The sequence below is a fragment of the Ochotona princeps genome, chromosome 1 (genome assembly GCF_030435755.1).
Source record: "Ochotona princeps isolate mOchPri1 chromosome 1, mOchPri1.hap1, whole genome shotgun sequence".
Taxonomy (NCBI): Eukaryota; Metazoa; Chordata; class Mammalia; order Lagomorpha; family Ochotonidae; genus Ochotona; species Ochotona princeps.
This window is the reverse complement of record NC_080832.1, coordinates 131252082-131396260: the sequence shown is the minus strand read 5'-3', so window position 1 is coordinate 131396260 and position 144179 is coordinate 131252082. Positions and strand designations below refer to the sequence as shown.

Sequence of the window (144179 nt, the reverse complement as noted above, 5' to 3'; positions counted from 1 at the left end):
ATCTTTCAAATCCTGAAACAAAACAACTGCCAACCAAGAATACTGTGCACAGCAAAGACTTCATTTGTATTTGAGAATGAAATTAAATTCTTCCACACCAACATGAAACCAGCTCTAGAAAATCTCCTTAAGAAGGTGCTAAACCCAGAAAGAAAAAATGAAAACAAAAATCGAGAATGGCAAATGGGAAGACTTCCGTACTAAAATCCATATGAGGAAAGTCAACCATTCAGAGATACTAATAGATGCAAATACACACTTGCACACTTACACTCGCTCATAGCAGCTCAAAAGCACAATCTCTCCATATTATCTCTAAACACAAATGGCCTAAATTTATCAATTAAAAGACACAGATTAACAGAATGGATCAACAAACAGAATCCAACCATATGTTGCCTATAAGAGACACATCAGATTTTAAAAGATGCTAAGAAACTGAAAGTGAAGAGATGGAAAAAGATACTTAACGCCAATAGACAAGAAAAAATGGCTGGAGAAGCTATTTTAATCTAATATGACCTAGACTTCAATGTGACAAACATCAAAAGAGACAGAGATGGGCAGTTTATATTGCTGAAGGGAGCCTTCCAGCAGGAAATGATTACCATTATAAACGTCTACGCACTGAAGACAATGCACCAAGCTACGTGAAGCAATTGCTGATGGACTTAAAAGGGGACATAGATGCACATACAATAATCGTGGGAGACCTAAACAACCTGTTAACACCAATAGACAGATCATTGAAACAGAAACTTGAGAAACAGTAGAACTCACACAGACCATAGACCTAATGGACTTGGTAGATATTAAGAACCTTCCACCTCACAGATACAGAATGTACATTTTTTTCAGCAGTGCATGGCAACTTCTCCAGAATTGACCACATGAGAGGGCACAAAGCAAGCCACACTAACTTCAAAAAAATCAAAATCATACCATGCATCTTATCAGGCCACAAAGGAGTGAAGAAATAAAGGATGAAATTAAAAAATTTATGGAAACCAATGAAAACTCAAACACAACAGTCCAAACCTTGTGGGACACCACCAAAGCAGTGTTGTGTGGTAAGTTCATAGCAATTGGCGACTGGGTCAAAGCCCAAGAAAGATAAACATTAGAAGAATTAAACACACACCTCCAGAAACTGAAGAAACAGCAACAAAATGACCCTTCAAACAAAAGGAAACAAGAAATCATCAAAACAAGGGAGGAAATACACCAAATTGAAATTTAAAAACTATAAACAAAATCAACCAAACAAAAAGCTGGTTCTTTGAGAAGATAAACAAAATAGACAGCACACTGGCCCATTTGACAAAGAAAAAAACAATAGAAAATGAGAATTAGAAGCATCAAAGATGAAAAAGGCAACATAACAACTGACACCACAGCCATTAGGAAAATAATCAGAAACTACTATGAAAAACTGTACTCCAACAAATCAGAAGATCACCAGGAAATGGAAAGGTTCTTAGACTCACACCACTTACCAAAACTTAGCCCAGAGGCAACAGAAGACCTGAACAAACCTATAAGTGAGGCAGATATTGAATCAGTGATGAAAGATCTCCCAACAAAGAAAAGCCCAGGCCCAGATGGCTTCACTACAGAATTCTACAAAATATTCCAAACAGAGCTAACGCCAATCCTCTACAAACTCTCCAAAGCAATAGAAAAGGAAGCAACCCTTCCAAACTCATTCTATGAAGCCAACATCACTTTAATCCCAAAACCAGATACAGAACTAACAGAGAAGGAAAACTACAGACCGATCTCCCTGATAAACATTGATGCAAAGGTTCTCAACAAAATCCTAGCCAATAAAATACAAAAACACATCAGACAGATCATTCATCGGGATCAAGTAGGATTCATCACTGGCATGAGGGATGGTTCAGCATTCTGCAATCCATAAATGTAATACACCACATCCAAAAACTGAAGAGCGAATAATTATATAATAGTATCAATTGATGCAGAAAAAGCTTTCGACAAAATCCAACATCACTTCCTGCTAAAAACCCTAACCAGGGTAAATATAGAAGGAACAATCCACAACATAATCAAAGCAATATATGAAAAACCCAATGCCAGCATTATAAAGAATGGAGAAAACTGGATCCCGTTCCACTGAGATCTGGAACAAGACAAGGATTTCCGCTATCACCACTGCTATTCAACATAGCAGAGGCCATATTCGCAGAGGCCATAAGACAAGACAAAGACATCAAAGGAATTTAAATGGGAAATGAAGAAGTCAAGCTCTCACTATTCGCAGATGACATAATGCTTTACATGGAAGAACCAAGAGACTCAGCACAGAGACTCCTAGAACTTATACGAGAGTTTGGTAGAGTGGCAGGGTACAAAATAAATGAACAAAAAACAACAGCCATAGCGTATGCGAACTGCCCCAAGATGTAAAACGATCTAAGCAGCAGAATACCGTTCAAAATAACAGAGAAGAGTACCAAGTATCTAGGAGTAAACCTCACCAAAAAAACACAGGAGACCTCTTTGAAGAAAACTACAATAAGCTTTAAAAAAAGAAATTGAGGAAGACTTCAAAAGATAGAGAAACATCGCATGCTACTGGATAGGTAAAATCAATATCATCATCGACACAAATTGAGGAGACTCGCAAGATGGCCGACATAGGAGGAAGACTGTGAGGGAGCTCACAGAGAGAGAGGGCTAGAACGCAACAAAAGCGTAAGTGGAGTAGCATAGAGCTACAGGGAGAAGAACGTGAAGTTCCCTGAACAGTGTGGAGCCAAAAAAATCCACACAACTCGGAAGAGCAACCAGGGAAAAACAAAACAAAGGGCAGGGAAGACGGCTTTCCGCTCCTGACCTGCTGAGTCACCTTTGAGTGCAGACGCCGAGAGCCGCAGTCGACCCACAGACCTCAGGACCCGCAGACGCTGTGCCCGTGAGGACCAGCAGTGATCAGGACTCACTGGCACCTGCCCACCCTGGTCACCAAGACCCGCCAGGACCTGCATCCGCTGCAGACATCAGGACCTGAAGTCATCAGGACCCGCCGGCATCCGCCCACCATAGTCGCCAAGCCCCGCCAGGACCTGCACCCGCCGGAGTCTCCAGGTTCCATCGGGACCCGCCAGGACCTGCACCGGATGCAGTTGCCAGGAGACGCACCTGCAGCAAGGGTTCCCACCAGAGGAAGAGACAGACTGCAAGAACCTGAGGCTTGAGTGAGTTGGGTGGGGACAGTGGTGGGTCAGAGGCTCCGGGAGTTAGCCCCCCAGGGGCATACACAGAGCCTGAACACCCTTGGTGCTCATCTCCCCTCCCCTCCCCCAAACCTGAGACTCCAGCGTCTAGGGACACAGGGCGAGTGCCTTGAAACTGCCAAAACTGTGTCTGGGAGGTGACGCACAGTGGTCCTGTGTGCTGAGGAGAAAGGCAAAAGGCACACTGAATACTCCCCCGTACCTTTGCGGTCTGGCACTCAGCTTGGTGGTACTATCCCACAGGAACCCGAGCACACTTCTGGGCTGGGCAGTCCCCTGCAAGCGCTGGGGTGGGCGGGCCTGCGCAGGAGGAGCTTCCAGAGAGCACCTGGAACACCCCACGCCCTATAGTCCCGTGCTTGGGAGATGCACCAGGAGGGCACTGCAGACCCGCATGCAGGAGGCATTCCCAGAGAGCACCTGGAACCTCCACGCCCTGCAGTCCCTGGCACTGGGGACACACCGAGAAAGCACCTAGAATCCTCCGAGCCCTGTGATCCCGCACACAAGGGACGCACACAGAGAGTGCCTTCACTCCCCCACGCCCTGTGGTAGCATACCTGTACGGGACGAGCTGAGAGTGCGCTTTGAATCCTCTGGGCCCTGGAAGTGGCGCCCTGAGGTCCAGTGTTCTGGAGACACACCAAAAGTGCCTTGAAAATTCCCACACCCTGCTACTCCACGCCTGCAGACTCCGATCTCTACAGGATAGTGCTTGGAGACCCCTCAGCACACTGGTGCCTAGGTCTCTCAAAAAAGAAACACTAACACAATGGGAAAAAATACCAGAAAAGGTAATGATCAGATGAGAGAGCCAACACCCCACCAATAAAGGATCAAAAGCCAATGTCTATTTCGGAGATGTGAGATGAAGACATAGAAGATCTACCAGACAAGGAATTCAAAAAAATAATGTTAAAATATGCCAGAGACAATGAGAAGAATTGGGAGCTCTTCAAGGAATTCAAGAACCACATAGCCTCAGAAATACAGCAAATGAAAAGTAAAATCCTTGACTTAGAGCACAAAATTGAGAGCCAAATCAACAGAACAAATACAGCAAAAGAGAGGATCTCTGAAACGGAAGACACACAAAACGAACACACCCAGTTCATGAAACAGCTGGAGACAAGTCTGAACAAAGCCAATAAGACCATACAAGAAATGAAAGACAACCTCAGAAAATCAAATATTAGGATTATTGGCCTTCCTGAAGGAGCGGAAAAAGAGTCAGGAATGCAAATGGTGCTCGACGAAATTATACAGGAAAACTTTCAAAACACTTGGAACATGAATCCAGCCCAAATCCAGGACGGTCAGAGGACTCCCAGCAGATATGACCCAAAGCGATCTTCACCCAGACATATGGTGCTCAAGTTCCACTCCAATGAAGACAAAGAAAGAATCCTGAGACAAGTACGAAGCAGAGAAAAGATCACATACCGGGGAAAACCAATCAGGATCACTGCTGACTTCTCTGAAGAGACTTCACAAGCAAGAAGAGAATGGACAAAGATCTTCCAAATCCTGAATCAGAACAACTGTCAACCAAGAATATTGTACCCAGCAAAGATCTCATTCGTATTTGAGAACGAAATCAAATACTTTCACAGCAAAAAGAAATTAGAAGAATATGCCAGCACAAAACCAGCTCTACAAAATCTCCTTAGAAATGCACTAAATCCAGAAAAAAAGGAGGTGAATCATAAGCAAAGATGGCAAACAGGAAGATCTCCCCACTAAAGTCCACACAAGGAAGGGCAATTACACAGATATCAACACCCACAAAAACAAGTATGGCAGGGCAAAATCACAACCTCTCAATTTTAACTCTTAACACAAATGGCCTGAACTCACCAATCAAACGGCATAGATTAACGAAATGGATTATCAAACAGCACCCAACTATCTGTTGCCTACAAGAGACACATCTAACCAGAAGAGATTCGAAGAACCTGAAAGTGAAAGGTTGGAAACAGATATTTCATGCCAATGGACGAGAAAAAAAGGCTGGGGTAGCTGTCTTAATTTCAGATGTAGTGGGCTTCAATCTGACACACATCAAAAAGGACAGGGAAGGACATTATATATTGGTGAAGGGACTGATCCATCAGGAAGTAATTACCATTGTGAACATATATGCACCAAATTCAAACGCACCTAGCTACGTGAAGCAATTACTCACGGACTTAAGGGGAGACATAGATATACACACAATAATAGTGGGTGATCTTAACACCCCACTAACAACAATAGACAGATCAACAAAACAAAAACTCAACAAAGAAACAACAGAGCTCATACAAACAATAGAACAACTGGACTTGGTTGGCATTTACAGAATTTTTTACCCTAAGGCCACAGATTATACATTTTTTTCAGCAGTGCATGGCACCTTCTCCAGGATCGACCACATGATAGGACACAAAGCAAACCTAAACAACTTCAAAAAGATAGGAATCATACCATGTACCCTCTCAGACCACCACGGAATGAAGCTGGAAATCAGCAATTCAAAATGCCCCAGGAAATACAGAAACTCTTGGAGGCTGAACAATATGCTATTAAACGAACAATGGATCAGAGAAGAAATTAAAGATGAGATCAAAAAATTTATGGAAACCAATGAAAACTCTGACACAACATTCCAAAATTTGTGGGACACTGCCAAAGCAGTGCTACGGGGTAAACTCATCTCAATTGGAGCTCATGTCAAGGCCCAAGAGAGGCGCCAAATACAGGAACTAAACACACACCTCCAGCAATTGGAAAAACAACAGCAGAAGAGCCCCACACACAATAGGAAACAAGAAATCATCAAAACAAGGGAGGAAATTAATCAGATAGAAATAAAAAAAACCATACACAAAATCAATGAATCAAAAAGCTGGTTTTTTGAGAAGATAAACAAGATAGACACCCCACTGGCCTGACTGACAAAGAAAAAACAAGAGAAGGCAAGGATTAACAGCATCAAAGATGAAAAAGGCAACATAACAACAGACACCGCATCCATTAAGGCCATAATTAGAAATTACTACAAAGCACTGTACTCCAACAAATCAGAAGATCACCAAGAAATGGAAAAGTTCTTAGACTTCTACCACCTGCCAAAACTTAGCCCAGAGGCAACAAAAGACCTGAACAAACCCATAACTAAAGTAGAGATTGAATCAGTGATTAAAGACCTCCCAACAAAGAAAAGCCCAGGCCCAGACGGCTTCACTACAGAATTCTACAAAACATTCTGAACAGAACTAACCCCAATCCTCTACAAACTCTTCAATACAATAGAAAAAGAGGCAACCCTTCCAAACTCATTCTATGAAGCCAACATTACCTTAATCCCAAAACCAGACAGAGAACTAACAGAGAAGGAAAACTACAGACCTATCTCTCTGATGAACATTGATGCTAAGATTCTCAACAAAATCCTAGCCAACAGAATTCAAAAACACATCAGACAGATCGTTCATCCAGATTAAGTAGGATTCATCCCTGGAATGCAGGGATGGTTCAACATTCAGAAATCCACAAATGTGATACACCACATCCAAAAACTGAAAAACAAGAATCACATGATAGTATCAATAGATGCAGAAAAAGCTTTCGACAAAATCCAACACCACTTCCTACTAAAAACCCTAAGCAAGGTAGGCATAGATGGAAAAATCCACAACATAATTAAAGCCATATATGAAAAACCCAACGCCAGCATCATACTGAATGGAGAAAAACTAAAACCCTTCCCACTGACATCTAGAACAAGACAGGGATGTCGACGTTCTCCACAATTATTCAACATAGTCCTAGAGGTACTCACTGAGGCCATAAGACAAGAAAAAGAAATCAGAGGAATCCAAATGGGAAACAAAGAAGTTAAACTCTCACTATACGCAGATGATATGATTCTTTATGTAGAAGAGCCAAGAGACTCAATACAGAGACTGCTAGAACTTGTACGAGAGTTTGGTAGAGTGGCAGGGCACAAAATAAATTAACCAAAAAGAACAGCCATAGTGCATGCGAACAGCCCCAAGATGGAAAAAGATCTAACCAGAAAGATACCATTCAAAATAACAGAGAAAAGTATGAAATATCTGGGAATAAATCTAACCAAAAATGTAGGAGACCTCTTTGAAGAAAACTACAAACTACTTTAAAAAGTAGTTGAACAAGACCTCAAAAGATGAAGTAACATCCCATGCTCCTGGATAGGTAAAATCATTATCATTAAAATGTCTATACTGCCAAAAGCAATATATACATTCAACGCAATCCCAATCAAATTGCCCAAAACATTCTTCATGGAACTGAAAGCAATGATCCAAAGGTTCATCTGGAAACACAAAAAACCACGGATAGCTAGAACCATCCTCAAGAACAGGAAGTTAGCAGGGGGAATCACAGTTCCGGACCTCTGGACATACTATAGGGCAGTGGTTATCAAAACAGCCTGGTACTGGCACAAAGATAGAGAGGAAGATCAATGGAGCAGAATAGAAACACCAGAAGGAAACCCACACAGATACAGCCAAGTAATCTTTGACAAAAAGACAAACGACAATCCAGGCAAATGGGAAGGTCTGTTCAATAAATGCTGTTGGGACAACTGGTTAATAGCCTGCAGAAACAAAAAGATAGATCCACATCTCTCACCATACACTAAGATCAGATCTAAATGGATAACAGATCTAAACCTACATCCAGAAACCTTCAAACTTTTGGAAGAAAATGTTGGAAACACACTGCAACACTTAGGGGTAGGCCCTCACTTCCTAAAAAAGACTCCAAAAGAAGTAGAAATCGAGACCAAAATAAACAATTGGGATCTCATCAAACTAAGAAGCTTCTGTACAGCTAGAGAAACAATCAACAAAGTAAAAAGGCAACCCACAGAATGGGAGAAGATCTTCGCACACTACATAGGTGATAGAGGGCTAATCTCCAGAATATACAAAGAGCTACAAAACAACCAAAATGTCAAAACAAACAAGCCATTCAAGAAATGGGCATGGGAAATGGGCAAACACTTCACAAAGGAACAAACCCAAATGGCATATAAACATATGAAAAAATGCTCAAGTTCCCTGGCAATAAGGGAAATCCAAATTAAAACATCAATGAGGTACCACCTAACGCCAGTAAGACTGGCCCACATGAATAAAAGCACCAACAACACTTGTTGGCGAGGTTGCGGGGAAAAGGGAACCCAACTCCACTGCTGGTGGGGCTGCAGGCTGGTACAGCCTCTATGGAAATCAGTATGGAGAATATTCAAACAACTCAAAATCAACATACCATATGATCCAGCAATAGCACTCCTAGGAATATATCCAGAACACTTGTTCTATGAGAAACCAACATGCACTCCCATGTTCATAGCAGCACAATCAGTAATTGCAAAAACATGGAAGCAGCCAAAATGCCCATCAGCAGATGATTGGATAAGAAAGCTATGGTTCATCTACTCCATGGAATACTACTCAGCTATTAAACAAAACAAAATGCAGTTCTTTGTGGCCAAATGGGCCAAACTGGAAACCATCATGCTAAGGGAAATGAGCCAATCCCAAAAGGTTAAATACCACATGTTTGCCTTAATTTAAGATGATATGATGTTATGTATAACAGGTTATGCTAGGTTTGTTATATGTTTTGTATAAACTAAAATTGAAATGTAAGTGAGGTGGTCACAGAAGGTGGCTAGGAACTCGCATTTACTTTTAACATATTGGTTACTCATTACTATGTCAATTAATTCCATAATGATGTAAATTTTTGCTGATGGTATGTTGGAGCTTTCAATTGACTGGGATGATACTCTGCTGACTCTGTCTTCAGACCAGAGAGGGTATACCTAAGAAGACGTTGAACTTGACTGGACAATTAGATGCTGGACTCTATGTTTGGTATACGCTTGCAATGGGGAAATCTCAACTGGACTTGAGCTGTGGTTATGCAACAAGGTGGAGGAATCCACCATGTTGGGAGGGTTTGGGGAGGGGTTTGGAGAACCCAAGTACCTATGAAACTGTGTCATATAATACAATGTAATTAACGAATTACAAATAATAAATAATAAAAAAATTTTTAAAAATCAATATCATCATCAAGATGTCCATACTACCAAAAGCAATACACATATTCAATGCAATCCCAATCAAAGTACCCAAAACATTCTGCATAGAATTCAAAAAAATAATACAAAGGTTCATCTGAAAACACACAAAAAAACACAAATAGCTAGAACCATTCTGAAGAATAGGAACATAACAGGGGGAATCACAGTTCTGGATCTTTGGACATAATATACATTAGTGGTCATCAAAACAGCCTGGTACTGGCACAAAGATAGAGAGGATGATCAATGGAGCAGAATTGAAACAACAGAAGGAAACCCACATAGATACAACCAAATAATCTTTGACAAAAAAAAACAGACAACAACCCATACAAATGAGAAGGTCTGTTCAATAAATGCTGTTGGGACAACTGGATGATGATGATAGCCTGTAGAAACAAAAAGATAGACCCACACCTCTCACCATACACCAAGATCAAATCTAAATGGATATAAGATCTAAACCTACATCCAGAAACCTTCAAACTTTTGGAAGAAATTGTTGGAAACACACTGCAACACTTAGGGGTAGGCCCTCACTTCCTAAAGAGAACACCAAAAGCAATAGCAATCAAGACCAAAATAAAAAAAAAAATGGGACTTCATCAAACTAAGAAGCTTCTGTACAGCAAGGGAAACAATTAACAAAGTAAAAAAACAACCCACAGAATGGGAGAAGATCTTTGCGCACTACATAGCTGATAGGGGGCTAATCTCCAGAGTATACAAAGATTCCAGAACAACCAAAACACCAGAACAAACAAACCACTCAGGAAATGGGCATGGGAAATGGGCAGACATTTCACAAAGGAACAAACCCAAATGGCAAACATACGAAGAAATGTTCAAGTTCCGTGGCAATAAGGGAAATCCAAATTAAGACATCAGTGAGGTACCACCTAATGCCAGTAAGAATGGCTAATAATTGGGCCCGGCGGCATGGCCTAGCAGCTAAAGTCCTCACCTTGAACACCCCGGGATCCCATATAGGCGCCGGTTCTAATCCCGGCGGCTCCACTTCCCATCCAGCTCCCTGCCTGTGGCCTGGGAAGGCAGTTGAGGACGGCCTGATGCATTGGGACCCTGCTCCTGCGTGGGAGACTGGGGGGAGGTTCCTGGTTCCTGGCTTCTGATCAGCACGCATCGGCCCATTGCAGCTCACTTGGGCAGTGAATCATCGGATGGAGGATCTTCCTCTCTGTCTCTCCTCCTCTGTGTATATCTGACTGTAGTGAAATGAATAAATCTTTAAAAAAAAAAAAGAATGGCTAATAATTAATAAAAAAAAAAAGAATGGCTCATACACAAAAATCCACCAACAACACTTGCTGGCAAGGATGTGGGGAAAAGGGAACCCTTCTCCACTGCTGGTGGGAATGCAGGTTGGTGCAGGCTCTATGGCAATCAGTATGGAGAACACTCAAACAACTGAAAATCTCTATACCCTATGATCCAGCAATAGCACTCCTAGGAATATATTCAAAGCAACTGTTACACAAGAAACCTACATGCACCCCAATGTTTACAGCAGCACAATCAATAATTGCAAAAAACTTAGAAGCACTCAAAATGCCCATCAACAGAAGACTGGATAGGAAAGCTATGGTTTATTTACTTCATATGGCCAAATGGGACTAACTGGAGACCATTATGCTAAGGGAAATGAGTCTTTCCCAAAAAGTCAGATACCACATGTTTGCCTTAATTTAAGTTGAAATGCTGTCAATCTGAAAAATGGTACCTGTAAAACGTAATATTTTTTCAACCTCTAACAACCTGTATCTCATGCAACAACATATTGTGATGTTATCAATGAAACAACAATCAATGTGAGTCAGACTGCTCATGATCTACATCAAAGGGCTGTACAACCTAATGCACTTTTAATACCCTATGTTATTCCATAATGGGGCGGGAGAAAAGAAATCTTCCATATCCCTAGAATTTGTGAGGCAGACATAAACCATAAGCCACCAAGAACATAAGAGGTAACTCATAGACAACAGACTCAAACTGGCATTAGGCAATAGTAAAACCACAAAGACATAGGGGGTATCAAGAGCAATCCTGACAATCTCTTATCAGGAGGTCGTATGCACAGAGCGGGGGGGGGGGGGATCCCAGAGTGGAGCAGGTGGACAAGAGGAGGCTTGTATCCCAACCCTGGAGACTCCCAGATCCTCACCAAGGACTATCAGTATGGGCACCAAGGACTACAGCCCAATGCCAAGGGTACCACAGGGGAATTAGAGTGCCTTCGGAGGCTGAGAATTCTGAGGTCATCCACTCCCATTTGAATCTCCCATATGTGATGAAAGAAGTCCAAATCCCTCCTTGCAGGGCCCAATGTCACCAGAACAACAGCCAGGAGCCCTGAGCGGTCTACAGAAACAGAAGAACAATAAACTCCCCTTCTGGACTAGGCAAAGGAACTTTCTCTGGTCCTTACTTAGTTCCAACTCTGGATCCCCACACTCTCTTGCAGTGACCATCATGGTCACCCCAAAGCTCCCCCCCCAAACAAAACAAACAACAAAAAAAATAGAATAGACAGAGAACAACAAGGAAAGCTTAGAATTAGACAGGAAATGACCAGTGGGGACTCACACATAACTTACGAGGTAGGACACGAAAATAAATTACTCCTAACTAGGGTGTGGAGGTTTTGTCTGCAAACCCATCCCAACAGTGTTCTGTGCCTCAACTGGTGTCATATGCCTTGTTAAAGCTATAAGCCAGTTTAGACTATCCTAAAATCTGCCAGGTTCAGTAAAAATTATGCTTCAACACCATAAACTGCTAAATACTAAAATGAAAATAGGCACAAGACAGCTGGATAGTATCCTATAGCCATTTTCAGGTGAATAGAAGCCAGTTGTATACAAACTGAAATTGAAATGTTAATGAAGTAGTCACAGGATGTGGTCAAGAATCTGTATTTTCTAACATATCAGTCACTCAATACAACGTCAATTAACCCCATAATGTTGGAAACTGTTGTTGATGTTATGTTATGGCTTTTAATTGGTCAGAACGATATTCTGCCAGCTGTGCCTTTAGACCAGAGTTGGTCTCCCCAAGAAACTGTTGAATTGATCTGGACAATAAGATACTGCACTCTATGCATGGCACATGCTTGCAATGAAAGAAACAAGACTTGATTTGAACTGTAACACTGCAATAAGGTGGAGCAATCCACCATGGGTGGAGGGCACAGGGAAGGGATGGGGGAACTTCAGAGCCTATGAAACGATGTTATAAAATGAAATGCAATTAAAAAAAGAACAAGCCCTTCACTTTGGCTTCTTGCTGAGGCTCTCTGGGCTTCCAGAACGTCCTGCCAGAGGGCCAGGCACTGTGCGTCCTTGTGGGGCTGGGGTCAGTTGCACAGTGCCATTCAACCTCCAGAAGCACCACAGCACAACCACAGCACCAGGCACGGCTGAACTGCTCAGCAGGTCACAAGGAATGTTGCAGCTGAACAGACAAGAGGCCTGAATCAATGTATACAAGCTCTCCAAAGAGAACAATGAAATCCGCTCTGAGAGCAGAAAAAATGGAGGGAACGAGGTAATTGAATCAGGTGGACACAAACACAGGTGCTACATTGGGATACAGGACCAAAAGCTCCCCAGGAGCTGAAATGACAGCAAACAGGAAAAGATGGGAAACTTAAGCCACTAGTGTTGAAAAAAATTATGCAACATTTATTAATCTAGAGAAATGCTTGAGATATGTTTTAATCTAGAGAAATATGCTTGAGATACGTTTTTAATCTTGGAAACACATTTCTGGAAAGGATTTCAGGGGTCACAAATTACAGAGATTTTATAAACCGAATCGCCCTCTCTTCCCTACCCCCCAAAAGTTTATACTGACATCCTACTTCTGAATACTTCCACATGTTATTGTATTTTGAGATAGTCACTGAAGAGGTGATGAAGCTAAAATGAGACTGGTAGGCTGGGCCATGATCTAATTTGACTGGAAGCTATACAAGAGAAAGAAATTGAGAGAGAACCCAGCCATGGGTTTGTACAGCAGACAAACCATGGAAAGGCACAAAAGAAGGTAGCACTGAGCAAGCCAAAAGCAAGGCCTCAGAAGACACCAAACCTGCCAGCTTCTGCCCTCGGCTTACTAACCCCAGAACTGCGACCAAATAAACATTCATTATTTAAGCCAAATAGTATTGTCACTTGTGGCAGTACTTACAAAGACAAAAGCCAAGTATTTGTATTGACTATTAGGTGGGGACTTGGAGAAGGAAGAGGGGATATCCTTTTGTTTGTTTGTTTTAAACATATTTTTATTACATTTCATTTTTTCAAATTAATTACATTGCATTATGTAATACATTTTTTTTTATGCACTGGGATTCCCCCGGCCCCTCCCCAAACCTTCCCCCCACAGAGGATTGCTCCACCTTGTTGCGTTTCCATAGTTCAAATTCAGTTGAGATTCTTTCATTGGAGGTATTTACCAAGCATAAAGTCCAGCATCTTATTGTCCTGGGAAGTTCAATGGTTTCTTGGTGAGACCATCTCTGGTCTGAAGGTAGAGCCGGCAGAGTATCATCCCAACCAATTGAAAGCCCCAACATAATATTTCCAACCATTTACAACATTGTGGGATTAATTGACATGGTATTGATTAACCAATATGTTAATAGGAAAATGCAGGTTCTCAACCACAACCTGTGACTTCTTCATAGACATTTCAATTTTGGTTTATATTCAACCGTGTTCTATACACCTTAAAATGGCTTAGATTGCTATTCAGCTGTCTCATGCCTATTTTAAATTTTAGTATTTATCAGTTTATAGCATTGAAGCACGTTTTCGCTGAACCTGGCTGTTTTTCAGGTGGTCTAACTCTATAATTCTAACAGGATGTATGTCAACAGTTTAGGTGAGCATGTTTAGGAGGGGTGTGCAGAGAAATCTTCCATACCCCAGTGAGGAGTAACTAATCTTTGTGTCCCACCCAGTGAGTTATAAGTGCATCCGAGAGGGGATATCCTTAGAAATGAAAGTGGCAGGATAAGGAGGTTGCAATAAATCAAATGCATCTACTTTTAAAAAAAAAAAAAAAGAAATCAATGTCCCTAGTGTTTACAAAAAAAACCACCAAGGGTGAAAAAGAATTAATCAGCATGTTACCCTTCATAATAACAGAGAATATACTGAAATACCCAGGAATAAATCTAACTAAAGACATGGGAGGTCTCTATGAGCAAAATTACAAAATAAACAAAACAGACAAAAAAATAGAAGACCTCAGAAGGTCAACAAATACACCATGTTTCTAGATGGGTAACGTCAGTATAATCAAACTGGCCATATTACCAAAAGCAATATACAAATTCAACATAATTCCAATCAAAATAACTAGATCATTCATCACAGAGCTGGAAAAAAAGATACAAAAGTTCATTTGGAGACACAAAAAGCCAGAACTATTTTGAAGAATAAGAACCTAGTGGGAGGGATCAAAATTCCAGACCTTAGAACATATTATAGTGTTGTAGTAATCAAGAACTCTGTTATTAGTACAGAAACAGAGAGGAAGATCAGTGGAGTAGAATAGAAACATCTGAAGGGAACCCACACATACACAGCCATCTAACCTTCAACAGAGGAACAGAACATAACCCAAGGAAGACAAAAGTTCTCTTTAGCAAATGCTATTGGGACAATTGGATAGCAAACTGTAGAATTAAGTAGCAAGAGCCACATCTCTCACCATACACAAAGATCAAATCTAAATGGGTAAGGGTTCTAAACCTACACCCAGAAACCATTAAAAATCTAGAAAAAAATGTAGGAAGTACTCTACAAGATATAGGCCACAGCAAAGACTTTCTAGAAAAATCACCAAAAGCAGAGGAATTCAAGACCAAAATAAACAATGGGACTACATCAAACCAAGCCTTTGCACAGCAAAGGAAACATTCTATAAAGTAAAAAAGCAACCAACATAGTGGGAGGAAACCTTTGCACACTACATAGTGAACAAGAAGCTAATATTGCGAATAGACAAAGAACTCCAAAATTACCGTAACAACAAAATAAACCAGTTAATAAATGGGCAATGTAAATGAGCAGACACTTCTCAAAGGAACAAATACAAATAGCTAACAAGCACATGAAATAAAAGCTCAAACTCCCTAACAATAAGGCAAATTCAAACAAAAACACTGAGGTTCCACTTAACTCCAGTAAGGATAGTCCATATAGAGAAAAATACTAACAACTCCTGCTGGCAAGGATGTGGGGGAAAAGGAACCCTACTCCACTGTTTGTGGGTATGCAGGCTGGTGCAACCACTGTGGAAGTCAGTATGGTGAACACTCAAGCAATTAAACATTAATCTACCATATGACACAACAATTGTACTCCTGGGAATATATTCAAAGGACCTAGTACATGAGAAAGCAACATGTGCCGCTATATTCATTGCAGCACAATCAACAATTTGCAAAAATTGGGAAACAACCTATGTGCCTATTGACAGAGGACTGGATAAAGAGACTGTGGTTGATCTATTCTATGGAGTACTACACAGCTATTAAAAAGAATGAAATGCAATCATTTGCTGCCAAATTGGCTGAATTAGAGACCATTGTGCTAAGGGAAATGAGCTAATCCAAAAAGGTCAGAAACCACATATTTGCTCTAGTGTAATATAATTTCCACCACCCACTGTGATTCCAAACACCAGAACAGAGTGTGGGTCGGGTACACATTGCAGCTTGGATTGGGTTCCAGCTGGGATGGGCTGGAATGTAACCCTCATCAGCATGAGCTGGAATTGGGAGTGGGCCAGACCCAGCTAGTCTATAGCACCCACTGGCAAATGCTGTGGTAAGGGAGCCATGCCAGACAGCACCACAGTGCCCAAACAGCACACATGGGAACCAGGGAGGGAGGAAGCAAAGCTGGTAGGGGGAATATGGAGGGCTCCCCCTGCTGGACAGCCACTCCCACTGGAAAGCATGAGTTGTGATGGGGAAGACCAGACCAGGCAAGGGTACAACACCTGTGGGCCTCATGTGAGCCTGATCAGTGAAAAGCCAGGATGGGCTGACTATTCCTCCAGGTGCAAGCATAAATCAGAGTGGGTGTGGGTTGGTTGGGCTTTGTTGCAGCTTCGGCTGGCACATGCTGGCACTAGGGCCTAATTCTGTCAAGTAAAACTGCAGAAACACCAGCAGAGTGCATAATCCGGGAGTGGGAATGGCCTAGTAGGAAAATAGTGGGCTCCTTTCTCTTAGGCTATCACTCCCACTGGAGAGCATGAAAATCAGGACTGGGGCAGGGGTGGCTGGACAGTGTGGCACCCGTTAATATGTGTGTGGGCTAGACAGTGGAGCCAATTGGGTTGAACTAGACTTCAATGTCCATTGACATATATGAGAGCTGAATAGGATGTGACACAGACTGGAGAAGTCTGTAGTACACACTGCCAAGCATGGAAACCAGGGCAGGGGGCAGACCTAGTGGGAGTTATTACAGGTCACTCCAACTACACTGCAGCTCCCACTGGTTTATGTAAGGGTAAAGTGTGTGCTGGAGAGAAGAAATCAGGCTTGACTGCAACACCCATTTGTTCGTGTTGAAGACAGGTTTGGAAACAGAACTGACCCAGCAATTGCAACCACCAGCATGTGCATAAGCTGATTGAGGCAACAGACTGTGCCAGATGCTGGGACACACAAGAACAGGTCCATGGATCACCTCAGATGAAGTTTCTTTGGGGATCCCTCCAATCGAACAGCCAGATTCAGAACCCCAACTATAAAGAGAAGCACAGGTTTCATGGTGTGACCATGGAGTGCAAGTGTCAAAGCTGAGCCTCCTCAAAGTCTCAGATGGAGAAGTGGACAGCATATCCAGGTGCACATGGAGGATATGACAGACCATAGGAACCTGTAGAGGATATCTAGTATCACAACAGAGGCCAGAGAACAGAATAAATCAGTATCTACCCCAGCCATGTGTTTGCAGTAAAAATCTGGGCAAACAGAGACTCTAAGTTGGATTATGTCAGCTGGTGGATTCTGGAGACATTTCATCATGTTTGGAATGCGAGACTGGCACCAATTCAGAACCGTTGAACTCTCAAAACCACTTGAGCAGTGCCCTCAGAACATGCCCCACATCAGGGAACCTAGGATGGGTGGGAGACTGGGTAGGGCTTCTCCCTTACCCCAGATACAGAAAAAAAAAATAATAGTGTGGAAACAAGTATCTTACCCACTTTCCTGTAGCACTTGACCCTTTGTGCCCTAATCAATTATGTAAAGATTGTCAAAATAAAATAATGATGTATATATTTAAAACAAAAACCCTCAATGCTGGCATGGCCAGTGGTTGTTTTGCTCTTCTTATGGAATGGCTCTTTCTTGTTTCAATTTGCAGTTTTGTCGAGTCAAACCTAAATATTTTTGTGGTGAATCATCTTTTTGCACTTCCTTGTTATCTGTATCTCTCCCAATAAGTTCTGGTGATTCATTACTTGATCATTCATAAGAGATGGATTGTTTGTAATCACTTGAGATTTTAAATGTCCATTTCAACAGTGTTTGCTATATATCATGTATAATGAAGTTCTAGATATTAATTGTAATCCCTTCGGTACTGCAAGAGTCATGCCCTGGCATTTATTCCTACAACCTGTTTAATTCATATTTTCACCGCTCTTGTGATGCATCTCTATTTTTGTATAATGTTTGTTAACTTCATGTTGATGAACGCTTATTTTCACCCCAATGTAGACTGTGCTCACTGGTTCTGTAATTTATGGGCTATAATTACAGAAGTGTAGCAGAGACTGCTCTGTTCAGATGTGGAGACAAAGTGCTGTATGTTTTCATGCATACAGACCAGAGATGGACTCCAAGTGAAAGAATTGAAGCTATCCTAACAGTAAGATGATGGACTTCCTGATAATGTCCATACCTACATTTTTGTGAAACACTTCTACAACAACATGGTGGTCTTGTGACTGTGCATAAAGGGCACCCATTGTAAAACTAGATGGAGAAATCATTGTGGAGAGGGCTTGGAGAAGGGCATGGGCAATCCCAGGACTTATGGAACTATACTATAGAACAAAATAAACTATGTTAAAAAATTTTAAAAAAGCTAGAAAGGTCTAAAGACAAACAGTAAGGGAAGAATCAGATAAACTCACAAGGGGCCACTGCATTGCAGAGCAGCATGGCAGCATCTCATATTGGAGTGCATATTTAAGCTCAAGATCAAATTCCAGGTGCTCCATTGGCTGAAAAGTGAACCAAAATCTCTCCCTCTTTCCCTAGCCCTCCTCAGGTCTCTAAGCTTTAAAATAAATTCTTTATAAAAAATAAATGTCTGAAAGATTAGAAATGAAAAGATATCATGTATTTCCCATGCTACTTTTTAGACCCTAGTCAGTATCCCATGAGCTTTATTCATTCATAAGAGGACACTTTTCCCATACAATTTGTCACTAAAACTCCAAGTAGCAGCTTCTGATTAAAAAAAAAAAAGGAAAAAAACAACATAAAGTAGTTGTTCCCTTCATTTTTTACTGCCTGTTTTCAATGTCTTTTTCTTTTAGATTCTTTTGTTTTTATTGGAAAGTCAGATATACAGAGAGAAGGAGAGACAGAGAGAAAGCTACCCCATCTGCTGATTCACTCCCTGAGTGGCCACAAAGGTCTGAGCCAAGCCAATCTGAAGCCAGCAGCCAGCAGCCAGGAGTCAGGAGCCAGGAGCCAGGAGCTTTTTCTGGGTCTCTTGCACATGGGTACAGGGTGCCAAGACTTTGGGTCATCCTGTATTACTCTCTCAGACCACGATCAGGGAGCTGTATGGGAAGTGGAACAACTCCGAAACAAGCTCACTTCTATATGGAATCCCGGTGCATGCAAGGTGAGAACTTTAGCCACTAAGCTACCACACTGGACCCTCAATGTCCCTTCTTCTTCTTCAGCAGGTTGACTGTGATCTGCTGCATGCAAATTTCTTTGATTTTATCCCATTCCTGGTTGATTTTAATTCTTAATACCTTAGATGATTCTTTTGCCAAATCTGGGAAGTTTTTAGCCATCAACCTTTCAATTTTCGTCTCCTTTTTGGGTCATCTTCTGGTTCTGAACTAATGGATGCTCAAACTCTTCTCATTTCTCTATTGCTCACTGAGGGTCTGCCCATATTTGACAACAGGTATATGTTTCTGCTGTTGGTCCGTTTTGTGTTCATTGCTCAAAGTTTTTGACTTTTGCTCAGTCATTTCTATTCTGGCACTCAGCCCATTTTATTTGCTTGCTTGGTGCTATTTAATCCTGTTTATATAATAAATCAATGTTACATCATATTTTTATTTTTCATTCCTTTACTATTCTTTTCTATCAATTTCCAGGGAATGTATTCCTGATTTTGCAACATTATCCCTTTGTGACAGTGTGTGCCAAATATCCCATTCTCGGTGACTTCACATTGTTGTGTTCCATAGATTGTAATTTCTTGCAGGCATTAGAAATTCCTAGTTTCAATATTCTGAGTTGTTGGGATGTGGTCTGTCTCAGTTTTGCTTTCCATTTTAAAAATGTTTGTCCAATGTTGCCGCTATTGTCTTGCACACTGTCATCAGATGTATGTGACTTGAAAATGTTCACCAGCTTTCTAGTGTATTTTTGGTGTCAACTCTATTTCCAAAGTCTTTGCAATACTTTTCAGAGTTTTCTGGAATGTGTGCATTTGTCTCATCTTACTGGGTCTACAGTGTTTTGCACAGGATCAGAAATACTTGTTCACAGAAGTTCACAAAGCACTCCTCCTTCTGGGTGACTCATCACTTCACAGTCTATGCAGGAGCAGGGTCACTTAAGGTCCCACTTTCTCACTTCCTTACCAGAAAGCAGGTTTGTGAACCTGTGGCTGTGCCCTGCCTTTTCCAGGACTGTGCTGCCTTTTGGGTCGTGTTACAGAAAGAAAATTGGCACAAGACAACAGCTGAGTGTGTAATACTTCTCTCTGATCAAGAGGGGAAAAGTACATATGGTCCACCACGTTGTGAATGTTTGTGAGGCCATCACCTATGGCATTCTTTTCTGCCAACAACTCGTTAGGCAGTGACATTTGCAATGACTATTTTCACAATATCTACAAAGTTTGGATGTTAAGTATAAAAGTGTGGAGAAAGTGGGCAATTGTCTTCCTTGGGTTATGTTCTGTTTCTCTGTTGCAGCTTAGAAGGCTGTATATGTGTGGGTTCCCTTCAGATGTTTCTATTGTACTCCATTGATCTTCCTCTCTGTTTCTGTACTAATATCAGGGTTGATATTTCATCCGCACAGCTACAGCACTTTGATTGGCAGTTAAAGCTTGCACTTTCTAGTGACAAGATTGCCACACTACAAATGCCACTATTAAACCTACATCTAGATGTCAAAGAAAATGGTGAAATAAAACCATATTTTATTGCAATGAGTAAGGAAGAACTCCAGAATATGATAACTTCCTTGGAAGCAGCTAACAAGGTGGTCCTGCAGTTGAAGTAACTGGAAGTGTCAAAGCCCCATGCTGACAGGTGTACGCTGCTACCCCTGTGTGCTCATTCAGAAGCCCTTGCATTGTATTGACTTCTCCTCCAAGCTGAGCATGCAGCAGTGTTGCAATTTCCAAGAGAAAGAACAAAAAATTACGAGGTTGACAGGAAGTGCATAAGTTGAAAGATGAAAAAGCCATAGTAGCAGTTTATATTTTCATGATTGTTTTGCCTCAAGTTTTAAATATTTGAAAAATCTTTGTATGTATATAATTTTAAAGAAAACAAAAAAATAGGCTCTAAAGTAATGTAAGTGTACAAAGCAGAAATATACTTGAATAGTGCTTGAAGAATTAAGTGAATAGCAAGGACACATGTTGTGAATATATACTTAATTTGTGATATTTAAACAATTTCTTGAAGAATGTATAAGCTGTGAATGTAGCTCAGGACATTCCATATCTTTCTTGTATTTCAAAGGAAAGGTAATCAGGTATAATGCTTCCTAAGAGAAGAATCCTTTGTCAGATGTAATTGGGAGAAAACAAATTGGTGTGTAAAACTTTGAGTTTTGGACTTATTTAAACTAAAATCTAGAACAAAGAGAATGGAACAGCATTATTACATATGCATCTCTGTATCTGGTAAGATGTTTATGTTCTAATAAAAGGAATAGATGTCAATGTATAGTGTATTCAAATAACAGATAAGAGTAAGGTCTGTTCCAGGATTCTCACCAAGGACTATCAGTATGAGCACCAAGGACTACATCCCAACTGCCAAGGAGACCACAGGGGATTGGAGTGCCTTTGGAGGCCAAGAACTCTGAGGCCATCCACTCCCTCTTGGATCTACCACATGGGATGAAAGAAGTCCAAATCCTTCCTCACAGGATCCAAGGGCATCAGAACAACAGCCAGGAGCCTTGAGCAGTCCGCAGAAACAGAAGAACAGCAAGCTTCCTTCAGGACTAGGGAGAGGAGCTTTCTCGGGTCCTCGCTTGATTCCAATTTTGGGTCCCCACCTTCTCTCGCAATGACCATCAGGGTCACTCCAGAAACCCCTCAAAAAAAAATAACACACAAACAAACAAAAACTCTAGAATAGATAGAGAACAACAAGGAAAGCTTAGAATTAGACAGGAAGTGGTCAGCGTGGATTCACTTATACCTTACTAGTTGGGATACAAGGATTAGTTACTCCTCACTAGGGTATTGAAGATTTCTCTGCACATCCCTTCTAAAACTGTTCTGCACCTAAACTGTTGACATATTTCTTATTAGAGTTATAAGTCAGTATAGACTACCTGAAAAGAAGCCAAGTTCAGCAAAATCATGCTTCAACGCTATAAAATGCTAAATACTATAATGAAAATAGACACGAGACAGCTGAATAGCAATCTATAGCCATTTTAAGCTGTATAGAACCCGGTTGCATATAAACCAAAATTGAATTGTCGTTGAAGGAGTCGCAGGATGTGTTGAAGAACTTGCATTTTTTTTAACATGTTGGTTACTCAATACCATGTCAATTAATTCCATAACATTATAAATTGTTGCTGGTGTTATTTTGGGGCTTCTAATTGACCGAGATGATACTCTGCCAGCTCCACCTTCAGACCAGAGATGGTCTCTCCAACAAGCCGTTGAACTTATCTGGACAATAAGATGCTGGACTGTATGCTTGGTATATGCTTGCAATGAAAGAATCTCATGTGAACTTGAACTGTGGTAATGCAACAAGATGAAGGAATTCACCATGGGGGGAGGGGTTGGGGAGGAGGGTGGAAATCCCAGTACCTGTAAAACTGTGTCACATAATGCAATGTAATTAATAAAAAAAGAATCAAAGAGAAATATGAGAGAAAAAAAGAGTAAGGTCTGTTTTAGTTATAGGCTCTTAATTTGAATTTAGCTATTTTGAATATTAACAAGTTGAGGGGAAAGCAAACTATTTTTAACCTCATTTAACTTTGATGTCATTCTGAAGAAATAAAAAGTTTTATTTAAAAAAAAGAATGTCATTACATTCTTTCTGGTATCTCAATGCTTTCTGACAGAAAAGCACCATGATTAAAATTGTCCCCCTCATTATACTCTATAAATTGGATTGTGACGTATGTCCTGTTAAATTTCTTTAAATTTTCCTGCTTAAGGTTTGCTAAAGTTTTCAAATTCTATTTTTTCAGAAATCTTGAGTTTTAGCCATTGATTCTTTAAATAATCTTACCCCTTAAAAGATATGAATTTTAATATTTTGTTTCTCTCAGCAACAAAATCTTTTTGCTTCTACTCAAGTTTAAAAACCAGTTTGCTTTTTCTTTTTCTACTTGTGATATTTTTCTATTTAAGTTCACCAAGTCCTCCCTCTGACATTTCTAGTTGAGCAACGAGACTAACAAATGCTTTTGAATGTTTGGGTTTATTTGATCTGGTTTAATTTTGATTTAAATATAAACTACTGCTTGGTCTTTTAATCTTCCATTTTGCTGCTCAGGCTTCATCATTTTCTAGTGAATTTGGGAAAGCAAGGCCCTATTTCTTCAATATCATCACAGCTACTTATTTGTTTCCAGCAAATATCCCAGTAACTGGGTCTTCTCATCACCAATGTCTGTGGAGTATCACTTCTCACAGGAACAGGATTCCCTAGGACTTCCAGTGCTGAATAAATGGCCTGAGTGTATTTTAGGTTTCTTTGAGGTCTTGAAACTGTTTGCTGCAGAACTGCTACCAGTATTTGTTTGTCGTCCTCCACCTCCCCCAACAGTGCATCAGATAGACCAGACTTGAACTGGCCCTCAAGCATTTTGGAATAGTGTATTAACTCATTTTCAAAACCATTCAATCTTGTTAAGCTATAGCTGAAATATCTGCAAACCAGGGGCCATGTGACCTATCACTTGGCTAAGCTGTCAGAGTCTGAAGTGTGTTGTTCAGGATCATAAGTACAGGTTCACCAGGCAGGGTCAGCCCCAGGAGTTCACAAGGGAGTCCTCCTTCTGGGTGCTGTCAGTCACAGTGGGACCAGTGGCTGCTTAGTGCGTTAGTTTCCTGTTCCCTGAGCAGAAAGCTAGGTCTTCAGGACTGTGTGAAGTTGACCTAGGTACTCAAAGAGTCAGCAAACAAAAGAACAGGTGTGTCCTATACCTGTTCTTGTGGTTCTTCTAAACCAAGAAGGAAAAGAAAGCATAAAATGTGCCCTGCATATGTGCTTGTGTGAGGTCATCCCCAGCCCTTTGTTTTACTGTCTTCAATTTTCTTTCTTTTTTTTTTTTTAAAGATTTTAGGATGATTGGAAAGCCGGATATACAGAGAGGAGGAGAGACAGAGAGAAAGAGCTTCCATCTGATGTTTCACTCCCCAAGTGAGCCGCAACGGGCTGGTGCTGCACCGATCTGAAGCCGGGAACCTGGAACCTCTTCCAGGTCTCCCACACGGGTGCAGGGTCCCAAAGCATTTGGCAGTCCTCGACTGCTTTCCCAAGCCACAAGCAGGGAGCTGGATGGGAAGTGGAGCTGCCGGGATTAGAACCGGTGCCCATATGGGATCCCGGCGCTTTCAAGGCAAGGACTTTAGCTGCTAGGCCACTGTGCCGGGCCCCTGTCTTCAATTTTCTAACCAGAGTTATGTTCACATGGATGCTTCCTCAACTTATCCAAGTTGGTGAGATAAAAAAAAAAAAAAAAACGGAAAAAGAAAGCACCGTGGTTAACGTGGGCATCAACCTCCCACATGATAAACAAATGCTCCACCACTTGAGTTAGTTCACCAACTGCTGTGTGGTATCCATTCTTTCATATGCATCTGAATCATGTTATCCAGTTTTAGGGCTGCCTAATCATATGCATCTGAATCATGTTATCCAGTTTTAGGGCTGCCTAAAGCTCTGAGGAAACAAAATCATTCATAAACAGCCTGTTTTCCCTTGTGTGAGGGTCTATTCGTTGAGAGGAAAAGGCAAAGGTAAGTTGAGAACACCAAAAAGCAGATGCTGGAAAAGTGTAGAGTTGATGATGGCCTCTCAGGATCCAGTCTTTGTGAAGGAGCAGAGGCAATGCACTAGAGTGATGATGAGGTCTGGTCCAGAACCAGGGATAAACCATGCTATTAGGCGAGCATCACAACCACTATACAACAAAACATCTGGGTGTGTGAGGCAACTGCTTTACGGTCGATTTAGTTTTGATCTCAAAATTTTGAAATATTTTAAATGGAGAAATACCAATTTTATATGCTTGTTGCACATACAATTCTCACTTGATAGTTCTTTTCTCTTGTCATTTAAAAAGAAATGTAATTCCACTTCTTCTGTCTCTTATATTTTGTGAAAGAAAATCATCGGGCCCTGCGGCATGGCCTAGCAGCTAAAGTCCTCGCCTTGAACATCCAGGGATCCCATACGGGCGCCGGTTCTAATCCCGGCAGCTCCACTTCCCACCCAGCTCCCTGCTTGTGGCCTGGGAAAGCAGTCGAAGACGGCCCAAAGCTTTGGGACCCTGCACCCGCGTGGGAGACCTGGAAGAGGTTCCTGGTTCCCAGCATCGGATCTGTGCACACCGGCCTATTGCAGCTCACTTGGAGAGTGAATCATCGGATGGAAGCTCTTCCTCTCTGTCTCTCCTCCTCTCTGTATATCCGGCTTTCCAATAATAACAAATCTTTACAAATAAAAGAAAATCATCAACATTAGAATTGTTCTGGTTGTTTTCTGGCTGTTTTCAAGATCTATTCATGTGCTTTTTCCTTAGCCTTTTGGCTGTGATATGTGCACATGCATGACGCTTCCGATGGCTTCGACCAGTCTTATCTGTGCTCTCAGGCTTTGCAGTTCTTCTCTGTAGGGTTGTTTAGTTTGGGCTATCCTTTAACACAATGTGACTATATAATTGGTGCACGAGTTTCCCTTAACAAGAAGAGGACTGAGAAGAGAAGCACTAATATGTGTCGCTTCTGTAGTGTAGTTGTTTATCCTGCTTGCCTAACAGGAGGGATGCACAAGGTTTGATACTGGGTAGGGACAATTGGTGTTTTTGTCTTTAACAGCAAAAAACACCAGTCCTCGTCCCCCTTACCACTGGGAACCAGGGGTCCCCTGATTCTCCATCTGTAACAGCAAGGTGGCTTCTGCACCAGCACCAGGCTTTTCCTTTGCTGGCCCTGGCTTTCTCCTAACCCATATTACCCCTTCCTCAGGGTTCCAGATGCCTTTCTGAGCTTTACCTTGTCTTTTCCTCACACAGAGAGTACGAAGCCATGTCCGGAGCATTGTCTGGTCCTCAGGGCAAAACCTGCCAGGGTCCAAGATGAGCCCCAAGAAATACTGCGGCCCCAATTGAGGTTGTTTCTGGTTCCAGAAACATGTATGAGACTGCATGGGTGGTTTGGGGTAAAATGCCACACCCCAGTTGCATAGGGGTTCCAGGATTCAGACACAGGATCTGCTGTTTTCCTACCCTAATCTGGGTTCTGTGGTGACAAGTCCATATACTCTAGGGAAACAGAGGCCAGATGTTTGAAATCTCTGTGGATGCAGCCCTGCTTTGTGACATGGAGCCTGTTGGCAAAGATGGGCACACCTGTCATCACAGATTGGGTGCTCTCAATTGCCCAGCATGAGAACTCTGCCTGCAGCTTGGTCTTTAATGTGACACAGCACTGGCATGCTTAAGGAAAGCTGGGGAAGTGAAACTCTGAGCCCCTAGAATCAGAACAACAAAGAGAATCACCAGAAAGGCACCAGCCCACAGGCCTCTGGTGGTGCTGCTGTGCTCAGAGGCTCTGGTCCAGAAGGTGACATCATAAATGTGATTAAATGCTGTAACAACTGACAACTCAAAATGCTATCTGTGTGAAAAGTGTGCTTCAGCTATAAAGATAGACATGGATAATGTTCTTTGGTCATTTGTGTGATTAACAGAACTGCGAGTGTGATTAGATCAAAGTATGTAGCTCTTGTAAAATTTGCATCTGTGAGACTCAGAAGACTCATACAATCCAAGAAGCTTACCAGTGAGCACATCAGCCTGTGATAGAAAGCAGACACCAGTTTCAACCAAATGAGCAGAATATTCTCAAATTAAAATTTGGGGAGTTACTTTGTCTAAAATGGTGCATGAGTCCACCACTCAGAGTGCCTGCAGTTTCCATCAGCAGGCTGATTTAGATCTTGGCTCCTCTGCTTGCAGTATGGTTTTCTACTAATGGATTCTGGGAGACAGGAGATGATGGCCCAGTCTCTGGGGTCACTGACACTCAGTGAAAGATCCAAAAGGAGTTCCTGGCTGCTAGCTTCTGCCTGGCTCATACAAAGCTTTAGATGAAATAAATTAATAAATACACTTTATTTTTTAAAGAAAAAAACTTTTTTTACACAATTCAGTGACTGAGATGTCAAATTTATAAACTTTGGAGGAGAAGTTTCAAGTGTGTGAATGACAGGGGTGGGTTGAAATACTTTAAGGTATAATTTAAACATGGCACCTTAAACTCTTGTATATGTTGATGCTTATTTTAATTTTATCCCTTTATGTATACATGCTTATTATGTATTCATTTATTTATGCATTATATATATGAAAGGCTAAAGGACAGGGAGAAATAGAGAAATCTTCAGTATACCATTTTACTTACCGAATGCCATTATCAGGTGAGGTGGGAAAGGTCAAAGCTAGGAGCCTAGAACTCCATCTAAATCACTCATATGCCTAGCAGAAAAGCAAGTACTCAGGGCATTTTACATTAGTTCTGAGACACATTAACAAGTATCCAAATCAAAGTGTCCAGTGGCCAAGAACATGAACTCCCATATGAGATAGTCATCCCTAATGGCATCATGACAAGCTATGCCACAATATCCACTCTTATTTTGTTTTTATGCTAGTATGTCATGTGAGAATGACTATTATCAAAAGAGAAAAGATAGCAAGTTCTGTCGCTTTGTAAATGAACGGGAATTATTAAGTTTGTTTGGTATGAATGTAAATTAAAACAGCCATTATGGCACACAGGGTAATGCTGCCTTATGAGGTTAAAAAAGAACAAAAACACACACAGTTGTAATTCAATATAGTATTTTTATTAAAGTATTAAACACCTTATACATGATGAAACATTTTTGCCCGTGGTGTTCCAGTCATTCACCTAATACACAAGAGTTACTTGCTTCAAAACAGGAAGAATCAAATGATTACAGCCCTCTCAGAGAAAGACAGCCCCACTCCAGCAAATAGAAAAGTTAAGCTGGGTGATTCTAACAGAGTGCACCCACACTGCTTCTGCACTCTGAACCTTGAAACTTGAAGGCAACATGGCTTTCCAGCGTGAACTTTTTCCTCTTCGTCTCATGAGGGGGAATAGTCCTTGATCTTGCTCTGCTCTTGGTCAACTTAGATTGTTGATAAATGGCTTTGACCTTTCCTGTGTGCTTGGATCACAAACAGCAGACAACAACGTTAATGTGCAGGTTGCCTATTGCCCCCACAAGAGCAGTAAGTCATGCCACATAATACAGAGAATTACTTCTGGTAGTAGAGCACTTGCTCAGCAGTCAGGAGATAAGGAATGAGCATCCACATTCTCCATGATTGACCCAACAGGCAGAAGGCAGGACAGGGACAACCCCTTGCATGTCCACCTTATGGTGTACATTCTGTCATTTTTCGTTCCAGGTTCAGAGGAACTGTGGACACAGAAGCGTACAGCACATTCCATGGTTGTTTTATGCATGTTTCATACTGTGAAATGGCTGAAAATGCATCACAGTCTTGGAGAATACAAGGCAAAGCCATCATACTATGGAAATGATGGCCTCAACCTTCTGCTCAAGGCATGTGAAAGCTAAGCACAAAGTGCACTAAGTGACCATCAGGCAGGTTAAATCATGGGAGCAAACCCAGAGGGAGGATGCCCTTGTGAACTCGTGCAGACCTCTGCCCAGTGCACATGTGATTTTGAATGTATGCATTACATTTTAAGAACTGAGACAATTAACAAACCAATAGGGAGGCACACTGATTAATGCCTAACACATTATCATTGTGGCTCAATCGCTGTGGTTACAGTTTACATTACTTAAAGATGTATCTCAAATCAATAGAAGACATCTGAAGTTGGGTCTATGAATGCCAAGATTTCAAAGAAAACAGTCATCACCTCCTTCATCTCTTTCCTTTTCCTTCCTAGAAAGTGATTGTTCTCAGAACTATTGCTTAATTCCTGGCTCTAATGACGGGTACCCATAAGACATTTCATGGTAGTATAAAGTGATTCCAAATATCTTCAGTTGTAAGAAATAATTATTACCATTTTACATAAAGGAATCTTGTTACTGAGATTGTTGAAAGCAATTCATCCCACAGGATTTAACTTTCTCTGCATCCAAGACTCTGTATTTTAAGGAGCAATTTTAGGTATTTAATCAGTGCTGAAGTACCCATAACCTGAAATTAATCTCTGTAGGCTGCTTATAATGTGGTAGCAAAATACGCAGTCTAAAATAAGAAACAAAGAATTTGTATTTTTGGCCAAGGCTCCCCATAACACTAATGCTAATGATGGTATTCTTTCTTTTTTCTTTTTCATATACATTTTGGTGTGAAACTGTGTCTGACTTGCTTCTCCACTACTTTGTAAGAGGTGTTTGAAATAATTTAGCAATGGGACAGTGTGGAGCCAAAAAAATCCACACAACTCGGAAGAGCAACCAGGGCAAAACAAAGCAAAGGACAGGGGAGACGACTTTCCGCTCCTGACCTGCTGAGTCACCTCTGAGTGCAGACACTGAAAGCCGCAAACCGATCCGCAAACCGACCAGCAGACCGACCTGCAGACGCAGTGATCGTGAGGACTGGCGGTGATTGGGACCTGCTGGCATCTGCTCACCCTGGTCACCAGGACTCGCCAGGACCTGCCCTGCTGCGGACACCAGGACCCTGAATCACCGGGACCCGCCGGCATCTGCCCACCCTGGTCGCCAAGCCCCGGGACCTGCACCAGCCGCAGCCTCCAGGCTCCATTGCGACCCGCCGCGACCAGCAACGGACGCAGCAGTCGGGAGACGCACCGGCGGCCAGGATTCCCACCAGAGGAAGAGGCAGACTGCAAGATCCTGAGGTTTGAGTGAGTTGGGTGGGGACAGTGGTGGGTTGGAGGCTTCGGGAGTTGGCCCCCCAGGGACACGCACAGAGCCTGAACACAATTGGTGCTCGTCTCCCCGCCCCTCCTCCCCCCAGACTCCAGCGTCTAGAGACACAGGGCGAGTGCCTTGAAACTGCCAAAACTGTGTCTGGGAGAAAGGCAAAAGGCACACTGGATACTCCCCCATGCCTTTGCGGTCTGGCACTCAGCTGGGCGGTGCTATCCCACAGGAACCCAAGCACGCCTCTGGGCTGGGCAGTTCCCTGCTAGCGCCAGGGCGGTCGGTGCTGGGGTGGGCGGGCCTGCTCAGGAGGTGCTTCCAGAGAGCACCTGGAACACCCCACGCCCTAAAGTCCCTTGCTCCGAGCCCTGTGATCCAGCGCACAAAGGGCGCGCACAGAGAGTGCCTTCACTCCCCCACGCCCTGTGGTAGCATACCTGTACGGGACGAGCTGAGAGTGCGCTTTGAATCCTCTGGGCCCTGGAAGTGGCGCCCTGAGGTCCAGTGTTCTGGAGACGCACCAAAAGTGCCTTGAAAATTCCCACACCCTGCTACTCCATGCCTGCAGACTCCGATCTCTACAGGATAGTGCTTGGAGACCCTTCAGCACACTGGTGCCTAGGTCTCTCAAAAAAGAAACACACAATGGGAAAAAATACCAGAAAAGGTAATGATCCAGATGAGAGAGCCAACACCCCACCAATAAAGGATCAAAAGCCAATGTCTATTTCGGAGATGTGAGATGAAGACATAGAAGATCTACCAGACAAGGAATTCAAAAAAATAATGTTAAAATATGTCAGAGACAATGAGAAGAATTGGGAGCACTTCAAGGAATTCAAGAACCACATAGCCTCAGAAATACAACAAATGAAAAGTAAAATCCTTGACTTAGAACACAAAATTGAGAGCATAACCAACAGAACAAATACAGCAGAAGAGAGGATCTCTGAAATGGAACACACACAAAACGAACACACCCAGTTCATGAAACAGCTGGAGACAAGTCTGAACAAAGCCAATAAGACCATACAAGAAATGAAAGACAACCTCAGAAAATCAAATATTAGGATTATTGGCCTTCCTGAAGGAGCGGAAAAAGAATCAGGAATGCAAATGGTGCTCAACGAAATTATACAGGAAAACTTTCAAAACACTGGGAACATGAATCCAGCTCAAATCCAGGACGGTCAGAGGACTCCCAGCAGATATGACCCAAAGCGATCTTCACCCAGACATATGGTGCTCAAGTTCCACTCCAACGAAGACAAAGAAAGAATCCTGAGACAAGTACGAAGCAGAGAAAAGATCACATACCGGGGAAAACCAATCAGGATCACTGCTGACTTTTCTGAAGAGACCTTACAAGCAAGAAGAGAATGGACAAAGATCTTCCAAATCCTGAATCAGAACAACTGTCAACCAAGACTATTGTACCCAGCAAAGATCTCATTCGTATTTGAGAACGAAATCAAATACTTCCACAGCAAAGAGAAATTAGAAGAATATGCCAGCACAAAACCAGCTCTACAAAATCTCCTTAGAAATGCACTAAATCCAGAAAAAAAGGAGGTGAATCATAAGCAAAGATGGCAAACAGGAAGATCTCCCCACTAAAGTCCACACAAGGAAGGGCAATAACACAGATATCAACACCCACAAAAACAAGTATGGCAGGGCATAATCACAACCTCTCAATTTTAACTCTTAACACAAATGGCCTGAACTCACCAATCAAAAGGCATAGATTAACAGAATGGATTATCAAACAGCACCCAACTATCTGTTGCCTACAAGAGACACATCTAACCAGAAGAGATTCGAAGAAGCTGAAAGTGAAACGTTGGAAACAGATATTTCATGCCAATGGACGAGAAAAAAAGGCTGGGGTAGCTGTCTTAATTTCAGATGATGTGGTCTTCAGCTGACACACATCAAAAAGGACAGGGAAGGACATTATATATTGGTGAAGGGACTGATCCATCAGGAAGTAATTACCATTGTGAACATATATGCACCAAATTCAAACGCACCTAGCTACGTGAAGCAATTACTCACGGACTTAAGGGGAGACATAGATGTGCACACAATAATAGTGGGCGATCTTAACACCCCACTAACAACTATAGACAGATCAACAAAACAAAAACTCAACAAAGAAACAACAGAACTCATACAAACAATAGAACAACTGGACTTGGTTGACATTTATAGAATTTTTTACCCTAAGGCCACAGATTATACATTTTTTTCAGCAGTGCATGGCACCTTCTCCAGGATCGACCACATGATAGGACACAAAGCAAACCTAAACAACTTCAAAAAGATAGGAATCATACCATGTACCCTCTCAGACCACCACGGAATGAAGCTGGAAATCAGCAATTCAAAATGCCCCAGGAAATACAGAAACTCTTGGAGGCTGAATAATATGCTACTAAACGAACAATGGATCAGAGAAGAAATGAAAGATGAGATCAAAAAATTTATGGAAACCAATGAAAACTCTGACACAACATTCCAAAATTTGTGGGACACTGCCAAAGCAGTGCTACGGGGTAAACTCATCGCAATTGGAGCTCATGTCAAGGCCCAAGAGAGGCGCCAAATACAGGAACTAAACACACACCTCCAGGAACTGGAAAAACAACAGCAGAAGAGCCCCACACACAATAGGAAACAAGAAATCATCAAAACAAGGGAGGAAATCAACCAGATAGAAATAAAAAAAACCATACACAAAATCAATGAATCAAAAAGCTGGTTTTTTGAGAAGATAAACAAGATAGACACCCCACTGGCCTGACTGACGAAGAAAAAACAAGAGAAGGCAAGAATTAACAGCATCAAAGATGAAAAAGGCAACATAACAACAGACACCACATCCTTAAGGCCATAATTAGAAATTACTACAAAGCACTGTACTCCAACAAATCAGAAGATCACCAAGAAATGGAAAAGTTCTTAGACTTCTACCACCTGCCAAAACTTAGCCCAGAGGCAACAAACGACCTGAACAAACCCATAACTGAAGTAGAGATTGAATCAGTGATTAAAGAACTCCCAACAAAGAAAAGCCCAGGCCCAGATGGCTTCACTCCAGAATTCTACAAAACATTCCGAACAGAGCTGACCCCAATCCTCTACAAACTCTTCAAAACAATAGAAAAAGAGGCAACCCTTCCAAACTCATTCTATGAAGCCAACATTACCTTAATCCCAAAACCAGACAGAGAACTAACAGAGAAGGAAAACTACAGACCTATCTCTTTGATGAACATTGATGCTAAGATTCTCAACAAAATCCTAGCCAACAGAATTCAAAAACACATCAGACAGATCATTCATCCAGATCAAGTAGGATTCATCCCTGGAATGCAGGGATGGTTCAACATTCGAAAATCTATAAATGTGATACACCACATCCAAAAACTGAAAAACAAGAATCACATGATAGTATCAATAGATGCAGAAAAAGCTTTCGACAAAATCCAACATCACTTCCTACTAAAAACCCTAATCAAGGTAGGCATAGATGGAAAAATCCACAACATAATTAAAGCCATATATGAAAAACCCAACGCCAGCATCATACTGAATGGAGAAAAGCTGGAACCCTTCCCACTGAGATCTGGAACAAAACAGGGATGTCCACTTTCTCCACTACTATTCAACATAGTCCTAGAGGTACTCGCTGAGGCCATAAGACAAGAAAAAGAAATCAGAGGAATACAAATGGGAAACGAAGAAGTTAAACTCTCACTATACGCAGATGATATGATTCTTTATGTAGAAGAGCCAAGAGACTCAATACAGAGACTGCTAGAACTTGTACGAGAGTTTGGTAGAGTGGCAGGGTACAAAATTAATGAACAAAAATCAACAGCCATAGTGTATGCGAACAGCCCCAAGATGGAAAAAGACTTAACCAGCAAGATACCATTCAAAATAACAGAGAAAAGTATGAAATATCTGGGAATAAATCTAACCAAAAATGTAGGAGACTTATTTGAAGAAAACTACAAACCACTTAAAAAAGAAATTGAACAAGACCTTGATAGATGGAGTAACATCCCATGCTCCTGGATAGGTAAAATCAATATCATTAAAATGTCTATACTGCCAAAAGCAATATATACATTCAACGCAATCCCAATCAAATTGCCCAAAACATTCTTCATGGAACTGGAAACAATGATCCAAAGGTTCATCTGGAAACACAAAAAACCATGGATAGCTAGAACTATCCTGAAGAACAGGAAGTTAGCAGGGGGAATCACAGTCCCAGAACTCTGGACATACTATAGGGCAGTGGTTATCAAAACAGCCTGGTACTGGCACAAAGATAGAGAGGAAGATCAATGGAGCAGAATAGAAACGCCAGAAGGAAACCCACACAGATACAGCCAAATAATCTTTGACATAAAGACAAACGACAATCCAGGCAAATGGGAAGGTCTGTTCAATAAATGCTGTTGGGACAACTGGTTGATAGCCTGCAGAAACAAAAAAATAGATCCACATCTCTCACCATACACTAAGATCAAATCTAAATGGATAACAGATCTAAACCTACATCCAGAAACCTTCAAACTTTTGGAAGAAAATGTTGGAAACACACTGGAACACTTAGGGGTAGGTCCTCACTTCCTAAAAAAGGCTACAGATGCAGTAGAAATTAAGACCAAAATAAACAATTGTGACCTCATCAAACTAAGAAGCTTCTGTACAGCAAAGGAAACAATCAACAAAGTAAAAAGGCAACCCACAGAATGGGAGAAGATCTTCGCACACGACATAGGTGATAGAGGGCTAATCTCCAGAATATACAAAGAGCTACAAAACAACCAAAATGTCAAAACAAACAAGCCACTCAAGAAATGGGCATGGGAAATGGGCAAACACTTCACAAAGGAACAAACCCAAATGGCAAAAAAGCATATGAAAAAATGCTCAAGTTCCCTGGCAATAAGGGAAATCCAAATTAAAACATCAGTGAGGTACCACCTAACGCCAGTAAGACTGGCCCACATGAATAAAAGCACCAACAACACTTGTTGGCGAGGTTGCGGGGAAAAGGGAACCCAACTCCACTGCTGGTGGGGCTGCAGGCTGGTACAGCCTCTATGGAAATCAGTATGGAGAATATTCAAACAACTCAAATTCAACATACCATATGATCCAGCAATAGCACTCCTAGGAATATATCCAGAACACTTGTTCTATGAGAAACCAACATGCACTCCTATGTTCATAGCAGCACAATCAGTAATTGCAAAAACATGGAAACAACCAAAATGCCCATCAGCAGATGATTGGATAAGAAAGCTATGGTTCATCTACTCCATGGAATACTACTCAGCTATTAAACAAAACAAAATGCAGTTCTTTGTGGCCAAATGGGCCAAACTGGAAACCATCATGCTAAGGGAAATGAGCCAATCCCAAAAGGTTAAATACCACATGTTTGTCTTGATTCAAGATGATATGATGTTATGTATAACATGTTATGTTGTGAATGTAATATGTTGTGTATAAACTAAAATTGAAGTATAGGTGAGGTGGTCACAGAAGGTGGCTGGGAACTCGCATTTACTTTTAACATATTGGTTACTCATTACTATGTCAATTAATTCCATAATGATGTAAATTTTTGTTGATGGTATGTTGGAGCTTTCAATTGACTGGGATGATACTCTGCTGGCTCTGTCTTCAGACCAGAGAGGGTATACCTAAGAAGCCATTGAACTTGACGGGACAATAAGATACTGGACTCTATGTTTGGTATACGCTTGCAATGGGGAAATCTCAACTGGACTTGAGCTGTGGTTATGCAACAAGGTGGAGGAATCCACCATGGTGGGAGGGTTTGGGGAGGGGTGGGGAGAACCCAAGTATCTATGTAACTGTGTCACATAATACAATGCAATTCCTGAAGTTAAATAATAAATAATTAAATAAAAAGAAATAATTTAGCAATCAATTTATTTTCAAAAGACTAAAATGTACTATTTTATTAACAAAGGAGCTACTTTTTTAAAATATTTATTTCATTGGTCAAATCACAGCAAAGACTGAAATGATCTAAATGTTGAACAGGAAAAATATCCACAATGAACAGACTCTTAACCAGGAGAAATACCTATTAGAAACCCTTTAAATCAGAAATTTCTTAATAACTAATGTTTCCGAGTGCCAGAAGCTCCCTGGTCATCAAGCATCCAAGAAGAAACACATAACTCGGAAGAAATCCAGAGAAGGAACGCAGGAAACACAAAGACCCGGTTAAAACGTGGTGAGTCATCCCGGGAAAGGGGCGCATCAGCTGGAAGCTCAGAGGACCCAGGGCGGCTGGAGACAGCGGGACGGGTTGCCTTTTGCGAAGGCCCCTACCAGCAGCAACGGCCGCTCCCCTCCTGGCGGAACTTCCAGCAACCAAAGCTGTGAGACTGCTTGGCGCTCTGAGCAACACGGGGCCCCTAGAGGCACCTGGCTTAGCAGCTTTGTTGTGCAGTGGGCACCTGTGACTCCGGGACACACAGGAACCCAGAGAGGTGGAGTGCGCCAGGGGCAAAAAAGAAAAAATATTTCTGGCTTTTCGCTCCCTGAGAGAAGTAAACTGAGACTGACCCTGCTCAGTGCCCCCTCTCCCCCGGAATTCTCCCAGTCTGAAGCTGTGCCAGAACTGAACACTCCAACTTGTGTGGGAGCCGGGGCATAGGGCTCCTACTGGGCCCCCAGAGTGGTGCAGCACAGGAGACTTGCAGAGCTTGGCTTTCTCTACCATCTCGGGGGCGTTGTCCCACTGAGGACTTCCTCCTCCGTGTGGGCCTCTGCTGCTCGAGCCTTGGGATCCCCGGCCCCGGGCTGTGTTGGAGAGTTCCGTGGGCCTCAGCGCCACTCTCTGCTCTCCAGAGTTCCCACTCGGAAATGCTGCTCCAGAATTCCCTCTCAGGTGCTGCTCCACTGAGAGGGGCGGCGCCGCCTCCAGCTACCACAAACAGGCTCTTCTGGGCGGGCTCCTGCTGGAAGAACGAGACTCACTGATTCGGTTAAACCGGCTCTGGTATGACCTTTCCCGCTGGGCCCAGCAGGAGATTCTGCCTGAGAGAGGCTACTTTCTCAGCTGCACTCTCTCAACTGTGGAAGCAGAGTCCTGGGGGGCGCAGGGCCATGGGGAGCAAGCAGCCGTGCCCCTTCTGGCTTGCTCTTCTGCCCAGGTCGTGGGTTTCTGCCGAGTGTTGCCCGACCTCTGGAGCTGAGGCTAAGCACAGCGGTAAGAGCCAGTGGATGCTCTAGCAGCGTTCCACTGTTCGGAGCTGGTATAGGGACTTCTGAGCCCCAGTCCCACGGCCCTGCTGCGGTTCCCTCCGCACTCTCTTGGAGCTACTGAGGAGTGGGGAGGCGCTTCAGGGGACTGAGGGCAACAGCTGTGGACAAAAAAGTCAGACGCTAAAATCCCAAAACAACAGGAGGCAAAACACAATGAGGAGAAGTATCAGAAAAAGCAATGACCCAGAAGAAAGATCAAGCACTCCCTCCCAATACAACCAAAAACTAATCTCAATATCTGAGATGCAAGATGAAGACATAGAGGAAATACCAGAGAAGGACTTTAAGAAACTAGTGATGAAATTCATCAGAGACAGTGAGAAGCGTTGGGAAGAGTCCAAGATATTTAAAAACCATATCACTGCAGAAATAAACCAAGTCAAAAAGGGAATCCTCAATATAGAGCACAAAATTGGAAGTCTAACAAACAGAATGAACACAGCAGAGGACAGAATATCAGAACTGGAAGACATTCAGAATGAAAGGCAGCAGCTCATCAAGCAGTTGGAGACAAATCTAGAGAAAGCCAATAGGTCCATACAGGAAATGAAAGACAACCTCAAAAAATCAAATATTAGAATAATAGGCCTTCCCGAAGGAGTGGAAAAGGAGACAGGCTTGCAACGGGTGCTCAATGAGATAATACAGGAGAACTTCCAGAACACCAGAAATATAAATCCAGCACAAATCCAGGAAGGACAAAGAACCCCGAGTAGATACGATCCAAACAAATCCTTACCCAGACATGTGGTCCTCAAGCTACCTTCAAGTGAATACAAGGAAACTATTCTAAGACAAGTAAGAAAAAAGGATAAGATTACTTTCAGAGGAAAAAAATCAGAATCACGGCCAACCTATCGGAAGAAATGCTCCAAGCAAGGAGAGAATGGGGTAAAACCTATCAAGTCCTGAAACAAAACAACTGCCAACCAAGAATAATGTACCCAGCAAAGCTCTCATTTGTATTTGAGAATGAAATCAAATACTTCAACAGTAAAGAGAAACTTGAAGAATACATCAACACGAAACCAGCTCTGGAAAATCTCCTCAGGAAGGTGCTAAACCCAGAAAGAAAAAATACAAACCAAAATCAAGGATGGCAAATGGGAAGACCTCCCCACTAAAATCCATACAAGGAAAGTAAACCAATCAGAAACTCTAATAGTCGCAAATACACACTTGCACACTTACACACACTCATGGAAGCCCAAAATCACACCCTATCAATATTATCTCTAAACACAAATGGCCTAAACTCACCAATCAAAAGGCATAGATTAACGAAATGGATCACCAAACAGCACCCAACTTTATGTTGCCTACAAGAGATACCTCTAACCAGAAAAGCCTCTAAGAAATTTAAAGTGAAGGGATGGAATAAGACATTTCAAGCCAGTGGACGAGAAAAAAAGGCTGGCGTAGCTGTCCTAATCTCAGATAACCTAGACTTCAAGCTTACAGACATCAAAAAGGACAGAGAAGGACATTATATATTGTTCAAGGGATTGATCCATCAGGAAGTAATTACCATTGTGAACATATATGCACCAAATTCAAACGCACCTAGCTACGTGAAGCAATTACTTACAGACTTAAGGGGAGACATAGATACACACACAATAATAGTGGGCGATCTTAACACCCCACTAACAACTATAGACAGATCAACAAAACAAAAACTCAACAAAGAAACAACAGAGCTCATACAAACAATAGAACAACTGGACTTAGTAGACATCTATACAACTTTTTATCCTAACACCACAGATTATACATTTTTTTCAGCAGTGCATGGCACCTTCTCCAGGATCGACCACATGATAGGTCACAAAGCAAACCTAAATAACTTCAAAAAGATAGGAATCATACCATGTACCCTCTCAGACCACCACGGAATGAAACTGGAAATCAGCAATTCAAAATGCCCCAGGAAATACAGAAACTCTTGGAGGTTGAACAATATGCTATTAAGCGAACAATGGGTCAGGGAAGAAATTAAAGATGAGATCAAAAAATTTATGGAAACCAATGAAAACTCTGACACAACATTCCAAAACTTGTGGGACACTGCCAAAGCTGCGCTACGGGGTAAATTCATCGCAATTGGAGCTCATGTCAAGGCCCAAGAGAGGCGCCAAATACAGGAACTAAACACACACCTCCAGGAATTGGAAAAACAACAGCAGATGAACCACACACAACAGGAAACAAGAAATCATCAAAACAAGGGGGGAAATCAACCAGATAGAAATAAAAAACACCATACACAAAATCAATGAATCAAAAAGCTGGTTTTTTGAAAAGATAAACAAGATAGACAGCACACTGGCCTGACTGACAAAGAAAAAACAAGGGAAAGCAAGAATTAACAGCATCAAAGATGAAAAAGGCAACACAACAACAGACATTACAACCATTAAGGCCATAATTAGAAATTACTACAAAGCACTGTACTCCAACAAATCAGAAGACCACCAAGAAATGGAACAGTTCTTAGACTCACACCACCTGCCAAAACTTAGCCCAGAGGCAACAAACGACCTGAACAAACCCATAACTGAAGCAGAGATAGAATCAGTGATTAAAGACCTCCCAACAAAGAAAAGCCCAGGCCCAGACGGCTTCACTACAGAATTATACAAAACATTCCGAACAGAACTGACCCCAATCCTCTACAAACTCTTCAATACAATAGAAAAGGAAGCACCCCTTCCAAACTCATTCTATGAAGCCAACATTACCTTAATCTGAAAACCGGACAGAGAACTAACAGAGAAAGAAAACTACAGACCTATCTCTTTGATGAACATTGATGCTAAGATACTCAACAAAATCCTAGCCAATAGAATTCAAAAAATCATCCGACAGATCATTCATCCAGATCAAGTAGGATTCATCCCTGGAATTCAGGGATGGTTCAACATAAGGAAATCCATCAATGTGATACACCACATCCAAAAACTGGAAAACAAGAATCACATGATAGTATCAATAGACGCAGAAAAAGCTTTCGACAAAATCCAACACCACTTCCTGCTAAAGACCCTAACCAAGGTAGGTATAGATGGAAAAATCCACAACATAATTAAAGCAATATATGAAAAACCCAACGCCAGCATCATACTGAATGGAGAAAAACTTGAACCCTTCCCACTGAGATGTGGAACAAGACAGGGATGTCTACTTTCTCCACTGCTATTCAACATAGTCCTAGAGGTACTCGCTGAGGCCATAAGACAAGAAAAAGAAATCAAAAGAATCTAAATGTTAAATGTATATTGTAATAATAGTGCAATCTATAACAACCTGTATCCAATGTAATAAGATAACGCAATGTAAACTATAAACCAACAATTAATGTCAAAATACTTAACATCTACATTGAAAAACTGTAACACCTACTTTACCATCAATACGCTATGTTAATCCGTGATGGGAGGAATGCAGGGAAGTCTTTCAGGACCATAAAAAGAGTGAGGAAAAAGTACAATATAGCCTATCAAGATCAAATCTGGTAATTCATAGACAACAGACTCAAAGCGGCACTAAACAATAGCAAAACTACTATACCAATGCATGAGGGGGGAATCAGGTGCGATCCTGACAACCTCTTAATAGGAGGTCATGTGCGTGGAGCAGGAGGACACTCCAGGGTGGAGCAGGTGGTAAGGAGGAAGCTTGGATCCCAACCATGAAGACTCCCAGACCTTCACCACAAACTATTAATACGAACAACAAGGACTACATCCCAACTGCCAACGAGACCACAGGGAATTGGATGCCCTCGGAGGCCGAGTACTCTGAGGTCACCCACCCCCAATCGGAGCTTCCCCAGGGGATGGAAGAAGTCCAAACACTACCGTGCAGAGGCCAACGTCATTGGAAAGACAACCAGAAGCCCTGAGCGGTCTGCAGAAACAGAAGAACAATAAATGTCCTTTGGGACCAGGGAGGAGAGCTTTCTCTGGTCTGAACCTGGCTCCACCTCTGGACCCCCCACCCTCTCTCGCAATGACCATCAGGATCTCTCCGAAAACCCCTCACAGCAAACAAACAATCATACAAACTAAAAAAACCTAAAATAAATAGACAAACAACAGAAAGTAGAGCCTGGAATCTGACAGGAAAGAGCTGGCATGGATTGGCTCATGCCTCGCTGGGTGGGACACAAAGATTAGTCACTCCTCACCATGGTGTTGAGCATTTCCCTGCACACGCCCCCCAAAAACAAACAAACAAACAAAAAAATGTTCTGCACCTTAATTGTCGACAAATGTCTTGTTAGAGTTACAAGTCAGTCTAGATTATCCTAAAATCTGCCAAGATCAGTAAAATTATACTTCAACACAACAAATGGCTAAATACTAAAATGAAATAGACACGAGACAGCTGAATGGTACCTTATAGCCATTTTAAGGTATATAGCAGTCGGTTCTGTATATAAAACTAAAACTGAAATGTCAATGGGCTAATCATAGGTTGTGGTTAAGAACTTGGTTTTTTTGTTTTTTTGTTGTTTTTTTTTTTTTTTTTTTTTTTTGTTACACACTGGTTACTCACAACTATGTCATTTCCATAATGTTGCAAATTGCTGTTGATGTTATGTCGGGACTCTTGGTTGAATGGGATGATATTCTGCCAGCTCTAACAACGGACCAGAAATGGTCTCCCCAAGAGACTGTTCAACCCATCTGGACAATAAATAGTTGGACTTTATACTTGGTATATGTTTACAAGGAAAGAATCTTGCTTGAATTTGAACTGTAATACTGCATCAAGGTGGAGGAAGCCACCAGGGGGGAGGGACGTGGGGGGGGGGATTCCCAGAGCCTATGAAACTGTAACATACTGAAAAAAAAAAAAAAGCTAATAGGGAAGTGAAAAATGAGAAAGGCAAATAGTGCTTAAAATCACTGATCAATATTAACATTAAAAACGGAAAAAACTAAAAAAAAATTTAAAAAAACTAAATGGATAAAAGATCTAAACCTACATCCAGAAACCTTTAAACTTTTGGAAGAAAATGTTGGAAATACTCTGTAAGATCCAGGGGTAGATCCCTACTTCCTAAGAAAGACACCAAAAGCAGTAGAAATCGAGACCAAAATAAACAAATGGGATCTCATCAAACTAAGAAGCTTCTGCACAACTAAGGAAACAATCAATAAAGTAAAAAAGCAGCCCACAGAATGGGAGAAGATCTTTGCACACTACATAGGTGATAGAGGACTAATCTCCAGAGTATACAAAGAATTACAAAACAGCCAAAACACCAAAATAAACAAGCCACTCAAGAAATGGGCACGGGAAATGGGCAGACATTTCACAAAGGAACAATCCCAAATGGCAAATAAACATATGAAAAACTGTTCAAGTACCCTGGCAATAAGGGAAATCCAAATTAAAACATCAATGAGGTACCACCTAATGCCAGTAAGATTGGCCCATATACAAAAAAACACCAACAACACTTGCTGGCGAGGTTGTGGGGAAAAAGGAACACTACTCCACTGCTGGTGGGGCTGCAGATTGGTACATCCTCTATGGAAATCAATATGGAGAATATTCAAACAACTCAAAATCGACATACCGTGTGACCCAGCTATAGCACTCCTAGGAATATATCTAGAACACTTGTTTTATGAGAAACCAACATGCACTCCTATGTTCATAGCAGCACAATCAGTAATTGCAAAAGCATAGAAGCAACCAAAATGCCCATCAGCAGAGGATTGGATAAGAAAGCTATGGTTCATCTACTCCATGGAATATTACTCAGCTATTAAAAAAAAACAAAATGCAGTTCTTTGTGGCCAAATGGGCCAAACTGGAAACCATAAAGCTAAGGGAAATGAGCCAATCCCAAAAGGTTAAATACCACATGTTTGCCTTAATTTGATATGATGTTATGTATAACAAGTTATGTTATGAATGTTATATGTTGTGTATAAACTAAAATTGAAATGTCAATGAGGTGGTCACAGAAGGTGGATAAGAAATCGCATTTACTTTTACCATATTGGTTACTCATTACTATGTCAATTAATTCCATAATGATGTAAATTTTTGCTGATGGTATGTTGGAGCTTTTAATTGATTGGGATGATACTCTGCTGGCTCTGTCTTCAGACCAGAGAGGGTATACCTAAGAAGCCGTTGAACTTGACTAGACAATAAGATGCTGGACTCTATGTTTGGTATATGCTTGCAATGGGGGAATCTCAACTGAACTTGAACTGTGGTTATGCAACAAGGTGGAGGAATCCACCATGGTGGGAGGGTTTGGGGAGGGGTGGGGAGAATCCCAGTACCTATGAAACTGTGTCACATAATACAAAGTAATTAATGAATTTAAAATAAAATTAAAAAAAAAAAAAAGAAAGAAAGAAATGGGCACGGGAAATGGGCAGACATTTCACAAAGGAACAATCCCAAATGGCAAATAAACATATGAAAAAATGTTCAAGTTCCCTGGCAATAAGGGAAATCCAAATTAAAACATCAATGAGGTACCACCTAATGCCAGTAAGATTGGCCCATATACAAAAAAACACCAACAACACTTGCTGGCGAGGTTGTGGGGAAAAAGGAACACTACTCCACTGCTGGTGGGGCTGCAGATTGGTACAGCCTCTATGGAAATCAATATGGAGAATATTCAAACAACTCAAAATCGACATACCGTGTGACCCAGCTATAGCACTCCTAGGAATATATCTAGAACACTTGTTTTATGAGAAACCAACATGCACTCCTATGTTCATAGCAGCACAATCAGTAATTGCAAAAGCATAGAAGCAACCAAAATGCCCATCAGCAGAGGATTGGATAAGAAAGCTATGGTTCATCTACTCCATGGAATATTACTCAGCTATTAAAAAAAAACAAAATGCAGTTCTTTGTGGCCAAATGGGCCAAACTGGAAACCATAAAGCTAAGGGAAATGAGCCAATCCCAAAGGTTAGATACCACATGTTTGCCTTAATTTAATATATGATGTTAAGCATATCATGTTATGTTATGGATATTATGTCATTTGTAGTATATAAACTAAAATTGAACTGTGAATGTGGGGTCACAGAAAGTGGTTAAGAAATCTCATTTTTTTTTAAGATTTTATTATTATTGAAAAGCCGGATATACAGAGAGGAGGAGAGACAGAGAGGAAGAGCTTCCATCCAAGTGAGCCGCAACGGGCTGGTGCTGCACCGATCTGAAGCCGGGAACCAGGAAACTCTTCCGGGTCTCCCACGTGGGTGCAGGGTCCCAAAGCATTTGGCAGTCCTCGACTGCTTTCCCAGGCCACAAGCAGGGAGCTGGATGGGAAGTGGAGCTGCCGGGATTAGAACCGGTGCCCATATGGGATCCCGGGGCGTTCAAGGCGAGGATTTTAGCCGCTAGGCCACGCCACCAGGCCCCAATAGCATTTATTTTTAACATGTTGACTGCTCAATACCATGTCAATTAATTCCATAACGATGTTAATTGTTGCAGATGGTATATTAGTGCTTTTATTTGACCAGGAAGATACTCTGCTGTCTCTGCCCTCAGACGAGAGAGGGTCTACCGAATAAGTAGTTGGACTTGTCTGAACCATGGAATGTTGGACTCTATGCTTGGCAAATACTTGCAGGGAGGGAATTTCAACTGAACTTGAACTATGATTATGCAGCGGGGTGGAGGAAACCACCATGGAGGGATGGTAGGGGGGAGAATCCCAGAGTCTATGCAATTACAACACAATGTAATTAATGAATAAATTTAATAAAAAAAATTAATGAACAAAAATCAACAGCCATTTTGTATGCAAACAACCCCAAGTTGGAAAAAGATCTAACCAGCAAGATACCATTCAAAATAACAGAGAAAAGTATGAAGTATCTGGGAATTAAATTAATCAAAAATGTAGGAGACCTATTTGAAGAAAACTACAAACCACTTAAAAAAGAAATTGAACAAGATCTCGATAGATGGCGTAACATCCCATGCTCCTGGATAGGTAAAATCAATATCATTAAAATGTCTATATTGCCAAAGGCAATATATACATTCAACGCAATTCCAATCAAATTGCCAAAAACATTATTCATGGAACTGGAAACAATGATTCAAAGGTTCATCTGGAAACACAAAAAACCACGAATAGCCAGAACCATCTTGAAGAACAGGAAGTTAGCAGGGGGAATCACAGTCCCAGAACTCTGGACATACTATAGGGCAGTGGTTATCAAAACAGCCTGGTACTGGCACAAAGATAGAGAGGAAGATCAATGGAGCAGAATAGAAACACCAGACGGGAACCCACACAGATACAGCCAAATAAACTTTGATAAAAGGAAAAACGATAATCCTGGCAAATGGGAAGGTCTGTTCAATAAATGATGTTGGGACAACTGGTTGATAGCCTGCAGAAACAAAAAGATAGACCCACATCTCTCACCATATACTAAGATCAAATCTAAATGGATAAAAGATCTAAACCTACATCCAGAAACCTTTAAACTTTTGGAAGAAAATGTTGGAAATACTCTGCAAGATCTAGGGGTAGGTCCTTACTTCCTAAGAAGGACACCAAAAGCAGTAGAAATCAAGACCAAAATAAACAATTGGGACCTCATCAAACTAAGAAGCTTCTGCACAGCTAAGGAAACAATCAATAAAGTAAAAAAGCAGCCCACAGAATGGGAGAAGATCTTTGCACACTACATAGGCGATAGAGGGCTGATCTCCAGAATATACAAAGAGCTACAAAACAACCAAAATGTCAAAACAAACAAGCCACTCAAGAAATGGGCACCGGAAATGGGCAAACACTTCACAAAGGCACAAACCTAAATGGCAAATAAACATATGAAAAAATGCTCAAGTTCCCTGGCAATAAGGGAAATCCAAATTAAAACATCAATGAGGTACCACCTAACGCCAGTAAGATTGGCCCATATACAAAAAAACACCAACAACACTTGTTGGCGAGGTTGTGGGGAAGAGGGAACCCTACTCCACTGCTGGTGGGGCTGCAGATTGGTACAGCCTCTATGGAAATCAGCATGGAGAATATTCAAACAACTCAAAATCAACATACCGTATGATCCAGCAATAGCACTCCTAGGAATATATCCAGAACACTTGTTTTATGAGAAACCAACATGCACTCCTATGTTCATAGCAGCACAATCAGTAATTGCAAAAACATGGAAGCAGCCAAAATGCCCATCAGCAGAGGATTGGATAAGAAAGCTATGGTTCGTCTACTCCATGGAATACTACTCAGCTATTAAAAAAAAACAAAATGCAGTTCTTTGTGGCCAAATGGGCCAAACTGGAAACCATAAAGCTAAGGGAAATGGGCCAATCCCAAAAGGTTAAATACCACATGTTTGTCTTAATTTAAGATGATATGTTGTTATGTAAAACATTATGTTATGTATGTTATATGTTGTGTATAAACCAAAATTGAAATGTCAATGAGGTGGTCACGAAAGGTGGCTAGAAACTCGCATTTACTTTTACCATATTGGTTACTCATTACTATGTCAATTAATTCCATGGTGACAGAAATTTTCGCTGATGGTATGTTCGAACTTTTGATTGACTGGGATGATACTCTGCTGGCTCTGTCTTCAGACCAGAGAGGGTATACCTAAGAAGCCGATGAACTTGACTGGACAATAGGATGCTGGACTCTATGTTTGGTATATGCTTGCAATGGGGGATTCTCAACTGAACTTGAACTATGGTTATGCAACAAGGTGGAGGAATCCACCATGTTGGGAGGGTTTGGGGAAGGGTGGGGAGAACCCAAGTACCTATGAAACTGTGTCACATAATACAATGTATTTAATGAATTAATAAAAAAAAAGAACTAATGTTTCCTATGTTACCCAAAAAAGAAAAAAGAAAGAAAAATATCTTTTGTTTCATTATGCAATGGAACCATAAATAGCAGGCAATAATGAAAATGAAAAAGAATAAAAAATAATTAACAACCTTTTTGAAACTTGATAAAATTATGTCACAGTTATAAATTTAGACAACATGCATATTGCATTTTTCCTGGGCTAACATAGAATAATTTCTTAATCTGAGAAAAAGCAAGAACTTATAGATGATCTTTTTACAGTATGAGCCTTGTTTTAGAGAAATATGATAAATTATAAAATAAAAGATTTGGGGAAACTAAAAAAAAAAATTAAGAGTGAATGCTTTCCTGGGGCAGGATCAGGAATTAGATACTTTTCCATGCAGAGAAGGAGTAGCCTGAACTAGGATGTCTTGTGAAAGGATGTGTGCCTGTAGATGATGTGTGCCTGTACAAGACAGCCTTTCTCTGCCAACCACATGTTTAGAGGATGCCATAGCAAATATCCAATGAGTCCCAGGAACTTGTTAAAATGTGGTTTTTTTTTAATCCTGCAAAAAATTCTATGTGTGTGTATGTGTAACTGTGTATTTGCGTGTGGGTAGGTAAGTTTTTTTGAGTCTGTGTGTGTGTTGCGAATACATGGAGTCTCTTTTTTCTGTTACTTCACTTTTATTGAACCTCAGGATACAGACTAACCTGCAGCCCCAACTGTATAAGCAAGAAGATGAAAGCCACAAAGCAGAGATGTCTGGAAGGATCTGTATTTTCCATTCTTGGAAGCCCTGAAAAGGGATAGATTGCTTGGTATCAAATTTCTTCTTAAAGTTCATTTGCATAAGCCTTGATGAATTTAATATTGTGGTGAATGCAGGGAAAGGCAATCCCTAGAGATACATTTTATTACCTGAAAGAGTATGTGTGGAAGCAGTTCCCTTATCTCCTCAATGAGCACTCCAGCATCCAGTAATATGAATATCCCTGCTGATCAGAACAAAGGAGTTGAGACTGGCAAAACCAAGTTCTAGGACTGTTTTGGTATATTATTGCTGATTCCTCTGACAAGGTGGTCCCTGTGTAGAAGGAGCAAATGAAATCTGTCCAATAACAGGACAGGAAACAGGTCATGAGAATAAGAGTACTCTGAGTATCTCTGATCTCTGGGCTGGGATATTTAGCAAACCTGGAGCTCTGGAGGTGGAGGACATGCTTGTGATGTTTGTACAGATGGAGAGCCATGTATCTACTGCTCCAGCCCATGAGAGTCTAAAGGGTAAGTTCCCAGAGAGCCATGAGGCAGAGGAAGAGCCACCTGACGACTCGTGGAGCTGGCAGCATGTAGCAATATTGAATGAACATTCTAGCAGTAGACCTGTTCACATTGTTGCTTATTGTGATATATTTGAGTAAGTTCGAGCTTATGAGAAAGCTAAAGACCCAGAAGAAGAGGAGGTGGGGAAGAACCTGCCATGCAGTGTGTAGTTGGAACTTTCTCCACAAGGTGTTCCTGGGACTGATGGTGATGGGCTGGACTACACTGAGGAGGCATGTGGTGCAGATGGAGAGATGTCGAGCCACCCTACTCAGGTAAAATACTGTTTTACAAAAAGTGTCACCTAGTAGGAAGTTACTAAAATAAATAACTGTGGTTATGTTTCTCATCCATATGCTACAAATAATGACAATATTTGAAATAGCCAATTGAATCAGAATGACATCTATGGAAGTTTTCTGATGACCCATGACTGAAGTACATACATCTTTGAAAAGCGTGAAAATGTTTCCTACAATTCCAGGCCCTGTAAGAGAGAGAGAGCTCATTTTCTGGATGAGGTGTCTCTGTCATCTTATGACATCATGAAGTGACCTAGAGAAAACTTGAAGAACACTATGTATTGAGCATGACAATTTCAGATCAGTGGATGTGCTCTGAGCTTAGTGAAAAGAACAGTATCAATGCAAAAACATGTGCATAGTTCATTCCTCCTTTATAGTATAAAACTCATCTATCTTTTTTAGATCTATTTATTTTTATATTCAAAGGCAGATTTGAAGAGAGAAGGAGAAACAGAAAGACAAGTCCTCAATCTGCCAGTTCACTTATGTCCCAAATGAATGCAATGGCCAGAGCTGAGCCAATCTGAAGCCAGTAACCAGGAGCTTCATTCTGGTATTCCCAATGGCAGCAGGCACCCAAGGTCGTACGTAATCATCTGCTGATTTCCCAGTCCATGAACAAGTAGAATCAGAAGTGAAGCAACCAAAACTAGAACTAAGTTCCAGGTGGAATAATGGTGCTGCAGGTTTAGGATAAGCCTGTTGAACTACCGTGCCAGCTCCAGTCTCTCATCGCTACTTGGTATCTCCTATTTGACTTCTTTCTGCTGAAACAAAGATGGTGAGAGTTGCAATTTAAACATAAATCTGTGTTAGTGCATTATCCTGCCTTTTCACAAAAGCCTTCTGTGTATCACTTACATCCAAATTTACTAGTGGTTTTTCCAAAGAAAGATGTGGATTTGGTGACAACATTCCTTCATCAGTTCTAAACCACAATCCTGAGGTCCTTGCTTTTCACTGCTCACATTCAGCAACTTACCCATCTGGTCTGTGCTCATGTCTCATGTATATCCTCCTTACCACTCCTCCAGTGAATTTGGGGAAAACTAACCGTGCACAGAAAGAGACATGCTGCATGTTCTAACATATCTATGGGAGTAAAAATTTCAAAGCAAAAAAGTCAACACACAAGAGCTTGCATAGGAGGGAAAGGAAAGGCAATGGACAGAAGGCTGAGGCTTAACAGGAAGAGTAATTTTGACATTCTAGAGCTCAGCAAAATATGCATGATAAAAAATTAATGCATGTTTCAGAGTAGCCCTTAGAGAGGATTTAAAATGTTCACAACATGGGGAATTGATAATCTGAGAGGTATTTAAATACAGCAATCGTCAGGGTCTGCTTTTTTCACATTGTATTTGGGACAAAATTTCATGTTGTATCCTGTCAATTGATACAATTAATATATGTATATTGTTAATAAAATCTAAACTTAAGAATCACTTTTACCTTTAATAAGAGTTGCAGCATCTCAGAAGAATTGCCTTTGACCTTTTCAAGCTCATTGCCCAATAGCTAACAGAGAATGACAAAAAGGCCCCTTGCCAAAGGTGGGAGTGGCAGAGCTGAGGGTTCTTCTCTGCTCTTCCTCCGGGAGAGGACAGAAGAAAGGTTTTTTCAGGGCTTTGTTTTCTCTGTTTTGTTTTCCCATGTACCTTCTCCTTACTCTCCATCTTCTTAGGGAACGCTACAATGTATGACCCTAAAACTACAACCTGGCTCCCTCAGACCCTATCCTGTCATCTGTAACAGGATGGTGCTTTATATCACCAAGGTTCACTGTGACAAATACATTGGTAGATGCATGCAATACTCATGTGAGTACCCAACAAGAAAAAAGACTGATTTTTTTTTTAAGATTTATTTATTTTAGTGGAAAGGCAGATGTACAGAGAGGAGGAGAGACAGAGAGGAAGACCTTCAATCCAATGATCCCCAAGTGACCGCAATGGCTGGAGCTGAGTCAATCTGAAGCCAAGAGCCAGGGACTTCTTTCTGGGTCTCCCATGTGGGTTCAGGGTCCCAAAGCTTTGGGCCATCCTCGACTGCATTCCCAGGCCACAAGCAGGGAGCTAGATGGGTGGCAGAGCTGGTGTATTTATAACCGGCACCCATATGGGATCCTGGTGCTCTCAAGGTGAGGACCTTAACCATTAGCTATAGCGTTGGGCCCAAAAGACTGATTTCTAAACACAACTGCCTGTGTTGTTATGTGTCCTTACACTAGTTCTCACATTTGTTCAATTCTTTATACTTACATGTTGTGTCACATTGTGGGTCAAAAATTGTTTTTAATTAATCATAAAATGCCACAAGACACTGAAGAACACCAGAAGGAAGAAACACTGAAATAAAAGCAAAAAATAAAGCCAGTGTTTAGGAAATGTATACAAAAGCCAGGAGCCTGTGAGAGGAAGAGCTTCCCATTCGTGCTGAGAGCCCATTGCTGCCTGATGCACCCAGCTTCACTCACACCTGAGAAATGCAGCAACCTCAGGCTCAGAGCATCATTGGCTTTGCTACAGAGTCTCCCTCCAGAGCCACCCAAGCAGGTGCTGCTGGACACACTGGGAAACCATCGCCACCCTCTCCTAGTGTACTCATACCTTACTCTTCCACAGGGAAGAGGGGACCTGAGACACTGCCCGCTCCCTACCTGGCCCTGACCAGCTTTGCCTGGGACAGCTTCCTTTCCAGAGCAAAGCCAGCTACCCCTGCACACACACACTCAAGCTCACTCACCTGACCAGTTTGCAGGGCTGTTGCAGGAGCTGTGGCAGAGCAGCACAGCAAGGCCTGTTTATCCTTGCCTGAGTCCCCGCACTCAGGGATGCTGTCACTGATGTCAGCATGTCAGTGTGATGAGTTTGGCTCCTTCTGGGTGCTATGAGTCCCTGGTGCCAGTTCTGGCCTCTCCTTTGATTTACCTTTGACTGTTGAGTCCATAAACACCTGATCTAAATTACACCAAACTTGCGCTAATGAGCAGAAGGCAGCATGATGTTGAGCAGGTCTCAGAGGGTCCAGGTACCTTGGACTTGACTATTATCTTATCCTACCTCTGCCACTTACCACCAAAGCTTATATGTCAGCTTGGAAGAAGTATTTGAGAGTCAGAAGTAGTCACTTCCACAAGTTTGCTTTTTGGCTTATAGTGTTTAAATGTTTGAAAATGTTCATAAGCAACAGTTTTTACATTGATCAATAAGTAGCACAACTTACTTTAATTTTCATAGTCTCTTGACTTCTCTGCTGACGTTCATAAACTGACATCACTTTGACATTTGTAAAACATTTATTTTTATTCTTAAAAGAATATATTATATTTAAATATATAAATACATAAAATAAATTTAAAATATTATTGTATTTAACAATGTTTTTATTTATTATCAAAAGACTATCTGATTTGCTGAAGATTTAGAGAAGTAAGGACAGATGGAAAGATCTTCCATCTATTGAATCACTCCCTCAGTGGCCACAATGGCTGGAATTGAGACTGTATGAAGCTAGGATCCAAGAGTTTCTTCTGGGTCTCCTATGTGGGTGCTGTATTTGGATCATCCTCTATTGCTTACCATTAAGCAGGTTGTTCAATGGAAAATGGAACAACCAGACACGAACCAGTGCCACTATGGGATCCTGGTGTTTGTGAGGTGAGGCTTTAGCCATTAACCCATCACACCAAGCCCATTACTGATATACCTTAACCATATCCAAGCCAATCATACAAAGAAAATTATGCATAGATAATGCTAAGCTGTAGTGCCTAAAGTCCTCACCTGACACACTCTGGGATCCCACATGGACACCTATTCATGTCCCTGATGCTCCACTTGTCTTCCAGCTTTGTATCCATGGCCTGGGAAATCAATAGAGGATGACCCAAATCCTTGGGACCCTGCACTTGAAAGAAACTCCTGGCTCCTGGCTTCAGATTGGCTCAGCTCTGGCCATTGCAGCCACCAGCAGAATGAACCAGTGGACTGGAGGCCTTTTTTTTTTTTTTTTTTTTTTCGTCTCTTCTTCTCTCTCTGTAAGTCTGATGTTCCAATAAAGATAAGTAAATCTTTCAAAAAAAAAAAAAAGAAAACGCTAAAGGACACTAAAAGTAGTTGTGGTTTTTCTGTTCTCACAGAGTGAGGTTTTGGTGTATTTTTGAGCTGTCCTGCTTGTTTTTCCCAAGTGATTTCCAAAACATAGTTAATCGTCAGTGTGTCCAGTAGGCAAAAGAGGTTTTCCAGTCACTTACTATAACTTACCAGTTTCACTCGAGTACTTGTATCTGCCAACCTGCATTCTAGGAAGTCAAGGTTCAAGTGGTATCTTGAAGACAGTCTTGTCTGTCATCTGAGCCAGCCTGGAAAATGACAGGGAAGAGAGGTTCATAACTTCTCCAATTGTTGTGAACACATGTGCTGGTCCCTTAAAGTAGCTTTGTCTAACATGCTGCCTTTAAAGCATTTCCAAATATCTTTCCTGAACATCTTAGAAGCACTCCACGTTGAGCACAGAAGGCCACAGAGTGTTAGAATCAAAGGAGTTGGCTCTGGAATTCATGTCCAGAAGAGGGGTGGTCCTGCCTGCTGGTGTTGCTTCATGAACCAAATGATGATCACAGCATGATAATTAGGATTTACAGACTATTGAGGTGTTCCCTTATGATGTTTGTACTTCTGTCGGTATTTCTTTTAAATGTTCATTGCCTATGAAACTGTCACATAATGCAAAATAATTAATAATATATATATATATATATATATATATATATATATATATATATATATATATATATATAAATAAAAAAAACGAGAGAACATTGCCAAGTGTCCCAGCACAAGACATCAACATGTGGTTGGAAATACAGGACCAAGTGTCTGTCTTTCAGTGTATGAAGATGGCAATGCCTGAGAAGGTAGTTGGCACCCCACACTCCTGGCTGGTCTCTAGTTCTTACAGCATCTGAGCAGAAGGGCTGCAGCTGTGGTGTCATGGGTAAGGCTGACAACTGCGGTGTTGGCACCCAATGTGGGCACAGGTTCACATCCTGGCTGCTCCATTGATGATCCAGCTCCCTGCTAAGGCACCTGGGAAAACAGCAGAAGTTGGCCCGAGACTTTGGGCTCCTATACCCACACCGGAGACGTGGAAGAAACTCCTGGCTTTGTCTGGTTTAGCTAGAGCAGTTACAGCCACTTGGGGAGTGAACCAGTGGATGGAAGATTTGTATATCTCCTCTCTTTTTTCTCTGTCTCTCCCTCTGTGTAAGCCTGTCTTAAAAAATTGCATGAATAAATAAATAAGATTTGATCAGAAACCAAAAAAAAAAATGTTCATTGCCCCAGTTATAATAATGTTCCTGGTTCTTGATGATCCAACTCTGCAGTTACAGTCCAGACTTCACTGTATGGAATGTGTGGTCACATTATCACAATTGCAATTTACTTCTGGTGCCTAAAGCCTTTTTAGAAATGGCCTCCTCTCATCTGTGCACTAGGCAGAAAGGAGAAGGCAGTGACCAGGTACACACCAAGTGTCACCTTCTGCTCTTTCTACAAAGTAGCTCAACAGAAGAACCTTGAAGGCTCTGTGTTTTGCCAACTTCCAAATCAGCTATACAGAAAACTAGCAAAGAGAATGTTTGAAGTTACTCTAACCATAGTAAGCAAGTCTGAAGTCATGATTCCTCCCATATTTTTATTGTTGAGCCGATCCACATGCCTCTCTTATAATAGTAACAACAACAACAACAACAACAAAACTGTACATACCAGACAATACAAAGTTTTAATCAAATAAGGTGATATTCAGGGTTTCTGACAATAATTGATATGGAGCATTTAGAGATGCAGTTTATAATAGTAATAGTTGACAACCTATTATCCATTACATCCATAGCAAATTTGAAAATTAGCTAAATGCATAATCTCAAGTGAATAGACACCAGATAACTGATAGCAAAATGCGGTGTTGTTTATATTTCATTACTACGTACATAATAATATAGGTTCAAACTGTACAGGGCAAACATTGACAGAGTCACGAAAACACAGAGATACACACATAATCAATGACTATTTTAGCAGACATTTTTTCATTTATTATTATATATTTGACAATCTTTACATAGTTAATTAGGATAAAAAGGTTCAAGTGCTATAGGAAACTGGGTAAGACTATTACTTCCATATTGTTTCCTTCATGTATCTGAGGTAAAGGGGGATATTGAGGGAGAAGCCTCACCCAGTTTTCCACCCACCCCAGGTCCCGGATGTGGGGCAAGCTCTGAGATACTTGCTCAAGTGGTTTTGATAGTTCACCAGTTATGAAACGCTGCCAATCTCACCACTCCAAGCTCAATGAGTCATTGAAGAATGCACTGATTAACATAGTCCATCATTGATTCTCCATTTGCCCAGTATTTTGCTGCCAACATATAGCTGAGGTGGTTGATTGACTTGTTCTGTCTTCTGTCTTCTCATGGTTGGGGTTCTGAGTCCAGCATTTCCATTGGGGAGATCCCCAAAGAAACCTTGTCTGAGGTGTTCCCAGACCAGATTCTTGTATGTTCTAGTAAGCACAGGGCCCAGCACAATCCATTCCCCCGATCAGCTGGTTCTGTCTTCTGTCTTTTCATGGTTGGGGTTCTGAGTCCAGAAGTTCGATTGGGGAGATCCCCAAAGAAACCTTGTCTGAGGTGTTCCCAGACCAGATTCTTGTATGTTCTAGCAAGCACAAGGCTCAGCATAATCCATTGCCCCGATCAGCTGGTGGTTGCAATTGCTGGGTTAATTCTATTTTCAGCCCCGAATTCTACTGGGACCAATGGCTGTTGCAGTCCAGCCTGGCTCTGCCCAGCAAACACTCAGCACTCACATAAAACAGTGGGAGCTGCAGCCTAGTCGGGGAGACCCACAATAACCCACACCAGGCCCGCCCCATACCCTGGTTTGCCAGTATGTGTAGCAGACTAGTCCAGTCTGTCCCACATCCCATTTGGCTCTCATACATGCCATTGGGTATCGAAGCTTAGTTCCATCTAACCAGCTCAACTATCCAGCCCTCACAGATGTTGTTGGGTGCCTCTCTGTCTAGCCACCCCAGCCCCTGTCTTAGTTTTCATGCCCTCCTGCAGGAGTAGTAACCCAAGAGGGAGGAGCCTACTATTTCCCTCCAAGGTATCATTCACACCCAGATTATGTACTCTCCAGGTGGTTCTGTGGTTTGACTTGACAGAATCAGCCCCCAGTGCCAGCTTCTGACAGCTGATGCTGTGGCTAAGCCCAACCAACCCTCACTCACTCTATTTTATGCTAGCACCAGGAGGAGCAATCAGTCCAGCCTGGCTCTTCACTGATCTAATCCACATGTGGTGCATAGGTGTTGTAGCCCTGCTTAGTCTGGTCTGCCCCTATCCCAGCTCATGCTTGCCAGTGGGAGTAGTTGTCCAGCAAGGGACTCACCCCTTATTCCCCTGCCTTCTCTGCCCCTCCCTTCTTGGTTCTCACGCGTGCTGGATGGACGCTGCAGTCACATCCGGTATAGGCAACCTCACCCTGTCATTCCATATTGTGGACCGGTTTTTGTTGCTACTGAACCTGGCCCGACCCACACTCTATTCTGGTGCTCGATTTGCCAGTGGATAACATGAACTGATTGAGCCTGGTCTGCCCCCGACCCATGCCAAATGTATGCTGGTGGGAAACAATCCATGGCCTCTTCTGGGCTGTTTCCTATCATGCTTCTTGTGCTTAACTGCCGGGTCTATGTCCTGCCAGAGGAGTTGCCCAGGCTTCTCCATCAGAACCCATCCCAATGCCAGATTTTGCGCATACTAGTGGGTCCATGAGCCAGCCCTACTCAGTTCACCTCCTGTCCTAGTAGGAACAGTGGTTTTTTCTGACTGGCTTCAACCCAAGCTGGTTCATGCTGTTGGATGTTGCAGCCCAGCCAAGGCTCGTCCATACCCACATACAGTTCACACATGGCTCAGTTGGGGTTGAGACCTAGCCTAGTCCATCCCACATCTACCCTGGTCCTGCAGGACACCAGACGGTGTTGGGGTCTGGCCCAGCTCAGTGTATCCAGTCCCAGTCCACACTTGTGCAAAGAGAGACTACAACTGTATCCTGATCAGAATGCAGCCCCCATTCCAGCCCACATGCCACTTGGTGGGAACCTCAGCCCAGTTCGTGTGTCCCCTTAGCTCCCCAACCAGGCCTGTTCCCAGCCATAGATCATGTGCCTGCCAGTGGTTGCTCTGACTCAGCTTGATTCAGCCCCTCACCTGTCCTGGTCCCTGCCTTAGATACTGTGGCTTAGCATCCCTGACACATGCAGACCAGTAGGTGCAAGAGCCTAGCTCGGTATGTCTTGTGCTCCATCCTGATTTCTAGTTTCACTTGTAGGCTAAGGTTTGCTCAGTCCTGCCCAGTACATTCCATTCCATTACCAATTCACACATTAGCCACCTGTTGGAGCTACTTTGCCCAGCTTGTCAGAGCCCCACGTCTGGACCACATGTTCACCAGTGGGAGCTATGACTCGCCAGTGGAGTTTCCCAAGTTCCTCCACTTGATCCACTCTCAGACCCAGTTCCCAAACATGCCCTTGGGTTTTAGGCCAGTGCCCAGTGCAGTCTGGCCTTTCATTTGGCCTTGTATGAGCTGGTGAATGTTGCATTCTGGCCCACCACACACCCTATTCTGAATGCACATTCAGGTGCAGCTGCCTCGACCAGTTCAGACTGTTGTGGGTTCCTTTACCTGTGATTGATAGTAAGCTCCTTGGTCACACCTAGCTTAGTCCATGACCACCCCAACTCTTTTCTTTAAAAAAATTTTATTTATTTATGTTTTTTTTAAAAGATTTTATTATTATTGGAAAGCCGGATATACATAGAGGAGGAGAGACAGAGAGGAAGATCTTCCATCAGATGTTTCACTCCCCAAGTGAGCCGCAACGGGCCGGTACGCGCCAATCCGATGCCGGGACCAGGAACCTCTTCTGGGTCTCCCACGTGGGTGCAGGGTCCCAAATCTTTGGGCCGTCCTCGACTGCCCTCCCAGGCCACAGCAGGGAGCTGGATGGCAAGTGGAGCTGCCAGGATTAGAACCAGCGCCCTTATAGGATCCCGGGGCTTTCAAGGCGAGGACTTTAGCCACTAGGCCACGCCGCCAGGCCCCAAAATTTTATTTATTTTAATTACAAAGTCAGATATACAGAGAGGAGGAGAGACAGAGAGGAAGATCTTCTATCCAATGACTCACTCCCCAGGTGAGCTGCAATGGCCAGGACTGTGCCGATCCGAAGTCGGGAACCAGGAACCTTTTCCAGGTCTCCCACATGTGTGCAGGGTCCAAAGCTTTGGGCCATCCTCGACTGCTTTCCCAGGCCACAGGCAGGGAGCTGGATGGGAAGTCGAGCTGCTGGGATTAGAACCGGTGCCCATATGGGATACCGGCGGATTCAAGTCTAGGACCTTAGCTGCTAGGCCATGCCACCAGGCCCACCACCCCAATTCTTAAGCTAACCAGTGGGGCTAGAATTGCCACAGGGTTTGGCCCACACATCTCCCACACAATCTACCCCTGGATATGGTTCTTGAATGCTAGTTAATGTCATGGCCCTGCCTACTGTGACCCCTCTGCTGATCCATCATCATGTCAGGTAATAGGATATCCTGCTGGACAAGCCCCAAGCCTTAGTTTTTGCATGAGCCAGTGTTTGATGCTCAGCATTGTTAAGTAATTGTATGTTCTTCAGAGGAAGAGTTACTGTCATTGGGAATCTTTAGCATTGATTCACATCCCAAAAGCACTGTGGGTTCAACATGAAGCTACCTAAGCAGCTATTCAAAGGACCAAAACCACAGAGCTCCCTGGCTGGGTGGCCAGCAGGCGGAACCTGGTGCAAAATGGTGCTCTGGCCACCCAGGGACTTCTCACAATGTGCACATTATGGCTGGAATTGGGATCCGAGCAAGACGCCCCATCCTGAGGCCCACCAGCAGCCAGGAGACTGAAGGAAGTTTCAACCCTCAGGCCCAAGGTCACATCCCTCCCCAATCCCATCCACCACTCAATGAGAGCAGTGCATGGGCCCTGGACCCCGGACCTGCCCAACCCAGGCCCGGAGACTTACGCAAAGGGAGCAGCCCCTGGAGCCCAGGCAGGCCCGAGGACAGGTCACCACGTGCATGTGGTGTCTGGAGTTGGGATCGGGGCAAGAAGCCCCGTCCTGAGACCCTTAGTCTGTAATTCTCTTTGTTGTATCTCTCTGGTTTTCATATGGATGTGTTTGCAAACACACATTCTCCTTACAAGTTTGATAGATTTCAGAAATGAAGTGATCTGATCCTTGGCTTTTCTTTCTTGGGAGGTTCTTTATTACTAATGCAACCAACATCTTGGTTATTGTTTTATTCAGGTTTCCTAAATCTGCATGTCTCAATGTTGGCATTTATACCTATTCATTTCCTTAAAATTTCCCAAATTTTTGTTTGATTATGGATTATTCTTTCATCCACTGTCTACATGTCATTAATTATAAGTAACATAAAGGAAAAATGTCACCTGTATCATATAGGGATCGTTATAGAAATAATAAGAAGCTCTTGTAGGTGACTTATACAGGGCTTTGTACTCACTGAGAACAGTAAAACTATTAGTTTCATAGTATTTTCCAGGGGTCTGAAAAGTATGAATGCTGATGTGAACTTAGATTAAGCCAGAACTCCCAGTTGTGAAATGACCTTGGCATTCTTCACCAACTGCTGGAAAACAGGAGACATTCTCTTGTAATGTTGTGTTTTTGTGACTAACAAATTACAGCTGCCACCAACAACCTAATTATATAGGACACCTGGTATCTCTCTAATCCTGGGACCTGCTCCAACCGGAAGTGGGAGAAAGGTTGCAGAGACAACAGTGCAGCCTCAACACAGTATCACAGGAGGAGGGGAGTGGTGAGCCAAGAGCTGGGGCTGTGGAGACCACGGTGGAAATATGACATAAGAACCCAGACCTGGAACTCGCTGGAGGTCTCGTTGTGACACAAGTGGCTGCAAGCAAAAAGTTGTGTACCAACTGCAATAAGTAAAATCACATTGTAGACCTGTGGGTGACACAGCTTAGAAACCTGCCCCAAAAAACAGAACCAACCCAGCAATTGAAACCACCAGCTGATTGGGGTGATGGACTGTGCCGGGCCCTGTGCTTGCTAGAACATACAAGAAACTAGTCTTGGAATACCTCAAAGTTTCTTTGGGGATCTCCCCAATCGAACTGCTGGACTCAGAACTCTAATCAACAAAAAACAGAAATCATTCATCTCTGCTATATGTTGGCAGCAAAATACTGGGCAAATGGAGACTTTATAATGGACCATATCAATCAGTGGACGACCTAATCGAGCGAAACTGGCAGCGATTCATAACCGGAGAACTATTAACACCACTCGAGCACATATCTCAGAGCATGCCCCACATCCGGGACTCGGGGTGGGAGGGAAGCCGGGTGGGGCTTCTCCCTCAATATCCCCCTTTACCTCAGATACATGATGGAAACAATATGGACATAATAGTATTACCCACTTCCCTATCCCCCTGAACCTTTTTTTTTCTTTTTCTTTCTGTAATTAACTATATAAAGATTGTCAACAACAATACAATAAAATAGATTAAAAAAAAAAAAAAAGAAAGAAACCTGCCCCAAGCAGAAGACTCTGCTAACCAGAAGTACAATGATCAAGAGCAAAAGAAGAGACAAAGGCACAATGAATTTTACTGAAAACTCCCCTGCAAAGGTTCAAAACCCTATGCCAACTTCAGAGTTAATTGAAGAAGACATCGAGAAAATGGGGGACACAGAATCCGTAATAAAACTCATTTTAAAGCTTTTGATCAACAAAGAGAAGCACATACAAGAATTCAAAGAATTTAAGGAAGCAATAAAGCAAATCAAGGCTGATATATCAGAAATTAGGAACACAGTAGAGCATATTAAAAGTACAATGGAGAGTCTCCAAAATAGAATGAAGCAAGCAGAAGAAAAAATCTCAGAATTGGAATATATTTCCTATCACCAGGGGGAAGCAAATAAAAAGCTGGAAGCAGAGCTGGATCAAGACAAAAATATATTCAAGAATTGAAACATGCTATTAAAAGGCCAAATATAAGAGTTATGGGAGTCCCGGAAGGTGCAGAAAGAGAAGCTGAGTTTGCAAATGTATTCAATGAAATAATAAAGATAAATTTCCCTAATCTAGAGAAAGAATTGGGAAACAAGATCCAGGAGAGGCACAGAACTCCCAACAGGCTTGACCAAAAGCAATATCCACCAAGACACATGATCATCAAGCTCTTTTCAGTTGAACATAAGAAAAAGATCCTTAAATGTGCACGTGGAAAAAATCAATTGACATATAAAGGAATGCCGATTAAACTCACAGGAGATCTCTCACAGGAAACTCTACAGGCAAGAAGAAAATGGAGTGACATATTCCAGATTCTAAAAGAAAAAGACTGTCAGCCTAGGATAACATACCCAGCAAAGCTTTCTTTTGTCTTTGAAAATGACATAAAATTCTTCCACAGTAAGGAAAAGTTAAAAGAATTTGCCTCTTCAAAACCTGCCCTACAAATGATACTTCAAGATGTTCTCTTGACAGAGAAGAGGAATAGCACCCAACAAAACCAAAGGCAAATGGGAAGAACATCCCAGTAAAAAGACAACAGAAGACTAAACCAATGAACAATCCATTCCTAAAATGACAGGACCAAAGTACCACCCGTACATATTAAACTATGAATGTAAATGGCTTAAGCTCAATCAAATGTCATAGATTAGTAGACTGGATTAAAAAATGAAACCCATCTGTATATTGTCTAGAAGAGACACACTTCAACAAAGATCAGTGGAAACTGTATCACATGGGTTTTGTTATTTTCTGTTTTTTTCATCTCTTCAAAGCACTTTCTTCTGATTAAATCATTCAATGACTCGTAGATCATGCAGTGGCATAATTTTCTTCAAGAATGTTCTTACATATTGAAAGTATTAATACTGATTAATATTAATATTAATATTGATGATATTAATACTTTCAATATATAGGAATTTGATTTTAACAGATAATTTTGTATTATGAATGTTTACTGTTAGTACCAGGTGTGAAATATGGCTTTTTGTTATTGTTATACTTTTGTTTTCAAAAGATTAATTTTTCTGGCTGAAAGCCTTAATTATTTTAGAGGTAATCTGTGACTACTTTGCCATGTGTGTGTTTTTCTTTTCTTCCTGCGTGTTCCATGAGGAAGATATTCTGACTTTGTAGATGAAACATGCTTATGCTTTATTGTAGAAGAAGTCTTGTGTTTTTAAAGCAAATAAAGGTGTTTTAATTCAAAAAAAAGAAAAAAATATTCCTGAAATAACATACAAAATCCCCTGCCATGTAGCAATCCCCTTCTCTGCTGTGAGGGATGTTATCTCCTTGTGAGATGATTTCTTGCAGAGGTCACCTATGGGAGTTCATTTTAGATCATGAAGCATTTAACGGGTTGCAATAAGCACACAGTCTTCTGATCTCCAAGAGCCCAGTCTGTGAGGATGGAAAGATGTGCTAGGTGTGGTGCATGGCTGGAAGAAGGCCAGGGAGAGTGTGGCCTTGCCTATTTAAGCACATTGAGGATGCAGGCCTAGGTTGGATGGCTTCCCTCATTGGCTCCCAGTTAAAGATATCAGTCTGCATATGCCATCTCTGAGGACTCTTCCAGCTATAAGTGAACACTGTAAGATTTTTTGCTAAGATCATTATGAGTATCAGTATGTTCAAGCATTAAATAGAATGGGAGAGGTGTCTTGTTCTAAGAGCAGGGATAGGATATGGAAAATTATTTTTATTCCTTCCCGTGAAACTTTGAAGCTATAGGGTAATGCATGTTGCCATGGAGAACTTATGGATTGTGAACAGAGATGTTTCTGCATACCCTTCACTCAGAGGTGGATTGATGGCTTTGGAAGACATGTGTCTGTGTCTGTGGCGCAGGTGATGACGTGTCTGTGATTCTGCACACCCAGGGGCTGGTTCTGCCTTTGCAGTAATTTTGTTCACGTTTTCTCTTAGATGTGAGACACAAAGCCATGATCCTGTGTGGAGAGGGTTAACAGAAAAAAAAAACATTCTTGATTTTCTTTTTTTATTTTTTATTAATTTTTTTTGCATTATGTGACAGTTTCATAGGCTCTGGGAATCCCCCAACTCCTCCTCATGCCCTTCCCCCATGGTGGATTCCTCCACCTTGTTGCAGTATTACAGGTCAAATTCAATCAAGATTCTTTCTTTGCAAACTCATACCAAGCATAGAGTCCAGCATCTTATTGTCCAGATGAATTGAACAGTTTCTTGGGGAGACCATTTCTGGTCTGAAGGTAGAGCTGGCAGAATATCATCTTGACCAATTATAAGCCCCAACATAACATCAACAACAATTTACAACATTATGGAATTGACATGGTATTGAGTAACCAATATGTTAGAAAATGCAAGTTCTTAACCACATCCTGTGACTACTTCATTGACATTTCAATCTTAGTTTATATACAACCAGCTTCTATACACCTTAATATGGCTGTAGGGTACTATTCAGCTGTCTCGTGTCTATTTTCATTTTAGTATTTAGCCATTTGTTGTGTTGAAGTATAATTTTGCTGATCTTGGCAGATTTTAGGATAATCTAGACTAGCTTATAACTCTAAAAAGACATTTGTCGACAATTAAGGTGCAGAACATTTTGTTTTAGGAGAGGTGTACAGAGAAATCTTCAACACCATGGTGAGGAGTGACTAATCTTTGTGTCCCACCTAGTGAAGTATGAGTAAATCCACGCCAGCTCTTTCCTGTCAGATTCTAAGCTTTACTTTTTGTTGTTTGTTTATTTATTTTAGGGTTTTTTTGTTTGTTTGTATGTTTGTTTGTTTGTTTGTTATGAGGGGTTTCTGCAGCGATCCAATGGTCATTGCGAGGGAGGGTGGGGATCAAGAGGTGGAGCCAGGCTCAGCCCAGAGAAAGCTATCCTCCCTGGTCCCAAAGGATGTTTATTGTTCTTCTGTGTCTGCGGACCGCTCAGGGCTTCTGGTTGTCGTTCTGATGACGTTGGTTTCTGCACAGTAGTGTTTGGACTTCTTCCACCCCCTGCAGAAGCTCTAGCTGGGGGTGGGTGACCTCAGAGGTCTCGGCCTCCGAGGGCATCCAATTCCCCATGGTCTCCTTGGCAATTAGGATATAATCCTTGTTGCACATATTAATAGTCCATGGTGAAGATCAGGGAGTCTTCATGGTTGGGATCCAAGCCTTCTCCTTTCCACCTGCTCCACTCTGAAGTGCCCCCCTGCTACATGCACATGACCTCCTGTTAAGAGATTGTCAGGGATTATGGGGAGGAAGATGGCCGACCATAGAGAGCTGGTGTAGGGCAGTGTGGGGACAGAGGGGAACCGATCCAGCAGAGAAACAAACCAGGAGACACAGAATTGAGGGGATAGGTGTAGGAAGGTCACTGGAGTTCGCTGAAGTAAGAAGATCTACACAGCCTGGAGAGACAACCATAAAAAAGGAAAAAAGAGGAGACAGCACGCCATGAGAATTTTGGTGAGTTGCGATCCCAGCCAGGGGGAAGGCGGCAGAATCTCAGGCGTTCCTGGGAGGACAAAGGCGGTTGGAAGGACAGGCGTCCACACCTACAGGGGCACAGACCACTGGAGTGCAGGAGACCCTAAAGGAGGCTACTGGATTGAACAAAGGGGGCATCATCCCACGAAGATAAGCGGGGGGGGGGGGGGGTGCCCAGAAACTTGCTTCCCAACAGGTCAGCAACTTTGAGAGAGTGCAGAGGAGACTGGAGCTGCACTCTGGGTTCGGGTTACAGTAATCCCCAACTCAGCTCCAAAAGGTTGACTAACTGCAAAAGTCTCCAGTGGAAACTGCTGCTGAGCTCAGCCTGAGCATTAGGAGTGGGGCAACACTCGGCAGAGCCTCCCTGGACAGAGGTGCAGGCTGGTGGGAGCACAGCTGCATGATTCCCACGGCTCGGCTCCCAACGGCAGAACACCTTTGAGAAAGTGCAAAAAAAAAAAAAAAAAGTGAAAGGGAAGCCTTGTAAAGGGGGCAGGGCAGGACTGTGAACTTGAACAGATCCCCTGCTGTGCTCAGCTCGGCAGGAGACCCCGAAGCAAAGCCGGTTCTGCAGGACCGCTGGGCAAGTTCTCCCAGTGGACCTGTGGCCTGAGGTGGCGCAGAGGCCCCAGCTACACGTGGCCACGGCCCCAGCTCCCGCCCCGAGCCCAAGAGGCAGGACCGGCTCTGTAGACTTGTGTCCTGAGGTGGTGCAGGGGCCCCAGCTACACGCGGCTCCCGCCCTGAGCCCAAGAGGCGGGACCGACTCTGTAGACCTGTGTCCTGAGGTGGCCCAGAGGCTCTGAGCCCAAGAGGCAAAACACAGCTCAGCAGAGTCAACGAACCCAGACGGAGGTGTGGAGCAGTGTGGCTTCCAGTGAGGCAATGACTTTGAGTGGGAGCTGCAGGGGGAAGGCCTGGCACTAGGGCTGGGACATAGAGTCTCCTGACCCAGCTTGGGGCTGTGGTCCACAAACTCTGAAGAACAAGCAGCTGGAACCCCCTGCTGTGCTTAGCTATACTTAGGCCAACACTCCATACAGCAGTTGCTGGGTTACACTTCCTATAAGCTACAGCACTGGGGCAACGGCTCCGGACAAAAAAGTCAGAGGCTAAAATCCCAAAATGGCAAGAAACAACAACACAATGAGGAGAAGTATCAGAAAAGGTAATGACTCAGAAGAAAGATCAAGCATTTCCCCCCAATACAACCAAAAACTAATCTCAATACCTGAGATGCAAGATGATGACATAGAGGAATTAACAAAGAAGGAATTTAAGAAACTAGTGATGAGATTCATCAGAGACAGCGAGAAGCGCTGGGAAGAGTCCAAGGAATTCGAAAACCATGTCATTGCAGAAATAAATCAAGTCAAAAAGGGAATCCTCGATATAGAACACAAAATTGAAAGCCTAACCAACAGAATGAACACAGCAGAGTACAGAATATCAGAATTGGAAGACATTCAGAATGAAAGGCAGCAGTTCATCAAACAGTTGGAGACAAATCTGGAGAAAGCCAATAGGTCCATACAGAAAATGAAAGACAACCTCAAAACATCAAATATTAGAATAATAGGCCTTCCCGAGGGAGTGGAAAAGGAGATAGGCTTGCAACGGGTCTTCAATGAAATAATACAGGAGAACTTCCAGAACACCAGAAATATAAATCCAGCACAAATCCAGGAAGGTCAGAGAACCCCCAATAGAGTAGACCCAAAGCGATCCTCACCCAGACATGTGGTCCTCAAACTGCCTTCAAGCGAATACAAAGAAACAATTCTAAGACAAGTAAGAAAAAAGGACAAGATCACTTTCAGGAGAAGGCAAATCAGAATCACAGCAGATCTCTCAGAAGAAACACTCCAGGCAAGAAGAGAGTGGGGTAAAACCTTTCAAATCCTGAAACAAAACAACTGCCAACCGAGAATAATGTACCCGGCAAAACTCTCATTTGTATTTGAGAATGAAATTAAATATTTCAACAGCAAAGAGAAACTAGAAGAATACACTAGCACGAAACCGGCCCTAGACAACCTCCTCAGGAAGGTGCTAAACCCTGAGAGAAAAAATGAAAACCAAAACCAAAGATGGCAAATGGGAAGACCTCCCCACTAATATCCATAAGAGGACAGTCAACCAGGCAGAGATTCTAATAGTCGCAAATATACACTTGCACACTTACACACACTCATGGCAGCTCAAAATCAATTTCTCTCAATATTATCTCTAAACACAAATGGCCTAAACTCACCAATCAAAAGACACAGATTAACAGACTGGATCCTGAAACAGAACCCATCAATCTGTTGCCTACAAGAGACACATCTAACCAGAAAAGCCTCTAAGAAACTGAAAGTAAAGGGATGGAAAAAGATATTTCATGCCAATGGACGAGAAAAAAAGGCTGGGGTAGCTATTCTAATTTCAGATGATATAGACTTCAAGCTGACAGACATCAAAAAAGACAGGGAAGGTCGCTATTTATTGGTGAGGGGACTGATACATCAGGAAGTAATCACCATTGTGAATATATATGCACCAAATTCCAACACGCCTAGCTACGTGAAGCAATTACTTACAGACTTAAGAGGAGACATTGATATGCACACAATAATAGTGGGTGACCTTTACACCCCGCTAACAACAACAGACAGATCAACAAAACAAAAACTCAACAAAGAAACAACAGAGCTCGTACAAACAATAGAACAACTGGACTTGGTAGACATTTATAGAACTTTTTACCCCAAGGCCACAGATTATACATTTTTTTCAGCAGTACATGGCACCTTCTCCAGGATTGACCACATGATAGGACACAAAGCAAACCTAAATAACTTCAAAAAGATAGGAATCATCAAAATGGCCATATTACCAAAAGCAATATATAGATTCAACGCAATCCCAATCAAAATCCCAGCAATATTCTTCTCAGAAATAGAAAAGATGATACAGAAGTTCATCTGGAACCACAAAGACCATGAATAGCTAAAGCTGTCTTGAAAAATAGAAATCAAACCGGAGGAATCACAATTCCAGACCTCAAGACATACTATAGAGCAGTGGTTATCAAAACAGTCTGGTACTGGTACAGAAACAGAGAAGAAGATCAGTGGAACAGAATAGAAACACCAGAAGGGGATCCACACATGTATAGTCAACTAATCTTTGACAAGAAAACAGAAAACAATCCAGGTAAAAAAAACCTGGCCTATTCAATAAAAGCTGTTGGGACAACTGAATAACAGCTTGCAGAATAAAGAAGCAGGACCCGCACCTGTCGCACTATACAAAAATCAGCTCTAATTGGCTGAAGGACTTAAATCTACACCCAGAAACCATTAAACTACTAAAGGAAAACATAGGAAGCACACTCCAAGATATAGGAACAGGGAAAAACTTTTTTAAAAAGACGCCTAAAGCAACGGCGATCAAATCCAAAATGAACAAATGGGACTATATCAAACTAAAAAGTTTCTGTACAGCAAAAGAAACAATTTTAAAAAATGAAGAAACAACCTACAGAATGGGAAAAAATTTTTGCATTCTACACAAGTGACAGGGCGTAATATCTAGGATCTACAAACAGCTTCAGAAACCCAAGGATAGTGAAAAAATAAACCCTGTAGCAAAATAGGCAAAGGAAATGAACAGACGTTTCTCAAAAGAACAGATACAAATAGCTAATAAACATATGGAAAGATGCTCAGGCTCTCTAGCCATCAGAGAGATACAAATGAAAACCACCTTGAGGTACCACCTAACTCCTGTGAGACTGGCCTACATTCAGAATTCGAAAAACAACACATGCTGGCGGGGATGTGGGGAAAAAGGTACCCTCCTTCACTGCTGGTGGGAGTGTAGGCTAGTACAATCATTGTGGAAATCCATATGGAGAGTGCTTGGAAAATTGCAAATAAACCTGCCATATGACCCAGCAATCCCGCTCTTAGGAATATACCCAACAGAAGTGAAATCTGCATACTAAAAGGGGATCTGTAATCCTATATTCACAGCAGCACAATCCACAATAGCAATGTCATGGAAACAAACCAGATGTGCGTCTAAGGAAGAATGGTTAAAAAAACTGTGGTACATCTATTCTATGGAATATTATTCACCTGTCAAGAAGAACGATATTATTCTATTCAAAACCAGGTGGTCCCAACTAGAAATTATTATGCTCAGCGAAATGAGTCAATCACAAAAGAATAAATACTATGTATTCTCTCTCATATAAGAAAGCCAACATGGAAAGGTAGAGTTCATCAAGTGCCCATGGAGTTTTGATCTAAATATAGATTGCTGCAAGTCAGGTCCCACGGCAAGAGATAGTGAAAATTCTCTGTTCTAGGCATGTTAGCATTTCATGGATGAAGTAACAGCAGAGTATATTTAGCATGTTGTGAACATGAATATGGCAAGTTGGCAGTTTCTGTCAGTTGCTGGCAATAGTTTAGAGTGATCACAAATATTATTTTGATTTTTTTTTGTGTTATTTAGTTATGAGGAAAGTGTATGGTAAGCAGTCCATTTGATGGTTTACTAATTTCCTTGTTGTTGAGAAGTCCTAGTTGATTATGTATTTAATATGATAACCATTTATGTGCTGCGAATTGCATTAAGAGTAATGTAGGGCAGAAATGATGCTTACTAAATGTACAAAATGGATTGATGAGATTAGCCAGTTAAATATTTTCACCAGTAAGGCACTCAACAACCCATGAGATATTTATTAAAAATGTCAAGTAAAAAAAAAAGATACAAATCATACCATGTACACTCTCAGACCACCATGGAATGAAATTGGAAATCAGCAATTCAAAATGCCCCGGGAAATACAGAAACTCTTGGAGGCTAAACAATATGCTATTAAACGAACAATGGATCAGAGAAGAAATTAAAGATGAGATCAAAAAATTTATGGAAACCAATGAAAACTCTGACACAACATTCCAAATCTTATGGGACACGGCCAAAGCAGTGCTGCGGGGTAAATTCATCACAATTGGAGCCCATGTCAAGGCCCAAGAGAGGCGTCAAATACAGGAACTAAACACACACCTCCAGGATTTGGAAAAACAGCAGCAGAAGAGCCCCACATACAACAGGAAACAAGAAATCATCAAAACAAGGGAGGAAATTAATCAGATAGAAACAAAAAAAACTGTACACAAAATCAATGAATCAAAAAGCTGGTTTTCTGAAAAGATAAACAAAATAGACACCCCACTGGCCTGATTGACAAAGAAAAAACAAGAGAAAGCAAGAATTAACAGCATCAAAGATGAAAAAGGCAACATAACAACAGACACTGCAACCATTAAGGCCATAATCAGAAATTACTACAAAGCGCTGTACGCCAACAAATCAGAAGATCACCAAGAAATGGAAAAGTTCTTAGACTTTTACCACCTGCCAAAACTTAGTCCAGAGGCAACAAACGACCTGAACAAACCCATAACTGAAGCAGAGATTGAATCAGTGATTAAAGACCTCCCAACAAAGAAAAGCCCAGGCCCAGACGGCTTCACTACAGAATTCTACAAAACATTCCGAACAGAACTGACCCCAACCCTCTACAAACTCTTCAATACAATAGAAAAAGAGGCAACCCTTCCAAACTCATTCTATGAAGCCAACATTACCTTAATCCAAAAACCCGACAGAGACCCAACTGAGAAGGAAAACTACAGACCTATTTCTCTGATGAACATCGACGCTAAGATTCTTAACAAAATCCTAGCCAGCAGAATTCAAAAACACATCAGACAGATCATTCATCCAGATCAAGTACGATTCATCCCTGGAATGCAGGGATGGTTCAACATTCAGAAATCCATAAAAGTGATACACTATATCGAAAAACTGAAAAACAAGAATCACATGATAGTATCAATCGACGCAGAAAAAGCTTTCGACAAAATCCAGCACAATTTCCTGCTAAAAACCCTAACCAAGGTAGGAATAGATGGAAAAATCCACAACATAATCAAAGCAATATATGAAAAGCCCAATGCCAGCATCATACTGAATGGAGAAAAACTGGAACCCTTCCCACTGAGATCTGGAACAAGACAGGGATATCCACTTTCTCCATTACTATTCAACATAGTCCTAGAGGTACTCGCTGAGGCCATAAGACAAGAAAAAGAAATCAGAGGAATCCAAATGGGAAACGAAGAAGTCAAACTCTCACTATATGCAGATGATATGATTCTTTATGTAAATGAGCCAAGAGACTCAATACAGAGACTGCTAGAACTTGTACGAGAGTTTGGTAGAGTGGCAGTGCACAATAGTGTATGCGAACAGCCCCAAGATGGAAAAAGACTTAACCAGCAAGATACCATTCAAAATAACAGAGAAAAGTATGAAATATCTGGGAATAAACCTAACCAAAAATGTAGGAGACTTATTTGAAGAAAATTACAAACTACTTAAAAAACAAATTGAACAAGACCTCAAAAGATGGAGTAACATCCCATGCTCCTGGATAGGTAAAATCAATATCATTAAAATGTCTATACTGCCAAAAGCAAGATATACATTCAACGCAATCCCAATCAAATTGCCCAAAACATTCTTCATGGAACTGGAAACAATGATCCAAAAGTTCATCTGGAAGCACAAAAAACCACGGATAGCTAGAACCATCCTGAAGAACAGGAAGTTAGCAGGGGGAATCACAGTTCCGGACCTCTGGACATACTATAGGGCAGTGGTTATCAAAACAGCGTGGTACTGGCACAAAGATAGAGAGGAAGATCAATGGAGCAGAATAGAAACGCCAGAAGGAAACCCACACAGATACAGCCAAATAATCTTTGACAAAAAGACAAACGACAATCCAGGCAAATGGGAAGGTCTGTTCAATAAATGCTGTTGGGACAACTGGTTAATAGCCTGCAGAAACAAAAAAATAGATCCACATCTCTCACCATACACTAAGAGCAGATCTAAATGGATAACAGATCTAAACCTACATCCAGAAACCTTCAAACTTTTGGAAGAAAATGTTGGAAACACACTGCAACACTTAGGGCTAGGCCCTCACTTCCTAAAAAAGACTCCAGATGCAGTAGAAATCGAGACCAAAATAAACAATTGGGACCTCATCAAACTAAAAGCTTCTGTACAGCTAGAGAAACAATCAACAAAGTAAAAAGGCAACCCACAGAATGGGAGAAGATCTTTGCACACGACATAGGTGATAGAGGGCTGATCTCCAGAATATACAAAGAGCTACAAAACAACCAAAATGTCAAAACAAACAAGCCACTCAAGAAATGGGCACGGGAAATGGGCAAACACTTCACAAAGGAACAAACCCAAATGGCAAATAAACATATGAAAAAGTGCTCAAGTTCCCTGGCAATAAGGGAAATCCAAATTAAAACATCAATGAGGTACCACCTAACGCCAGTAAGACTGGCCCACATGAATAAAAGCACCAACAACACTTGTTGGCGAGGTTGCGGGGAAAAGGGATCCCTACTCCACTGCTGGTGGGGCTGCAGGCTGGTACAGCCTCTATGGAAATCAGTATGGAGAATATTCAAACAACTCAAATTCAACATACCGTATGATCCAGCAATAGCACTCCTAGGAATATATCCAGAACAATTGTTTTATGAGAAACCAACATGCACTCCTATGCTCATAGCAGCACAATCAGTAATTGCAAAAACATGGAAGCAACCAAAATGCCCATCAACAGAGGATTGGATAAGAAAGCTATGGTTCATCTACTCCATGGAATACTACTCAGCTATTAAAAAAAACAAAATGCAGTTCTTTGTGGCCAAATGGGCCAAACTGGAAACCATCATGCTAAGGGAAATGAGCCAATCCCAAAAGGTTAAATACCACATGTTTGCCTTAATTTAAGATGATATGATGTTATGTATAACATGTTATGTTTTGAATGTTATATGTTGTGTATAAACTAAATTGAAGTATAGGTGAGGTGATCACAGAAGGTGGCTGGGAACTCGTATTTACTTTCAACATGTTGGTTACTCATTACTATGTCAATTAATTCCATAATGATGTAAATTTTTGCTGATGGTATGATGGAGCTTTCAATTGACTGGGATAATACTCTGCTAGCTCTGTCTTCAGACCAGAGAGGGTATACCTAAGAAGACGTTGAACTTGACCGGACAATAAGATGCTGGACTCTATGTTTGGTGTATGCTTGCAATGGGGGAATCTCAACTGGACTTGAGCTGTGGTTATGCAACAAGGTGGAGGAATCCACCATGGTGGGAGGGTTTGGGCAGGGGTGGGAGAACCCAAGTATCTATGTAACTGTGTCACATAATACAATGTAATTAATGAAGTTAAATAATAATAAAAAAAAGAAGAAGAAGAAAAAAAAAATCAACAGCCATAGTGTATGCGAACAGCCCCAAGATGGAAAAAGACTTAACCAGCAAGATGCCATTCAAAATAACAGAGAAAAGTATGAAATATCTGGGAATAAACCTAACCAAAAATGTAGGAGACTTATTTGAAGAAAATTACAAACTATTTAAAAAACAAATTGAACAAGACCTCAAAAGATGGAGTAACATCCCATGCTCCTGGATAGGTAAAATCAATATCATTAAAATGTCTATACTGCCAAAAGCAAGATATACATTCAACGCAATCCCAATCAAATTGCCCAAAACATTCTTCATGGAACTGGAAACAATGATCCAAAAGTTCATCTGGAAGCACAAAAAACCACGGATAGCTAGAACCATCCTGAAGAACAGGAAGTTAGCAGGGGGAATCACAGTTCCGGACCTCTGGACATACTATAGGGCAGTGGTTATCAAAACAGCGTGGTACTGGCACAAAGATAGAGAGGAAGATCAATGGAGCAGAATAGAAACGCCAGAAGGAAACCCACACAGATACAGCCAAATAATCTTTGACAAAAAGACAAACGACAATCCAGGCAAATGGGAAGGTCTGTTCAATAAATGCTGTTGGGACAACTGGTTAATAGCCTGCAGAAACAAAAAAATAGATCCACATCTCTCACCATACACTAAGATCAGATCTAAATGGATAACAGATCTAAACCTACATCCAGAAACCTTCAAACTTTTGGAAGAAAATGTTGGAAACACACTGCAACACTTAGGAGTAGGCCCTCACTTCCTAAAAAAGACTCCAAATGCAGTAGAAATCGAGACCAAAATAAACAATTGGGACCTCATCAAACTAAAAGCTTCTGTACAGCTAGAGAAACAATCAACAAAGTAAAAAGGCAACCCACAGAATGGGAGAAGATCTTTGCACACGACATAGGTGGTAGAGGGCTGATCTCCAGAATATACAAAGAGCTACAAAACAACCAAAATGTCAAAACAAACAAGCCACTCAAGAAATGGGCACGGGAAATGGGCAAACACTTCACAAAGGAACAAACCCAAATGGCAAATAAACATATGAAAAAATGCTCAAGTTCCCTGGCAATAAGGGAAATCCAAATTAAAACATCAATGAGGTACCACCTAACGCCAGTAAGACTGGCCCACATGAATAAAAGCACCAACAACACTTGTTGGCGAGGTTGCGGGGAAAAGGGATCCCTACTCCACTGCTGGTGGGGCTGCAGGCTGGTACAGCCTCTATGGAAATCAGTATGGAGAATATTCAAACAACTCAAATTCAACATACCGTATGATCCAGCAATAGCACTCCTAGGAATATATCCAGAACAATTGTTTTATGAGAAACCAACATGCACTCCTATGCTCATAGCAGCACAATCAGTAATTGCAAAAACATGGAAGCAACCAAAATGCCCATCAACAGAGGATTGGATAAGAAAGCTATGGTTCATCTACTCCATGGAATACTACTCAGCTATTAAAAAAAACAAAATGCAGTTCTTTGTGGCCAAATGGGCCAAACTGGAAACCATCATGCTAAGGGAAATGAGCCAATCCCAAAAGGTTAAATACCACATGTTTGCCTTAATTTAAGATGATATGATGTTATGTATAACATGTTATGTTTTGAATGTTATATGTTGTGTATAAACTAAATTGAAGTATAGGTGAGGTGATCACAGAAGGTGGCTGGGAACTCGTATTTACTTTCAACATGTTGGTTACTCATTACTATGTCAATTAATTCCATAATGATGTAAATTTTTGCTGATGGTATGATGGAGCTTTCAATTGACTGGGATAATACTCTGCTAGCTCTGTCTTCAGACCAGAGAGGGTATACCTAAGAAGACGTTGAACTTGACCGGACAATAAGATGCTGGACTCTATGTTTGGTGTATGCTTGCAATGGGGGAATCTCAACTGGACTTGAGCTGTGGTTATGCAACAAGGTGGAGGAATCCACCATGGTGGGAGGGTTTGGGCAGGGGTGGGAGAACCCAAGTATCTATGTAACTGTGTCACATAATACAATGTAATTAATGAAGTTAAATAATAATAAAAAAAAGAAGAAGAAGAAAAAAAAAATCAACAGCCATAGTGTATGCGAACAGCCCCAAGATGGAAAAAGACTTAACCAGCAAGATGCCATTCAAAATAACAGAGAAAAGTATGAAATATCTGGGAATAAACCTAACCAAAAATGTAGGAGACTTATTTGAAGAAAATTACAAACTATTTAAAAAACAAATTGAACAAGACCTCAAAAGATGGAGTAACATCCCATGCTCCTGGATAGGTAAAATCAATATCATTAAAATGTCTATACTGCCAAAAGCAAGATATACATTCAACGCAATCCCAATCAAATTGCCCAAAACATTCTTCATGGAACTGGAAACAATGATCCAAAAGTTCATCTGGAAGCACAAAAAACCACGGATAGCTAGAACCATCCTGAAGAACAGGAAGTTAGCAGGGGGAATCACAGTTCCGGACCTCTGGACATACTATAGGGCAGTGGTTATCAAAACAGCGTGGTACTGGCACAAAGATAGAGAGGAAGATCAATGGAGCAGAATAGAAACGCCAGAAGGAAACCCACACAGATACAGCCAAATAATCTTTGACAAAAAGACAAACGACAATCCAGGCAAATGGGAAGGTCTGTTCAATAAATGCTGTTGGGACAACTGGTTAATAGCCTGCAGAAACAAAAAAATAGATCCACATCTCTCACCATACACTAAGATCAGATCTAAATGGATAACAGATCTAAACCTACATCCAGAAACCTTCAAACTTTTGGAAGAAAATGTTGGAAACACACTGCAACACTTAGGAGTAGGCCCTCACTTCCTAAAAAAGACTCCAAATGCAGTAGAAATCGAGACCAAAATAAACAATTGGGACCTCATCAAACTAAAAGCTTCTGTACAGCTAGAGAAACAATCAACAAAGTAAAAAGGCAACCCACAGAATGGGAGAAGATCTTTGCACACGACATAGGTGGTAGAGGGCTGATCTCCAGAATATACAAAGAGCTACAAAACAACCAAAATGTCAAAACAAACAAGCCACTCAAGAAATGGGCACGGGAAATGGGCAAACACTTCACAAAGGAACAAACCCAAATGGCAAATAAACATATGAAAAAATGCTCAAGTTCCCTGGCAATAAGGGAAATCCAAATTAAAACATCAATGAGGTACCACCTAACGCCAGTAAGACTGGCCCACATGAATAAAAGCACCAACAACACTTGTTGGCGAGGTTGCGGGGAAAAGGGATCCCTACTCCACTGCTGGTGGGGCTGCAGGCTGGTACAGCCTCTATGGAAATCAGTATGGAGAATATTCAAACAACTCAAATTCAACATACCGTATGATCCAGCAATAGCACTCCTAGGAATATATCCAGAACAATTGTTTTATGAGAAACCAACATGCACTCCTATGCTCATAGCAGCACAATCAGTAATTGCAAAAACATGGAAGCAACCAAAATGCCCATCAACAGAGGATTGGATAAGAAAGCTATGGTTCATCTACTCCATGGAATACTACTCAGCTATTAAAAAAAACAAAATGCAGTTCTTTGTGGCCAAATGGGCCAAACTGGAAACCATCATGCTAAGGGAAATGAGCCAACCCCAAAAGGTTAAATACCACATGTTTGCCTTAATTTAAGATGATATGATGTTATGTATAACATGTTATGTTTTGAATGTTATATGTTGTGTATAAACTAAATTGAAGTATAGGTGAGGTGATCACAGAAGGTGGCTGGGAACTCGTATTTACTTTCAACATGTTGGTTACTCATTACTATGTCAATTAATTCCATAATGATGTAAATTTTTGCTGATGGTATGATGGAGCTTTCAATTGACTGGGATAATACTCTGCTAGCTCTGTCTTCAGACCAGAGAGGGTATACCTAAGAAGACGTTGAACTTGACCGGACAATAAGATGCTGGACTCTATGTTTGGTGTATGCTTGCAATGGGGGAATCTCAACTGGACTTGAGCTGTGGTTATGCAACAAGGTGGAGGAATCCACCATGGTGGGAGGGTTTGGGCAGGGGTGGGAGAACCCAAGTATCTATGTAACTGTGTCACATAATACAATGTAATTAATGAAGTTAAATAATAATAAAAAAAAGAAGAAGAAGAAAAAAAAAATCAACAGCCATAGTGTATGCGAACAGCCCCAAGATGGAAAAAGACTTAACCAGCAAGATGCCATTCAAAATAACAGAGAAAAGTATGAAATATCTGGGAATAAACCTAACCAAAAATGTAGGAGACTTATTTGAAGAAAACTACAAAGTGCTTAAAAAGGAAATTAAACGAGACCTCAAAAGATGGAGTAACATCCCATGCTCCTGGATAGGTAAAATCAATATCATTAAAATGTCTATACTGCCAAAAGCAAGATATACATTCAACGCAATCCCAATCAAATTGCCAAAAACATTCTTCATGGAACTGGAAACAATGATCCAAAGGTTCATCTGGAAGCACAAAAAACCACGGATAGCTAGAACCATCCTGAAGAACAGGAAGTTAGCAGGGGGAATCACAGTTCCGGACCTCTGGACATACTATAGAGCAGTGGTTATCAAAACAGCGTGGTACTGGCACAAAGATAGAGAGGAAGATCAATGGAGCAGAATAGAAACGCCAGAAGGAAACCCACACAGATACAGCCAAATAATCTTTGACAAAAAGACAAACGACAATCCAGGCAAATGGGAAGGTCTGTTCAATAAATGCTGTTGGGACAACTGGTTAATAGCCTGCAGAAACAAAAAAATAGATCCACATCTCTCACCATACACTAAGATCAGATCTAAATGGATAACAGATCTAAACCTACATCCAGAAACCTTCAAACTTTTGGAAGAAAATGTTGGAAACACACTGGAACACTTAGGAGTAGGCCCTCACTTCCTAAAAAAGACTCCAAATGCAGTAGAAATCGAGACCAAAATAAACAATTGGGACCTCATCAAACTAAAAGCTTCTGTACAGCTAGAGAAACAATCAACAAAGTAAAAAGGCAACCCACAGAATGGGAGAAGATCTTTGCACACGACATAGGTGATAGAGGGCTGATCTCCAGAATATACAAAGAGCTACAAAACAACCAAAATGTCAAAACAAACAAGCCACTCAAGAAATGGGCACGGGAAATGGGCAAACACTTCACAAAGGAACAAACCCAAATGGCAAATAAACATATGAAAAAATGCTCAAGTTCCCTGGCAATAAGGGAAATCCAAATGAAAACATCAATGGGGTACCACCTAACGCCAGTAAGACTGGCCCACATGAATAAAAGCACCAACAACACTTGTTGGCGAGGTTGCGGGGAAAAGGGATCCCTACTCCACTGCTGGTGGGGCTGCAGGCTGGTACAGCCTCTATGGAAATCAGTATGGAGAATATTCAAACAACTCAAATTCAACATACCGTATGATCCAGCAATAGCACTCCTAGGAATATATCCAGAACACTTGTCTTATGAGAAACCAACATGCACTCCTATGCTCATAGCAGCACAATCAGTAATTGCAAAAACATGGAAACAACCAAAATGCCCATCAACAGAGGATTGGATAAGAAAGCTATGGTTCATCTACTCCATGGAATACTACTCAGCTATTAAAAAAAACAAAATGCAGTTCTTTGTGGCCAAATGGGCCAAACTGGAAACCATCATGCTAAGGGAAATGAGCCAATCCCAAAAGGTTAAATACCACATGTTTGCCTTAATTTAAGATGATATGATGTTATGTATAACATGTTATGTTTTGAATGTTATATGTTGTGTATAAACTAAATTGAAGTATAGGTGAGGTGATCACAGAAGGTGGCTGGGAACTCGTATTTACTTTCAACATGTTGGTTACTCATTACTATGTCAATTAATTCCATAATGATGTAAATTTTTGCTGATGGTATGATGGAGCTTTCAATTGACTGGGATAATACTCTGCTAGCTCTGTCTTCAGACCAGAGAGGGTATACCTAAGAAGACGTTGAACTTGACCGGACAATAAGATGCTGGACTCTATGTTTGGTGTATGCTTGCAATGGGGGAATCTCAACTGGACTTGAGCTGTGGTTATGCAACAAGGTGGAGGAATCCACCATGGTGGGAGGGTTTGGGCAGGGGTGGGAGAACCCAAGTATCTATGTAACTGTGTCACATAATACAATGTAATTAATGAAGTTAAATAATAATAAAAAAAAGAAGAAGAAGAAAAAAAAAATCAACAGCCATAGTGTATGCGAACAGCCCCAAGATGGAAAAAGACTTAACCAGCAAGATGCCATTCAAAATAACAGAGAAAAGTATGAAATATCTGGGAATAAACCTAACCAAAAATGTAGGAGACTTATTTGAAGAAAACTACAAAGTGCTTAAAAAGGAAATTAAACGAGACCTCAAAAGATGGAGTAACATCCCATGCTCCTGGATAGGTAAAATCAATATCATTAAAATGTCTATACTGCCAAAAGCAATATATACATTCAACGCAATCCCAATCAAATTGCCAAAAACATTCTTCATGGAACTGGAAACAATGATCCAAAGGTTCATCTGGAAGCACAAAAAACCACGGATAGCTAGAACCATCCTGAAGAACAGGAAGTTAGCAGGGGGAATCACAGTTCCGGACCTCTGGACATACTATAGGGCAGTGGTTATCAAAACAGCGTGGTACTGGCACAAAGATAGAGAGGAAGATCAATGGAGCAGAATAGAAACGCCAGAAGGAAACCCACACAGATACAGCCAAATAATCTTTGACAAAAAGACAAACGACAATCCAGGCAAATGGGAAGGTCTGTTCAATAAATGCTGTTGGGACAACTGGTTAATAGCCTGCAGAAACAAAAAAATAGATCCACATCTCTCACCATACACTAAGATCAGATCTAAATGGATAACAGATCTAAACCTACATCCAGAAACCTTCAAACTTTTGGAAGAAAATGTTGGAAACACACTGCAACACTTAGGGCTAGGCCCTCACTTCCTAAAAAAGACTCCAGATGCAGTAGAAATCGAGACCAAAATAAACAATTGGGACCTCATCAAACTAAAAGCTTCTGTACAGCTAGAGAAACAATCAACAAAGTAAAAAGGCAACCCACAGAATGGGAGAAGATCTTTGCACACGACATAGGTGATAGAGGGCTGATCTCCAGAATATACAAAGAGCTACAAAACAACCAAAATGTCAAAACAAACAAGCCACTCAAGAAATGGGCACGGGAAATGGGCAAACACTTCACAAAGGATCAAACCCAAATGGCAAATAAACATATGAAAAAATGCTCAAGTTCCCTGGCAATAAGGGAAATCCAAATGAAGACATCAATGGGGTACCACCTAACGCCAGTAAGACTGGCCCACATGAATAAAAGCACCAACAACACTTGTTGGCGAGGTTGCGGGGAAAAGGGATCCCTACTCCACTGCTGGTGGGGCTGCAGGCTGGTACAGCCTCTATGGAAATCAGTATGGAGAACATTCAAACAACTCAAATTCAACATACCGTATGATCCAGCAATAGCACTCCTAGGAATATATCCAGAACACTTGTCTTATGAGAAACCAACATGCACTCCTATGTTCATAGCAGCACAATCAGTAATTGCAAAAACATGGAAACAACCAAAATGCCCATCAACAGAGGATTGGATAAGAAAGTTATGGTACATCTACTCCATGGAATACTACTCAGCTATTAAAAAAAACAAAATGCAGTTCTTTATGGCCAAATGGGCCCAACTGGAAACCATAATGCTAAGGGAAATGAGCCAATCACAAAAGGTTAAATACCACATGTTTGCCTTAATTTAAGATGATATGATGTTATGTATAACATGTTATGTTTTGAATGTTATATGTTGTGTATAAACTAAATTGAAGTATAGGTGAGGTGGTCACAGAAGTTGCTGGGAACTCGCATTTACTTTTAACATATTGGTTACTCATTACTATGTCAATTAATTCCATAATGATGTAAATTTTTGCTGATGGTATGTTGGAGCTTTCAATTGACTGGGATGATACTCTGCTGGCTCTGTCTTCAGACCAGAGAGGGTATACCTAAGAACCCGTTGAACTTGACTGGACAATAAGATGCTGGACTCTATGTTTGGTATACGCTTGCAATGGGGGAATCTCAACTGAACTTGAGCTGTGGTTATGCAACAAGGTGGAGGAATCCACCATGGTGGGAGGGTTTGGGGAGGGGTGGGAGAACCCAAGTATCTATGTAACTGTGTCACATAATACAATGTAATTAATGAAGTTAAATAATAAATAATTAAAAAAAAAAAGAAACACATCTAAACAGAAGAAACTCCAAGAAACTAAAAGTGAAAGGATGGAAACAAATATTCCATGCCAATGGACTAGAAAAAAAGGCTGGTGTGGCAGTCCTATTCTCAGATGATATGGACTTCAAAGTAACAAACGTCAAAAAGGACAGGGAAGGGCGCTACATCATCTTGAATGGGAGGATCCAACAAGAACCAATCACCATTCTTAACATTTATGCTCCTAGCCCGGATGAACCCAGCTACGTGAAAAAACTACTTTTAGACTTAAAGGGAGACATAGATGAACACGCGATAATTCTGGGAGATCTGAACACCCCACTAACACCAGTAGATAGATCAACACAGCAAAAGCTCAACAGAGAAGCCACAGAACTCACACAAACAATAGAACAACTGGTCCTAGTAGACATCTGTAGAATATTTCATCCTAAGGCAACAGACTACACCTTCTTCTCAGCAGTGCATGGCACCTTCTCCAGGATAGACCACATAATAGGACACAAAGCAAGTTTAACTAACTACAAAAATATCAGAATCATACCATGTACCTTCTCAGACCATCACGGAGTGAAAATGGAAATCAACAACTCAAAATGTCCCAGGAAACATGTAAACTCCTGGACGCTGAACAATATGCTATTAAACGAAAAATGGGTCAGAGAAGAAATTAAAGACGAGATCAAAAAATTTATGGAAACCAACGAAAACCCAGATACAGAAGTCCAAAACTTATGGAACACTACCAAAGCAGTGTTACGTGGTAAATTTATTGCAATTAGCGCACACATCAAAACCCAAAAACGGCAACAAATGCAGGAATTAAGCACACACCTCCAGGAACTGGAAAAGCAACAGCAGAAGCACCCCACAAACAAGAGGAAACAAGAAATTAGCAAAACAAGACAAAAACTAAATCAGAAAGAAATTTAAAAAACCATTCAGAAAATAAATGAATCACAAAGCTGGTTCTTTGAGAGGATAAATAAAATAGATAATCTACTGGCCCGATTGCCAAAGAAAAAACAAGACAAAGCAAAAATTAGCAGGATCAAAGATGAAAAAGGCAACATAACAACAGACACTACTACCATTAAGGAAATAATTAGAAATTATTACAAAGAACTATACGCCAACAAATCCGATAACCACTTGGAAATGGAAAGATTCCTAGACTCCCACCACTTACCAAAACTCACCCCAGAAGCAACAGAAGACCTGAATAAACTCATTACCGAATCAGAAATAGAATCAGTGATTAAAGAGCACCCAACAAAGAAAAGCCCAGGCCCAGATGGTTTTACTGCAGAATTCTACAAAACATTCCAACCAGAGCTAACCCCAATCCTTTACAAGCTCTTCAAAACAATAGAAAAGGAAGCAACTCTTCCAAACTCATTCTATGAAGCCAATATCACCTTAATCCCCAAACCGAATAGAGAATTAACAGAGAAGGAAAACTACAGACCAATATCCCTGATGAACGTTGACGCTAACATTCTCAACAAAATCCTAGCCAATAGAACACAAAAACACATCAGACAGATCATCCATCCAGACCAAGTACGTTTCATCCAGGGAATGCAGGGATGGTTCAACATAAGGAAATCCATAAATGTGATACATCACATCCAAAAACTGAAAAACAAAAACCATATAATAGTATCAATAGATGCAGAAAAAGCCTTCAACAAAATTCAACACCACTTCATGTTAAAAACCCTAACCAGAGTGGGGATAGAAGGAACAATCCACAATATAATCAAAGCAATATATGAAAAACCCAATGCCAGCACCATACTAAATGGAGAAAAACTGGATCCCTTCCCACTGAGATCTGGAACAAGACAAGGCTGCCCACTATCACCACTGCTATTCAATATAGTCCTAGAGGTACTTGCAGAAGCCATAAAACAAGACAAATATCAAAGGAATCCAAATTGGAAATGAAGAAGTCAAGCTTTCACTATTCGCAGACGACATGATTCTTTACATAGAAGAACCAAAAAACTCAATACAAAGACTCCTAGAACTCATACAAGAATTTGGCAAATGGCAGGATACAAGATAAATGAACAAAAATCAACAGCCATAGTGCATGCAAATGGCCACAAGATGGAAGAAGATCTAACCAACAAGCTACCATTCAGAATAACAGAGAAAAGCATGAATATCTGGGAATAAATTTAACCAAAAGCGTGGAATACCTTTATGAAGAAAATTACAAAACACTCAAAAAACAAATAGAACAAGACCTCGAAAGATGGAACAACATCCCATGCTCCTGGATAGGCAAAATTAATATCATCAAAATGTCTATACTACCAAAAGCAATATATACATTCAATGCAATCCCAATCAAATTACCCACAGCATTCTTCATTGAACTGGAAAAAATGATACACAGATTCATCTGGAAACACAAAAAACCATCAATAACCAGAACCACTCTGAAGAACAGGCACTTAACAGGGGAAATCACAGAACCGGATCTATGGACATACTATAGGGCAGTGGTTATCAAAACAGCCTGGTACTGGCACAAAGATAGAGAGGAAGATCAGTGGAACAGAATAGAAACAACAGATGGAAACCCACACAGATGAAGTCAATTAATCTTTGACAAAAAGACAGACAACAACCCAAGCAAATGGAATGGTCTGTTCAATAAATGCTGTTGGGACAACAGGTTGATAGCCTGCAGAAACAAAAAGATAGACCCACATCTCTCACCATACACCAAGATCGAATCTAAATGGATAAAAGTCCTAAACCTATATCCAGAAACCTACAAACTTTTGAAAGAAAATGTTGGAAACACACTGCAACACTTAGGGGTAGGCCGTCACTTCCTGAAAAGGACTCCAAAAGCAGTAGAAATCGAGACCAAAATAAACAGTTGGGACCTCATCAAACTAAGAAGCTTCTGTACAGCTAGAGAAACAATCAACAAAGTAAAAAAGGCAACCAACAGAATGGAAGAAGATCTTTGCACACTACATAGGAAATAGAGGGCTGATCTCCAGAATATACAAAGATCTCCAGAGAAACCAAAACACCAGAACAAACAAGCCACTCAAGAAATGGGCACGGGAAATGGGCAGACATTTCACAAAAAAAACAAACCCAAATGGCAAACAAGCATATGAAAAAGTGCTCAAGTTCCCTGGCAATAATGGAAATCCAAATGAAGACAACAATGAGGTACCACCTAACGCCAGTAAGGATGGCACACATACATAATACCACCAACACTTGCTGGCAAGGATGTGGGGAAAAGGGAACCCTTCTCCACTGCTGGTGGGACTGCAGACTTGTACAGCCTCTATGGGAATCAGTGTGGTGAATACTCAAACAACTGAAAATCAACATACCATATGATCCAGCAATAGCACTCCTAGGGATATAGCCAAAACATCTCCTACACAAGAAACCAACATGCACGCCTATGTTCATAGCAGCACAATCTACAATCGCAAAAACCTGAAAGCAGCCAAAATGCCCATCAATAGAAGACTGGATAAGAAAGCTATGGTTCATCTACTCTATGGAATACTACTCAGCTATTAAAAAAAAATGAAATGCAGTTCTTTGTGGACAAATGGGCACGACTGGAATCCGTCATGCTAAGAGAAATGAACCAATCCCAAAAGGTTAAATACCACATGTTTGCCTTAATCTGAGATGAAAAGATGACAACCTGAAAGATAGTACCTGTATATTGTAATATTAGTGCAATCTCTAACAACCTGTATCTAATGCAATAAGATAACGTGATGTACTCTATAAACCAACAATTAATGTCAGAATACTTAAGATCTACATCGAAAAACTGTAAAACCTACTATACCCTCAATACACTATGTTAACCTGTAATGGGGGGGGGAGTGCAGGGAAATCTTTCAGGACCATAAAAAGAGTGAGGAAAAAGTACAATATAGCCTATCAAGATCAAATCTGGTAATTCATAGACAACAGACTCAAAGCGGCACTGAACAGCAAAAAAACTACTATACCAATGCATGAGGGGGGAGTCGGATGCGATCCTGACAACCTCTTAACAGGAGGTCATGTGCGTGGAGCAGGGGGGCACTCCAGAGTGGAGCAGGTGGTAAGGAGGAAGCTTGGATCCCAACCATCAAGACTCCCAGACCTTCACCACAAACTATTAATATGAGCAACAAGGACTATATCCCAACTGCCAAGGAGGCCACAGGGAATTGGATGCCCTCGGAGGCCGAGTACTCTGAGGTCACCCACCCCCAATCGGAGCTTCCACAGGGGATGTAAGAAGTCCAAACACTACCGCGCAGAAACCAACGTCATCGGAAAGACAACCAGAAGCCCTGAGCGGTCTGCAGAAACAGAACAATATATGTCCTTCGGGACCAGGGAGGAGAGCTTTCTCTGGTCCGAGCCTGGCTCCACCTCTGGACCCCTGCCCTCCCTCGCAATGACCATTGGGATTGCTTCAAAAACTCCTCACAGCAAACAATCATACAAACTAAAAAAAAAAAAAAAAAAAAAAAAAAACTAAAATAAATAGACAAACAACAGAAAGTAGAGCTTGAAATCTGACAGGAAAGAGCTGGCATGGATTGGCTCATGCGTCGCTGGGTGGGACACAAAGATTAGTTACTCCTCACCATGGTGTTGAAGATTTTCCTGCACACCCCCCCAAAAACAAAATGTTCTGCACCATAATTGTTGACAAATGTCTTGTTAGAGTTACAAGCCAGTCTAGATTATCCTAAAATCTGCCAAGATCAGCAAAATTTTACTTCAACACAACAAATGGCTAAATACTAAAATGAAATAGACACAAAACAGCTGAATGGTACCTAATAGCCATTTTAAGGTATATAGCAGCCGGTCCTGCATATAAACTAAAAGTCAAATGTCAATGAGCTAATCATAGGTTGTGGTTAGGACTTGCTTTTTTTCTTTTCTTTTATTTATTTTTTAACATACTGGTTACTCAAAACCATGTCAATTCCATAATGTTACAAATTGCTGTTGATGTTATATTGGGACTCTTAATTGACTGGGATGATATTCTACCAGCTCTAACTTTGGACCAGAAATGGTCTCCCCAAGAAACTGTTCAACCCATCTGGACAATAAGTAGCTGGACTCTATGCTTGGTATATTTTTGCAAAGAAAGAATCTTGATTGAATTTGAATTGTAATACTGCATCAAGGTGGAGGAATCCACCAGGGGGGAGGGGGGAGAGGGAGGGGTGGGGGGACTCCCAGAGCCTATGAAACTGTCACATAATGCTAAATAATTATCAAAAATATATATATAATAAAAAAATAAAATCAAATAAAATTTAAAAAAAGAACCAATCGCCATTCTTAACATTTATGCTCCTAGCCCGGATGAACCCAGCTACGTGAAAAAACTACTTTTGGACTTAAAGGGAGACATAGATGAACATACAATAATTCTGGGAGATCTGAACACCCCACTAACACCAATAGATAGATCAACGCAGCAAAAGCTCAACAGAGAAGCCACAGAACTCACACAAACAATAGAACAACTGGACCTAGTAGACATCTATAGAATATTTCATCCTAAGGCAACAGACTACACCTTCTTCTCAGCAGTGCATGGCACCTTCTCCAGGATAGACCACATAATAGGACACAAAGCAAGTTTAACTAACTACAAAAATATCAGAATCATACCATGTACCTTCTCAGACCATCACGGAGTGAAAATGGAAATCAACAACTCAAAATGTCCCAGGAAACACGTAAACTCATCGACGCTGAACAATATGCTATTAAACGAACAATGAGTCAGAGAAGAAATTAAAGATGAGATCAAAAAATTTATGGAAACCACCAAAACCCAGATACAAAAGTCCAAAACTTATGGAACACTACCAAAGCAATGTTATGTGGTAAATGTATTGCAATTAGCGCACACATCAAAGCACAAGAAAGGCAACAAATGCAGGAATTAAGCACACACCTCCAGGAACTGGAAAAGCAACAGCAGAAGCACCCCACAAACAAGAGGAAACAAGAAATTAGCAAAACAAGACAAGAACTAAATCAGAAAGAAATTAAAAAAACCATTCAGAAAATAAATGAATCACAAAGCTGGTTCTTTGAGAGGATAAACAAAATAGATATTCCACTGGCCCGATTGCGAAAGAAAAAACAAGACAATCCAAGAATTAGTGTTGACAAATGTCTTGTTAGAGTTACAAGCCAGTCTAGATTATCCTAAAATCTGCCAAGATCAGTAAAATTATACTTCAACACAACAAATGGCTAAATACTAAAATGAAATAGACACGAAACAGCTGAACGGTACCATATAGCCATTCTAAGGTATATAGCAGCTGCCGGTTCTGTATACAAACTAAATTGAAATGTCAATGAGCAAATCATAGGTTGTGGTTAAGAACTTGTTTTTTGGGTTTTTTTTAACATACTGTTTACGCAAAACCATGTCAATTCCATAATGTTACAAATTGCTGTTGATGATATATTGGGACTCTTAATTGACTGGGATGATATTCTACCAGCTCTAACTTTGGACAAGAAATGGTCTCCCCAAGAAACTGTTCAACCCATCTGGACAACAAGTAGCTGGACTCTATGCTTGGTGTATGTTTGCAAGGAAAGAATCTTTATTGAATTCAAACTGTAATACTGCACCAAGGTGGAGGAATCCACCGGGGGGGGGAGGGTTGGGGGGATTCCCAGAGCCTATGAAACTGTCACATAATGCAAATAATTAATAAAAAGAAAAGAATTAGCAGCATCAAAGATGAAAAAGGCAACATAACAACAGACACTACTACCATTAAGGAAATAATTAGAAATTATTACAAAGAACTATACGCCAACAAATCCAATAACCACTTGGAAATGGAAAGATTCCTAGACTCCCACCACTTACCAAAACTCACCCCAGAAGCAACAGAAGACCTGAATAAACTCATTACCGAATCAGAAATAGAATCAGTGATTAAAGAGCACCCAACAAAGAAAAGCCCAGGCCCAGATGGTTTTACTGCAGAATTCTACAAAACATTCCAACCAGAGCTAACCCCAATCCTTTACAAGCTCTTCAAAACAATAGAAAAGGAAGCAACTCTTCCAAACTCATTCTATGAAGCCAATATCACCTTAATCCCCAAACCGAATAGAGAATTAACAGAGAAGGAAAACTACAGACCAATATCCCTGATGAACGTTGACGCTAACATTCTCAACAAAATCCTAGCCAATAGAACACAAAAACACATCAGACAGATCATCCATCCAGACCAAGTACGTTTCATCCAGGGAATGCAGGGATGGTTCAACATAAGGAAATCCATAAATGTGATACATCACATCCAAAAACTGAAAAACAAAAACCATATAATAGTATCAATAGATGCAGAAAAAGCCTTCAACAAAATTCAACACCACTTCATGTTAAAAACCCTAACCAGAGTGGGGATAGAAGGAACAATCCACAATATAATCAAAGCAATATATGAAAAACCCAATGCCAGCACCATACTAAATGGAGAAAAACTGGATCCCTTCCCACTGAGATCTGGAACAAGACAAGGCTGCCCACTATCACCACTGCTATTCAATATAGTCCTAGAGGAACTTGCAGAAGCCATAAGACAAGACAAAGATATCAAAGGAATCCAAATTGGAAATGAAGAAGTCAAGCTTTCACTATTCGCAGACGACATGATTCTTTACATGGAAGAACCAAAAAACTCAATACAAAGACTCCTAGAACTCATACAAGAATTTGGCAAATGGCAGGATACAAGATAAATGAACAAAAATCAACAGCCATAGTGCATGCAAATGGCCACAAGATGGAAGAAGATCTAACCAACAAGCTACCATTCAAAATAACAAAGTGAAAAAAAAACCTAAAAAAAAAATAAATAGGGCCCGACTGCGTGGCCTAGCGGCTAAAGTCCTCGCCTTGAACACCCCGGGATCCCATATGGGCGCCGGTTCTAATCCCAGCAGCTCCACTTCCCATCCAGCTCCCTGCTTGTGGCCTGGGAAAGCAGTTGAGGACGGCCCAATGCATTGGGACACTGCACCCGCGTGGGAGACCCGGAAGAGGTTCCAGGTTCCCGGCATTGGGTCGGCGCGCACCGGCCCGTTGCGGCTCACTTGGGGAGTGAATCATCGGACGGAAGATCTTCCTCTCTGTCTCTCCTCTGTATATATCTGGCTGTAATAAAATGAATAAATCTTTAAAAATAAATAAATAAATAAATAAATAAATAAATAAATAAATATTATTAAAGAAAAAAAAATACAACCTACAGAATGGGAAAAGATCTTTGCACACTACATAGGAAATAGAGGGCTGATCTCCAGAATATACAAAGATCTCCAGAGAAACCAAAACACCAGAACAAACAAGCCACTCAAGAAATGGGCACGGGAAATGGGCAGACATTTCACAAAAGTACAAACCCAAATGGCAAACAAGCATATGAAAAAGTGCTCAAGTTCCCTGGCAATAAGGGAAATCCAAATGAAGACAACAATGAGGTACCACCTAACGCCAGTAAGGATGGCACACATACACAATACCACCAACACTTGCTGGCAAGGATGTGGGGAAAAGGGAACCCTTCTCCACTGCTGGTGGGACTGCAGACTTGTACAGCCTCTATGGGAATCAGTGTGGCGAATACTCAAACAACTGAAAATCAACATACCATACGATCCAACAATAGCACTCCTAGGGATATATCCAAAACATCTCCTACACAAGAAACCAACATGCACGCCTATGTTCATAGCAGCACAATCTACAATCGCAAAAACCTGAAAGCAGCCAAAATGCCCATCAATAGAAGACTGGATAAGAAAGCTATGGTTCATCTACTCTATGGAATACTACTCAGCTATTAAAAAAAATGAAATGCAGTTCTTTGTGGACAAATGGGCCCGACTGGAATCCATCATGCTAAGAGAAATGAACCAATCCCAAAAGGTTAAATACCACATGTTTGCCTTAATCTGAGATGAAAAGATGACAACCTGAAAGATAGTACCTGTATATTGTAATATTATTGCAATCTCTAACAACCTGTATCCAATACAATAAGATAATGCGATATAATCTATAAACCAACAATTAATGTCAGAATACTTAAGATCTACATCGAAAAACTGTAAAACCTACTATACCCTCAATACACTATGTTAACCTGTAATGGGGGGGGGGGAGTGCAGGGAAATCTTTCAGGACCATAAAAAGAGTGAGGAAAAAGTACAATATAGCCTATCAAGATCAAACCTGGTAATCCATAGACAACAGATTCAAAGCGGCACTAAACAGTAGTAAAACTACTATACCAATGCATGAGGGGGGAATCGGGTGTGATCCTGACAACCTCTTAACAGGAAGTCATGTGCGTGGAGCAAGAGGGCACTCCAGGGTGGAGCAGGTGGCAAGGAGAAAGCTTGGATCCCAACCATCAAGACTCCCAGACCTTCACCACAAACTATTAATATGAGCAACAAGGACTATATCCCAACTGCCAAGGAGGCCACAGGGAATTGGATGCCCTCGGAGGCCGAGTACTCTGAGGTCACCCACCCCCAATCGGAGCTTCCACAGGGGATGTAAGAAGTTCAAACACTACCGCGCAGAAACCAACGTCATCGGAAAGACAACCAGAAGCCCTGAGCGGTCTGCAGAAACAGAAGAACAATAAATGTCCTTCGGGACCAGGGAGGAGAGCTTTCTCTGGTCCGAGCCTGGCTCCACCTCTGGACCCCCGCCCTCCCTCGCAATGACCATTGGGATTGCTTCAAAAACCCCTCATAGCAAACAAACAATCATACAAACTAAAAAAACCTAAAATAAACAGACAAACAACAAAAAGTAGAGCTTGGAATCTGACAGGAAAGAGCTGGCATGGATTGGCTCATGCCTCGCTGGGTGGGCTACGAAGATTAGTCACTCTTCACCGTGGTGTTGGGGACTTTCCTGCACACCCCCCCCCCAAAAAAAAAAATGTTCTACACCTTAATTGTTGACAAATGTCTTGTTAGAGTTACAAGCCAGTCTAGATTATCCTAAAATCTGCCAAGATCAGCAAAATTTTACTTCAACACAACAAATGGCTAAATACTAAAATGAAATAGACACGAAACAGCTGAACGGTACCATATAGCCATTCTAAGGTATATAGCTGCCGGTTCTGTATACAAACTAAATTGAAATGTCAATGAGCAAATCATAGGTTGTGGTTAAGAACTTGTTTTTTGGGTTTTTTTTAACATACTGTTTACGCAAAACCATGTCAATTCCATAATGTTACAAATTGCTGTTGATGATATATTGGGACTCTTAATTGACTGGGATGATATTCTATCAGCTCTAACTTTGGACCAGAAATGGTCTCCCCAAGAAACTGTTCAACCCATCTGGACAATAAGTAGCTGGACTCTATGCTTGGTGTATGTTTGCAAGGAAAGAATCTTGATTGAATTCAAACTGTAATACTGCACCAAGGTGGAGGAATCCACCGGGGGGGGGGGAGCGTGGGGAGGGGTGGGGGGACTCCCAGAGCCTATGAAACTGTCACATAATGCAAATAATTAATAAAAAAAGAATACATAAAAAATGCGATTTTTATATAAATAATACATATTTATTAAAATTCAAATACAGAAATAAAAACACAATATCCAACCCAGTATACAGACATCCACATAAATCCCCTTCCCTCTAATCCCATTCCCCCGAGGTTATCACTGTGAACAAGTTAAAGTATATCCTTTGAAACATTTTCCTTTGTATATACAAGTATATATAAACACACATAAATGCACTTTTGCCTTTTACAAAAATGAAATCACGTAAACATACATATTAATCTTCAATTTCTATCTTCATTCATTCAATATACAGAAAATTCACAACAAATCTGATTATCAGTCCTCTTGGGTTCGTTACTCCATTATATAAAATTCATATTCAAGCATTAATTACAGAACTCTTGATAATATACTTCCTGCCATCTTTTTAGTCTCATCTCTAACCACTCCAGTATGAAAAGACTGGAACATAAATTACCTTAAATTCTTCCTGAAACAAATGCAGTACAATCAAACAAACAAACAAACTAGGAACACACTCTGTCATTCCTAGGTTTTAGCCTTTTCACTTTGTGTTACATTCTGCCTGGACTTTTCCATCTGGCAAGTCCCTAATTCTTCCAACAATCAGCTTAATAATGATCTCTAGAAGACAAGACTTCCCAACTTTTTTCAAGACATAATCACTTCTCTATTTACCCCTATACTTTATAGCTAGCTTCTTAATTGTACTTATCTCACAGTACTGCAGCAATTCATTTACATGTTCTGAGTTACCTTTCCACCCAAAGGATCTGATGGAGTGTTTATCTTGGAGCAGGTACTCAGTAATTCAACTGTTGAGGAACCAATGCTTTAGGAACATTTGCTGAGTACCTACTATAATAAATGCAATTTCTTAACCACATTCTGTGACCACCCCATTCACATTTCAATTTTAGTTTATATACGACATATGACATAACATCCATAACATAACATGTTATACATAACATCATATCATCTTAAATTAAGGCAAACATGTGGTATCTGACCTTTTGGTATTGGCTCATTTCCCTTAGCATTATGGTTTCCAGTTGGGCCCATTTGGCCACAAACAACTGCATTTTGTTTTTTTTTTAATAGCTGAGTAGTATTCCATGGAGTAGATGAACCATAGCTTTCTTATCCAATCCTCTGTTGATGGGCATTTTGGTTGCTTCCATGTTTTTGCAATTACTGATTGTGCTGCTATGAATATAGGAGTGCATGTTGGTTTCTCGTAAAACAGGTGTTTTGGATATATTCCTAGGAGTGCTATTGTTGGATCATATGGTATGTCGATTTTGAGTTGTTTGAGTGTTCTCCATACTGATTTCCAAAGAGGCTGTACCAATCTACAGCCCAACCAGCAGTGGAGTAGGGTTCCCTTTTTCCCCGCAACCTCGCCAACAAGTGTTGTTGGTGCTTTTATTCATGTGGGCCACTCTTATTGGCGTTAGGTGCTATCTCATTGATGTCTTCATTTGGATTTTCCTTATTGCCAGGGAATGTGTGCATTTTTTCATGTTTGTTTGCCATTTGGGATTATTCCTTTGTGAAATGTCTGGAGAGGCATTGATTTAAAGCAGTGACCTCTAGCATTTTTTGTAGCTGTCATATTTAGTTTGGCCTTTACCTTTTATAATTGTTTTTATGTAATTTATATTTTTTATCAAGTTTTCTAGAAACACATAGATATAATGTGCATATCTTTGGGCTCACATTTTATTTTTTAATTAAAAATACTTTTCTTCATTTGTTTCCTTGTGAGATCTTCTTTCACCTACTATCTCCTCTTCAAAGTCTGCTTATGATCAGATACTTTTTTTCAAAAATATTATTTTGTTTTGTCAAATTTGCTTTATGTAGCAGATAAAGAGACAGGGAGTGAAGGAGTTAGTGTGTGTGTGTGTGTGTGTGTGTGTGTGTGTGTGTGTGTGTGTTCCTACTCTGTTTTCCCAAATGTTCACAATGGGCAGGTTTGCACAGGGCAAATCCTGGAAGCCAGAAACTCCACACATGCCTACCACATGAGTGGGGTCAATGCAACTACATGAGCCATCTCCTTCAGCCTCCTGAATTCTGCACTTGATGGGAAGCTAAATCAGCAGGTTAACATGAGAAACAATACTAGCATTTGCAGTGCAATGTGAGCATATCAACTAATGTATTAGCCGTTAGGTAGAACACCCACTACAATACCGCCTTCTATATCTCATGATACCATAATTGTGTGTTTACAAACTTTGGAAGGAAAGTATATCTGTAGAGCATTTTAAAAATTCAAGTAAATGAATGAATGTGAAAAATTACATGGATTCTAAATTTTTGTATCAAATAATTTTCCAGTGCCGATTTTATTTTTATTTTTGATGATGTTTACATAGTTGATCAGGGTGGGAAGTGTCAAGAATTGGGGGAGAGTGGGTGAAAGCATTTTTTCCACATTTTCTTTTTCTTCCTCCTTTATCTGGGTGGGAAGCCTCACCCAGCCTCCCAACTGTCTCAGTACCTGGGATGGGAATGGCCACCCAATGTCATCTCAGGGTCCCTGAAGTGCAGAATGCTGTAAGGGTTCTGTGTAAGTGGTTTTGATAGTTCTGAAATGCTGTTGATGTCCCTGATACAAGCATGGGAAATCCTTCCAAGGTCTGTTGGCTGAAATAGTTCGGCAGAGAGTCTCCATTTGCCTAGATATTTGCTGTCAATGATTGGCTGGAGTACTTGTCCAATTGTTCTGCCCTCCTTCCTCTGCTATGGTACTGAAAGCTCATGTATGTACCAGTAACTACAGTCTGTTATTGAGGCCTGGCTTTTCCCTCAACCCAGCCCACATGAAGGCCAACAGGTGTTGTAGTCCTGCCTGGGTTTGTCTGCCTCCAGTCCTAGGTCTCACACTCATCAGTAGGAGCAGTGGCAAAGCTGGGAAGCCAACACTGTGCCTCTACTGGATTTCCATACCTCTGCCTAGCTTTCATGTGTACTGGTGAGTGCTGTGCCCCAGTCTTGCACAGTTCACCTCACCTTGGCATTTGCCAGGAAATACTGTAGCCTGGCAAAGCTCAATCTGCACCTAGTTCCAGCTCATGCTGTAGGTGCTGCTGCCTAGCCCAGCCCAACTAGGCCCTGATCCAACTTTAGTATGAACTGAATGTTGTTGCAGCCTGAAACGGCCTGTCCTGCACCCTCTGCTGGTTCTCCAATCTGAGAATGCATGCTATGGACTGGCCCGGCTTGGTCCAACCACAGACTTGACCCACAAGGATGCTGGCAGGTACTATAATCTGGATTGGTGTTCACACACCTGCAGGGACTATGTCCTGACAGAGGAGTTCCCCAAGCTCCTTTATCAGGCCTTCTCCTAGGGGAAGATCTCATGCACACTGGTGGATCCTTGGGCCAAACTGATTTATCTTACCTCCTGTCCAAGCAGGAAAAGTGGCCTTGCCCAACTAGCCCAAACCCATTTTGGCTATTACAGTTTGGAGCATTCCAGCTGCACCTTTTGTCCACCCCTACAGACAGCACTCTTATTTGGTTTGGGAGATGGGACAGAGACATAGCCGTGTCCATTGTCACTCCCTGGCACTTAGCACCAACGGATGCTGGAGTCTGGCCCAGTCTGATGCACTCCAGACTCAGTCCACACCCATACCAAGGGACACAGTTATGTCCATACCATATCGCTGCCTCCTTTCTGGCTTTCATGCTCACTATTGGGAAGCACCACCCAGCCAGGGCATCTCCTTAACTCCCCAACCAGACCTGTTCCCAGCCACAGGGATTGCTATGACTGAGTTTAGCATAGCCCATCCTCCATCTTGGCCTTTGCCATCAGTTGCTGCAGCCTAGTCTGTGCTGGCCCGCCCCACATTCCAACTCTCACTGGCAGGTACTGTAACGTAGCACTGCTCTGTCTGCTACCATCCCTGGCTCATGAAAACCGCATTGTGATGGCCTAGCACAGCATGACCTGCACTCCAGCCTGGTTCCTGCCAAGTCTTCCATCCTCCAGAACCAACACACATTTGCCAATGGTTGGAGCTACCTTACCCATTCTGATCAACACCCAGGCCTGAATCACATGCTTACCAGTGGGAGCGATAGCCAACCAGGGCATTTTCACAAATCACCCCACCAGGCAAACCCAAGACCCAGATCTCAGACAAGCTGGGAGGTGCTAGGCCCATAACTGGCATAGTCAGCCCCCTTTTTCCCAACCTATCTATGAGCTGTTGGGTGTTGTGGCCAAGCCAATCTCACACTATTCTCTGGTGCACCTGCAGAGGCTGCATCCTGCATGAGTCTAACGTGTTCTCTACCCCAGTACCCATGAGTACTCAGCCTATCACTACACGAAGCTCTCAAGTGAACCAGCAGAAATTGCTGGTCCACAGGAGTGAATCCACAAATTTCCCCATAGAATCTGCCCCAGACCTGATTCTTCTGTGTGCCGGTTCGTGTCATGGCCCAGCCTAACATTACTAATTTGTTGGTCTGACTCTCACTGGTTGGTACCGTTATCTAGGTCCCCAGCTCTAGCTTTTGTGTACACTGGGGGATGGTGATCAGTGGTGGTTGAGGCTAGCTAACCGAGGTAAGGTTTCCCATGTGGGCTGGTGCATTCATGTGACCCAAAAAGGCCTTCCAGCTCCCTCTACAATCTGTTCAGTCTAAGCCCTGTTATTTACCTCCATGTACAATGGCATTGTTGATGCAAGTAATGCAGTAGTTTCCTCACATGCAACATACTCTCTCAGTAATCTTTCCTCCCATACTCCTTTCCCTAGAAAATCTCCCCTCCTTCCTCTGCTATGGTGTCAGATGTCCTCTGCAAGCCCTAATGGACTGCCTCATCTACCATGTACATCTGACTATGCCTTCTACTGCTCCATCTAAGCCAATGAGAGGGCTCAGATCTGCAAGTACAGTATCCTTCGCAATACAAGCCCCTCAGAGGTCGTTCTTCATCTGAGTGTGAGCCCTCAGGTCATCGTACACCCACACCTGTGCCAGCCACCAGGACCCCTGCAGGCCCATAACCCCAGAAACCCACAGGCATGTCACTGGGACTCATAGGCCTGGCATCAAATGAGCATATGTCCGAGGGACTAAATGACAGGCAGCACCTTTCCCCTTCTGGAACAGGTGGGCTAAAGCACTTAGAAATTTTCAGGCCCCCTCCGCATCTCATAGGCCTGGCTCATATACTTTATATGTGCGTCAATATATATGCATGTACATATATACTTCCTATGTGTTTATATGTGCGTTTGTATATGTGTATACATATACACTTATAACAAATTTTAAGAAATATGAGCAATATATTTATCATAGCGATCATTCACAAATATGTATGTCCTTTGCTGTGCTTTAAACAAGAAACTGCCACATATTTTCCAAACTAATGACATCACTATCCATGCTCACCAGCATTTTATATGAATTCCACTCCTAGTTTATCTTCACAGATAGTGTTGCCTATTTTTATAATTATTGGCCATTTTACTGTATATGTGTTATAAATAACATTATGCTTTTAATATTGGTTTCCATAATAACCACTAATATTTCATATTTTTCCATGATTCCTAATGGTTCAACCCTTAAAATCTGTTTTTTTAATTATATACATTGAGCCTGGTGTGGTGGAATAGCAGCTAAGCTCCTTACCTTGAACATGCTGGGATCCCATATTGGTGCCGATTCTAATTCCAGTGGCCCCGCTTCCCAGTCAGCTCCCTGCTTGTGGCCTGGAAAAGCAGTCTAGAATGGCCCAAAGCCTTTGGACCCTGCACCTGCTTGGGAGAGGAGGAATTCCTGGCTCCTGGATTCGGATCAGCACAGCACTGGCTGCTGTGGTCACTTGGGGAGTGAATCATAGGACAGAAGATCATCCTCTCTGCTTCTTCTCCTCTCTGTATATCTCACTTTGCAACCAAAAATAAATCAACCTTTAAAAAATTATAAGTTTTACATTGTACCTTTTTTATTTTAACTTTCTCTGTGTGTGTATGATAGAATTCCATAGGCTCTGGGATTTCTCTTGCCCCTGCTCAAATTCCCTCACTCCCACCGATTTCCCCTGTATTATTACAGTAGTATTATCCTTCTTGGACAACTCCTAGTCCATCATTGTGCTATGTAAGAGTATCCTGGAGGGGAGCAAGATGGCCGACATAGGAGGAAGACTGTGAGAGAGCTCACAGACAGAGAGGGCTAGAACGCGACAAAAGCGTAAGTGGAGCAGCATAGAACTACAGGGAGAAGAAAGCGAAGTTCCCTGGACAGTGTGGAGCCAAAAAAATCCACACAACTCGGAAGAGCAACCAGGGAAAAACAAAGCAAAGGACAGGGGAGACGACTTTCCGCTCCTGACCTGCTGAGTCACCTTTGAATGCAGACGCTGAAAGCCGCCGACCGACCCGCAAACCGACCAGCAGACCGACCCGCAGACGCAGTGATCGTGAGGACTGGCGGTGATTGGGACCCGCTGGCATCTGCTCACCCTGGTCGCCAAGCCCCAGGACCTGCACCAGCCGCAGCCTCCAGGCTCCATCGCGACCCGCCGCGACCAGCAACGGACACAGCAGTCGGGAGACGCACCGGCGGCCAGGATTCCCACCAGAGGAAGAGGCAGACTGCAAGAACCTGAGGTTTGAGTCAGTTGGGTGGGGACAGTGGTGGGTTGGAGGCTTCGGGAGTTGGCCCCCCAGGGACACGCACAGAGCCTGGACACAATTGGTGCTCGTCTCCCTGCCCCTCCCCCCCCCAGACTCCAGCGTCTAGAGACACAGGGCTAGTGCCTTGAAACTGCCAAAACTGTGTCTGGAAGAAAGGCAAAAGGCACACTGGATACTCCCCCGTGCCTTTGCGGTCTGGCACTCAGCTGGGCGGTGCTATCCCACAGGAATCCAAGCACGCCTCTGGGCTGGGCAGTTCCCTGCTAGCGCCAGGGCGGTCGGTCCCCTGCAAGTGCTGGGGTGGGCGGGCCTGCGCAGGAGGCGCTTCCAGAGAGCACCTGGAACACCCCACGCCCTATAGTCCCTTGCTCCGAGCCCTGTGATCCAGTGCACAGGGGGCGCGCACAGAGAGTGCCTTCACTCCCCCACGCCCTGTGGTAGCATACCTGTAGGGGACGAGCTGAGAGTGCGCTTTGAATCCTCTGGGCCCTGGAAGTGGCGCCCTGAGGTCCAGTGTTCTGGAGACGCACCAAAAGTGCCTTGAAAATTCCCACACCCTGCTACTCCACGCCTGCAGACTCCGATCTCTACGGGATAGTGCTTGGAGACCCTTCAGCACACTGGTGCCTAGGTCTCTCAAAAAAGAAACACTAACACAATGGGAAGAAATACCAGAAAAGGTAATGATCCAGATGAGAGTGCCAACACCCTACCAATAAAGGATCGAAAGCCAATGTCTATTTCGGAGATGCGAGATGAAGACATAGAAGATCTACCAGACAAGGAATTCAAAAAAATAATGTTAAAATATGTCAGAGACAATGAGAAGAATTGGGAGGACTTCAAGGAATTCAAGAACCACATAGCCTCAGAAATACAACAAATGAAAAGTAAAATCCTTGACTTAGAGCACAAAATTGAGAGCCTAACCAACAGAACAAATACAGCAGAAGAGAGGATCTCTGAAACGGAAGACACACAAAACGAACACACCCAGTTCATTAAACAGCTGGAGACAAGTCTGAACAAAGCCAATAAGACCATACAAGAAATGAAAGACAACCTCAGAAAATCAAATATTAGGATTATTGGCCTTCCTGAAGGAGCAGAAAAAGAATCAGGAATGCAAATGGTGCTCGATGAAATTATACAGGAAAACTTTCAAAACACTTGGAACATGAATCCAGCTCAAATCCAGGATGGTCAGAGGACTCCCAGCAGATATGACCCAAAGCGATCTTCACCCAGACATATGGTGCTCAAGTTCCACTCCAACGAAGACAAAGCAAGAATCCTAAGACAAGTACGAAGCAGAGAAAAGATCACATACTGGGGAAAACCAATCAGGATCACTGCTGACTTTTCTGAAGAGACCTTACAAGCAAGAAGAGAATGGACAAAGATCTTCCAAATCCTGAATCAGAACAACTGTCAACCAAGACTATTGTACCCAGCAAAGATCTCATTCGTATTTGAGAACGAAATCAAATACTTCCACAGCAAAGAGAAATTAGAAGAATATGCCAGCACAAAACCAGCTCTACAAAATCTCCTTAGAAATGCACTAAATCCAGAAAAAAAGGAGGTGAATCATAAGCAAAGATGGCAAACAGGAAGATCTCCCCACTAAAGTCCACACAAGGAAGGGCAATTACACAGATATCAACACCCACAAAAACAAGTATGGCAGGGCAAAATCACAACCTCTCAATTTTAACTCTTAACACAAATGGCCTGAACTCACCAATCAAAAGGCATAGATTAACAGAATGGATTATCAAACAGCACCCAACTATCTGTTGCCTGCAAGAGACACATCTAACCAGAAGAGATTCGAAGAAGCTGAAAGTGAAAGGTTGGAAACAGATATTTCATGCCAATGGACGAGAAAAAAAGGCTGGGGTAGCTGTCTTAATTTCAGATGATGTGGACTTTAATCTGACACACATCAAAAAGGACAGGGAAGGACATTATATATTGGTGAAGGGACTGATCCATCAGGAAGTAATTACCATTGTGAACATATATGCACCAAATTCAAACGCACCTAGCTACGTGAAGCAATTACTCACGGACTTAAGGGGAGACATAGATATGCACACAATAATAGTGGGTGATCTTAACACCCCACTAACAACTATAGGCAGATCAACAAAACAAAAACTCAACAAAGAAACAACAGAACTCATACAAACAATAGAACAACTGGACTTGGTTGACATTTATAGAATTTTTTACCCTAAGGCCACAGATTATACATTTTTTTCAGCAGTGCATGGCACCTTCTCCAGGATCGACCACATGATAGGACACAAAGCAAACCTAAATAACTTCAAAAAGATAGGAATCATACCATGTACCCTCTCAGACCACCATGGAATGAAACTGGAAATCAGCAATTCAAAATGTCCCAGGAAATACAGAAACTCTTGGAGGCTGAACAATATGCTACTAAACGAACAATGGATCAGAGAAGAAATTAAAGATGAGACCAAAAAATTTATGGAAACCAATGAAAACTCTGACACAACATTCCAAAATTTGGGGGACACTGCCAAAGCAGTGCTACGGGGTAAACTCATTGCAATTGGAGCTCATGTCAAGGCCCAAGAGAGGCGCCAAATACAGGAACTAAACACACACCTCCAGGAACTGGAAAAACAACAGCAGAAGAGCCCCACACACAATAGGAAACAAGAAATCATCAAAACAAGGGAGGAAATCAACCAGATAGAAATAAAAAAAAACCATACACAAAATCAATGAATCAAAAAGCTGGTTTTTTGAGAAGATAAACAAGATAGACACTCCACTGGCCCGACTGACAAAGAAAAAACAAGAGAAGGCAAGAATTAACAGCATCAAAGATGAAAAAGGCAACATAACAACAGACACCGCATCCATTAAGGCCATAATTAGAAATTACTACAAAGCACTGTACTCCAACAAATCAGAAGATCACCAAGAAATGGAAAAGTTCTTAGACTTCTACCACCTGCCAAAACTTAGCCCAGAGGCAACAAACGACCTGAACAAACCCATAACTGAAGTAGAGATTGAATCAGTGATTAAAGACCTCCCAACAAAGAAAAGCCCAGGCCCAGACGGCTTCACTCCAGAATTCTACAAAACATTCCGAACAGAGCTGACCCCAATCCTCTACAAACTCTTCAAAACAATAGAAAAAGAGACAACCCTTCCAAACTCATTCTATGAAGCCAACATTACCTTAATCCCAAAACCAGACAGAGAACTAACAGAGAAAGAAAACTACAGACCTATCTCTTTGATGAACATTGATGCTAAGATTCTCAACAAAATCCTAGCCAACAGAATTCAAAAACACATCAGACAGATCATTCATCCAGATCAAGTAGGATTCATCCCTGGAATGCAGGGATGGTTCAACATTCGAAAATCTATAAATGTGATACACCACATCCAAAAACTGAAAAACAAGAATCACATGATAGTATCAATAGACGCAGAAAAAGCTTTCGACAAAATCCAACATCACTTCCTACTAAAAACCCTAACCAAGGTAGGCATAGATGGAAAAATCCACAACATAATTAAAGCCATATATGAAAAACCCAACGCCAGCATCATGCTGTATGGAGAAAAGCTGGAACCCTTCCCACTGAGATGTGGAACAAGACAGGGATGTCCACTTTCTCCACTACTATTCAACATAGTCCTAGAGGTACTCGCTGAGGCCATAAGACAAGAAAAAGAAATCAGAGGAATCCAAATGGGAAACGAAGAAGTCAAGCTCTCACTATACGCAGATGATATGATTCTTTATGTAGAAGAGCCAAGAGACTCAATACAGAGACTGCTAGAACTTGTATGAGAGTTTGGTAGAGTGGCAGGGTACAAAATTAATGAACAAAAATCAACAGCCATAGTGTATGCGAACAGCCCCAAGATGGAAAAAGACTTAACCAGCAAGATACCATTCAAAATAACAGAGAAAAGTATGAAATATCTGGGAATAAATCTAACCAAAAATGTAGAAGACTTATTTGAAGAAAACTACAAACTGCTTAAAAAAGAAATTGAACAAGACCTCAAAAGATGGAGTAACATCCCATGCTCCTGGATAGGTAAAATCAATATCATTAAAATGTCTATACTGCCAAAAGCAATATATACATTCAACGCAATCCCAATCAAATTGCCCAAAATATTCTTCATGGAACTGGAAACAATGATCCAAAGGTTCATCTGGAAGCACAAAAAACCACGGATAGCTAGAACTATCCTGAAGAACAGGAAGTTAGCAGGGCAAATCACAGTCCCGGACCTCTGGACATACTATAGGGCAGTGGTTATCAAAACAGCGTGGTACTGGCACAAAGATAGAGAGGAAGATCAATGGAGCAGAATAGAAACGCCAGAAGGAAACCCACACAGATACAGCCAAGTAATCTTTGACAAAAAGACAAACGACAACCCAGGCAAATGGGAAGGTCTGTTCAATAAATGCTGTTGGGACAACTGGTTGATAGCCTGCAGAAACAAAAAAATAGATCCACATCTCTCACCATACACTAAGATCAGATCTAAATGGATAACAGATCTAAACCTACATCCAGAAACCTTCAAACTTTTGGAAGAAAATGTTGGAAACACACTGGAACACTTAGGGGTAGGCCCTCACTTCCTAAAAAAGACTCCAAAAGCAGTAGAAATCGAGACCAAAATAAACAATTGGGACCTCATCAAACTAAGAAGCTTCTGTACAGCAAAGGAAACAATCAACAAAGTAAAAAGGCAACCCACAGAATGGGAGAAGATCTTCGCACACGACATAGGTGATAGAGGGATAATATCCAGAATATACAAAGAGCTACAAAACAACCAAAATGTCAAAACAAACAACCCACTCAAGAAATGGGCACGGGAAATGGGCACACACTTCACAAAGGAACAAACCCAAATGGCAAATAAACATATGAAAAAATGCTCAAGTTCCCTGGCAATAAGGGAAATCCAAATTAAAACATCAATGAGGTACCACCTAACGCCAGTAAGACTGGCCCACATGAATAAAAGCACCAACGACACTTGTTGGCGAGGTTGCGGGGAAAAGGGATCCCTACTCCACTGCTGGTGGGGCTGCAGGCTGGTACAGCCTCTATGGAAATCAGTATCGAGAATATTCAAACAACTCAAATTCAACATACCGTATGATCCAGCAATAGCACTCCTAGGAATATATCCAGAACACTTGTTCTATGAGAAACCAACATGCACTCCTATGTTCATAGCAGCACAATCAGTAATTGCAAAAACATGGAAACAACCAAAATGCCCATCAGCAGAGGATTGGATAAGAAAGCTATGGTTCATCTACTCCATGGAATACTACTCAGCTATTAAAAAAAACAAAATGCAGTTCTTTGTGGCCAAATGGGCCAAACTGGAAACCATAATGCTAAGGGAAATGAGCCAATCCCAAAAGGTTAAATACCACATGTTTGCCTTAATTTAAGATGATATGATGTTATGTATAACATGTTATGTTTTGAATGTTATATGTTGTGTATAAACTAAAATTGAAGTATAGGTGAGGTGGTCACAGAAGGTGGCTGGGAACCCGCATTTACTTTTAACATATTGGTTACTCATTACTATGTCAATTAATTCCATAATGATGTAAATTTTTGCTGATGGTATGTTGGAGCTTTCAATTGACTGGGATGATACTCTGCTGGCTCTGTCATCAGACCAGAGAGGGTATACCTAAGAAGCCGTTGAACTTAACGGGACAATAAGATGCTGGACTCTATGTTTGGTACACGCTTGCAATGGGGAAATCTCAACTGAACTTGAGCTGTGGTTATGCAACAAGGTGGAGGAATCCACCATGGTGGGAGGGTTTGGGGAGGGGTGGGGAGAACCCAAGTATCTATGTAACTGTGTCATATAATACAATGTAATTAATGAAGTTAAATAATAAATAATTAAAAAAAAAAAGAAAAAAAAAAAGAACTAAGCTTTAATACCCATTGACACATACAAGAGCCAAATGGGATGGGGGACAGACTGGTCTTCTGCTACACATACTGGCAAACCAGGGTAGGGGGCGGGCCTGGTGGGGGTTATTGTGGGTCACCCCGACTAGGCTGCAGCTCCCACTGTTTTGTGTGAGGGCCGAGTACGTGCTGGGCAGAACCAGACTGGACTGCAACACCCATTGGTTCCAGAGCAACTCGGGACTGAAAACAGAACCAACCCAGCAATTGCAACCACCAGCTGATCGTGGTGATGGACTGTGCCGGGCCCTGTGCTTGCTAGAGCATACAAGAAACTAGTCTGGGAATACCTCAAAGTTTCTTTGGAGATCTCCCTAATCGAACTGCTGGACTCAGAACTCTAATCAAGAAAAGACAGAAGACAGAGCAGATCAATCATTCATCTCAGCTATATGTTGGCAGATATATATGGGGCAAACGGAGACTTTATGATGGACCATATCAATCAGTGGACGACCTAATCGAGCGAAACTGGCAGCGATTCATAACCGGAGAACTATTAACACCACTCGAGCACATATCTCAGAGCATGCCCCACATCCGGGACTTGGGGTGGGCGGGAAACCGGGTGGGGCTTCCCCCTCAATATCCCCCTTTACCTCAGATACAAGATGGAAACAATGTGGACATAATAGTATTACCCACTTCCCTATCCCCCTGAACCTTTTTTTTTTCTTTTTTCTTTTCTTTTTTTCTTTTCTTTTTCTTTCTTTAACTGTAATTAACTATGTAAAGATTGTCAACAACACAATAAAATAGATTTTAAAAAAAATAAAAATAAATAAATAAAAAAAATTTTAAAAAAAGAAATAATTGAATTGAATTGTCATTGAGGACTAGTCAAAATAAGTTCATGGTTTATGTGTACACCTGTTCTGAATCTATTGTTACATTCCATTGACCCGTGTGTTATTCTTTATTTTTTCACTATATCAAATTCTCACAGATTTATTTATTCTTTTTTTATTAATTACATTGCATTATGTGACACGGTTTTATAGGTACTGGGATTCTCCCCACCCCTTCCGAAACCCTCCCCCCCATGGTGGATTCCTCCACCTTGTTGCATTACCCAAGTTCAAGTTCACATGAGATTTTCATTGCAAGCATATACCAAGCATAGAGTCCAGCATCTTACTGTCCAGACAAATTCAATAGCTTGTTGGGGAGACCATCTCTGGTCTGAAGGTAGAGCTGGCTGAGTATCATCCCTATCAATTAAAAGCCCCAACATAACCCCAGTAATAATTTATAACGTTATGGAATTAATTGACATGGTATTGAATAACCAACATGTTTAAAAAAATGCAAGTTCTTTCCCACATCCTCCGACTCCTTTATTTCCTGTCTGATTCCAAGCCTTCCTTGTTGTTCTCTATTCTAGAGTTTTGCTTGTTTGTTTTTGTTTGTTTGTTTGTTTGTTTTGAGGGGTTTCTGGAGTGATCTTGATGGTCATTGCAAGGTTGGAACCAGCCAGGGACCAGAGAAAGCTCCTCTCCTGAGTGCCCAAGGAAGTTTGCTGTTCTTCTGTTTCTGCGGACTGCTCAGGGCTCCTGGCTGTTGTTCTGATGCCCTTGGATCCTGTGAGGAAGGATTTGGACTTCTTTCATCCCATGTGGTGGATCCAAGCGGGAGTGGATGACCTCAGAGTTCTTGGCCTCCAAAGGCACTCCAATTCCCTGTGGTCTCCTTGGCAGTTGAGATGTTGTCCTTGGTGCTCATACTGATGGTCCTTGCTGAAAATCCATCAGTCTTCAGGGTTGGGACACAAGCCTCCTCTTGTCCCCCTGCTCCACTCTGGGGTGCCCCCTGCTCTTTGCATATGACCTCCGGTTAAGAGGTTGTCAGGACCGCTCTTAATATGTCTTTGTAGTTTTACTATTGTCTAATGCTGATTCGAATCTGTTGTCTATGAGTTACCACTTATGATCCTGGTAACTTATATTTCATGTCTTCCTTACACATTCTAGGGGGATGAAAGATTTTTCTGCTCTCCCTCCCCACTATGGGATAACATAGGGTATTAAAAGTATATTAGGTTTTACAGTTCTTTGATGTAGATCATAAGCAGTCTGACTCACATTGATTGTTGGTTCATTGCTTACTTCACAATATCATACTGCATGTGAGATAGGCTGTTTGAGGTTCAGATAATATTGCATTTTTTATATACCGTTTTTCATATTGACATCATATCATCTTATATTAAGGCAAATATGTGGTTTCTAACCTTTTGGGATTGGCTCATTTCCCTTAGCATTATGGTTTCCAGTTGGGCCCATTTGGCCACAAACAACTGCATTGAATTTTTTTAATAGCTGAGTAGTATACCAGGAAGTAGATGAACCATAGCTTTCCTATCCAGTCTTCCGATGATGGGCATTTGGATTACTTCCATGTTTTTGCAATTACTGATTGTGCTGCTATGAACATAGGAGTGCATGTTGGTTTCTCGTAAAACAGGTGTTTTGGATATATTCCTAGGTATGCAATTGCTGGATCATATGGTATGCAGATTTTGAGTTGTTTGAGTGTTCTCCATACTGATTTCCAAAGAGGCTGTACCAACCTGCAGCCCAACCAGCAGTGGAGTAGGGTTCCCTTTTCCCCACTGCCTCACCAGCAAGTGTGTTTGGTGGTTTATTTGTATGTGGGCTAATCTTGTTGGTGTTAGGTGCTATCTCATTGATGTTTTAATTTGGATTTCCCTCATTGCCAGGGAACTTGAGCACTTTTTCATGTGTTTATTTGCCATTTGGGTTTGTTCCTTTGTGAAATGTCTGCCCATTCCCCGTGCCCATTTCTTGAGTGGCTTGTTTGTTCTAGTGTTTTGGTTATTTTGGAGTTCTTTGTATACTCTGGAGATTAGCCCCCTATCACCTATGTAGTGTGCAAAGATCTTCTCCCATTCTGTGGGTTGCTTTTTTACTTTGTTGATTGTTTCCCTTGCTGTACAGAAGCTTCTTAGTTTGTTGAAGTTTGATGAAGTCCCAATTGTTTATTCTGGTCTTGATTGCTATTGCTTTTGGTGTTCTTTTTAGGAAGTCAGGGCCTACACTTAGCTCTTGCAGGGTGTTTCCAACATTTTCTTCCAAACGTTTGAAGATTTCTGGATGTAGGTTTAGGTCTGTTTTCCATTTAGATTTGATCTTAGCGGATCAAATATTTGAGTCTATCTTTTTGATTCTGCAGGCTATCAACCAGTTGTCCTGACAGCATTTATTCAAGAAACCTTCACCTTTGCCTGGATTGTTGTCTGCCTTTTTGTCAAAGATTATTTGGCTGTATATGTGTAGATTCCCTTCTGTTGTTTCAATTCTGCTTATTGATCTTCCTCTCTTTTTTTGTGCCAGTACCAGGCTGTTTTGGTTACCACCGCCCTATACTATGTCCAGAGGTCCGGAACTGTGATTCCCCCTGTCAACTCCCTATTCTTTAGGATGGTTCTAGCTTTTCATGGTTTTTTTGTGTTTCCTGATGAACCTTTGTATCATTGTTTCCAATTCCATGAAGAATGTTTAGGGTAATTTGGGATTGCGTTGAATGTATATATTGCTTTTGGCAGTATAGACATTTTAATGATATTGATTTTGCCTATCCAGGAGCATGTGATGTTGCTCCATCTTTTGAGGTCTTGTTCAATTTTTTTTTAAGTATTTTGTAGCTTTCTTCAAAAAACTCTCCTATATTTTGGTTAGATTTATTCCTAGATACTTCATACTCTTCTTTATTATTTTGAATGGTATCTTGCTGGTTAGATCTTCTTCCATCTTGGGGCTGTTCGCATACACTATGGCTGTTGTTTTTTGTTCATTAATTTTGTACCCTGCCACTCTACCAAACTCTCATAGAAGTTCTAGGAGTCTCTGTATTGACTCTCTTGGTTCTTCTATGTAGAGGATCATATCATCTGCGTATAGAAAAAGCTTGACCTCTTCGTTTCCAAATTGAAATCCTTTGATTCTTTTTCTTGTCTTATGGCCTCAGCGAGTACCTCTAGGACTATGTTGAATAGCAGTGGAGATAGCAGACACCCTTGTCTTGTTCCAGATCTCAGTGGGAAGGGTTCCAGTTTTTCTCCATTCAGTATGATGCTGGCACTGGGTTTTTCATATATTGCTTTGATTATGTTGTGGATTGGTCCTTTTATGCCTACTCTGGTTAGCGTTTTTAACATAATGTGATGTTGGATTTTGTGGACAGCTTTTTCTGCATCTATTGATACTATTATGTGTCTTGGTTTTCAGTTTTTGGATGTGGTGTATCGCATTTATGGATTTCCGAATGTTGAACCATCCCTGCGTTCCAGGGATGAAAACTACTTGGTCCAGATGAACGATCTGTCTGATGTGTTTTTGTATTCTATTGGCTAGGATTTTGTTGAGAATCTTAGCATCAATGTTCATCAGGGAGATTGGTCTGTAGTTTTCCTTCTCTGTTAATTCTCTGTCCGGTTTTGGGACTAAGGTGATGTTGGCTTCATAGAATGAGTTTGGAAGGGTTGCTTCCTTTTCTATTGTTTTGAAGAGTTTGTAGAGGATTGGGGTTAGTTCTGTTTGGAATGTTTTGTAGAATTCTGCAGTGAAACCGTCTGGGCCTGGGCTTTTCTTTGTTGGGAGATGTTTAATCACTGATTCAATTTCTGCTTCAGTTATGGGTTTGTTCAGGTCGTTTGTTGCCTCTAAGCTAAGTTTTAGTAGTTGGTGGGAGTCTAAGAACTTTTTCATTTCCTGGTGGTCTTCTGATTTGTTGGAGTACAGTGCTTTGTAGTAATTTCTGATTATGTTCTTAATGGTTGCAGTGTCTGTTGTTATGTTGTCTTTTTCATCTTTGATGCTGTTAATTGTTGCTTTCTCTTGTGTTTCCTTTGTCAGTTGGGCCAGTGGGGTGTCTATTTTGTTAATCTTCTCAAAAAACCAGCTGATTCATTGATTTTGTGTATAGGTTTTTTATTTCTGTTTGTTTATCTCCTCCCTTGTTTTGATAATTTCTTGTTTCCTATTGTGTTGGGGCAAGACAGCTACCCCAGCCTTTTTTTCTTGACCTTTGGCATGAAATATCTTTTTTCCATCCCTTCACTTTCAGTTTCCTAGCGTCTTTTCTGGTTAGATGCGTCTCTTGTAGGCAACAGATAATTGGGTCCTGTTTGAGGATCCATTCCATTAATCGATGTCTTTTGATTGGTTAATTTAGACCATTTGTGTTAAGAGTTAATATTGAAAGGTTGCGATTTTGCCCAGCCATGCATGTGTGTTTTAGTGGGTGTTGGTATCTGTTTAATTTCCCCTCCTTGTGGGGACCTTAGTGGAGATACCCTCCTGTTTGCCATCGCTGCTTATGGTTTGCCTCCTTTTTTTCTAGATTTAGCACATTTCTAAGGAGATTTTATAGAGCTGGTTTTGTGGTGACATATTCTTCTAGTTTCTCTTTGCTAGAGAAGTATCTGATTTTATTCTCAAATATAAATGAGATCTTTGCTGGATACGTTATTCTTGGTTGACAATTTTTCTGTTTCAGGATTTGGAAGATCTTTCTCTCCTTGCTTGTAAGGTCTCTTCAGAGAAGTCAGCAGTGATTTTGATTGGTTTTCCCCTATATGTGATATTTTCTCTGCTTCCTACTTGTCTCAAGATTCTTTCTTTGTCTTCATTGGAGTGGAACTTGAGCTCCATATGTCTGGGTGATGGTCTCTTTGGATCGTATCTGTTGGGAGTTCTCTGTCCGTCCTGGATTTGGGCTGGGCTCATGTTCCAAGTGTTTTGGAAGTTTTCCTGTATAATTTTGCCGAGCGCCCTTTGCATTCCTGACTCTCTTTCTGCTGCTTTGGGAAGGCCTATACTTCTGATATTCAATTTTCTGAGGTTGTCTTTCAGTTCCTGTATGATCTTGTTGGTTTTGTTCACACTTGTCTCCTGCTGTTTAATAAGCTGGGTACCTTCAATCTGCATGTCTTCAGTCTCAGAGATCCTCTCTTCTGCTGTATTTATTCTGTTGGTTTGACTCTCAGCTTTGTGCTCTAAGTAAAGGATTTTGCTTTTAACTTGTATTTCTGTGAGTATGTGGTTCGTGAATTCCTTGAAGTCTTCCCAGTTCTTCTCATTGTCTCTGACGAATTTTATCATTATTTTTTAAAAGTCCTTATCTGGTTGAATTTCCATGTCCTCATCTCGCATCTTCGAAATAGATATTGGCCTTTGGTCTTTTTTTGGTGGAGTGATGTCTTTCTCATTTGGATCATTACTTTTTCTTATATTTCTTCCCATTGAGTTATTGTTTCTTGTTGATTTGGGGGGGTTTGTTCTCTGATTTGTTTATTCTCAGTTTCTAGTCTCAGTGCAGTAGTCTGCAGTAGGTGTGAGTCTGCTACCGCCTTTTGGTTTGCATATGGAAGAGAATTTCTCTGAGGTCTGTTGGGGATGTTTGGCTAGGGTGGTAGGTAGGGTAGCTTTGTTAACCTTTGTACGTATATAACCCTCTGTAGCTGGGTTTCTCTAAGGTCTGTTGACTGTGGTGTGGTCCCATGTGCATCTTCATGGGTAGGATGTTGTTGCAGCACTTTGTAGCTTCAGGGCTCCGTGACTCTGGTCTGGGCGGATTTGGGAGACCCCCAGTCTCAGGCCTGTGAGGGAGTATGCATCAGGCTGCCAGGGGTGGCCTGAGGAGCCTCCAAGGGCAGCCACGCAGAGGCAGTGAGGTAGCACATGCCCCCAATGCTGCACCGCTGTGCTGCCTCAGAGCCCTCAGGTGTGGATCAGCCTGTCCTTACCTGACACACACACATTAAAACAAACAAACAAACAAAAACAAAACAACAACAACAAAAACACGCAGGCACTGGTGTGTGCTGAGGGGTCGCCAAGGGCAGCCCTGCAGAGACAGTGAGGTAGCATGCGCCCCCAACACTGCACCTTGGTGCTGCCTCAGAGCCCTCAGGCATGGATCAGTCCGCCCTGCCCTGACCAAAAAAAAAAAAAAAAGCGTGGATCAGTCTGCCCAGACTTGACATACACACAGACACATACACACACACACACACACACACACACACAAACCGCAGGCACCGCTGCGCTGAGGAGTCGCCAAGGGTAGCCCCGGAGAGACAGTGAGCCTCCAAGCCAGATTTCACCCAAGTCTTGCGCTGCCTGGAGTGTCAAGCACTCCCACAGCTCTGGTTGCTGGAAACTCAACTGGTCTCTGGAAACTCTGCCAGGGGGAGGGGCACTAGCAGGATCTGACTCTGTGTGGCTCTCTCAGGAAGCGTGCCCCTGGTTCACCCTCCACTGGAGCTTCTGTCCCTCCAGCAGACCGCTGCTGCCAGCTCTTTCCTTTTCCTCTGGGTTGGCTGGAATTCCCGCTGGCGCTCCCACCGGCACTCCCACCTGTGCTCCCCTGGCCTGAGGCGGCTCACCAAGTTTCGAGCAGGTCACTGTGTTCCCTGCCTTTTTTCTCTGGATTCCTTCCAAGTTATGTGGCTCTTCTTGGCTGCTCGGTGTCCGGGCACTTTTCCCTGCAGTTCTCTGGTCTGCCGCACTCCCCTCAGCCACGCCCTGACCTTCCTTCACTGCAACCTCCCCTATGCCCGTCCTCCTAGGTCAGCCATCTCTGCTCTCTCTCGAATGTGTCTTAACTATGCCACCATCTTGATTCTCCAACATCTTTGTTACGATTTAGTGCACTCTATGGGCTTTAGACAAAAAGGGACACAAATGAGTTTCCATGAGAGCTGCTTGGGAATCTGATGGTATATGCAGTTAGTGACCCAAATGCAGTTGCTCAAGCAGTAGAACACTTCTACTATTTATTCTGTACTGCACTATTCACCAATACTCTTCCCTATGTGTACCTTGCACATTAAGCAGTATGTGGTGCCAGAGCAGGTTTTTTGAATGCTAGCTGAGAGTTTCTTGGGTGCTGAAGTTCTCTCTGGATTTGAATTTCATACCATTTGTGCAAGAATCTACAACCTTGGTATGTATGGGGTGCTCAACATGCTTCTTTTCAATAAGGTGCATTCTTCAAGTGTTAGACAAAAAGTGACAAAGCAGGGTTTCCAGGAGAGCTGGTTGCAAGCCTGATGGCATGTGACATTAGCTACTCAAATGAAGTGGTTCTCCCACCGGAACATCCGTGCTGCTCCCTTGGGATGATGCCATTCACCAAAATAGTGAGTTTTCTAGGTGTCAGATGCACATTAACAATATGTGGTTCCAGTTCAATATTTTTCAAAGGTAGCTGAAAATCATTTGGGCCCCGAAGTACTCTCTGGATAGGTTTTCACAACTAGTTGAGTAAGATTGTAAAACCTTTGTTTGTGTGGGGTGCTCAGCATGCCTCCTTTTTTTTATTAATTACATTTCATTTTGTGACACAGTTTTATAGGCTCTGGGATTCCCCCAACCCTTCCCCGTACCCTCCCCCCCATGGTGGATTCCTCCACCTTGTTGCAGTATTACAATTCAAATCCAGTTAAGATTCCTTCATTGCAAGCATATACCAAGCATAGAGTCCAGCATCTTATTGTCCAGATAAGTTCAACGGTTTCTGGGGGAGATCATCTCTTGTCTGAAGGCAGAGCTGGCAGAATAGCATCTTGACCAATTATAAGCCCCAACATAACATCAACAACAATTTACAAAATTATGGAGTTAATTGGCATGGTATTGAGTAACCAATATGTTAGAAAATGCAAGTTCTTAACCACATCCTGTGACTACTTCATTGACATTTCAATCTTAGTTTATATACAACCAGCTTCTATACACCTTAAAAAGGCTATAGGGTACTATTCCGCTGTCTCGTGTCTATTTTCATCTTAGTATTTAGCAGTTTATAGTATTGAAGCATAATTTTGCTGAACGTGACATATTTTAGGATAGTCTAAACTGGCTTATAACTCTAACAAGGCATATATTAACAGTTGAAGTGCACAACAGTTTTAGGAGGGGTGTGCAGAGAAATCCTCAATGCTGTAGTGAGGAGTAACTTTGTGTCCTACCTGGTAAGGTATATGTGAGTCCAAGCTGACCATTTCCTGTATGGTTCTAAGCTTTCCTTGTTGTTCTCTGTCTACTCTAATTTTGGGGAGGGGAGGGGTGCTCCAGAGTGACCCTGATGGTCATTGCAAGCGAGGGTGGGGATCCAAAGTTGGTACTATGTAAGGGCCAGAGAAAGCTCCCCTCCTGAGTCCCAAAGGAAGCTCAGCATGCTTTTTATCAATACACTATGTTCTATTGGCATTTCCTGAAATGTGACAAAACCAGGTTTCCTTGAGAGCTGCTGGTTAGTGTGATGGTATGTGAGTTACTGTCACAACTAGAGCATTTCTGCTGTATCTTCTGGACTGTGACATGTAATACATGCTGACTTCCCTATGTGTGCTATGGATATCAGTTGTTAAGGGTCCAGAGTAGTTGTTGCCCTGCCCTCAGAACATCTATATTGCATCTTTTGGACTATGCCATTCACCAACACGCTCAGTTTAATTGGTGTAACATGCACATTTAGCAATATGTATTGCCCAAGAAATTATTTTCAATTCTAGCTGAAAATCATTTGGGCACTGAAGTTCTGTCTGGATATGGAGTTTATAGCAAGTTTAGCAAGCTTCTATCACCTTCTGTTGTGTAAGATACATAACATTCTTTTCAATGCAGTGCTTTCTATGAGCAGAAATGCCACTTTAAATAGTGACAAAATGGGCTTCTGTACTAGTTGCCTGTAAACCCATATGCTATGTGAAGTTAACTTCCCAAATGGAGTTGTTCTGCCATTAGAACACCTATGCTGTGTCTTATGGACTATGCCATGCACAAACATGCTAAGTTCCCTATGTGTAACGGGCACTTTCCGCAATATGTTGTGGTAAGCAACATCTGAATGTCAAGATTGTGTTCAAAGTCAGCTGAAAATTGCTTTGGGTGCTGAAGATCTCTCTGGATATGGAGTTTGTACTGAGTTCTGTGAGAATCTGCCTTGTACTTTTGTGTGGGGTATTAACATGCTTATTTTCAATACAGCGCATTTTAGGGGGAGAAATTTTGCTTTAGACGAGAATTGTCAAATTTTGTCTCTGTGAGAGTTGCCAGTTAAGCCCAATGGTATGTGAAGTTAGCTACTCAAATGGAGCTCTTCTGCCATCAGAACATCTGTGCTGTGTAACTTCTGCACTATGTCATTTACAGCATGCTGAGTTCACTCTGTGACATGCACATTCAGATGTATTTTGTGCCAAAGCATTTGTTTCCAATGCTACCTAAAAATCACTTAGGTGCTGAAGTTCTTCATGAATTAGGAGGTCATAGGGAGTTCACTAAGATTTTAAGATTTTAGCACTGTCTGTAGCGTGGGGAGCTCAATGTGCTTCTTTTAAATACCATATGCTCTATAGGCAGATGTCACCTTTTAGGTGAAAATTCACAAAGCTGAGTTTCCATGAAAGCTGCATGTTAAGCCTGATTACATTTAAAGTTACTTACACAAATGAAGTTGTTCTGCAATCAGAACACCGGTGCTGTACATTCTGGGCAATACCATTCATCAACATGCCGAGTTCTCTCTGTATAAGATTCACTTTCAGCATTATATTTTACAAAGCAATTTGTTTCGAATGCTAGCATAAAATCATTAAGGCACTGAAGTTCTCTCTGGATATGCAGTGTGTATGAGTTCAGCAATGTTCTAGCACCTTCTGTTGTGTGGGGTGCTCAACATGCTTGTTTTCTTTTTTATTTATTTGTTTTTTTGAAAATCTTGACAGAATTAGGGCAAAAAGGTTCAAGCTCTACAGGAAGATGGGCAAGACAATTAGTTCTGTATTGTTTCCTTAATATATCTGATGTAAAAGGGAATTTTTAGGCAGAAGCCCCACCCAGTCTCCCACCCACCCCAGTCCCAGATGTGGGGCATGCTCCGAGGGTCTTGCTCAAGTGGTTTTGATAGTTTAACAGTTCTGAAATGCTGCCACTCTCACCACTCCAGGCACAATGAGGTTGTTGCAAAATCCACTGATTGACACAGTCCATCATAGAGTCTCCGTTTGCCCAGTATTTTCATTACCAACATATAGCTGAGGTGGTTGATTGACTTGTTCTGTCCTCTGTCTTTTGAGTCCAAAAGTTCAATTGGGGAGATCCCCAAACAGACTTTGTCTGAGGTGTTCTCAGACCAGATTCTTATATGTACTAGCAAGCACAAGGCTAAGCACAGTCCATTGCCCTAATCAGCTGGTGGTTGCAACTGCTGGGTTGGTGCTGTTTTCATCCCTGTCTTCAACTGGAACAATGGGTGTTTGCAGTCCAGCCTCATTCTGCCCATCACATACCCAGCCCTCACATACACCAGCGGGAGCTGCAGCCTACTCTGAGCGACCCACAATAACCTCCACCAGGCCCGTCCACTACCCTGGTTTGCCAGTATGCGTGGCAGACTAGTCCAGTCTGTCCCACATCCCCTTCTGCTCTCATAGATATCAATGGGTGTTAAAACCATGTTTCATTTAACCAGCTCACCTATCCATCCTTCATGGATGTTGTTGGGTGTCTGTCTAGCCACACCGGCCCCTGTCCTAGTTTTCATGCCCTCCCATGAGGGGTGGTAACCCAAGAGGGAGAAGCCCACTATTTCCCTCCCAGGCCAAACCCACTCCCGGATTATGCACTCTCCAGGTGGCTCTGTGGTTTAACTTCACAGAATTAGCCCCCAGTGCCAGATTCTGGCAGCTGATGCTATGGCTAAGCCCAAACAACCCTCACCCACTCTAATTGTAGATTTCACCAGTAGGAATAATCCCCCCAGCCTGGTTTTTCCGTGATCTGGTCCACATGAGGCGCACAGGTGTTGTAACCCTGCCTAGTCTGGTGTGTCCCCATCCCAGCTCACAATCTCCAGTGGGAGTATCTGTCCAGCAAGGGAACCACCCCTTAATCCTCCTGCCAGCTTTGCCCCCTCCCTTCCTGGTTCTCACGTGTGCTGGTTGGGTACTGAGGTCACATCTGGCACAGGCAACCTCACCTTGGCATTCTGTGTTGTGCACTGCTTTTCTCGCGACCAAATCTGGCTCGACCCATACTCTCTCCCAGTGTTCAGATTTGCCAGTGGATGACGTGAACTGATTCAGCCTGGTCTACCCCCGACCCATGCCTAATGTATGCCAGTGGGACACTTTCCATGACCTCTTCTGAGCTGTTTCCTACCATGCTTCTTGCACTTACTTGCAGGGTCTGTGTCCTGCCAGAGGAATTGCCCAGGCTCCTCCATCAGAACCTCTCCCAATGTCAGATTTTGCGCATACCAGTGGGTCCATAGGCCAGCCCTACTCAGTTCACCTCCTGTCCCAGCAGGAACAGTGGCTTTTCCTGACTGGCCTTCAACCCAAACTTGTCCTTGCTATTGGATGTTTCAGCCCAGCCACGGCTCGTCCATACCCACATATAGTTCACACATGGCTCAGATAGGGTTCAGACCTAGCCTAGTCCATCCCACCTCTACCCTGGTCCTCCAGAACACCAGCAGGTGTTGCAGTCTGGCCCATCCTGGTGCGTCTTGTCCCAGTCCACACTTGTGCCAAGGGAGACTACAACTGTATCCTGACCAGAACGCAGCCTCATAACATGCTTGTTTTCAATACAGTGCATTCCATGGTCAGAAATCCTACTTTGGATGAGAAGTGACAAATTTTGGTTTATGTGGAAGGTGCTTGATAGCCCTATGGGATGTAAAGTTAGTGACCCAAATGGAGTTGTTCTACCATTAGAACATTTATGTAGTAACTTCTAAACTTTGCCCTACATCAAAATGCTGAGTTCCCTTGGTGGGACGTGAACTCTCTTTTATTTTATTAATTTATTTATTTTTTTAATTTTTCAGCTTATTCATTTTTGATAATCTTACATAGTTGTATCTGGGTTCAGGAGAGAAACAAAGGGAGAAGCTCCACTGTGGGGAGCAGGGTGCTAAAGCCGCTCCTGGGACTGGGATGGGCTGTTGCAAGATGGCAGCTGGCCCAGGGCCAGGAGGCAGAGTTGGTCTCACAAGCAGGTAAACAGGAAGTCACAGGGATAGGCTAATGCCCCCCCCCACTGTGATTGCTGGCCTATCAGATAGCACCAAGTGGACCACGGTGAGAAGTGATTGGTGGAGAACTATATAAAAGTAGCCAGTAAAAGCTGGATGGGGGACTGAGACAAGGGACAGCTGGACAGAACAGACGACAACAATGAAGAAAGACTGGGGGGGCAACGGGAAGACAGACTAGGGGGTGACGAAGAGACTGGGGTCAACGAGAAAGACTGGGGAATGAAGCAGAGGGTACGGGAAGAAATGTGGGAAGAAGGGTGGTGGAAAATGGGAGGAAGGGTGGTGGAAGAAGCGGGTAGGAAAGCTTAGACCAATGGGTACAGACGCAGTGGAGAGAAGGTTTTAAACGCAGCCACTTTTGTTAGTGAAGGGTCCAGTTGCCAGCTTTTCCCAGACTCCCAAGAGCATGCCTCAGCATTTTTAGTGTTGCCGTTGCTGGGCGGTGGCGACATTCCACTCAGCTTCCCACCCTCCCAGGTCCGCGATGTGGGGCATGTTCTCAGGGTCCTGCTCAAACAGTTTTGATAGTTCAACAGTTCTAAGTTGTGGCCAATCTCACTGTTTCAAGCACAATGAAATCTATTCAGAATCCACTGGCTGACATAGTCTCTTCATGGTTGGGATTCTGAGATCAGCAGTTCAGTTGGAGGGATCTCCAAAGAAACTTTGAGTTGATGCCAGACATGATTCTTGTGTGTGCTTGCCAGTACAGGGTCTGGCACCGTCCTTCACCCCAATCAGCTTATGCATATGCTGGTCGTTGCAATTGCTGTGTCAATTCTGTTTCCATCCCTGTCAACTTTGTCCCCTCTCACCCTGGTTCTCATGCGTGTTGTATGGGTGCTGTGACCACATCTGGTACGGCTGACCCCACCTTGTCATTCCATAATGTGCACTCATTTGTGTCATGAACCTGGCCGGACCCACACTCTATGCAGGTGCTCGGATTTGCCAACAAGTGATGTGACCTGGCTCAGTCTGGTCTTCCCCCGACCTATGCCATATGTAAGCTGGTGGGTTTCTTTCTCTGGCCTGTTCTGGTTGCTCCCTATCAACATGCTTCTTTTCAATATTGTGTGTTATATAGGCTGAAATAGAATATTAGACAAAAATACAAAACTGGTTTTTTGTGAGAACTCCTTGTAAGCATGGTGGTATATGAAATTATTTACCAAAAATGAGTTGTGCTGCCATCAGAACACCTATGGTGTATCTTCTTGATGTAGCTGCTCATCACATGTTGAGGCTCACCTTGTTTTATTTTACTTCTTTTTATTATTATCATTTGATGATACAGTTCCTTAGGCCCTGAGAAATCCACAATTCCCTACCCCTCACTGAGTTCCCCTATATCAATACTAAAATATAGTTCTTCACACATAGTCATATGTTCATCATTCTGGTCATGGACAATGACAGAGAGTCCAGCAACCTATTATCAAGATATAGCAAACAAATTCATTGGGAGTCCATCTTTGTCCGGAAGTAGAGATGCATACTGATTGTATCCTCACATCTGGATATGATAGTCTCCATTATACAGTTACTATACATCCCCTTAAATGAAAAGCCACAACACAAAATCAACAATAGGAAGAAAAATTGAAATTTACAGTGCCATGAAGTTAAATAACATGCTGCCAGATATGATAGTCTCCATGACACAGTCACTATACATCCCTTTATATGAAAACCACAAAACAACATCAACAACAGGAAAAAAAAAGAAACTAACAGCATAATTAAATTAAATAACATGTTGCTGAATGACTAATATGTCGCTGAAGAAATGAAAAAGAAAATCAAGAACATTCTTGAAGAAAATGATGCTTCTGTATGATCTATGAGTCACTGAATAATCAGAAAAAAGTGTTTTAAAAAGATGAAACTAACAAAAAAATGAAAATTTGTAAGATATAGTTTCTGCTGATCTTTGTTAGTGAAATGTGTCTCCTGTAGGCAATGAAGGGATGGGTTTTGTTTTTTAAATCTGTTTACTAATCTATGACATTTGATTGATAAGTTTAAGCCATTTACATTCAGGGTTAACATGAATGGGTGGTAATTTGTTCCTGTCATTTTAGGAATGGGTTCTTCAATGATTTAGTCTTCTACTGTTATTTTACTGGGATGTTCTTCGCATTTGCCTTTGGTTTTAATGGGCACTATTTCTTTTCTCTGTCAAGAGAACATCTTGAAGTATCATTTGTAGGGTAGGTTTGTAAGAGGCATATTCTTTTACTTTTTGCTTACTGTGGAAGAATTTTATTTCATTTTTAAAAGACAAAGGTAAATTTCATTGGGTACGTTATCCTGGGCTAACGATTTTTTTCTTTTAGACTCTGGAATATGTCACTCCATTGTCCTTTTACCTGTAGAGTTTCCTGTGAGAGATCTCCTGTGACTTTAATTGGCATTCCTTTATATGTTAATTGCTTTGTTTCATGTACAGATTTCAGGATCTTTTCCTTATGTTTGATTGAAGAGAGCTTGATGATCCTGTGTCATGGTGAAAATTGCTTTTGATCAACCCTGTTGGGAGTTCTGTGCCCCTCCTCGATCTTGTTTCCCAATTCTTTCTCTAGAATATCAAAATTTCCCTTATTGTTTCATTAAATACATTTATAAACCCAACTTCTCTTTCTGCATCTTCCGGGACTCCCATAATTCTTATATTTGGTCTTTTAATATTGTCTTTTATAATCCTTGAATACTTTTTTTTTTTTTTGGCCTGATCTAGCTCTGCTTCCAGATTTTTGTTTGCTCCCCCTGGTGACAGGAAATATCTTCTAATTCTGAGATTCTTTCTTCTGCCTCCTTCATTCTATTTTGGAGACTCTCCACTATAATTTTAATTTGCTCCACAGTATTCTTCATTTCTGATATATCTGCTTTCATTTGATTCATTTCCAGTGTGACATATTCCTTGAATTCTTTGGATACTTACTTTATGTGCTTCTCGATAAGAATTTTTGTAATAAGTGTTTTGAATTCTGCATCGCCCATTTTCTGAATGTCTTCTTCAGTTAACTCTAGAGTTGTTAAAGTGTTTTGTAATTTTGCAGGGAAGTCTTCAGTAATATTCATTGTGCCTCTGCCTCTTTTTTGCTCTTGGTCATTTTACCTCTGGTTATCAGAGTTTTCTCCTTGGGGCAGGATTGTAAGCTGTGTCACCCACATGTCTACAGTTCAATTTTGCTTATTACTTGTGTCTGTCAGTCTCCGGGTACCTGTGTGCTATTGTTCTGTCCTCTCCTATTTCCTAGAATGTGCCTTCTCTGCTTCACACTGGCTAATATTTCTCCATCCACTTAAACATGTCCTTACCCTATTCTACCATCTTAATTCGTTTGAGATTGACTACATTAAACATGCTCTTTCAGCATTTAGTTGTGCCAAAGCAGTTGTTTTGAATGCTAGCTGAAAATTGCTTGGGCACTTATGTTCTGACTGTATATGGAATCCCTAGTGAGTTCATCCAGCTTCTTGTACCTTCGGTTGTGTGGTACCTCAACATGTTCTTTTCAATATAGTTCTATGGCCAGAAATCCCACAGTAGATGAAAAGTTAAAACTGCGTTTTTTGTCAAAGCTACCAATGAAGCCTGATGGTATGTGAATTTAGCTATTCAGTTAGAGTTGTTCCGAGCTCATAACACAATGTTGTTACCTTCTGGAGTATGCCGTTCTCCAACATGTTGTTTTTTTCCTATGTGTCACATGTTGATTCATCAGTATGTGGTGCCAGAGCACCTGTTTTCAATGTTAGCTGAAAATTGCTTGGGCACTGAAGTTTTCTATGTATATGGAGTTCATTGCAATTTACAAGAGCTTATGGCACCTTCTGCTGTGTGGGATGCTCAAAATGATCCTTTCAATACAGAGTGTTCTATTTGCAGAAAACCCACATTAGGCAAAATGTGAAAACTGGTTTCCATGAGAATTGCCAGATAAGCCTGAAGGTATGTGAAGTTAGCTACTCAGATGGAATTGTTCTGTCAGTAGAACTCCTTTGCTATCTTTCTGGGCTATGCCATTTATCAACATGCTTAGCTACCTTTGTGTAACTTGAACCTGAATAAATATGTTGCCAAAGCAATTATTTTCAATGCTACCTGAAAATTGCATTGGCGCTGAAGTTCTCTCCAGATATGATTTTCATTGCAGTTCTTTGAACTTCTAGCACCTTCTGTTGTGTGGTGTGCTCAACATGCTTCTTTTCAATACAGAGAGTTCTATGGGCAGAAATCATACATTAGACAGAGTGACAAAACTAGGTTTCTGTGATAGCTACTTGGGAATCTGATGGTATGTGAACTTAGTTACCCAAAAGAAGTTTTCTGCCATTTTAACACTTCTGCTGTATGTTCTGGACTATGTCATTCACCAACATGCAATGTTACCTATGTGTATCATGTACATTCAGCAGTGTATTGTGCCAAACTAGTTGTTTTGTATGCTAGCTGAAAATCACTGAGTGTTGAAGTTCTCTCTGGATATGGAGTTCATAGCAATCTTTGAGCTTGTAGCATCTTCTCTTGTTTGGGGTGATCAACATGCTTCTTTTCAATAAAGTGCGTACTAAGAGCAGAAGTCCCAGTTTAAACAAAAAGTGAAAAATAAAAACTGGGCTTCTGTGATAGCTGTGATAGCTTCTGGGAAACTTGATAATATGTGTACTTAGTTACCTAAATGAAGTTTTTCTGCCAGTAGAACACTTCTGCTATAACATCTGCACAATGCAATTCACCAACATGCTGTATTCCCTCTTTGTGATGTGCACATTCAGCACTATGTGCTGCCAAAGCAGTTGCTTTGAATGCCAGCTGAGAATTGTTTGGATTCTGTCTGGACATAGGGTTCATAATGGTTCAGCCTGCTTCTAGACCTTCTTTTATGTGGGATGCTCAACATGCATCATGTCAACACTGCATTCTCTTGGCAGAGATCCTGCTTTAGATGAAAACTGACATAATTTGTTTGCCATGAGAGATGTGTGGAAGCCTGGTGGTATGTGAAGTTAGTTACACAAATGACTTGTTCTGGCCTTAGAACACACAAGCTGTATCTTCTCAACTAAGGCATTCATCGGTATGCTGAGTTCCTTATGTTTAACAAACAGTTTTAGCAGTATGTTTCCTAGACTTTGTTTACACTGCTGGCTGAAAATCGCTTGTGCATTGAAGATCTATCATAATTTGGAGTTCATAGGAAGTTACAAGAGCTTATAGTGATAGAAAGAAAAGATGGCCAATGGTGGTAGACTGATGTGACCAGGGCTGCGAAAGTAGGGGACTCGAGTTGACAGAGTGATGGCAAGAGGAAGAGAATCACGGGAAACACTGGGGGGAATCCCCTAGTGTTGCCAGAACTGAGAAAGATGGCACGCAGCAGTGAAATAGATGTGAAAGACGGAACTACAACCCTAGAGGGTGAAGGAGGGATCCCAGGGCTATGGAGACTCGAGCAAAATCTGGTGAGTGAAATTTGGGGAGCAAATTTCAGTGAGTCGTAAATTCAGGGAAGTATCTGCTCATAGCAGGCAGAGAAGGGCAGATGGACCCCAGGAACAAAAACACAGGCGAAGGGTGTTTGAACTGAGGAAAGTGTGGTAGACGAGGAACAAGGCAACCTGGCCAGAGAGTGAATGCAATTGTGCAGATGGAAACAAAGAGGCTGAGTGAAGCTGAGAATTGGAATCCTCCCACACTGAGCTGCACAACTCCATGGGCCAAGAGAACTACATGAAAGGGAGACCTTAGTATCTAACTCTAATATTGCCAAGAACTGAGGTGCACATGGGATTGCAGAGTCTCGGGAGTGAGGAAGAGGGAAGGGAAGTAAGCACCAGAAAAAAAAAAATCATGGAGAGCAATAACTAGGGTCACTCACAGGGTGGCAGTAGAGGTCAAGGGTTAGAAGTAATAAAATGGGGTGATGTTACAAGGAAATGAGTCAGATGAAGGAACCAGAGCAGACCCAAAAAGTCACCAAAATACTTGCTCAATCACAGAGATGACAAATGAAGAAATTGATGAGCTATCAGGGAATTCAGAAAACATAATTATAAAACTCTTCAGAGACAATGAAAAATGATGGGAAGAGCTTAAGGAATTAAATAATCACAGCATCACAGGAATAAAACAAGTCAAAAACAAAATCCTTGACTTGCAACACAAAGTTGAGTGCTTGACTAACAAGAGTGAATGCAGCAGAAGACAGAATCTCAGAAATGGAAGACACAGTGAAAGCATACAGTTCATCAAACAATTGGAGGAAAATCTGAACAAAGCCAAGAAGACCATACAGGAAATGAATGACAGCCTCAAAAAGTCAAATATCACAATTATAGGCCTTCCCAAAGGAGTGGAAAGAGAGACAGGTTTGCGACAGGTACTCAATGAAATTATACAGGAGAACTTCCAAAACACTGGGAACATAAATTCAGCCCAAATCCAGGAAAAACAGAGAACCCCAAAAAAATTTGACCTAAAGAGATCCTCATCCAGACAAGCTGTGTTCAAGCTCCCCTCCAACGAATACAAGGAAGTCCTCTTGGACTCACTTCAGTCTGCTCCCATCCCTAATCTTTTGGACCCCTGGTCACATGGTCTACCTCTGTCGGCCATCTTGATGGCCCCAAAACCAGATAACTCTGAATGTTCTTGTGACACCTTGGCTATGAAGTGTGTTAATCAATGGCATAGTCCTGAAGGAGCAGGGCAAGTGTTCCCATGGCAAAACTACTGCATTTGGGTCATTAACTTCACTTATCATCAGGCTGACAAGCAACTCTCCCAGAACCCTGATTTTCAACTTTCCTCAAATACACATAGCCTTATCTAATGAAATCAAGCATGTGGAGAACTACACAACAAACAAGGATGCAGATTCTCACTCAACGCATTAAGAACTGCAATTCAGTGAAGTTCTGTGCCAGAACCATTTTCACCTGCCATTGAAAGACACTGCTCTGGCACCACATACTGCTGAATGTATATTTAAGAACTCAGGAACTCAATGTGATGCTGAATAGCATAGTCCTGAAACAGCAGCACAGCTGTTTCAGTGGCAAAACTACTCCATTTGGGTCATTAATTTCACATACTGTCACACTAACAAGCAGATGCTATGGAAACCGTGTCACTTTTCATCTAAAGCTGATAGACCATAATATAATGAAAACAAACATGTTGAGCACCCAAGAGAAAATAAAGATGCTGATTCTCACTCAACTTGCTAAGAACTCCACATCTAGAGAGAAGTTCAGTGGCCAAGTCATTTTTACAGTTACCATTGAAAACAACTACTCTTGCACCACACACTGCTGAATATGCATGTGACTCCTAGGGAACTCAATGTGTTGCTCACCAGTATAGACTTGAAGGAGCCAACAGCTATTCCAGCGCAAAGCAACTCCACTGAACACCCCTCTAACACCAATACACAGATCAATGAAACAAAACCTCAACAAAGAAACAATAGATCTCGCACAAACAATAGAACAACTGGACTCGATGGACATTTATAGACCTTTTTATCCTAAGGCCACAGATTATACATTTTTTTCAGCAGTGCATGGCACCTTCTCCAGGATCGACCACATGATAGGTCACAAACCAAATTTAAATAATTTCAAAAAGATTGGAATCATACCATATACCCTCTCAGACCACCACGGAATGAAACTGGAAATCAACAATTCAAAATGCCCCAGGAAACATAGAAACTCTTGGAGATTGAACAATATGCTATTAAATGAACAATGGGTTAGAGAAGAAATTAAAGATGAGATCAAAAAATTTATGGAAATCAATGAAAACTTGGATACAACAGTCCAAAACTTGTGGTACACCGCCAAACCAGTATTATGGGGTACGTTCATCACAATTGGAGCTCATGTCAAGGCCCAAGAAAGGCATCAAATACAGGAATTAAGCACACACCTCCAGGAATTGGAAAAGCAGCAGCAGAAGGACCCCACACAATAGGAAACAAGAAATCATCAAAATAAGGGAGGAGATAAACAAACAGAAATAAAAAACCTATACACAAAATCAACGAATCAAAAAGCTGGTTTTTTGAAAAGATAAACAAAATAGACACCCCACTGGCCCAACTGACAAAGGAAAAACAAGAGAAAGCAAGAATTAACAGCATCAAAGATGAAAAAGGCAACATAACGACAGACATTACAACCATTAAGAACACTACAAAGCACTGTACTCCAACAAATCAGAAGACCACCAAGAAATGGAAAAGTTCTTAGACTCACACTACCTGCCAAAACATAGCCCAGAGGCAACAAAAGACCTGATCAAACCCATAACTGAAGCAGAGATTGAATCAGTGATTAAAGACCTCCCAACTAAGAAAAGCCCAGGCCCAGATGGCTTCACTACAGAATTCTACAAAACATTCCAAACAGAACTAACCCCAATCCTCTACAAACTCTTCAAAACAATAGAAAAGGAAGCAACCCTTCCAAACTCATTCTATGAAGCCAACATCACCTTAGTCCCAAAACCGGACAGAGAATTAACAGAGAAGGAAAACTACAGACCAATCTCCCTGATGAACATTGATGCTAAGATTCTCAAAAAAATCCTAGCCAATAGAATACAAAAACACATCAGAAAGATCATTCATCCGGACCAAGTAGGATTCATCCCTGGAACGCAGGGATGGTTCAACATAAGGAAATCCATAAATGCGATACACCACATCCAAAAACTGAAAACCAAGACACATAATAGTATCAATAGATGCAGAAAAAGCTTTCGACAAAATCCAACATCACATTATGTCAAAAACACTAACCAGAGTAGGCATAAAAGGACCAATCCACAACATAATCAAAGCAATATATGAAAAACCCAGTGCCAGCATCATACTGAATGGAGAAAAACTGGAACCCTTCCCACTGAGATCTGGAACAAGACAAGGATGTCTGCTATCTCCACTGCTATTCAACATAGTCCTAGAGGTACTCGCTGAGGCCATAAGACAAGAAAAAGGAATCAAAGGATTTCAATCTGGAAACAAAGAGGTCAAACTTTTTCTATACGCAGATGACATGATCATCTACATAGAAGAACCAAGAGAGTCAATACAGAGACTCCTAGAACTTCTATGAGAGTTTGGTAGAGTGGCAGGGTACAAAATTAATGAACAAAAACCAACAGCCATAGTGTAAGCAAACAGCCCCAAGATGGAAGAAGATCTAACCAGCAAGATACCATTCAAAATAATAAAGAAGAGTATGAAGCATCTAGCAATAAACCTCACAAAAAAATGTAGGAGACCTTTTTGAAGAAAACTACAAAATACTTTTTAAGAAAATGAACAAGACCTCAAAGATGGAGCAACATCACATGCTCCTGGATAGGTAAAATCAATATCATTAAAATGTCTATACTGCCAAAAGCAATACATACATTCAACATAATCCCAAATTGTCAAAAACATTCTTCATGAAATTGGAAACAATGATACAAAGTTTCATCAGGAAACACAAAAAAAAAAACACGAAAAGCTAGAACCATCCTGAAGAACAGGAAGTTAGCAGGAGGAATCACAGTTCCGGACCTCTGGACATAGTATAGGGCGGTGGTAATCAAAACAGCCTGGTACTGGCACAAAGATAGAGAGGAATCAATGGAGCAGAATTGAATCAACAGAAGGGAATCTACACAGATACAGTCAAATAATCTTTGACAAAAAGACAAACAACAATCCAGGCAAAGGTGAAGGTTTCTTCAAGAAATGCTGTTTGGACAACTGGTTGATAGCCTGCAGAAACAAAAAGATAGACCTACATCTCTCATCAAACACTAAGATCAAATCTAAATGGATAACAGACCTAAACCTACATCCAGAAACACTCTGCAAGAGCTAGGTGTAGGCCCTCACTTCCTAAAAAGAACACCAAAAGCAATAGCAATCAAGACCAGAATAAACAATTGGGACCTCATCAAACTAAAAAGCTTCTATACAGCAAGGGAAGCAATTAGCAAAGTAAAAAAACAACCTACAGAATGGGAGAAGATCTTTGCACACTACATAGGTGATAGGGGGCTAATCTCCAGAATATACAAAGAACTCCAAAACAACCAAAACACTAGAACAAACAAACCACTCAAGAAATGGGCACGGGGAATGGGCAGACATCTCACAAAGGAACAAACCCAAATGGCAAATAAACACATGAAAAAGTGCTCAAGTTCCCTGGCAATAAGGGAAATCCAAATGAAGACATCAATGAGATAGCACCTAACACCAATAAGATTAGCCCACATACAAAAAAACCACCAACCACACTTGCTGGTGAGGCAGCGGGGAAAAGGGAACCCTACTCCACTGCTGGTTGGGCTGCAGGTTGGTACAGCCTCTTTGGAAATCAGTATGGAGAACACTCAAACAACTCAAAATCTGCATACCATATGATCCAGCAATTGCACTCCTAGGAATATATCCAAAACACCTGTTTTACAAGAAACCAACATGCACCCATATGTTCATAGCAGCACAATCATTAATTGCAAAAACATGGAACCAATCGATATGCCCATCAGCGGAAGACTGGATAGGAAAGCTATGGTTCATATACTCCATAGAATACCACTCAGCTATTAAAAAAAAAAATACAATGCAGTTGTTTGTGGTCAAATGAGCCCAACTGGAAACCATAATGCTAAGGGAAATGAGCCAATCCCAAAAGGTTGGAAACCACATGTTTGTCTTATTTTAAGATGATATCATGTCAATATGAAAAACAGTGTATGTAAAATATAACATTAGGGCCCAGTGGCGTGGTCTAGTGGCTAAAGTCCTCGCAGTGAATACCCCGGGATCCCATATGGGTGCCAGTTCTAATCCCAGCAGTTCCACTTCCCATCCAGCTCCCTGCTTGTGGCCTGGGAAAGCAGTTGAGGACCGCCCAATGCATTGGGACACTGCACCCACGTGGGAGACCCAGAAGAGGTTCCAGGTTCCCGGCTTCGGATCGGTGCGCATCGACCCATTACGGCTCACTTGGGGAGTGAATCATCGGACGGAAGATCTTCCTCTCTGTCTCTCCTCCTCTGTGTATATCTAGCTGTAATAAAATGAATAAATCTTTAAAAAAATGTAACATTATATCAACCTCAATGAACCAACAATCAATGTGAGTCAGACTGCTTATGATCTACATCAAAGAACTGTAAAACCTAATATACTATGTTTAAAAAGATGTATTTATTTTTTTAATTGATTACAAAAACCTAATATACTTTTAATACACTATGTTATCCCATAGTGGGGAGGAGGAGAAGAAAAATCTTTCATCCCCCTAGAATGTGTAAGGAAGACATGAAATTTTTTTATTAAATTTATTCATTAATTACATTGTGTTGTAATTACATAGAATCTGGGATTCTCCCCCCACCCTCCCAACATGGTGGGTTCCTCCACCCCGCTGCATAACCATAGTTCAAGTTTACTTGAAATTCCCTTCTTGCAAGAATTTGCCAAGCATAGAGTCCAACATCCCATAGTCCGGACAAGTCCAACTACTTATTGGGAAGACCCTCTCTGGTCTGAGGGCAGAGTCAGCAGAGTATCTTCCCGGTCAAATAAAAGCACTAATATAACATCTGCGACAATTAACATCATTATGGATTTGATTGACATGATATTGAGCAGCCAACATGTTAAAAATAAATGCGATTTTATAACCACTTTCTGTGACCCCCCCATTCACAGTTCAATTTTAGTTTATATACGACATATGACATAATATCCATAACATAACATGATATGCTTAACATCATATCATATTAAATTAAGGCAAACATGTGATATCTAATCTTTTGGGATTGGTTCATTTCCCTTAGCATTATGGTTTCCAGTTTGGCCCATTTGGCCACAAACAACTGCATTTTGTTTTTTTTAATAGCTGAGTAGTATTCCATGAAGTAGATGAACCATAGCTTTCTTATCCAATCCTCTGCTGATGGGCATTTTGGGTGCTTCCATGTTTTTGCAATTACTGATTGTGCTGCTATGAACATAGGAGTGCATGTTGGTTTCTCATAAAACAAGTGTTCTGGATATATTCCTAGGAGTGCTATTGCTGGATCATACGGTATGTCGACTTTGAGTTGTTTGAATGTTCTCCATACTGATTTCCATAGAGGCTGTACCAATCTGCAGCGCCACCAGCAGTGGAGTAGTGTTCCCTTTTTCCCCACAACCTCGCCAGCAAGTGTTGTTGGTGTTTTTCATGTGGGCCACCCTTACTGGCATTAGGTGGTACCTCATTGATGTTTTAATTTGGATTTCCCTTATTGCCAGGGAACTTGAGCATTTTTTCATGTGTTTATTGGCCATTTGGGTTTGTTCCTTTGTGAAATGTCTGCCCATTTCCCGTGCCCATTTCTAGAGCGGCTTGTTTATTTTGGTGTTTTGGCTGTTTTGTAATTCTCCGTATACTCTGGAGATTAGCCCTCTATCACCTATGTTGTGTGTGAAGATCTTCTCCCATTCTGTAGGTTGCTTTTTTACTTTGTTGATTGTTTTCTTTGCTGTGCAGAAGCTTCTTAGTTTGATGAGGTCCCATTTGTTTATTCTGGTCTCGATTTCTGCTGCTTTTGGTGTCTTTTTTAGGAAGTGAGGGCCTACTCCTAAGTGTTGCAGTGTGTTTCCAACATTTTCTTCCAAAAGTTTGAAGGTTTCTGGATGCAGTTTTAGATCTGTTATCCATTTAGATTTGATCTTAGTATATGGTGAGAGATGTGGATCTATCTTTTTGTTTCTGCAGGCTATTAACCAGTTGTCCCAACATCATTTATTGAACAGACCTTCCCATTTGCCTGGATTATCGTTTGTCCTTTTATCAAAGATTATTTGACTGTATCTGTGTGGGTTCCCTTCTGGTGTTTCTATTCTGCTCCGTTGATCTTCCTCTCTATCTTTGTGCCAGTACCACGCTGTTTTGATAACCACTGCCCTATAGTATGTCCAGAGGTCCGGGACTGTGATTTGCCCTGCTAACTTCCTGTTCTTCAGGATGGTTCTAGCTATCCGTGGTTTTTTGTGTTTCCAGATGAACCTTTGGATCATTGTTTCCAGTTCCATGAAGAATGTTTTTGACAATTTGATTGGGATTGCGTTGAATGTATATATTGCTTTTAGCAATATAGACAGTTTAATGATATTGATTTTACCTATCCAGGAGCATGGGATGTTACTCCATCTTTCTAGATCTTGTTCAATTTCTTTTTTAAGTGGTTTGTAGTTTTCCTCAAATAGGTCTCCTACATTTTTGGTTAGGTTTATTTCCAGATACTTCATACTTTTCTCTGTTATTTTGAATGGTATCTTGCTGGTTAGATCTTTCTCCAACTTGGGGCTATTAGCATACACTATGGCTGTTGATTTTTATTCATTAATTTTGTACACTGACACTCCACCGAACTCTCGTATAAGTTCTAGTAGTCTCTGTGTTGAGCCTTTTGGCGCTTCCATATAAAGAATCATGTCATCTGCATATAGTGAGAGCTTGACTTCTTCGTTTCCCATTTGGATTCCTCTGATTTCTTTTTCTTGTCTTATGGCCTCAGCGAGTACCTCTAGAACTATGTTGAATAGCAGTGAAGAAAGCGGACATCCCTGTCTTGTTCCAGATCTCAGTGGGAAGGGTTCTAGTTTTTCTCCATTCAGTATGATGCTGGCACTGGGTTTTTCATATATTGCTTTGATTATATGGTGAATTATTCCATCTATGCCTACCTTGGTTAGGGTCTTTAGCAGGAAGTTGTGCTGGATTTTGTCGAAAGCTTTTTCTGCATCTATTGATACTATCATGTGATTCTTGTTTTTCAGTTTTTGGATGTGGTGTATCACATTGATGGATTTCCTTATGTTGAACCACCCCTGAATTCCAGGGATGAATCCTACTTGATCCGGATGAATGATCTGTTGGATGATTTTTTGAATTCTATTGGCTAGGATTTTGTTGAGTATCTTAGCATCAATGTTCATCAGAGAGATAGGTCTGTAGTTTTCTTTCTCTGTTAATTCTCTGTCCGGTTTTGGGATTAAGGTAATGTTGGCTTCATAGAATGAGTTTGGAAGGGTTGCTTCCTTTTCTATTGTTTTGAAGAGTTTGTAGAGGATTGGGGTTAGTTCTGTTTGGAATGTTTTGTAGAATTCTGTAGTGAAGCCATCTGGGCCTGGGCTTTTCTTAGTTGGGAGGTCTTTAATCACTGATTCAATCTCTGCTTCAGTTATGGGTTTGATCAGGTCTTTTGTTGCCTCTGGGCTACGTTTTGGCAGGTAGTGTGAGTCTAAGAACTTTTCCATTTCTTGGTGGTCTTCTGATTTGTTGGAGTACAGTGCTTTGTAGTGTTCTTAATGGTTGTAATGTCTGTCGTTATGTTGCCTTTTTCATCTTTGATGCTGTTAATTCTTGCTTTCTCTTGTTTTTCCTTTGTCAGTTGGGCCAGCGGGGTGTCTATTTTGTTTATCTTTTCAAAAAACCAGCTTTTTGATTCATTGATTTTGTGTATGGTGTTTTTTATTTCTATCTGGTTGATTTCCTCCCTTGTTTTGATGATTTCTTGTTTCCTGTTGTGTGTGGGGCTCATCTGCTGCTGCTTTTCCAATTCCTGAGGTGTGTGGTTAGTTCCTGTATTTGGCGCCTCTCTTGGCACTTGACGTGAGCTCCAATTGAGATGAATTTGCCCCGTAGCACTGCTTTGGCAGTGTCCCACAAATTTTGGAATGTTGTATCAGGGTTTTCATTGGTTTCCATAAAATTTTTGATCTCATCTTTAATTTCTTCCCTGACCCATTGTTCATTCAATAGCATATTGTTCAACCTCCAAGAGTTTCTGTATTTCCTTGGGCATTTTGAATTGCTGATTTCCAGTTTCATTCCGTGGTGGTCTGAGAGGGTACATGGTATGATTCCTATCTTTTTGAAATTATTTAAATTTGGTTTGTGACCTATCATGTGGTCGATCCTGGAGAAGGTGCCATGCACTGCTGAAAAAATGTATAATCTGTGGTCTTAGGATTAAAAGTTCTATAGATGTCTACTAAGTCCAATTGTTCTAATGTTTGTATGAGCTCTGTTGTTTCTTTGTTGAGTTTTTGTTTTGTTGATCTGTCTATAGTTGTTAGCGGAGTGTTAAGATCGCCCACTATTATTGTGTGTGTATCTATGTCTCCCCTTAAGTCTGTAAGTAATTGCTTCACGTAGCTAGGTGCATTGGAATTAGGTGCATATATGTTCATGATTGTAATTACTTCCTGATGGATCAGACCCTTCACCAATATATAATGTCCTTCCCTGTCCTTTTTGATGTCTGTCAGCTTGAAGTCTAGGTCATCTGAGATTAGAACAGCTACTCCAGCCTTCTTTTCTCATCCATTGGCATGAAATATCTTTTTCCATCCCTTCACTTTAAATTTCTTACAGGCTTTTCTGGTTAGATGTGTCTCTTGTAGGCAACAGATTGTTGGGTGCTGTTTGATGATCCATTCCGTTAATCTATGCCTTTTGATTGGTGAGTTTAGGCCATTTGTGTTTAGAGATAATATTGAGAGAAATTGATTTTGGGCTGCCATGAGTGTGTGTAAGTGTGCAAGTGTGTATTTGCAACTATTAGAGTTTCTGACTGGTTGACTTTCCTTGTATGGGTTTCAGTGGGGGGGTTTTCCCATTTGCCATCTTTGATTTTGGTTTTCATTTTTTCTTTCTGGGTTTAGCACCTTCCTGAGGAGATTTTCCAGAGCTGGTTTCGTGTTGATGTATTCTTCGAGTTTCTCTTTACTGTTGAAGTATTTGATTTCATTCTCAAATACAAATGAGAGCTTTGCTGGGTACATTATTCTTGGTTGGCAGTTGTTTTGTTTCAGGATTTGATAGGTTTTACCCCATTCTCTCCTTGCTTGAAGCGTTTCTTCTGATAGGTTGGCTGTGATTCTGATTTTCCTTCCCCTGAAAGTAATCTTATCCTTTTTTCTTACTTGTCTTAGAATAGTTTCCTTATGTTCACTTGAGGGTAGCTTGAGGACCACATGTCTGGGTGACGATCTGTTTGGATCATATCTACTGGGGGTCCTTTGTCCTTCCTGGATTTGTGCTGGATTTATATTTCTGGTGTTCTGGAAGTTCTCCTGTATTATCTCATTGAGCACCCGTTGCAAGCCTGTCTCCTTTTCCACTCCTTCGGGAAGGCCTATTATTCTAATATTTGATTTTTTGAGGTTGTCTTTCATTTCCTGTATGGACCTATTGGCTTTCTCTAGATTTGTCTCCAATTGCTTGATGAGCTGCTGCCTTTCATTCTGATTGTCTTCAAATTCTGATATTCTGTCCTCTGCTGTGTTCATTCTGTTGGTTAGGCTTTCAATTTTGTGCTCTATATCGAGGATTCCCTTTTTGACTTGGTTTATTTCTGCAGTGATATGGTTTTCAAATATCTTGGATTCTTCCCAACGCTTCTCACTGTCTCTGATGAATTTCATCACTAGTTTCTTAAATTCCTTCTCTGGTAATTCCTCTATGTCATCATCTTGCATCTCAGGTATTGAGATTAGTTTTTGGTTGTATTGGGAGGGAGTGCTTGATCTTTCTTCTGGGTCATTGCTTTTTCTGATACTTCTCCTCATTGTGTTTTGCCTCCTGTTGTTTTGGGATTTTAGCGTCTGACTTTTTTTGTCCACAGCCATTGCCCTCAGTCCCCTGAAGCGCCTCCCCACTGCTCAGTAGCTCCAAGAGAGTGCAGAGGGAACCGCAGCGGGGCTGTGGACTGGGGCTCAGAAGTCCCCACACCAGCTCTGAACAGTGGAACGGCTGCTAGAGCATCCACTGGCTCTTACTGCTGGGCATAGCCTGAACTCCAGAGGCTGGGCAACACTCGGCACAACCCCACGACCTGTGCAGAAGAGCAAGCCAGAAGGGGCACGGCTGCTTGCTCCCCACAGCCCTGCGCCCCCCAGGACTCTGCTTCCATGGTTGAGAGAGTGCAATTGAGAAAGTAGCCTCTCTCAGGCAGAATCCCCTGCTGGGCCCAGCTGGAGAGGCCAAACCAGAGCCCACTCAGCGGAATAGGGGAGACTGGTTCTTCCAGCAGGAGCCCCGCCCAGAAGAGTCTGCTTGTGGTAGCTGGAGGCGGCGCCGCCCCTTTCAGCAGAGCAGCACCTGAGAGGGAATTCTGGAGCAGCACTCCCGAGCGGGAATTCCGGAGAGCAGACTGGTGCTGAGGCCCACGGAACTCTCCAACACAGTCCGGGGCCGGGGATCCCAAGGCTCTAGCAGCAGAGGCCCACACGGAGGAGGAAGTCCTCAGTGGGGCAACGCCCCCGAGACGGTAGAGAAAGCCAAGCTGTGCAAGTCTCCTGTGCTGCACCACTCGGAGAGCCCTGTAGGAGCCCTACGCCCCGGCTCCCACACAAGTTGGAGTGTTCAGTTCTCACAGCTTCAGACTGGGAGAATTCCGGGGGAGAGGGGGCACTGAGCAGGGTTAGTCTCAGTATGGTTCCCTCAGGGAGCGAAAAGCCCGAAAATTTTTCCTTTTTTGCCCCTGGCGCACTCCACCTCTCTGGGTTCCTGTGCGTCCCGGAGTCACAGGTGCCCACTCCACAACAAAGCTGCTAAGCCAGGTGCCTCTAGGGGCCCGTGTTGCTTAGAGCGCCAAGCAGTCTCACAGCTTTGGTTGCTGGAAGTTCCACCAGGAGGGGAGCGGCCATTGCTGCTGGTAGGGGCCTTCGCAAAAGGCAACCCGTCCCGCTGTCTCCAGCCGCCCTGGGTCCTCTGGGCTTCCAGCTGATGCGCCCCTTTCCCGGGATGACTCACCATGTTTTAACCGGGTCTTTGTGTTTCCTGCGTTCCTTCTCTGGATTTCTTCCAAGTTATGTGTTTCTTCTTGGATGCTTGATGTCCAGGGAGCTTCTGGCACTCCTTCCTGTGGTTCTTTGGTCCGCAGATCTCTCTCCAGCCGCACCCTGTCTCACTTTCAGTGCTTCCCTTTCTATGCCTGTCCTCTCAGGTCGGCCATTTTTTTTCCGCCTCAGAAGACATGAAATTTAACCTACCAGGATTATAACTGGTAACTCATAGACAACAGACTCGAATCAGCATTAGACAATAGTTAAACTACAAAGACATATGGGGAAATCAGGAGTAATCCTAACAACCTCTTAACAGGAGTCATATGCAAAGAGCAGGGGGGGACCCCGGAGCGCAGCAGGGGAACAAGAGGAGGCTTGTATCCCAACCCTGAAGACTCACGGATTCTCACCAAGGACTATCAGTACGGGGACTAAGGACAACATCCCAACTGCCAAGAGACCACAGGGGATTGGAGTGCCTTTGGAGGCCGAGAACTCTGAGGTCATCCACTTCCACTTGGATCCACCACATGGGAAGAAAGAAGTCCAAATCCTTCCTCGCAGGATCCAAGGGCATCAGAACAAAAGCCAGGAGCCCTGAGCAGTCCGCAGAAACAGAAGAACAGCAAACTTCCTTGGGGATCAGGAGAGGAGCTTTCTCTGGTCCTTGCCTGGTTCCAACTTTGGGTTACCACCCTCTCTTGCATTGACCATCACGATCGCTCCAGAAACCCCTCAAAACAAACAGACAAACAATCAAGACTTTAGACTAGATAGAGAACAACAAGGAAGGTTTGGAATCACACAGGAAAGGGTCAGCAGGGATTCACTTATACCATACTAAGTGGGACAAAAAGATTGGTTACTCCTCACTAGGGTATTGAGGATTTCTCTGCATGCCCCTCCTAAAATTGTTCTGCACCTGAACAATTGACATATGTCTTGTTAGAGTTTTAAGGCAGTCTAGACTACCCGAAAAAAACAAAAGCCAACTTCAGCAAAATTACGCTTCAATGCTATATAATGGTAAATACTAAAATGAAAATAGACACGAGACAGCTGAATAGTAATCTATAGACATTTTAAGGTATATAGAACCCGGACATGTATAAACTAAAACTGAAATGTCAACGAAGGTGTCACAGGATGTGGTAAAGAACTTGCATTTTTTTTAACATGTTGGTTACTCATTTCTATGTCAATTAATTCCATAACATTGTAAATTGCTGCTGATGTTAGGTTGGGGCTTTTAATTGATAGGGATGATACTCTGCCGGCTCTACCTTCAGACCAGAGATGGTCTCTCCAACAAGCTGTTGAATTTGTCTGGACAATAAGATGCTGGAACCTAAGCTTGGTATATGCTTGCAATGAAAGATTCTCAGCTGATCTTGAACTGTGGTAATGCAACAAGGTGGAGGAATCCACCATGGGAGGAGGGTTTCAGAAGGGGATGGGAGAATCCCAGTACCTATAAAACTGTGTCACATAATGCAATGTAATTAATAAAAAAAGATATCAAAAAAATTTTTAAAAAGAAAAACAGAATTAGAGAGAAGGAGAGAGAGAGGAAGATTTTTTCTATCTACTGGTTCACTCTCCAGAGGCCATAACAGCCAGTGTTGGCCAAGCTGAAACTAGAAACCAGGAGAAACCAGGCATTCCATTTGGGTTTCCATGGTTGGCAGGTGGCCAAGTATTGGGCAATATTCTGCTGCTGTCCCAGGCTGTTAGCAGCGAGCTGGATTGGAAGCCAGAGCAACTGGGACTCTAGGTGATGCCCAGATGAAATGCTAGTATCACAGGTAGTAGCTTTACTTACTACACCATAACTCTAGTCCCAACATTTTGTAATTTCTGATGCTATTATAAATGACATTATTTTCTTAATTCCTTGACTGATCATTCACTCATAATAGATTAAAAATAATTCATTGTATATTTTATATTCTTTACAAAACCTGAAAATTTCACTTGTTTGTTATAGAAAGTTTTTTATATATTCCATTAGATTTTCTGCATAAATAATTAGGGGGTTTGTGAATAAAATTTTTTATTCTTTCTTTGCAAAAAAAACACATTCAAGTTAATGGAGAATATTTAGACAGCGTGAAACACAGGGAGCAGAGTACAGAAAAAGATAGGTGTCAGGCAATTGGCAGGAGTGTACCTGCAGACCCCATGGACACAGGGAAGCAGCAGCTTCCTGATGTCCAAGAAGTGGAGTGGAGTTGTGTTGCAATGAACAGAAAACCCACCAGTGGTCACTGAATGTTGATCCAGAATCAAGCAACAACCAGGCATCCAGCAGTGACCACAGATTGGTTCTTGCAGCACACAGGTGGGAGCCTGGGTTCACATGCGGAGCTCAGAGGCAAAGGCAGACTGAGACCAGCCAATCCTGCAGAATAGTTTCGCCCAGAAAAAAAAAATGGAGAAACAGTGGCAGACTACCAGTGGCAGGATGGAACTCACAACTTGGAGATCAGGTGCCAGAGTGAGTGCATTTCTAGCTGATTGCACTGAGTTCATCCCACGGGGATGGCAGTGAGTGCTTCACATCCTGCAGGATCTGTGTGGTCCCTGGACTGAAAGCCAACAGCCCCAATTCTCCAGCAGTGCCTTGCTGGGTGCCATCTTGTGTGTCAGGGCACAGAGTGTGGAGTTCAAGCAATGGTCCAGAGTAGGCGTGATTCTAACCAATCACACTGAGCTGAGGCCACAGAGAAATCAGCACCAGCCTAGCATCCTGCAGGGCCTGAGTGGTCCCCAGATCTAATGGCCAACAGCCCTGGATCTGTGTTGGTGCCCAACCAGGCACCATTTTGCAGACAGAGACAAGGGCTCAGAGATCAGGTGCAGCACCTGTGGTAAACTGCACATGGGCTAAATCAGGAAAGCTCAGAAGCCATTTTCATGGGGCCAGACACTGCTAGACTGAAGGAAAGACAACTGAACTGCATAAGGGCTAAGTTGGGGAATAAAATCATCTCCAGCTTAGAGTGGTGTACACACTTCTTAGAACAAAACAGTTTCTGGCCCAGGGTGATAGTGTAGTGGTTTAAGTTCTCGCCTTGAACGTGCCAGGATCCTATATGGGTGCTGGTTCTAATCCAGGCAGCTCTACTTCCCATCCAGCTCCCTGCTTGTGGCCTGGGAAAGCAGTTGAGGATGGCCCAAAGCCTTGAGACCCTGCACCCGTGTGGGAGACCTTGAAAAAGTTCTGGGATCCTGGCTTCGGATCGGCATAGCACAATGAATGTTACCAACCACTCCCCATTAAAGGAACAAAAGCTTTTACCAGCCTCAGAGTTAACTGAGGAAGATATTGAGAAAATGGGGGACACAGAATTCAGAAAACTCATTATAAAGCTCCTGGCCAACAATGAGAAGCACACAATACAGGAGTTCAAGGAATTTAAGGACTACAACACAGAGAAAATCAGTAAAATGAAAGCTGACATTTCAGAAATGAAGAATACAGTGGAGCAAATTGAAAGTACAGTGGAGAGTCTCCAAAATAGAATGAATTAAACATAAGAATTTCACAATTAGAAGATATTTCCTGTCACAATGGGAAAATAATCAATAAACTGGGTGCAGAGCTAGGCCAAGCTAAAAGCAAAAGTATCCAAGAATTTTAAAATATGATTAAAAGGCACAATGTAAGAATTTTGAGAGTTCCAGAAGAAGCTGTGTTCAAAAATGTATTTAATGAAATCATAAAGGAAAATTTCCTTAATCTGCAGAAATAATTGGGAAACAGAATGCAGGAGGGGCACAGAACTCCCAACAGAGTTAATCAAAAGCAAATTTCATCACAATAGATGATAATCAAGCTCTATTCTGTTGAAAATAAGGTCCACTGTCACCACCTAGAGCTATTAGGCAAGATAAAAGAATTAAAGAAATTCAAATTAGAAATGAGGAACTGAAATTATCTCTGTTTGCAGATGACATGATTCTCTATATAAGAGAACAAAAAGACTCAGTCAAGAGACTATTGGAACTCATAAGAGACTTTGGCAGAGTAGCAAGATACAAAATTAATGAACACAAATCAATGGCACTAGTGTACATAAATAGTTCCATGGCTAAGAAAGAAATTGTAAGTATAGTCCACCTTAAAATAGTGAAGAGGGATTTTGAATACCTAGGAATTAAACTAAATAAATATGTGGAAGACCTCTATGATGAAAACTACAAAACATTTTAAAAGGAAATAGAAGAAGACCTTGAAAAACAGAGAAACTTAACCATGTTCCTGGATGGGCAGAATCAACATCATCAAAATGTCCATATTACCAAAAGTAACATACAGATCCAATGCAAACCCAATCATAACCCCAACAACATTCTTCCCAGATATAGAAGATACCAAAGTTGTTTTGGAAATACAAGAGACCACAAATAGAGGGGTGGGGTGATTCCCAGTTTCAACGAAACTGTATCACATAATACAATGTAATCAATGAATAAAAAAAAGAGAGAGAGAGACCACAAATAGCCAAAGCTATGCTGAAGAATAAAAATCAAGCTGGAAGAAACACAGTTTTAGACCTCAAGTCATACTACAGAGTAGTAGTTATCAAAACAGTCTGACACTGGTACAGAAACAGAGAAGATCAATGGAACAGAATAGAAACACCAAAAGGAAACCCACATATGTATAGCCAACTAATCTTCAACAACAAAACTGAAAACAATCCAAGAGAAAATTCTGGTCTCTTCAACAATTGCTGTTGGTATAACTGGAAAGCAGCTTGTAGAGGTAAGAAGCAAGATCCACACCTCTCCCCTTATACAAAAATCAACTCTAAGTGGATCAACAACCTAAATCTGCATCCAGAAAACATCACACAATTAAAGAAAAACATATGAAACACTCTCCAAGAAATAGGAATAGAGAAAGTCTTCTTAGAAATGATACTGAAAGCATAGGCAGTCAAAGCCAAAATAACAAATGGGAATACAGCAAACTAAAAACTTCTGTACAGCAAAGGAAACTATTAAAGCAAAGAAGCAACCACTGGAATGGGAGAAAAATTTTGCTCACTACACAGCTGGTAGGGGACTAATATTCAGGATTTACAAAGAGCTTCAGAAAACCAGGCACAGTAAAAAGAGCAACCCTGTGAAGAAATGACCAAGAAATAAACATGAATGAATGTTGAAAACCATACATGTTTCCAGTTTTCAAAAAAACAGATTGAAATGGCTAACAGACATATGAAAAAGATGGTCAGGCTCCCTAGCCATTAAGGAGTTACAAATAAAAACCACATTGAGGTACCACCTAACTCCAGTGAGGTAGGCCTACATTCAGAACTCTACTAACAACACCTACTGGGGGAAAAGGTGCCTTCCTTCACTGCTGGTAAGAGTATACACTAGTACAACCTCCATGGACGTCAGTATGGAGAGTGCTTAGAGAATTGCACATGGCCCAGCTATCCCACTCCTAGGAATACACACAAAGGAAGCTAAAACTGCATATGAAAAGGGGATCTGTAATTGTATATTCACAGCACCACAATCTACAACAGCAAAGACATGGAAACAATTCAGAAGCCCGTTCAAAGACGAATGCTTAAAAATTAAAAGACTGTAGTACATCTACTCCATGGAATATTACTCAGCCATTAAAGAGAATGAAATTGTTCAATTTGTAACTAGATGGTCCCAACCAGAGACCATTATGCTTAGTGAAATAAGTCAATCCCAAAAGGACAAATACCACATGTTCTCGCTAATATAAGGAAACCACCATGCAAATTGGAATGTATAGTGACAGAGTAATACAGACTACAATATCCATATGTGAAAACACAATACAATATGCATCCCTACTTCCAAATCAAAGATGGACTCCAAATGAAACTGTTGCACATATCTATCAAATGCAATGATATACTGTCTGACATTGTCTGTACCAGCAATGTCAGAGAACACTTAAATAACAGACTGATGGAATTGTAACTCCTTATGAAGGACTATATTACTATAACAATATGGGGGAAATCAGTCAGGAGAGTTAGGAGCTTGGGTAGGGGGATCCTAAACTCTATGGAATTAAATTATAAAATTCAAAATGAAAAATACTCCATTAAATACTACTCAGCCATCAAAAAGAATGAAATTATTCAATTGGCAACTAGATGGTCCCAACTAGAGATCATTATTCTCAGTGAAATGTCAATCCTAAAAGGGCAAATGTCATATGTTCTCTCTCATATATGGCAATCTTTATGCAGATTATAAGATCAATAACCCTTTCAATACTGTTTTATGTTTCAAGCCATGGGTTTTGATACTGTGGTTATTTTCATTTCTTGGAAATTGTTTCTTTTCTCTGATTAAATTCTTCACCGACTTGTAGATCACACAGTAGCATCATTTTTTCCAAGAAGACTTTGTGTTTTCTTTTTCATCTCTTCATCAACACATTGGTTATTTAGTAGCATGTTACCTAACTCCATGGTTATGTAAATCTTTTGTTTTATCTTTATTCCTGTTATTGATTTTGTTTCTTGATTTGTCACTTAGGGGAATATATAGTAACTGCATGATAGCAAATATATGCAGTGCTGAAGAACAATACACAATGCATCTCTACTTCAGAATCAAAGATGGACTCCCAATGAAATGGCTGAATGTATCTTGAGCATAGGATGCTGAACTGTCTGCCATTGGTGCACCAGCAATGTCAGGACAAAAATAATGGAATGGTAGACATACGGCTGCTTATGAAGTTCTATATTTAATAATATGAGAGTAATAAGTTATGGGAAGCAAATATGGGATAGGGGTAGGGAAAATCCAAGATCCCATAGAACTGTTCCAAAAAATTAAAAATAAAATAGAAGAAAAAAACTAGAAAGCAAGTGCTCTGGCACCACATACTCTTGGATGTGCATATTATACATAGGGAGCTCAGCATGTTGGTGTATGGCATAGTCCAAAAGAAACAGAAGTGTTCTGATGGCAGTACAACTCCAACTTGGTCACTATTTCACATGCCATCAGGCTAGCAAGCAGTTTTCATGGAAACCCAGTTTTCAAGATCTGCCCTAGCTCATAGAGCACACTGTAGTGAAAAGAAGAATGTTGAAAACCATACAAAACCAAAGATCGCAAATTCTCACTCAACTCACTCTGAACTCCATATCCAGAGAGAACTTGAGCACCCAAGCAATTGTCAGCTAGCACTGAAAACAACTGCTCTGACAACCCATACTGCTGAATGTGTGTGTCACCCAGGGAATTCAGCATGTTGGTGCATGGGCTAGTCCAGAAGTTACAGCGGGGTGTTCTGATGATAGAAAAATTCCATTTGGTCACTAACATCCTATATCATCAGGCTAAGAAGCATCTCTCACTGTTACCCAGCTTTGTCACATTTGCTCTAAAGCAGATGTGTACCAATAGAGCACACTGTATTAAAAAGAAGCATGAGCACCTACACAGCAAAGGGCTGTACATTCTCACTTAACTCACTCTGAACTCCATATCCAGAAAGAACTTCAGTATCCAATCCATTTTCAGCTAGCATTGAATACAACTGCTCTGGCACCACATACTGCTGAATGTGCATGTGACACATGGGGAATTCGGCATATTGGTGAATGGCATAAGCAAGATAAATCAGCAGAGTAGTTCCTATGGTGGAACAACTCCGTTTGGGTCACTAACTTAACACAACATCAGGCTTACTAGCAGCTCTCAAGAAAACGCAGCTTTGTCACGTTTAGTCTCATGAGCATAGAGCCCATTGTATTGAAATGAAATCTGGCACGGTGGCCTCGTGGCTGAAGTCCTTGCCTTAGTTGAGCTGGGATCCCAGTTCTGGTGGCTCCACTGCCCATCCAGCTCCCTGCTTGTAGCCTGGGGGAACAGTCGAAGACGTCCCAGGGCCTTGGGACCCTGCACACACATGGGAGTCTGAAAGAGCTCTGGCTCCTTGCTTCGGATTGGCTCAGCTCGGACCATTGTGGCTGCTTGGGGAGTGAATCGTCAGATGGAAGATCTTGCTCTCTGTCTCTCCACCTCTCTGTATATCTGACTTTGCAATAATAATTAAATCTTAAAAAAAAAAGAAATGAAACATGTTGAGCACTTCACACCAAAAAAGACTGTTGATTCTTGCTCAACTTGGTAAGAACACCACATCCTGAGAGATCTTCAGCATCCAAGCGATTTTCAGCTAGCATTCGAAACAACTGCTCTGGCACCACATACTGCCGAATGTGCATATTGCGCATAGGGACTTCAGCATGTTGATAAATGGTATAGAACAGAAGAAACAGCAGAGGTTTTCTGATGGTAGAACAGCTCCATTTGGGTCACTGAGTGCCTATACTGTCATGCTGAGAAGCATGGCTGAAAACCAACAACACTAATTCTAGGTTTAAGCCTAACTCTCTCAATACCCCCACCACCAATTGTAAATCTAACCAGACTGCATAACGTTCACCCCAATCCTAACACTAATTCTAACCCTAACTATGACCCAAATCCTATCCTTAGCTGTAACTATAGTTCTAGTCCTATACCTAATCC

At 41.6% G+C, this 144179-nt stretch overlaps 1 protein-coding gene and 1 pseudogene across 1 annotated transcript; one reads left to right on the top strand and one right to left on the bottom strand.

Annotated features, from left to right (window-relative positions):
* Nucleotides 1-20656: 20656 nt before the first annotated feature.
* Nucleotides 20657-20974, top strand: LOC131481419 (COMM domain-containing protein 8-like). Its single transcript, XM_058670373.1, has one exon. The coding sequence runs from the start codon at nucleotides 20657-20659 to the stop codon at nucleotides 20933-20935; it is 279 nt and encodes a 92-aa protein (XP_058526356.1). The 3' UTR covers nucleotides 20936-20974.
* Nucleotides 20975-48195: 27221 nt separating this feature from the next.
* Nucleotides 48196-143872, bottom strand: LOC131481417 (putative vomeronasal receptor-like protein 4; annotated as a pseudogene).
* Nucleotides 143873-144179: the final 307 nt, after the last annotated feature.

What these genes read in the sequence shown, in the direction of transcription:
- LOC131481419 (XM_058670373.1), top strand. Translation starts at nt 20,657, where the DNA reads ATGTTTCTATTGTACTCCATTGATCTTCCTCTCTGTTTCTGTACTAAT.